The sequence below is a fragment of the Aquila chrysaetos genome, chromosome 4 (genome assembly GCF_900496995.4).
Source record: "Aquila chrysaetos chrysaetos chromosome 4, bAquChr1.4, whole genome shotgun sequence".
In the NCBI taxonomy this organism is placed as follows: Eukaryota; Metazoa; Chordata; class Aves; order Accipitriformes; family Accipitridae; genus Aquila; species Aquila chrysaetos.
In genome coordinates, this window is record NC_044007.1 from 32127140 (window position 1) to 32271318 (window position 144179).

Genomic DNA, 144179 nt, shown 5'->3' on the forward strand with positions numbered 1-144179 from the left:
GGTGGCTTCTGTGAGAAACTGCTAGAAGCTTCCTGCATGTCCGACAGAGCCAATGCCAGCCAGCTCTAAGATGGACCCGCCGCCGGCCAAGGCCAAGCCCATCAGTGACGGTGGTAGTGCCTCTGGGAGAACAGATTTAAGAAGGGAAAAAAAGAGAGAGCAGAGATTCCCCTGCAGCCTGTGATGAAGACCATGGTGAGGCAGGCTGTCCCCCTGCAGCCCAGGGAGGTCCACGGTGGAGCAGATATCCACCTGCAGCCTGTGGAGGACCCCACGCCGGAGCAGGTGGGTGCCCAAAGGAGGCTGTGACCCCATGGGAAGCCTGTGCTGCAGCAGGTTTTCTGGCAGGACTTGTGACCCCGTGGGGGACCCATGCTGGAGCAGTGTGCTCCTGAAGGACTGCACCCCATGGAAGGGACCCACGGTGGAGCAGGGGAAGAGTGTGAGGAGTCCTGCCCCTGAGGTGGATGAAGCGGCACAGAAAACGTGTGATGAACTGACCACAACCCCCATTCCCTGTCCCCCTGTGCCACTTGGGGGGAGGAGGTAGAGAAAATTGGGAGTAAAGTTAAGCCCAGGAAGAAGGGAGGGGTGGGGGTAAGGTGTTTTTAAGGTTTGGTTTTATTTCTCATTACCCTACTGATTTGATTGGTAATAAATTAAACTAATTTCCCTGAGTTGAGTCTGTTTTGCCTGTGACGGTAACTGGTGAGTGATCTCTCCCTGTCCTTATCTTGACCCACGAGCTTTTCGTTATATTTCCTCTCCCCTGTCCAGCTGAGGAGGGGAGTGCTAGAGCAGCTTTGGTGGGCAGCTGGCATCCAGCCAGGGTCAACCCACTGCATTGTTTTCCAAATTTAACAGCACTTCAGACAGAAGTCATTTTTTAGACAGTTGTAATCTGAAGTGAGAAATGTGAGATGACGATTAAGGCTGGCTGAACTGTAAGAACAAACCTACTGTCATAATGCTCCTCAAGCACTCCAGAAATAGCCCCCATTCAGTTATTTTCAGAGCACATATTTGTGTGTGCTCTATTAGGTCTACTCATTTGGTCAAAGTTAGTTACTTATTTGTCAATTGGGCCAGTAATTCTGGCATCTTCTTAACAGTTTCCTTGGTGTTCGTATGATCATCACCTTTAGCCTAACATAGCATCTTGAGATTGAAATGTTACAAGCCAGTGCTAACCCAGAGAACAAATACAAAGAAATAATATGACATTTCCTGACAAGTTTTGGCAAAGTTGGCTTTAACAGTTGCTGTGAGTATGAAAGCATTTAGGAGATGAGCGCATTTACTTGTTAGCAGCTGTCATTGTTTTATCCTTAGTCTTGCACTGTGGGTGTTTTTTTTCCCCATAAAACCATAAACTCCATTGCTGGAGTTATGTAGGAATTCTGCCTTTTATTTTCTTTGCCATTGATAATTCTAATGGTTGCAAAGAAAAAAGAAGAAATTGTATTCCATAAAACATTGAAATTTAAAAAGAAAAAGCAATGCTTAAGGTTTTCATAGCTTCTGATTTAGAGAGGCCTGACTTACTGTGACTGCTCAGCACTGCACGTGGCTACACAGGCACTATGATGGCAGAGAAGCCATGGAAGGAAGTTTACTAGTAAATTTAACAACATTTTCCAGTGTTTATATTTCTCTATATGTATTTTTCATAGTAGCTGTTGCTAATAATTCTTAGATTAAAATAAAGTGGTTGGATAAAGGCATTCCCAGAATTTCAGCAGAAGGTTTGTTTGGCACTTCAAGTTACTTCTCTGAGAAGCACTCACCTGTGACAGATTACTATGGCTACTAATTTATGTCTTAGCCTGTTTTACATTAGCTTGTCCTTTCCTGACTCCAATAAGGATTTGTTTATTTAGTTTGTGGCAGATGTGCCAAGCTTGAGGATTAAAAAAAAATTAAGAAATTCTCCCCCCCACACCCCCCGGTCAGGTGCCCCCACACTGTGGTTATTTATTTTGGGCAACATTGTTAGGTTCTTTTATTTGCTTTCTGGTTTCTGAGCTTGAGGGTGGACCTGACTCACATTTTCCAAGCACTATGCAAGCTGTAGGGCTTATTTTATTTTTGCTTTAGAAAAGTTCTGTTCTATTGCAATCGCACTATTCCTAAAACTCAAACCTTGAGAAGGAAAATCTACTATAAAATGAGCTGCAACAGAACCCACAGAAGCTGGCACCTCCCCATTGTGCATTACTTAAACAACACAGAGAGCTCAGACGTGGTATGCGGTGGTCTGTTTGTTGCAAGATGAAAACAGTAGGTACCGTATTAATTGTTGTATCCAAATATTATATTCTGGCCAGAAGTAAGAAAATTGCTGGTAGTACGTGATTCCAATTACCACGTGATCTTTGCAAAAAACAAGCCCATACTGGTCTATGACCAAGCCAACAATTCCTGAACAGTAATTTATCATGAGAGCAGGCCAACAAGGTTACCAGCATCCAACCAAAAACCACCACTCATGCAGAACAAGCCTTGCAGAAGATGAAGGTAGTTTTCTAATTCTGAATACTTACAGCTCCCACTTGTATTAAATCTCTACCCCACAGCTCACTGAGATGTGGCCTTTTTCCCCTCCAGATGTATGGTCTCTGGTGGCTGCCGCCTGCTACCCTGCACCCTCCTCCCCAACCAGTTTGACAAGGCCGTACAATCACCTCCAGTCCCTCCAGCCTGACTGGCCTCATTTATTCAGGAACTGTTACAGTTACTGCTCTTACAGTTCTGGCTACAAAACTATTATTCTGTAAAGAATTTGAGAGCAAAAACTTTCATCCAAGTGTACACAGTGAATTTCCACCAGATGAAATAGCCTAGTAGAATTCGTTCCCTCCCTTTTCTTGAGGTGCAAATGGGAAAAATATATTGCAATCTATCGCATTCAGGAAAATTGCTGGAGGAGATAGAGATTTTCCCTCAGCCTGATCCCAACTGCGTTTATTTTCTATTTTAAATACAATCTTGTGCGCTCATAGCAGTTTCAGTGCTCAGAGTGCTCTGCTATGGTCCCCAATAGAGCTTTGCATCTCCCAACTCCATTTTGTGATACTGACAGTATCATATATTGGCCCAATTTTTATTTGGTGTCAGACACTAAGAGCCTAAAAAAAAGGTGGAGCTCAAAACCAAGTGAAAGGAGGGAAGCCTACATTATATTTGCCACCTGCACAACTGAGGCAGAAAAAAATTACAGAAAGCTCTGTGCCACGCAACTCTTAGACAACAGCTCCACTCGACGTGTTTTAAGGCACCCAGTATAGATGAAACTTTTGCAGGCACAGAACCCAAAGCATTAAACCATTACAAATCCATTAGAAGAGAAAATTTGGAGATGTAACTGTCATTGCTAAATCAGTTATTGTTTTCCATTTGCTACATTGAACTAATTCCATATAATTGCAGGTATCGTTTGTCCTCCTCCAGTATAAAGCCACATTGGAAAAAAAAACCTGTATGGACTGGACTGCGCTTAATGTGCTTATGCCATAGAGCCATGGCATTAGGCATATGAGCCCATATGCTTCTTGGCATTTAAAGCAGGACTGTCATTCCCCATGCTTGAGGAAAGTAAATTTTGTCTGTGTCAGCATGCAGAAACATAAAAAACAGAAGTAAAATGCTGAGCGTTGACTACAAAAATACTTGTAACTAGCCCAGGTTTGGCCAACGTTCTTGAGCCTCCCAGCCACAGTACTGAAATCTTCATACAAATCAATAGCCACAAGCAACGTACCATATTTAACTTTGCAATCAGGACAGAAAATGTGCTAGAAATGGCTCGTGGGCAGGAAGAAATGGTGCCCAGGAGTCCTGTAAATTCATTGCAGGAGGAGCCAGGCTGGCGGTGTAGCCGGGTCTCTCTGCGATTCTGCAGTGTTAGCTAAAACCAGCGTGGCTGATTCACTCCTTCCTGCAGGGTGTCAATAGCCTTGATGCTACAGCACGTGTTGGCCCATACGCAGGAAATGTTTCAACTACCTCTGGGTTGAGTGGATTAAAAACAATAAAACATGTGTTACCAAAGACATTTTGTTCTGTTAGTTTTCTTCTTTTTCAGGGTAAAGCTTCAGCTTCTTATCTGTCCATATCTTTCCTAAAGAACATGAACTAGGGCACATTAACCCCAAGTGGTCAGGTAGAGCTGTTCTGTTAAAGAGGAGCTGCCAGTTTTAACATCATATCTCATATTTGTGAGCATTTTGAGACAGAGTATTTAGAAAATCCATGGAGATTCAGATATCCTCCAGGAAAACACCAGTCAGTTAAATTGTTTAGAGGTAAAAAAAAAAACTTTTAGCACATTGCGATGCTGAGGTACTGAAAATATATGAGACGTCTAAATAAATAGTGAAAGTAGAGGGTTTTGCAGATGACTGAAGAATGAGAAAGGAGAAATTATTAATATTCTAAAATACAGCAACACTGCACATTAAGTAACTTAAATGTCTGTAAATGTAATAAGGACTAGATACAGAAACAACAGGGGTTTTATTTCCTTAGAAACAGAAGCAATAAATCTAGATCTCTGTGATAATACAAGGTGGAAAGCAGAAAAAGCTGCTGCATGCAAATCTGCCTCCTGCCTTGTAGTCTCCTCTTTCTAGTGCTGAAAGTCTTTACCTGCGCAGACACGTACACACAGACATGTATGGTGACATGTTTACAGTGACTGCATGTTTAAGAAGTTACCATCTTGTTAGCTGAGTCATGATACCTGTGCCTGCCTCTAAGCCATTGAAATAAGACCGAGTGAGACTAGGCATCACTGAAAGTAACTTAGCATCCCCTGATTAACCTTCTCAAAAATCCTGTGATATTTGTGAATAAATTGTATTAACCTCTGCCTGGTGATTGGACTGAGCAAGTCTCCTTGCAATGCATTTTGCCTACTGCGTGGGTAATGACAGCAGTGAATATTGGAAGCGACGACTTCTACACATGCGTGTTCACCAAAGAATCCAGAGTATGAACCACAGTTACTGAGGTCTGTACGTGCAACACAGTTTTAGTTAGCACAGGCATGCCTACTGGTGCTGCTGAACGCTCCTTTCTTTGAAAGTTAAGCATACGCTCCAGTGGGGAATTAAGGCACCCGCAAACTGGTTCTGTAGCATCTTAAGAGGGTACAATAGAAGAGGTTCCTTTACCCTCGTGTCTGCAAAACTTATTGGCCACCTCTCCCCAGAACAGGCAGAGCAGAATGAACTATATATTCCTGCCTGAGCTGCTCCCAATCCCAGCTCTTTACATCAGCTTAACCTATTGAGAAGGGTGAGTTGATGGTACTGAGGAGGAGGCGGCTGCAGCACAGCCATGAATCTGTTGTAGCCTGATGTTCTCTTTGCTTGCTTGGGCAACACGAGCTCTCTGTCAACCTTAGCTATGTCCACCACCACCTTCGTGTGATTCAAGAGAACTCATCTGCCATCTCAAAGCCCCTTAGCATAGGTTGGGCAGTTTGTGTCAGAGCTAGGATTAGAGCTGGGAGGCTCCGGATTGCTAGCCTGACCTTGCTTATGCCTGGACTGGGTCTATTGTGCTGAACTGCATTGTGGCTCTAGATGGGGAAGCCCAAAAGATTACCAGTCATTTCACTGCGACACAGGTAAGGACTTAGGTCTCCAGAGGCACTTTTTAATCCCTTGCTGTAAGAGTTTGGTATTTTTTCTGTAGAACATACTACTAGTACCAACGTCAATGTACATTACAAACCTCAAGTTTTTCCCTTCCAGCAGTTACAGCACATCTACTCTACAGTTGGAAAACAGAAGCCGGTAAGACAACGATTCCAGTTCTGGCTACCTAAAAGCTGAAGTGTCAAGATATCAGTGTTCAGGCTAATTTCTGACTTCTCTTCCCTATAATACCACTGCTTTCTAAATCTGTTCACATCTCATTTTGACAAAAGACAATTACCTTTTATAAAGTTTAAGCCTTTAAGCCTTCTTCAAAAGTAGATTTTTAGCTCATCTGCAGAATACATGTCCTTTGGGATGGGGACAAGACCATTAGCAGACAACAGCAGTGCACACAAGTGGCAGACTATTTTAAACTCACTGTTGTACTGTCTAATTTAGAAAATAAATTATAAAATTGAAACTGAAGCTCTGATGGAGTTTGTGGTGGAACTAATATGACCAGCGCTTTTTAAAAAATTTTACATAGGAAGCTCCAATAAATACGTGTACTTTCATGCGCATGGTTAACACATGCACTAGGAAAGTTGAGCCCTTCATCCAGAGTGGGAGACTGCCGCAGCCCTTTATCACTGTTGATACATCTTTATAACAACACAATTAGGAAAAGAAGACACCAGCATTTCAGATACCAATATTTCAGTTTATATTGCCTTTTATGGTACTGTAGCTAAAACTTAGAAAAGTGCACTAGCGAGTTTCAAGCTTTGCTCCAATAATCAAAGCATTGTGAAATGCCGAGAGAGCGAGCCCTTGCTTTTCTTTTACAAGCACTTGGCAGGTCATAAATAAAGTATGAGAAAAACAAAGGAAGTAAAATTGTGCCAGCCCCCAAAGCACCTTAAGGTTCATTTAATTGTCAGAAGGATTTTCCAAGTGAAGGGAAATTGCTTGTGTAAAGTAAGATGCAAAGCAATTGATATTGGCAGCATTCAGTTTGCCTGTGTATCCTATCTATTTTGTTTTATTCTACTGTAGCACAATTTTTTATAATGTTAGCAGCTGCATACTAGATAAGTTCAATTTAGGTTAGTTATGAACACGTCCTTAGAAATTCTACAATTTTTACCGTTGTGGGGAGTCAGATGCATTATGATCAAAGATGTATTGGATAGCTAAGCACTTCTACAAAAAAAAACCAAACCAAACCAAAAACATGTTGCATAAGATACCTTGAATTTGAAGTTAGGGTAACCTACATTTTTGTGAAAAGGACTTACTGTTGCAGTATGAACTGTTCAACAACAGTGTTCAACCCCCCCAAAAAACCCAACTCAAAACTGAGGAACTTTCATATCAGCCAGTTCTGCATCTGTGACATATCTATTGGTTTTAATCCATTTTAGTTTTACATAAATTACTCTATTTAGTTTATTCAACATTAGGAGAAAATACCCAAGGCAAAAGATGTTTGTAGCAGCCTATTGTCTGTTGTATATACCTTGCAAGGCCTGATTCTGCAAAAATATTAGTCAAATGAAACTAAAAGTGTGCAAAGAATCCTCCATTATTAGTCCCTGGAAAAAATGCAGTGTGTTTTTAGCAAGTTAGTTTGCGTAAAGACCCTGGATCCTCTAGACAGATAATTGGACATTCAGATATACAGAACCAAAATCCATACTCAGGCTACAGGTACAAAATCTCGTTGACTTCCAAGTGCAACAGAGAGTTAAACTAAATATCCTAGAATTAAATCTGTTCTGTAGGCTTGTATTCTGATTTTTTTTTCTTACTGTGAATCTGCTGGTGTGCCTTCATTCATCATCAGCTCCTCCCTGTCTGTCATGAGATATCTGTGTATTGTGTACAATACTTACTTGGATCTACAAGATCCAAAAGAAAGACCATGTAATAGTTCAGGCCTCAATACCTACTAACATCTGTTTTCCCTGTGAAGTCCTAGGATTTGTTTTCTGGCAATGGGACAGAAATGAAACTCAGGAGGAAATCCAAATCCCAGTAACCAACAGTTTTAGTTCTCAGTCTAGAGATCCTGTATAAAAAAACCAGACATTTTTGCACGGTCTTGGCTAAGTCAGCAGGACTACCTTCTGGTGGGCCTTGAATGCCTTCCTGCCTTTAAAAGACGGAAGCTGTAATAACAACTTCAGCTTGAAAAGGAATGAAGAGCAAAAAATTATATATGTTTTTACAGTTGTAATTTGGTATTCTAGGACTGTGCCGTTACAAGCGCACTTTCTAGAAGAAATGCATGAGACTGTGCATGTGTAAGCTTCTCTATTCAGCATTTTATGAGCGGGTATGACAGACTTTACAAGAAATTAATGGCTAAATATAATTTTACAGCTACATGTACTTTTATAGTTTCCTGAAAGTTAAAGTTTGTACGGACTTGCTTTAATTACCTAATTATAAAACGATTCATAATGCCAACCAGCTATCAGCTGACATTATCTGTGTATGTCAGCACCAGTTTGCTTTGCTGAGCTTTTGCTTAACTCATGACTCCCTTTAATTATTATACTCTATGAATCTATCAAAGGTGAATAATACAGCTTCTCCCACAATAGATATTCTGATATTTTCCGCACATTACGGTGTTAAGAATCTAGTCATAAGCAGCAGCCACTTCTAAAGAAATTCCGATCTAAAGAATTGGATTCCAATCTGAGGATTTCCTTGGCAGGCGCAGCGCTGCGTGACTTTCTGTGGTGCTCTTTGCCATGGCTGACTCATACACACGTGAAAGTTGCTATACCACAGTGTTTTGTGAAATGACGAATAAAGGATAGATAAGTCTTACTTTTTGGCCCAAGTAACTAACAAAAACCTGGAGTCCTCTGGGTTGAGGAAGACAACTGTCAATTGGCTCTTCCATGCATCTCTGCATACTTAACAAATGCTGTTTCCCTCAACAGAGAACAGGAGGGACCATCACTGTACATACCAGCATTTAGCTGGCAACAAACCTTTTGCAGGCCTTTCTCAAGGTTGCACACCTGACATTGCTGAGAGTCTTGGCTAAGGCTCTCTTTTAGCTTTCAGCTCCTCTGCTTTTTTGCCTCATGAACTTTCAGAAAGCAACAGATGCATCAAGTGAAATTGTTTTCTAACCAAATACAAGGCGAGCTTTAGCTCCACATCAAGACACCTAAATTCAGTTGTCTACCTGTCTAAATAGGCACAATGGGGTCTCTAGGGTGATTGTTTACCCTAAAACAGACTCTCAATAGCTTGTCTGCTAAGTGGCTTTTTAGTCTACATCTGAGCTGAGCTTCCAATGCAGCCAGTGTAGTGACTAGCTCTCCGCTGACTCTAATGGACACGTACCTCACGTGTAGATGCCTGCATTGGTTTCTTGGCATCAAACCAAACTCCATCCTATGGAATCAATTCAGTACTTCAGTTCTTCAAAACATCCATACGGGACTGACAGATACTATGCAGGATCTGTAAGTCACCCACACGCTTTCTGACCAGCAGCTGAAGGCCAAGTGAGATACCCTAAACCATCTGAAATTGGGCAGCTGGATTGAGCCCTAGCTCCCTTCATGTGAAAGGGGTTTCTTTTATAATCATTAGAAAGCATAAGCACCTCCTGGGTTAAGTTCATCTTGTTCTAAAGCAAATGTGTGAAATGGATGAGGTGAACATAGACAGTCAAGGTGAGATGCAATCTGGTGCCGACATAAATCTTGCATATGCCTTTGGGTGGAAAAGCATGCCTGTGTTAAGGGTAGAGATCGCACGTGTTTCATATACATCATCGTAAATTAAGACTAGCAGCTACATTCCCCTATTCTAATGAAATTTGACTATTGCAGTCTTCCTAGAACATGCAATTAGGTTCTTTTTCCTTTAATTAAAAATGTTGCCTGCATGCTTTCTCTCTGTTCATTTTACTTCAGTTTACTGTTTGTTAAGAAGCCTGGCCTCTTTCCACAAGGAAGCTTTGATGCCTCTCCTGGCGGCACAACTTGGAGAAACACACGGAATTTTTATTCTTCATTTCCATCTTAGCGGCAGCAGTCAGAAATAAATAATGTCCAGCTAAAACTTGGAAAGAATGACAACCATGATAAGGTTTTAGGGAGAGAAAAATCAAACTACGTGAAAGTGTCTGCAAAGTCTGTCAAGGATTTAAACCGCATTCTGCAGACAGCACTTACCTGGGCCTGTCACAAAGGCATTTTATTTATCAGAGGATAATTTTTATTAACATGAATGTGCATATTAAGTAAGACAATTAGGTACAGGGAGATGAAACTATTTTAAAACAGTCTAGCACAAGACGAAAGTTCAAAATCATGCTGGGCACTGTAAGGGAAAGGCCTGCCATACTGGCTCAGACTGAAGATACGGATCTTCCCTAGTGTCACGCACTCCAACAGCGACCAAAGGCACCTGCATAGATACGAGCGCAAGAGCAACACGGTATGCGCCGTACTTCCCTGAAAGCAATAGCAGCTCAGGGACTGCAGAGTACAGGACAACACTGAATAGAGAACCACAATAGTGTGATTCAACAACATAGGTAGCTTTAAAATCAACAGCAGCATTTGGTGGGAAAGTAGACAAAAGATAAATGGACTTTTTTGTAATTTCACCAAGGTCATTTATTCAAAAGGGTGAAGGACAAAGAACTGAGTCTTGCTGCTACTTCATTTCAACACATAGAACTGGGTCCACGCAGATTCCTGCAAATCAAATCTAATGTGCCTACTTCACTTCTTGACAAGGATCTAAAACAAATGGTTTCTGAGGAGATGCTTGAAAGAGAATAGAGTGGGATTTCAGGAAGATATTTATCTCTGAAAAAGAACTAATTGTTCAATTAAAATTCACTCTTAAAAGTGACTTAGAATGTTAGAGAGCCTTCTTTTTTTGACACATTCTAATTTAACTGAAAACACTGTGTGTTTTTCTTCCCCTCCCTCTCATTTTCCAAAGCGCTATTCAATATAGCAATTTAATAAAAATTAAATTTGAGAATTCTTTGTGCCAATCTAAAGAACACAGATTAAAATCTACGCAACAGCTATCTGGATGACTGATTATTTCACACAAATGCAAATGACAGGAAAGCTGTTATTAATGGAAGACGTTACACAGCTGAAGGTGGTTGATATTTCCACTCAAGACATTTCACAAAGAGAGTATCAGCAAGAACTACACAAAACTAGTGACTATCAAAGAAAAAAAAAAAAAGAACACAGCACCCATCTTTAAAAAAATGAAGTAATATAATCTCTTTACCATGTTTCCTAAATTAATTTTCATGGATTTTTATGAGTTGGAAATAGGATCCTTAATCTGAGGTCTACCAGCCAGCCTACTTAGAAAGCATTTGGAGAGCAAAGGTTTTCACTGCATCCTTTGACTGATTCCCCTTAACTATGTTTTCGCCTAGAATGTTTTTTTTGTATCATATTAAGGCCTTTGCAAACTCTCAAGACTGTCAAGCAATCTCCAAAACTCTGGATTACTTGAGGTAGTAAATATTTCAACGGGAGTTCAGCATTCAAATCTATGCACTAAATTTCTTCTGAACAATATCTTCGCGTACTCAGTGATCAGTATCACTGGATCAGGACCCCAGATACTTACATAAATTAAGACTTGGATTTTTGAAGACACTTAAGATAAAACCTATACTCAAGTGCTTTGAAGAATCAGGGCCTATAAACTGAAGCCAAAACTTCAGGAAACATTTGATTAAGCTTCTTCAAATCAAAGAACTAGCATTTTAAGAAGTTGAAATGAATGACCCAGAATTAAATATTTGCTTTGGATTTGCCAATTGTCAGGAGTAACTGATAAGAGTAGTAAATCTGTATAAGATTGTACATGACCAGATAAACTAGAAATGGCATATAATTAAGGGATGAGCGGACAAGGCGTATCTAATTAATATAATTTGGACAGAGCTGTTGCAAAAATCTCACAGGAATATTAAAAACCACTTGGGTTTAAGTGTAACAATTCCATTAAGAAGGGAAACAGGTAAAGATCAAGGTGGTTGTTTTCAGAACATCTCTTTGTACACGCTGCTCCTGGCTATCACTGCCTTACAGTGACAGCCACTTCTCACTGGTTTACATGGGAATCACAGATTAAGTTCTATAGGTTCAAAAAGATGATGACAGCTAAAATGCTTTTCCATGCAGGCATAAAACCCCACCTCTGTCACATCCAGAGACGCATAACTCCACCAAGCCACCGAGGCTTAACTGGGCATGCCGTGCTGGAGCAGGCTGGGGTGCAGGGGCTATGACACAGGTTCTGGGTTCCTAAAAAAACCCCAGACCACTCTTCCCTGAACTGAAAACCTATTGGCAGCAGGACCCTCACCAACTGCGCCCGTCAAATACGGGACTGAAATTCACCTTCTGGATTCACATCAGGTCCATTGCCAAGAAACAAAAATATTGGTTGCCCTGTTTAATCTGAGTTCAACCTTAGTCCAGCATCTTTTGGAGGGCAAAGACTTGTGACCCTGGTGCATAAGAGACACTCTTCCACAATTAATTCAACATCTGTTTGCCACATTCAGTCAAAACTAACAGATGGGCCACATCAGCTGGGGGGGGGGGGGAAAGATACCTCATCAGTACCCTGACTGAAGCACTTTGTGATGTATCACAAACAGCTGTTAAAAAGAAAAAGAGACAGCTGTAGGCAGAGGTTATTTTTAAATTACACCCACTGATACTGTGCAGGTAGGAACAAACTCAGACTTCATCTGTTTTGAATCCTGAGCCCCAAGGGTGTCCCTTTCCCCCTCCGCCTTCCTCCTCCCACCCAAACCCACTCCACTGGCCTGACAGAAGATACCAACTTGCTTCCTACAGCTGTAGGTGTTCCACCCTCTGTAAGGTCAGTATGATTGCTGTCTGCTTTGCATTATCACAGTACAATCAGCGTGATCTCTGGGAGGTGCCTAATTTGTTGCCACACATTTGAAGTGTGTTTATAAAAGCTGGTTGATGAAGTTTCCCACTTTGCATGATCAAAGTTTGATTAGTAATTTTTGTGAACCCTAGAATAATTAAAAGGCTAGTTTCCAAGCTAACCCTTGTTTTGAGCACACACAATTGCATTTTAAGCAACTGGGCACAAGAAAATCAAGTATAGCTTATTTTCCCATATTACCAGTCATCTGTATTTTTCACTCTCAACATGCTTCATAAACATTAATAATTGCCTGTCAAAATGTAACTTTTACAAATGTGATGAAGATTTAATCAGACTGAAGATTACAATCAGTGTTATTGTGAGCACTTAATGCGATAGAAAGATGGACAGTAGAAGGTTTCTGACCAAGTTTTGCAGTATATGAATACAATCCCTTGTGTTAGGTGATGATTTATCAAAATACCTTAAGTAGTTTGTTACCCTCTCTAGGACCCAACCTTGCAACTCCCTGAATAGGAAGGAAAACGGCTTGGCTTGAGAAATGGTACTTTTTCCAAGGGAAAGGATATAAAAGCCAATGGTTACTTAGCTTTTCTTCAAGAGATTAAAAAAAAAAAAAATTGGATTCTAGGCAGGTTCAATCAAATGTAGGGGCCTAAAAAGCCACTGAGTTTAGTCAACTTTAGCTCTGTGCCCTCAACTTACTTTACAATTGTTTCTGTCCGCTGTCCCCAAACCGGTCTGTGATAATCAGCAAAGCAGGCACTTGAGTCACACCAGGCAGCTCCTTGCGTGTGCACATCTCACCTGGACACTGCTTGCACCACTGGCAGAAGGAAAAACCAAAGCTGTGCTCTCTACCAAAATTATGAATAGCAGGGCGTAAGAAAGTATCATTATTTGGTCCCATGTTCAGTCAGCACAATTTCAAGAAGTATTGAACATACAGCAGTGGAAAATAGTTAAGTATTTCCACTGTGGTGATAGCCATTGCCTAGCCAGCTTTGCCTTCTTCAGCAAGATGCTCAGCAAACAGACTTCATAAGCAAATAATTTTATCCCTAATGTTTTTCAGAGGACTATTGGGAGTCCCTGTGAGAGCAGAAGCACCACAACACCCCTGGAACAACACCCTTTCCTGCACCTGGAAAGCTCTAGGACAGTGGTTGTCAGTTTTTCCCCTCCACCATGTTAGAAAAAGGTTGCAATAATCACATCCACAACTTACAGAGAACTAATCCTGCTGTCAGCACTATCACTCTTCCCCCCACTTTAGTTACTGCCACTGCTTCCAGTAAAGACACTATACTGCACCAGAAGAACAGTTCTAAAAAGGAACTTAAAGATTTTAAAATGTCAAAAAATTGTGTTGGTTTCAGCTTCATCAAAAAAATTAAGCAACAGCAGGATACTGAAGCAATACAAAGAAAATAAATAAGAACGTGCAAGACTGCAGGTACTGCTTCATCAGCAGGAAGAGGAATACTCCTCTAGCTCCCAGGCTGTGCAACATCACACTGCTAAAGAACTTGGGTAGGAAAAACTGCCAGTAATTATCACGGTTTGCAAATCACTTTTTTCAGCAATTACTTTGGAAGTTAAGTTCTGTGTCATCATTTTCATCTTTGGTAGAGTTGATGCAAGCAAAAGCAGCACAGCTCTAGGGTAACGCTGATTTGGGCCCATTTGGCTAAGTTCTGTGACCCCACAAAAGCAGATCTGTAAACAGTTGTCCAGACTATACACGTTTCAAGCACATTTTCCTTTGAATTAGCTCTAATTTGGTCCCACAGACAGTGAGGTATTCATGGTTGAAGCGTATCAGGAGCGCTCCTGAAGTGCATCTTCAAGTTTAGTTTCATCCAAAAGGAATTCAATGAAGTGTTCAGAACCCTCTGCAATATAAACTGAAGCTGGGTAAGCGGGGGATGATTGAGAGTTCTGCTTCAAAAGTGACTTTCTGATCCAAACTCACTCACTGACTTGGATGCATTTACTTCGTTTTTGACTGATTGTACTGGAAAGTGATGCCTTTTCTTTATCCAAACATGGGCTTAAGTTGAAATGTCTGCACCTTGACTCTGCAAGAGGGTAGTTCACGTCTTTTGGTCTCTCGTCAGCCCAGAAACAGCATGTGGAAATGCAAAGATGAGCGTTGTGTGCCGTGTGAACTCCTAAGAGGTGGATGGAGGATCTTCATTGTTTCTCCCAGCACCAGTCTCAGAGGGTCACAGTTTTTTCAGTGACAGAAGACACCTGGAAAACTAAATCGCCTTTGCTTCGTCATCCCTTTGGGTTTGGGTTTTATTAATGTGCAGATGCGGCCCAAGATATTTAAGAATACTAGCAAAAATGCCCAACCCTAGGGTGGGTTTTTTGGTAGGTTTTTTTTTTGTTTTTTTTTTTTTGTTTTTTTGTTGTTGTTGTTTTTTTTTTTTTAAACTGAGCAGAGTAATAAATTGCACTTCCCTTCTGCAAGGTGAAAAAATTGGATCCAAATGTGAAAGTTTTAAAGTTTAATGAGAGTGTGATTCATGCAGTATTTCAGAACAATACATTATTCAAGTTTATAATTAAGTTATATATTTAGCAAGGGAGCCAAAAATCCTCAGAAAACAGCTCAAAGAAAAAGAACTTTACACTGATGAAAAATGTCTACAAAACAAAATGGCAAAAGATTGCGGACACCAAACAAAAGAAACCGGTCTTTTACAGTCTCAAGTACTGCAAGCCAGAAGGCAACTCGACAAGAGTCCTCTTTTAAAGGAAGTTCATTCAGCCTAAGTGGCAGGGGGAATAAAGGGGTGGGAGAGGAGGAATAGAAAAAGTGGTTGTAATTGTTTTATAGTTTGCTGGAAAACAAAATGATCAGTCGTAAGTATGTGAGAAACTGGGCATGGATAAGTTTCTCAGAAAATAATTTTTATTATTCTGAAAAAGAGATGTCCAAGTACAGTAAATTCTAAACAAGCTAGACCTGAGTAACAGCAGAGTTGTCCTTTTTATAGCATCCATGCCAATTCCCTCATTATTTCTTTTAAATCGTAATGATCTGACAAGGCTGATTTGTACTTTACTTAGATTTAACAACAGTACTAGCCAACTGATAAAGCTTAAGAGTAAAGTAGCTTATTAGCACTGGCACCTTAGCTGGAAAACATCATAAAAAGGATTTAATCAGAAATTGAATACCCACCCCTTGCTTTTTAGCTGATAACAGCAGAAGATACAGGATACCAATAAATCAATTGCATCAGTCACCAACTCTGCTAAAACTGACAAGGAATAGTACTACAGACTTCACAAAATCAGTCAATATTGACCTCGTCATCCCTATCACCTCCATAACATGTGATTGCTATTAAAAGGTAACAGAGAGCTCGACATCAAACTTGAAAAGCTGAACAAACACCACCTCTCATGACAGAGTTTACTAAACATCTGAAGCCTCAACAACTGTCATACTCTTCCCCACGCTATTTAAAGAAGGGTGCATATTAAATAACAGCAAGCTCAGAAGAATAACCCTCTCCCTGGAGAGAAATTGGTACACCTGATATACTTGAATTTTGACCCTCAGAGACGATGCTAAGGAGAAAACCATGCACTAAAAAGGAAAAACATAGCTTCTTGGCAGGGAGCAAACAAGAAGGACATGATCAAGCTTTCAGAAAAGCTTTCCATGCCACAAGGCTGGCTGGCAATGTTTGTGCCCTGGTAGCTCGAGCTTTAGCGATACCTTGATTTCTTCCACTTTACTTGCCGAATAGATCTGCTGCACTTCTTTAATACAACTGCATTCTGTACCATGTTTTATTCATAATTACAGTTGTGCCTGAAGGCACACACTTTGGCATAGAACCACCAGAGATTGCTTTAGAGGCAAAGTTGATATTACATTAATATTAAATACATTAATAAGACATTGCTTTGGCCATCCTGAACATAGATGATGCCAAACATTCAGGAACAACCTTTATTTTAAGCACCTGAAAAACACTGCACAGCTTTTTTTTTTTTTTTTAAAGAAGTTACGTAGAGTGTAAAAAATACCGACTTTCAAACTATGCGCTTACCAAATACACTAAATATGGTATGAGTTTGACGTTTGATTTGGTCCAGGAAAAGCAGCTGAGGGAGGTAAGGAGCAGCTGCATTTCAAAGTGGAATTCTGAGCTAGCCTCCCTACAGGAACAAAGGCAGGCAACCTGAGCTCAAGTTAGCTTATCTGAAGTAACAACTGCACACAAAACACAAAGCCCGCATTAAATACTGACTACACACAGGGTGTCAAATACTAGATTCTCAAATGCTCAGGTGGAAGCAGCTTAAAAAAAAAATAAAACTGAATGTTAAGTTAGGAATTTAAGTCAGTTTTTGAAACAAAATCTGACCTTCATATGGCAACAACAGGTTGCAGACTTAACACTACAACATACTAACAAAGCTCCTATACACTGTTAAAAGGGATGCGGTGTAAGCTCAGACTTGAAATATCTAAGCGCCCTAGCACAAAAGTTCAAATTCCAACAGGGCTGACTCAGTCCTTCCGCCTTCCAAAGTACATAAATCTAATTCCATGCAGTTTTACTGTGAAAGGAATTCTTAAAAGCAGGGGTCCTTCTCCCTGCTGTGCCAAACCTGAGGATTCCCTCTCCTATGATATTTTCAGTTGTTGCCTGCCATTCTTCGTGAGAGAACTGACTGGCAGTCAGGGGTCAGCAATCAGGTGGTTACTTGCTGATATTAAACAAGTTGCTTTGAGAGCCCACTATCAAGTTACAGAAATACAAATGGCTTGCAGTAATTTAGTTAGTGCAATATAGTTCCAAACACTGGTTACATAAAAAAACCCCGAACTACATTTTAAGATACTTCACCTAAGGTGTTTTAAAACGAGTGGCGTCAAATCCAAAATTAAGAGCTATTGTTTTTTTGCTTACAAATAATTTAAGTATTCTGGCATGCTAGCAATCTTCAGGATACACCAAATTTGCAAGCAACTTACAGTCAGAGTTGTTTGGCCGATATCCATGATGCATTCACTTTAAATATTTACTGTAACTGTTCTACCTTCAGTAGGTGTGGGGAAAGCCAATCATCTTTATTAACATCAGTAAAAGCAAGGCAGCTTCACAAAAAAACCCCACCTAGCCCAGCATAAGATACTTATGTTAAATAATGTCATGATTCTTTTTCCATTGTTTAATTCTTAATTATTATGAACGCATTGAGAAAAATCAAGTGTGTTTTGCAACTATCAGCTCACGTTGAGCAGACCCAGGTCTCCCTAACTCCACTGGGGTTCTTCCTACAGAACTCCTTTCCAGAGTTTTTATGTCTCCAGCAAGGAAGGAAGTCCGTGGATCTAGAGGGACAGTCACTTCAGAGCCAGCTAACAGAAGTAGAGAAAAGATAATTACAAGCTCAGTTGAAGCATTCCAGCCTGTGAAGAGAACAAAGGAGTATCTGGTGCAAGATAAACAGGTAAAAGTGTTTCTTAGAGAACAGTCGTTTGAGATTTTAGCCTGTGATGATAAAGAAATGAGTCATCATCCATCACAATGAATATACTCTAAAGTTAAATCATTTGATGTGGTAACTTAAAACCACATTCAGTTTTAGATTCTTTTCTAAACCTACATCAAAGAGGAGGAACTTCCAATAATTCTCATTAAACACTACAGATTTACACAGGTACTTCAATACTTAGGCTCTTGAATAGCACTTTTCTCACTACTTCAGGAGAGCTTTATGAAGTATCTAGCAAAAAGGAAAAAGAGACAATGGTATAACTGGGGAGAGACATATATGGGACAAAACCTCCCTGAGATTACCCAGCAGGACACGGCACAAATGGACAACAAAAGGGCTTTTAAAAAGCCCTGTCAAACGCTGTAATCGAACCACACCACTTCGATAGCTACCGTTATTAAAGCAGTGCAAATAGTAACAACTGCAGTTAAGACCTGTGCAGCACTATGAGATCATATTAACGTAAATGGTGTATACCACCAAATTACCACACCAGTTCAGACTGACTAGTGGTGTCTTAACACTACTATTCAGGTTTCAAAACTAAAATGCTTCAAAGGAAAGTACAAGAAATTCCAAGGGAAAAGTCTGCTTCCAGAATATATATATATGTGCCTTTTTTGCAGATTAACATTTTTTTCCCTGCGAGTGTACAGTGGGCACCATGCCCCTTTCCACATCCTCCAGACAATAAAAACCATTATTCAAGGAGGAATCCAGGGCAGAATAATACCTTTCAAGAGAAAGTTATTGACAACTTCTTTGTGAACAGTATTCATATCTTGCTGTTTCCAGAAAGTGAGCAGATCCTCTAAAGTTGTAAATTATGTTAGAGGTATGACAGTAAAGATGACTGAGATTACACCTCCAATAGTTTTGAAAAAATATAATTAAACAAGGCAATAGTAATTTTTGCCAATTTAGCAAGAGTAATGTTATATATCCCATGCAGTTTATAAACATCTTGGCACATCAAGTCTCAGTAAGGTTTAAAAGCAAGCATCTTCCTAAATTCCAATTACTCAGAGGTTAAAGATAAACCTTCCCACTCCCCCCTCTTTTCCATTTACCTCGATTTTTGAGAAAGATGACAAAAATGCATTGATATATTAATATTATATCCTATGACCTCAGTAGTCTGATTTTTCAAGTGGATAATTTGCAGAAAGATAGTATGACAACGTTCAAAGAGCACATGCAGGTCACTCACCAAATCACCATTCCTTAAGAAAAATAGTTACTTAAACTAAAAGGATCTTTCAATTAAAGCAGCGCTTCAGAAATGTACTTCCTACATTTCAGCCATGAGAAACACAAGAAAAATATTCCCAGGTAGGATTTATTTTGTGACACTTCTTCACTGATAACATTTTGCAATCTACACCCAGAAGGCAGAACTTAAGGATTGTTTGAACAAGATGTTGCCTTGGGAGACAGTATCACGGAAGAATGCAGCACACACTGACTGATAAAAGCAACCCTTCCGAGCTAAAGGCATTTTAAGAGTTAATAGGAGTGGGATGCAGTTACTATTTCCTATCAAGTTGACAGTTTTGGCATTCAGTATCAATACAATCTTTGAATGAACTGAACAAGTACTGTGCCTCTGCTCTATGAATTTGGGAAATAAATGCACTGAGGTGGTATAATCACTTAATATGCTCAAAAAAACTCTCTTCATTTGATTTGAAAACAATTTGGGCTCTTTCTCAGCATAAGTCTGGTATCTCTTAAGAGTTAATCTTGTAAGCATTTTCAAGTTAAAGGGCTAGAAAGAGGTTGAGAGCTTAAAAGTTTCACGTTAGGTCTATCCTTTAAAGGTCAGCGTTTCAAGAGTTAAGGGTTCTACAGCAATATCAACTCAACCATGCTGCAAAGATAAGCATCTTTTCCTGTCCTTGACGAATGCAGCTAGACTTCAGGTCCACGAAGAATGCTGCTAGACTATTTCATTCAGCGTTAGCTTTTTTTCATGACCCTCCTACAAACTCTGCAGTTCAGCTACAACTGCTTCCTGTCCCAATGTTAATTCTTATCTAATTACATTGAATTTGCTGAATTTAAGAAACTTATTTCTTTTCCTGCTGCTCCTTTCTAGCTACAAAGTTAACGCTATTCTGCGGAATCTGAAGCTCTTTTCCTAACATACTTAGACAAAACAGAATAGTTTACATAAATTTAACAAGAAAACATCACACTACTATATAGCACTTAATTAACAAGCTGAAAATATATTCAAGTCTTGAAATGATTCTCTGAGAAACACCATTCAGATAATTTTAAAAGTAATGCAGAAGCTCATTCAACGGCTTACAAGCTATTTTTCAGGCTCTCCCAAAACCAGAGCTATTGTCCCCCACAAAACAATTTGCTTATGTGCTTTACCTACGTATCAGAAAGCTGTGCAGAGATAGTCAACAGGAAAAGGCCTTAGTCTTCACAAAGCCCTAGTATCCAAGTCAAGACGTACAAGCAGACTTGCTATCCAGGATACAAAACCTAAAGTTTTCTCTATGTGGCAAACAGAAAATTTTGAAGTTTCCAAATTCTTGAAAGAGCTGACAAAGGGCTGATCATTTTTCAACTGAAGGAACCCACTTGTGCATAACCTACCAAAAATAACTCTAATTTAGGAAGATAACAGAAGCCAAAGGATCAGTTCAAACACACATCCAGCATTATTCAGTCAAGAAGCTTTTGAGAAACCCAGGTGAAAGCACTTTTTCCAAACATCTCAGGTTGGTGGGGCTGGAGAGAGGGAACAAAACATCAAGACAAAGGTTTTGGGCGCACACAGTACAACTGCATTTCTGAGGGGATCCAAGCCTTCTTCTGGTATGCACTAGACTGTGTCTAAAGTATCCCTTAAGTAATCTGCTCAACATTGTGCTGAAGTTTGTCTAAAATCCAGTTTTAGGTATACACACCTTGTCTGGGCTGCTGGTTTTTGGAAACTAGTTATCTTAAAAGTGATCTGCCTTCTTATGAGCAAAGTTTAATATACGACCTTAAATTAAATTCTATTTTCTGTAAGTTCTATTCTATGTCAGAAGCAGAAGTCAAGTCATTTGCAGCAAATGATTGTGTTAACACTTATCCATCCAAAGAAATCTCTCCATCTACTTGTGGAGGGTGAGGATGCAGGGCACAGATAAAAATAGATAGAATGAAATAGTTATTTTTTAAATTTATTTGCAGCATGGTAACTTAGAGACTGGTGCACATAGTATTAGAAGTCTTGAAATTATGTTTACATATCAGTATGTTAGTGAGAAATTACTTATGTCTGTATTCTGAAGTGGCTAATTCAAATCAATTCAGGTAAGCAAAACATTATATATAGCTTATTTTAAACATTTGCTTCAGATTGCAACAATGTTACATACAAAGTACTTAAGCCAATTTTATTTTCCAGTTTAAAGTCATAGGATCCTTCTAGTATATTTTTACCTTTTTTCACATAAAAGTATTTTAAAAAGCCATAGTGAATTATATGTGGGATCTTCAACATCTCAAAGGGTTCAGTTCAGCTCAGCAATGTCCCTGTCCCTGGATTTCAAACCTGTATTTTCTTTATTACAAAAGATTTATTTTATTACAGGTTTGTTAAAAGAAACTATATGAAAACCAACTTATTTCTTTTTATCCATTGTGTTAATATTTAGCCTTTACCATACCGTTTAGTGAAACACAGTAGTGTGCTATTAAAACATATAAAAGGCAAATCTCAGTTCTAAGGAGCAAACATTTATCAAATAAAAAAATGGATAACGATTACATAGTGATGAGGGATGCTAAGAGAAGGGTATATGGTAAAATATCTACAGCAAACTACTCAGTGGTACTACCTCTGCAGAGCCTGAACCACATTCTGGAGACACCAAATAAATTCAGAACTGGGCTTCTTGCATAGCTTCTTCATCAGAAGGTTGTCACCAAATTGTGCTAGAGAGAAATACAGTGAATTGTCCGAAACATTCAAGCAGCAAACAAGAGGAACTGTAACAACTCAAATCCAAAAGCCTTTTTCTTATCACATTGCAGTCAACATTTTTCTCCTTTCTCACTTTCTTTTGGCACAACAAGTTTTTCAGGCTGGTGGTGGTATCAATTATCTTGCTTTCATTTCTCGTATTAGTATCCAAGGCCATTTAAATACAACAAAGTACAAAGGAACAGCCAATAAGGTACAGTTCTTGCAAAGTGAATTCTGGATCTGTGTGGAGTCAGCAGACTACAGCAATATTTTACATTAGGTGGGAGACTTGTGTTACTGAGTGGCAAGAACAGGAAAAGTCAAGTGAAACAAAACTTTAAGCAAGCAAACCACAGAGATTGGCCTCATTAAAGAAAATCCTCTTAAAAGTCTTACCAACTTAAAGCTAGGCAAAGGTGGCATCGTCTGCTAACAGCATTACTGCTGTGACCCACAACTAGAAGCCTACCACATGCCAGTGTACTGGCGCCAAACTTTTCTTCACCTGATAATGCTTATTCTTTTCAGAAGAAACGGGCATGTAGTAATACCTGAAAACTCTGCATTTGCAGAAGTATATGCGTCTCAGCAAGTAACAATGTATACTGTGAGGACCAGTAATTTCAACTCTTACTTCTTAGGGTGCATCATTGCGTTGACAACCAAGTATCATTTCTGGCTTTCAAAACTGGTTTCACTTCAAAAAATGATTTTACTAGAAGATCTGTTAGCAAACTGAACTATGAAAGTTTTCTACACAATTGAAAAAAATGCCATTTTTTCCTGCAAGATGCATCTGACATTACAATTGAAAAATGCTTGCTATTGCATTGTAGTAACATTGGCATAAGACAAACACATTTTACATTGTCCATCTTCCTTACATCACACCTACTTTGACAAGGACTTCTAATCAAAGTGAATTTACCTACTGATTTGATTTTACCCTGCATCATGGTTCCCTGCCCTGCTCTGTATGTTCATTTCTAAAAGATAACTGCCACTGCTTGAAGAGACCAGAAAACAAACAAAACCCACAGAACGGGGGGGAAACATATACAATTCTTTTCATAACACTACTCTTGTGTATCATTGCCCCAAATAAGCAAGTCTCAGACATTTGGTTTGGGAACTATTTCATCAGAAGACAAAATGAAACACTGGCTTTCTTTTAATTTGATAAGGAAGACAGTTCAGTCTGTCTTCTTTTAAAAAGGAATCACCCTCCCCACCCCCCTGCAAAACCCCAAAAACCAGACAAACTAAAATTCACTGCCATGTTACTACAGCATAGCTCCAGCATTTCTTAAGGGGAAGATGATTTCTAGGGCAAACAGAAATCTCTTCCTATTTTTTGTAATAGTAAAGAAACTGGAGCTGTCCCTCTTATGGTTATTCTTAGGAAATTTACTTTTATTAATTTAGAGCTCCCCAATCAAATAATGTATTTAAAATAACTTCTGAATAAACAGCTCAGAAAATCCAGACTGCAGATAGCTTCCAAACAAATTCTTTTGGTTCCCCAATACAAGAACAGTGGATCTCCATCAAACTATTTCACACCATTTGCTAAAGAGCTATTACCACGTTTCAATAGTCATCCCTCTCCCTCCAGTCCTACTAAGGGCAATTACACGCAACTTTAAAAGCAAGCAGTTAAGTATTACCAAGGAAACGATGATTGTCACAATGCAACAGAATATTAAGGTCAGTGAATAATAACTGATTATTTATAAATAACACTAATTTCTATTAAAGCCTGCTTTTCCAAATATAACCAGAACAAAAGCACAACAATTCTGTAGTGTACCAAGTGTATATTTCAATTTACTGTATGCAGTCTAACAACAAATTTGGTCATAATTTACCAGATATACATAAATGATTTAAGTAGTAAAAGAAGATTCAGTTCCAAGAGAATAAGTTCATACCTAGAGGAAAAAAACCAAAACCAAAACAAAACAACAAAAAAAAAGAAAATACATTAAGAATGTAGAGCCAGGTCCAGTTTCTAAGCATTAAGTGAGCAGTATCCTAATAAAGCAGATTTAGGTGAATTTCAGATATATATATATATATTTATATATATAGACAGATCTACCAATTGTAAACTATGGTTTTAAAGGGGATAAATGGGATGGAAAAAATCTTTATGCTATACTTACATATTCACAAAGCAGAACATTACTTTAACGTTTAAAATATTTTTTCATTCATATCATCTTTGCCCAACTAATTTCTACTTTGGACCCCACCAGAATTACACATTACTCATTTCAGTCTAGAACAATGAGAATAAGATGTATTCTTCAGTGTAAAAAAAGGCACCCCACCCTCCCCACCCTCCCCCACAAAACTAATCATCTGTCAGGTTTACAATGTTGTGGAAACTACCAATGAAACAAGTGGATGATAAAAAAAGCATTTTAATTCCCATATAACTGTAATTCAAACTTATCTCAGCTTCAGTCAACAAAAACAATGTCTTAACATTATGTTACTGTTCTACTGATGTAAAGGACAACAGTAAAGCTCGTCTCTTTAAATACATACCAACTTTGATCAGATGGAGCACCATTAAGATTCTGTCTGTCAAAGCATTAAGTTCAAAGTTATCCACACAACTAGCATAATTTAGTTACCTGATATAAAATAGGAAAAAATATACTCATTTTAAAATTAAACAAAGCTGAAAAATATGGTGACCCTCAATTGGTTTTTATACAGTACTGTCACACTGGCCTAGCTATGTGTCATGATAAATGCTCTGCATATTTACTCGTGACATAATAGTACATCAGATTTATTGTTCCAATGATTGCCTGAATTTATTTGCCTTTAGGCTAGACAACACAAAGGAGTTTAAGATGAAGGTGTAATGCCCTCCCCTCCCTATGAAAGAGGCCTGAAGTCATTGGTACAATATTACAAGCTTAGGAAAAAAACCCACATGGCTACAAAAATTCAAGTTTCAACACCTCCTAGAAAATTTGAAATAAAGAGTGTAGGGAGCATATCATCCTGAAAAGTAGACAACTCAAAGAGCATTATTTTGCTTTGGACTTTTTGTTTTTCTTTAAAAAAAAAAAATTCCAGCAAATTAAGTCAACAAGTTAAATGTAGTTGGTTTATATTAAACACTAGCAACAACCCATTAAGTACAAAAGAATAAAAAATAGTTTGTGTTCATTTTAATGACGAACGATGGGCACAATAGCCTAGTGTCCAATTCACATCACATAAACTAGCCAAAAACCGGACAAGTAAGAAATTATCATCCAAAAAGTTGTTTAATATGACACTTTCTCCATTCCTTGTATTTTTATTGTGTGGGACTGAGGTATACACCAGGGAAATCAAAAGTTTGAGAGGAGGGGGGGCCTTAGAGGAGGGAGGAAACATTATTACATCAGATACCTTTTAGCATGACTATCTCTTTTGACTAAGTGGCAGAAGAGTTACCCATGCTCTCATCATTCTATTATTTTCATTATTGGTCATTCCTTCTGCAAGATCATTTTGGAACTGATGAATCAATAACAGCCTTCTTGAAAATTCAAAACTGTGAAGAGACACTAAATTAATGCCATTATTAACTTCTCCAGTGCTTATCACCTATACCACCTGCCAGCATAGAGCCAAAAGTTTTAAAACCAAATTTCAATACAGTGTTGGCATTATCTTTGATACATATTTAAATTATTGGCTTTCACCTATCAGAGTACGGGAGAGGTAAGGTTTGTATGGCAAAGACATGCTTGTGGAAACAAGAGCCAATAGCCCAAATTAGCTTAACTGGTTCACTGACAAAGTACAAGTGGATTTGGGAAACCTGTCTTTGTATTTCCATACGAAGTTGCAATTTTCTTCATTCATGTTAACAGATACATGAATGTGTAACATAAGTACAGTTACTACTATGTCTGAATAGGACCCAAGTAGCTATATCCTATAAATAATAAAAAATACATTTTTCTTTTGATAACTGACTGTAGATGTGAGGACTCTGTATAATTCAACCAAATGGTTGTATGCTGTACAGTCCTGTGCAAATATCATAAAAAAATTAATAATCCTTTTTTGCTATAAGGCTTTGACCCTACGTTTTTCACAGCAACATAACTACCACCCAGCCTGTACCATATTTTGCAAGCCTTCAGTCCAAAAATTCAAATAGTCAATCCATATAGTGTCCATTAGCGGCACCCTGAAGTCATATGCTCTGTCAGTCATCTAAAGGCATACAAACTTCCCCAGATTCATCCCATCGAGACTGGTCATTCTGTTCTTCTACATCATCACCAAGCTCCTCATCACCTTCTCCCACTTCATTTTCCTCATATTCTTCATCCCTAGGGAAATCTGTGTCCTGCACCTGGTCTGCTCCCTCTTGCCCTCCAGGTTGAGATTTATCTGCACAGTCTACACAAACTCCGTAACGTCGCGATCCATGTCTTATTCCAACGCTGGCTGCTAGCATGAAAATCTTCTTACACACCATACATTTATACTTTTTATCCTTTTTATGCACCTATGGAAGAGAAATATTAACAGCTGAAAATGCGTGTATCAGGTTGCATTTGCAATAGTACTAGAAAACTACTACTAATAATAATTACTAATACAAAAATTCATTTTTTGACCTCTTCTGAAGGATACCGCAACACCGTTCAGAGAAAGAGAAGTACTACTAGAGATCCATTCTGACTACAAGCTATTGCCCACAACCAAACTAGCTGCTTACTGTTCAGCAGATAGCTGAATAGCTGCCTGTTCCATAAACAGGTGAGTGTTAATTTTATGACTACTCACTGTACAGAACAAGACTCTGAAAGGCAATGGGAACAGTATAAGCACTTATGTTGCACACAGGATCATAACTCATTTAGAAAATCACCTTTACAATTTTAAGTCCTAAGAACAAGCTGGAGTTGTAAATTCAAAGAGCAAGATCCTTCTTCCACGACACCTCCCTCCCAACACAACCAAACCCAACATCATCTTTCCAGGTTCCTTTGAAGAATTTTTTGTCTTGTATGTAAGAGTGAGCTTGCATGTAAAATTAGGAGGCTGCTGTTGACTAACTTGACTAAACATAAATTTTAATTTTTAATTTGGGGGTATGTTATTTGTACAAGTAACTGAAATCAGCAACCATGTATAATGGTTATCATCTTGGAAAAAATTAAGTTGAAGGCTTCCTTCTTCTATTGGGGGTCCCCATAACAGATTACAACTATGTGCTTAAATATCTCATTTGAGGTCACATTGAAAAAGTTGCCATTCTAGATAAAACAGAAATTACCACCCAGATGAGGGAAAAAAACCAAAACCAAACAAGGTCAAGACACAAATAGTTACCTTAGTCCCACTGTATAATCTGTACAGCTGATACTACATGTGTTTTCCTCAGCCTCTAGACTTGTTATGATAGTGTTTCACACAAAGCAGAATGTTTGAGGTTTCTGTTGAATGGCAGCAAGAGGGGAAGGTGGTCTGATCCCATCAGGGAGAGCACACTTCAGTTAAAAGTTAAAACACCGTGCTGGGCTGAGCTCACTCTATAGCTATTTTCAACCTGTCTGACTTCATCTCCTTTCCTGAAGGAAAAAAAATCTTCAGCTACAAGACCTCATCAGATACTGCAGGACAGAAACCTGAAGTCCCACTCTACTCTACCTGGTAGACTGACTACCACCCACAGTTGCTATCTTCTCTGGTGAGCCACAAAGGAAGAAGTAGAGTAGCTGCTGGGATGTGTTACACAGTATCACCACCAATAAGGTGATAATGACCTAACCACCTCTGCCCAGCCACAGAGCTGCCCTGTACCATCACCACCTCCATCACTGCAGTCACCTACAGATACTACAGAATAAGATGTCCTTCAGACTCGGTAATATCATAGGCACTCTTGTCCCTTCAGGCATCTAAGCCTTCACCAGGTGGTATGGGAAGAGGAAGAAAGGCAGCAGTAGCAGAGTGGAAAGATGTGTATCCAAGATGAGAGAAGTCCAGTGGAACATAAGAAAGATGCTGGTTCTAAAATGTAGGAGCTACTAACATATGTCTTTCCTACCTGTAGAGCAATTTAAGGAATACTTAAAATTACTATAGCGGTCTTAAATTTATATCTTCTAGAATTATATCCTGATATGACTCAGATTATTATTTACTTTTAATAATATTACTGGCTAACAGAAAGTCCATTTCATGATAGCGCAAGCTAGAAAGGCAAGTTAGGAAGCCTTACACCAAAAGCTCTTTTCTGCATCTGCATTAAAACTTGGAAGCTCACAACCACTTTTTCTACTCACTGAGGAACAAAAAGCCAACTGCGAGGAGGGTATGGAGACTTATGGAACACCTTCATGAGGGAGCAAGGTGGTCCATTGATTCTCAAAGGACTGAGGAAAGCTACCAAAACGGAGAAGTAAAGTGCAATTTACCCTGTTCCATGTACTAACCTATTTTGAGTATCTGCAAAACATGTTGCAAAATGAGTTTTTTAAAATCACAGCTTGGAGAAATGTTATTACCTTCTCACCACCAATATGATCTTGCTTTTATTACTCCCTGAAAACACACTTTGGATTTTATACAGTAAATATTATAATGAAGTCTTAATTTCCTTACAGACTAGATACAAAGTACCTGCAAAATACCCAAGACAGATAATACTTTCTCTGGTTCCTCAGATAAGCAGTACTCAAGTCAAATCCTGAGTAATGCAACATGCACAGGACAGGGTAAGCTCACCTGCTGATTATGGTATTGGTAGAATGCAAGTCAGAAGGACATTTACTTTCTGCATCTCAAGTATTTTTGTATTCCTTCCTAAATCTTAAAGCAGATAGTATACTATAGATTTGTCTAGTTGTGAAATAAGTATTTCAGAACTACCCCAAGATATTGTGCAATTGCTGATTAACAGGGTGTCCTCACAGAAAACAGTGATGCAGCATTATAGAACAAGAAGATGTGCTATTCTATTGCAGTAACACCAAGCCAAAATTCCCTTTCGTTATCTACAGAATACTTACATATACTGCATCTCTTTATCACATCACTTTGAAAATCATCTTGAAATTATCTCATCAGAATTCCAGCGACTGTCTTAATTGATACTGCATTTTCCATTAAGAATATAAGAGGTATAGTTATCACAAAGAGATGTTTATCCTCATACATTTTAGATTAAGATAAAACAAGTTACATTATGGCAAGTCAGAGAACAGTGTTTCTCTCAACTACCAAAACATGTGAAACAACTATAAAAACCCACTGGTACATGCGCATACACACACACGCACACACACACTTGAGGTTACCTACCAAGGAATGTCTCTTTACATGCTCTCTTCGAGTAAACAGCTTCCCACAGATGTCACAACTGAAAGATCTCACGCCTGTGTGAATGAGCAAGTGTCTCTTTAGTGTTCTTCTGTATTTGGCTACATAATTACAGTGTGGACACTTCAACTTGTTCATGATTAAAGCAGAGGAATCGCCTACAAGATAATAAGTCATCAGGAGAAAAGATGATGAAACACAAAAAACTATTTCAATATGTTCTGCCTGGTGTACAAAAATAAACAGGTGCCAAAACAATAAAGCACCCACGTGACTTTTCATTAGCCAAATCAGGACAATGCCTTCCTGCAGAAACCACAAATACTGGTAGGTTCTGCATGTATGATCTTGCTAGAAAAATACCTACTTGTAACCAAAGAATTTTTACTACAGAAGTACAGATTGATTCTTTGAAAAGAAGTCTTATTTCATGAGTCAGAGTAAGTTAGCTCCAAATTAGCAGTATTCCATTTTCTAGAGGTCACCTATACCAGAACACACTTTATTCTGGATTAGAAACACTCTAGCTCTGCGGCATTTAGACAGTTACAATCTTCTCTCCCAATATTCCATTTAGAATTATGTGCAGGAAGTGCCTGCCAAGATCTGACTCTACAAATAAGTAAAAAAAAGAAAGTATAATTAAGCAAGAATTAATATTGACAAAAGGAATAGAACAGTAAGAGGTAGCATAATTCTGAAATAGCTAAAAAGGGAAGTTATTGGTTCAGATTTTAGCTATTCTCTACCCAAAGTCTATTTTGGTCTAACAGTAGAAAAAATAAAGAGAGCAGAAAAAAACTTCTGGAAGCAGCAATATCCCACTTCTTCCTTCTGAAAGAAGAGAGCTGTTTACATATCCTTGGACCAAGGATAACTAACATAGCTTGCTCAAAGGATATGTGCAAAACAGGTTTACTACAGCTGCCTATTACTGTGTGAAATAGAAAAGCATAGGATGCTGTGACAGCTACGAAGAAGTCCACACAGGAATACAAGGATTATTTTGAGAATAGGGTACCGAGTCAACTTACTACAAGTGACAATTTATGAACATGATCATAACTATCTAGAAGCATCCAAAAAGCACTGGCTAAGGCTACTTGATTATATACATAAGTTTCTAATGTTCATGCTGGCAGGAAGAAAGCAAAAGTAATTGTGTGCTATGTGCATGGGACTGCATGCCTGTATCTAAGATGCCTCCTCCCAGCTTCAAAATCCATCATAACATGGAAGTTAAATTTTGCCTGTATTCAAAAGTTTGCCTTGGTATATCGGAGCATTCATGCAAGCTGCATGTCAACATAATGTCACATAATGGCTTACATGAAGAAAAATAAGTTCAAAAAATGTTTTAAATTGCAGTCTTACACACATCAAGAGGGGTATGACAGACAGGCAGACATCAGGGCTGTAAGATATATGGGAATTTAACGGTTTAAGAACAGGCAGACCTCCTAAGACCCGAGTTCTAATCCCTTGCCTGCTAATGAATTTCACCTTCTGATGACCCAATTCCTTCCACCGTAAAAAACAAAATATTTACAGTAAAGCATAAACCACATCCCAGTAATAGCTCAAAGCTACAGAGAGAAGAGGTGGGCATTACTATTACCCAGTCCTTAAGATCCTCTTTTTACTAAAGACTTTATGTATTTTAAGGATCTAGCAACAATTATTTTAGATGTGGTGGGGTTTTGGGTATGTTTTCAGACAGAAAAATAATTACAGATAATTGCTTGCTTGAACTATTAAGAAAGGCACATAAGCTGTGAAAGGGTAGGTTATACAACATAGGTTTGACTGAAGAGGGCTTTAGCTATGGCTCCATTGAATTCAAAACCTTTTATTTTTAATAGCAAGAAGTATGCTCTGATGTCTGTCTACTCTGACAATTATATTTAACTTCATAACTTCATCATCCAAGCATTCAATTTCAAAGCCCATTTATCTGTAATTAGCTTACTGCAGCGGGGCGGGGGGCCATCAGATCATTAAAGACCTCAGGTATCTTCATATTCAGGCACAATACAAGAGCTGATATAAATCATGTTCTGTTTTTACTTTTCCATCTATTTGAATTCCTTTTTCTCCCTCCAAGGAAGTACTCCTATTTACATTATCCAGAAAGGCAAATGATATGGAAGGAGATTATGTAAACACTTAATCCTGTAAAGCTCTAAACAAATTAATCAAATATTACCAGCAGTGACACAGAATATAAAGAACACCTATCAGAGGCAAAAAACAACCACCTCTCCATCAGATATACTTGCCATTTTCCCAAGCTTCTTTTGGCCAAGATTCTGGCAGCAGTCCATACTTGAAGTCACTTGAAGTACCCGGCAGCAGTCCATACTTGAAGTCACTTGAAGTACCCGGCAGCAGTCCATACTTGAAGTCACTTGAAGTACCCGGCAGCAGTCCATACTTGAAGTCACTTGAAGTACCTATTACAGACACAGTCTTACTTTAGCTTCCTGGGTTCTAGTAGGTCATGCTGTTTAGCAAAATATATATCCTTTTTAAACTGTGACTAAAAAGTTTCAAACCTTAAAATAGTAATTATTTTTTTCACATAATCTTCAATACTGAAATGAAGAAATAACTGCATTCCTAATTTCACTGAAATTAGACCTTTGAACTACTCTCCACAGCACCATTTCTTCTGCCCATCCTGAGAAAAATTCAAAGCCTTTTTCATACTACAAGAACTTTTATCGTAAGGGTATTTATTCCCTCACTATCATCATGACAGGGATAAAAAGTTTTCCACTGGATTCTCTTTACAACTGCTTTGTGCAGTGACTTCATCTGGTCTACCACAGGCAGTCTAGCTGGTACAAAAGTAAACATTTTTCTACTGGAGGTTTGATTTTCTTTACTGCCTTAAAATATCTCAGTGGTATATAAAGTGCTTTAAATACCTTTATTTACATAAAGTATCCTACAGCTATGTCTAAATCCTTTTTTGAATAATCATCTCCATTACTCTATAACCACATCAATTCAAGACACCATAATTACTTGGAACATACCATCTTAAAAGACTAGTTTGCATATTTACATTTGGTCTTTAGACAAGCTCTTCATGCAGTTTGCATGGTCTTTGTAGCTTTTTTTCCTCTTTAAAAGAACAAAATCATTCAGAAGTAAATAGTGCCTTAAGAAGACTCTTGCTTGTTTAATTCTGTACTTTTGTAACAAGAATTGCACAAGTGAATATGGAATCACTATTACACAGCACAAAGAACTATAAATAGTACACAAGAAAGTTGCACTAGGCATTTGACAAAATCATATTTGTGGGGCAAAGACTCTTCTGGCAAGAGTGCAAATCAACCTTCCCCCCAATCCCCAAGACAGAAGTTTGTTGGAAAACATGAACTTATAAACCATTACTTTCCTCACAGGCACACAGTTGTTAAATAAACAAACTGCAGTGGAAACTGGCAGATTTCCTTTTATTTGTCTGGATGGTGCTCAGGTCCTCACATTGGATTCCCAATGTCACTGTTGTGAAGGGCTTCAGAGCAAATAGATACATTTTTACTTTCAAGCCTGAGACTTTACATTTTAATAGTCCAAAGACTTTTTCCTTTGTCCCTATACTGCTCATTCTAAGGATTTTTCTGGGAAAGGAAGTTGTCTTAGTGTAAATTAGAATTTCATGCAGCTAGTGGTAAGCCGCATACTGAAACACTCACAACTTACAGTTTTACTGGGGAAAAAAAAAGTACCAATTACAAATCCTCACAGCATTAGACATATACAGTAGTTTCGTTTACTGCTCAGGCAGTGTTACGGTTGGCAGCAGTGGTTTCATCTGCAACATAGGACAACAGTTCAAAAGGAAATCAATTAACAAATAGGAAGCTTATAATTCTATCCTAACCATTAGACAATGGCAAATGATAAGCAAAGCTGGATCCCAACTGCCAACCTAGGTATTCCACGGGAGCTTTTAGAAAGCAGAGCTTGAGTGGATGAAGGAAGAGAAATCCCAGTATTTTAGCTCATCCACCTAGCTATTTTGGTATACAAAGAAGGGGGAAGGGAAGGGAAGGGAATAAATCTCCCTCTCCTTTAAGCAACAAAGTAGAGAGGAAAATATTTTTATATTGTTTTAATTACTGACTCCAATAGCTGTTGTTATGTCCAAAAGAGGCAAGAACTCCTTACACTAATTTGGAGCTATGGACTCCAGCAATGGCATCTCACAACAGCTCAAGGAATAGAACACAGATACCCTATAGACATGCCAACTACACATTCCTTTGAGGTGAGCAGTAAAACTTCTTTCTGTAATATACAAGAAAGGATTAGTGAGGAAGCAGTTCTGGGCAAGAGCAAAGATGACTTGACCTCAAGGCTAAAAGCCTCCAAATTAAAGCAGGCTTCAGGCTCTAGCAGAGAAAAAAAAAAAATAAAACAACTTCTATAATCTGTTTAAAATATTAGACCTTTTCTTTATAGGCTTTTCCCCTCTAACAGAGCTGTCCTGTCTCTACTTGACCAGTGGAAGATCAGTGATCAAAATATTTAATCACATTTTCCCCCCCTTATAGGAAGAATATCTGTCAGATAACAGACCAAGCCTTTACTGCTCACAGATGTAAAGTATATGCTGTGTACAGGCAACATTGCATAGCTTCCTTCAAAATAAGCATACATCAAAGACTGACCATAAGCAAGAGTTGTACCAAGCTGAACACATTTATAACACGGTCACTTTGACAGTTTTTCGGGATCTAAGAGAACACAAATCGAATTTCATTAGGAACATTTATGCTCACAGCTGGTACTGAAGTTTGAGGGAAGTTAGGAACTCAAATCCCTGGATAGGTCTAGATCTTGGCATAAGACTTGGCATAGAGCCAAACAGACTTAAAAGCTGTAGTCTACTGGGGATAATAGCTATTAAATTCTTCTACCTCCAATTTGAAGAGAAGACTTGTTATAACATGAAAGAACACCAGCACAGATACCACAAGAGATAAGAGGCTGCTACGGACACTTCAGTCTCTGCACAGTACAGGACTAAGCAGATCATAATTAAACCTAATGCTTATTCTTAGAATAATTCGTTGACCTAGAAAACCTGCTTTCTAGATTAAGCATACATATAATATGTTCAAAACAAAACAACAAAAAAGGCATTTTTAACATCTAATGGCTCATCCAAACAGGAAAACCATGAATTATATATAGACTGGGAACTGGAAGTGCAATACCTAGCCTCTACTAGTTTCCCCAGGTGGACATATAGCCTATAGTCAGATAAGCTTCTTACTGTAGCTGGGCCAAGTATAAGATATTACAGACCCCTGTGGCTCATAACATCTTTTCCCATTCCTCCTCCCACCCAGGCTACTGCCCCCTGAAACCTGCTTGCAAAACTACAGGTACAGTCATCATCTAACCTGTTCCTGTCAACTTAATTACAGATGATTTTGATAGGAGACTGAAAGCAACTACATATGCAGTTGTACTGGGGGTGGGTACAAAGGGGGAAATACAGACAGCAGTGAAAAAGGTGGGTTTTTTTTTTTTTTTTTTTTTTTTTAAAGAAAGAGGGTAATTAGAAGCAATAATGTTCTGTATCTCCAAACCAGGTCATATGACCACAGCTTTCCTCTGATCTAAGGATAACTTTTTACAGTTTAGCTGATTCCTAAAAGAGGTGTAAGTTAATAATTCAAATGTCAATTAATCTCCAACATCTACCCATTCTTCTACCCTGCATGGAGAAGAGGTTTGTATCAGTAACCTGATCTTAGCAAACCCAAAATAATAAAAATAAAACAGAATACAAGTAAGTTGATTAACTGTCAGCACTAAAATTCTCAAGATGTCAATCTGAGAAGAGATAAAGACAATCCAAAATACAATGAAGTGGTTGTGTAGGCTTTTACACAACTAACAAAAACTTTATGGAAGGATTTTATGTTCTACTGTGTGTGTTCTCAGGAAAAGATAACCAGAAGTCAGACACACTGATTTTCAGTTTTGAAGGCAAGAGGTAGGGGAGTATCACCAGAAAGAAAATGCACCTGAGCAGAAGCATCCTTAGTTTGACAAGCTTTGCTCTTTTTCTGTAACCAGAAATATGCTGATTTTTTGGGAAGAAAAAGAAACATTACTGACTAGGGGATGATCAAGGAAATTAATGAGAAGATCAACAACAGAAGCCATTGAGCAGGTAATTATAGAAAGGGATATGGATGCAGAGTGCGCTGAGGGAGAAAATGCAAAACTTCGCATTAGATACAGTTGTCTAATGAACTCAACTTCTGTTTTCTTTATACATATTAACACTAAAAACAGTGCCAAAAGAAGAGAAAAAGGAATACTATTTTTCCCCACCAGGTTTTCTGACATTGACTGCTCATTCAGATCAATTAAAAAAAGACAGAAAGTAGACAGGATAAGCGACTGGACCGTAACTTTCAAGGATTGTAGAGAAAGCAGCAGTAATCTACTGATACAATCTGGATTGCTATTGGAGAGCTAGATTTGTTGCTTATGTTAGGTAACATGACAGAAAAAACAGCACTATCAAGACTGACATACTGAGAAGGTGGGGGAAAGAAAATATATTGTACTCCATTTGTTCCCAGAGTATTACTCACATCTTTAACCTTGCTTCTGAAAAGGGTCAAAGCACATTACTTCTCAACTGCCTCTTGTAACAGAAGGCTCAGACAAACCTAAGACATTTTGCCAATGCAATCTTACTCATACTCTATGTACCGCTCCCAATTGCTCTTAATTTTTACTGTTTCTCATTCATGACAAAAAAAAAAAAAAAAAAAAAAGGTTTATTGCCTTGACTATGGAGGCAGATCTATTACCAACTAACCCTGCCAGACGACTATCAATTGACGCCAAATATATCACCCACTTGCTTTTTCAACTTGCTTATCATATACTCCCTGAAAAACTCCTCCCTGAGAAGAGGTGACATTCACATTGGAAAGCTATTTTGCTGATCTCTCTTCACAAAGGTTCAATCAGTGCAACACAAGATAGTGAGAGCTTTCCTCATCCAGATCATTTATTTCTGGGGAGTTATTGCTCTCGGGGACTATCACAGACTCAAACAAAAACTTAGGTCTGAAGGGGCTGCTGAAGGTCACATAGTTCAACCTCCTTCTCACAGCAGGGCTAACTTCAAAGCTAGACTGTACGTTGCTTTGGACCTTGCCAAGTTTTAAATATCTACAAGGATGGGAAATTCCATAAACCCTCCAAGCAATCTGTTCCAACACAACCGGTCTCATGGTCAACAGTGTTTTTCATATACAACTGGAATTTCCTTAGCTGCAACTAGTGACAACTGACTCTTGCCCTTTCACTGTGCACCTCTGAAAAGCACCTGGGTTCATTTTCTCTGTAATCCCTTTAAGGCAGTATAAGATGGCAGGTAGATCCCTCAGACTTCTCCATACTAAATAAATTCAGCTCCTCAGCCTCTCCTTGAACAACATGTTCTCCATCCCCCTAACCACTTTATAGTGCCCCTCCACTGCACTCCCTCCAGCTTGCTGACATCTTTCTCTTCATCTCGTCTAAACTGGGCACCACCAACTGGTGATTCAGCTGGCTGTCCACAAGGATCTCTGGTTCTTTTCCACGGAGTTACTACACAGCCACTCAGCGCTCAGTTTGTACTGATGCACAGGGCTGTTACTTCCAGATACAAGACTTGACATTTGTCTTTGCACAGCATCTTAGAGGTTCCTGTTGGCGAATTCGTACAGACTGTTGAGGTCCATCTGAACAATAGCCCAGCCTTGCCTTTCAGTATATCAACCACTCCCACCAATTTGATGTAATCCGCAAACTTGATGAGAGTGTCTTCTGTCCTACTATCCTGATCACTGATGAAGGTGTTAAACAGTATGAGACTCAGGAAAATAGCTCTTCTTGACTTCACTGTCAAGAAAATACCTTCATCCATAAACTTCTGGACTATGTTGTGAGCTCAAGGGCCAGATCATGAACACTGCAAACAGGTCAGTTTAAGGATGTACCTCAAGAGCTTTCTCAAGTAAAGTATTCAAGAGATAACTCAAAGACTTTCTAATATAAACATTTCACATCCCCTTTTCATCAAGTCTTACATTTAAAGTGTTAATCTAAGCATGACTTTCAAGGAGATATACACCTAAAAGGCTGCACTGAACTCCTAGAGACTGACTGGCATTTAGGATTAAGATCCTTCAATACAGTAGAACACACCCACCATTCTAGATACTCTGGTAACCAAATTAAACGTCATGGCATTATGTTCTGCTCCTATTTTCTTGCTAACTCTTTGAAAAAGTGACTACAGAACAAATCCAGTTAGTTTCTCCCTAATGAAGGGGTAAAAAAGCATCCAATTAAAAAAAAAAAAAAAAAAAAAGGAAGATTAAGTTTATTCCCATCTTAGCCCTAATACAAGGGTTCTCCACACAGTAAAGCCATTAGTTTCTTTCTGCATCGGCATTAGAGAACTGCTATTGCTACCATTTTATCAGCTACACGTTGTAGCTTGTAAACATATTTTCTTAAAAGAAGAATTAAATGTCAGCTTGAGGGACAAAAAATAGAAGAATCACCGTGCATTATTATCAAAGACCACTGATGTCATTGTAGTTGAGATATATACACCAAGAACTGATACTGGTCTTCATTTGTATTGATTCTTATGTAAAGACATAAGCACAGATACCATTGCTGCACAGACGCTCTTTTGGTCCAAACAACTTCTTATGCTAAAACAGTTGAAAGGAAATGCTAAGGAGATCTTCACTTCATGTTAGCTTCTCTAATCACAGGCAGTCTTAGAAGCAGTAGAGTAATTGAACAAAACCCTTGTGTTGAACTGGCATCTCAGTATCATTCATTCCAGACTCAATTTGCCAAAGCCTAACTTTGTCCAGGAGTACAAAGGGATTTTGTCTTTACACCGGGCTTTGAAGAAAATTAAGGTACAAGACAGAGGTGCAAATCTGTAAAATACCAAAACATAAAGGAAAACAACCAACCCTTCCAACAACAACAAAAAACAACCCAAAACCCCAAAAACCACTAAAACCCAAAACCAGATACTTCCTTGGGAACTCTGCATAATAAGATCTGGGAGTACATGACAAACTAAGCTTGCCAGACTGGTGTCATGCTCTCCCTACAAAGTAACATGCAACATTACACCCTAAAGAAAGGGGATCAACTCAAGTCACAAGCAAGCAAATCTGTAAAAGATTGGAACTTTTACACAGCTCATACTTCTCAGGCACACATCCTGACCATGTTTAAGCAGCAGTTGTCTTTCAAAGGGTGTTGATTTTTTTTCCCGGCCTTAAAGATTATATCCCCTCAACCCCTCCTGCCACCCCGCCCCGAGAATACCAGAAGTGACTAAAGTTCTGCAATTGTGGCTACATTTTTACAGTAAAAATGGCAACTCTGATCTTGCTAACTCCCCTCTCCATTGTTTCCAGTATGACAGGATGAAGCTTGTAACTAACCGCACCAATGAAGTCTAGTGGTTAAAGTGAAATTGTCTGCTAAAGCTGTACTCCCACAAACACATATGTACTGCAAGTACTACAGTGTGCTTTAGGGTAAACGCATAGTATAAGCTTGCTATGCTATAATATTCTACATTTTGTATAAACTTTCTACACTATGAACACATTTCTGGTTGGATATATTTACTGATACCTGTCAGAAACTGGCACAAGTAAGAAATGCTGCCTGCCTCTCTCCTCCACTCCAAAAAATGACTCCAAGTTCTGTACACACTGGTTGGGCAGCAAGCAAAACAACTCAGCAAGGAAAGAGAACCTGAAGGAATCATCTTTTAGTCAAATTACATGCCACTTAAAACTTATTCTACTCAGCTACCAACACTGAGGATGATCTATCCCTTCCATGAAATTTAAAAAAAACCCAAAAAACCAAAACCACCAACAACAAAAAAACAAAAACAAAAAAACCCAACCAAAACCCCCCCAAAATCACACAACACACTAAGACTGGTAAGCCCAGAGTAACAGAACAGCAATTGATCAATTCATACTTCTATAAACTCTTACATGACACAGTCACTCTAGCATAAGAGTGCTCTCACAGGGAGTTATGGTGATGTAACTGAATTGAATAGGCTTACCAACACAGAAAACCTACAGCTTAAATAAGAAACCTAAGATAATTTTTCTGTACCATATATGTCAGTGAAGGCATAAAGGATATTTTAAGAACTCCTTTAGCCATCTTTTAGCTTCATAAATATCATACGGGAACGGACAGGCATGTGAAGACAAGCATGTAGGAGATAAGAGGGCTGTGGATAAAATCAAGATTTTCTTTTCCAGGGTAATTACTATCTGGAAAAAAAGCTTTTTAAAGGAAGTTGTACTGTAATCTTCTTGATAGTTTAAAAAAGCTCCACACTACTCTGAAAATTAGCTACAATCCAAAAGGATCTGAAACATCTGGAGTAAAACCACTTTCACTACTCAGCATGTAATAAAATTGATTAGATTTGACTTACTGAGCTACGTCTTTGAGATGCAGGAAGGAAGCTAGCTGAAGAAATAGCACAGCTAACTTCTGTGGCTGGAGTTATGCCCCCAAATGAATCAAGAAGAAATACAGCCCCTAGTTTTCTTTATTTATGGAGCTGCTGCCAGCATCATCGCTATTTCATAAGTGAGGTAGCAGAAAAATCAGATCAGCAGTCCAGATTGATAATTTTTTAAAAGTGAATGTATTGCCTGCACTTCACTTGCACTGGGACCAAAAAAAAAAAAAAAAAAAAAAAAAAAAGCTTTTCAGGCAGAAAAGGTCTGTAGACACCACATAACGTTCTTCCCCAGCCCATCCACCTTGCTTGCCTTTTTTTTTTTTTTTTGAGACCCCCCCCCCCCCCCCCAAACCAAGACAACAGTAATACACAGAACATTGCTTAAAGTTGCAAGGTCAGTGGTTAACCATACTATGAGAATGTGAGGATCTACTTGTCTTTGGGATCATCCCTGGGAGAGGTAAATTTAATGAATGGCGAAGAGGTTGACCCCCAGATGTTGCACTCTTTAGATGACTCCTAAAAACCTACAGGGCCTTCAATACCAGATTACATAGGGAACAGGGCAAATAAAGAGGTTACAGGTCCATTAAGCAATTTAAATCTTTCAATCAGGGTATCAGCTGGAGATCTGACTGAGAGTCATAGTACCACAGAAGAGTAGGAAAAAAAGCTTAATTTTTTTTTTTTTTTTAAACTCAGTCAAGTGGGCTTTATCCCTACAAGAAATATATACATGTCTGGCCAAGTCCATCAATCTGGATTTCTTCAAATACAAAAGTTACCCGTCTTTATTATAAAGTCCTGATCGAGTTGTGTTATGCTGCTCCCTCACGTCATGACAAAAAGTGTGACCAGCACTACATTTTTTGTAAGCAGGTTTAGCTGCTGCTTGTATTCTCCTGAAAAGTAGCTGTTTCTACAGCAAGCTGAATTAAATTCCTTAAGAACCCCTACAAAATCATTCAGGAACCCTCTTGTTCAACAAAAAGGCTGGTTTCATCCTGCCCTTGTTATCCTTTCCCTTGTCCCCACCCCAATATACGACACAGCATTATCTAGCCTGAAAGTCATAGTAACTATCTGGTGGTAGCTTCACAAAGCTATTGGGATATTACATACAAGTTTCCTTAAGAATGAACATAGTCAGCTCTGGAAAGCATAAGCAATACTTAACAGCTGAGTTCTGAAGCCTGAGGACAGGACACTCGTACTCCAAAAAACAGGCCCAAATGAAAAGCAAAATCAAGAAGTGATAAAAACTTACAAGAAACTACGAACAGACATTAAAAATATGATGCATTAGAATCACTGAGCTTTTATGAACTGGAAACTGAATAAGAGATGCTGACTGACTGCATTGTTATTTTCACCATGGTAAATGGTTAATTGGAGGATGCACCACAGCTGTAAACAGTAAAGACATTTTTTAGCAGATTACCAACTAGAAGAGAAAACAGTGAGATAGGCAGTAACATTCAGTGTGAAGAAACACAACTATTTTAATTAATAGAGCTAAAACTGGAGAAGGCTTGAAAGCTTCAGTAACAGTAGGTAAATGAAGTAAGACAGTACATGCAGTTTAAAATCTGTCTCAACTTCATGAAGTTTTTTTGAAGCTCACCAAAGTGCTACTTTTACAGGGAAGGTGTTAAATATAAACTCACTGGCAATGGAGGGTGAGAGGAAGGAGAAGCTGACATATCCCTATGGATACCTGTAGGAAAACTTACATCTGGCAAGGACAGTTTAACAAGTTTGCTTTACTGGGACAAGAGGGGTAGCAGGTAGTTCAGGAAGCTTTTATTGTTGATTATCTAATACTTACCTAGCAGTACCCAACTGGAAAGTCCATTTACTACAGAATTCAAGGTAGTGGCTTTTGGGGTAAACTTTTGCAGTGAGTGTTCTTAAAACAGGCTTCCTTTCCACCATATCTATGGTATTTCTTTCCCCTCACAAAAACACTAGACAACCCAAAACCATGATCAAGGACACAGCAACTCCCTTTGCATGTAACTGGACATCTCATAACCACAGCTGGTGCTGGTTATTCCCATCAGCACATGACAAAGCATAACAGAAGTTCATTCTTTCCCTTTTAGCAACCAAAGGGACAGCACACTCCTTCGCTTTTTCATCATAAGAATTTACTATTCCTTCTTTTTCTTCTCCTCACAGCATTCTTATAACTACTCCAGAAGACATTTTCTTAGCATTTTGAACTCCCAGTGCCTATTGTTTTGGTAGTTTTTCATCTCCACAAGAAATTTAATCCACAACTGAAAAGTTACCGTATAACCTGCAGGTTACTCTACAACTCATTCTTGTCATTCTTCCAATTCTCCACTCCTCCCTCTTCCACCTTTTCTTGGACATAGAGGGAGCAATTGAAAGAAGAATGTTTAGGAGTGGAATCTACCTGAAGAGCAAAGAAAAAGCTAGCCAGCAGTAGTGGAGAAAGAACACCAAATGCTGAAGCACAGACTATGGGTGAAAGTAAGCTACACCAAGCCTTACTTCCAACATATCTTCTTGTTTCAAACAACGTGCATGCACATAAGAACTTTGTAAAAGTAAAGGTCTCATTATAAAAATAGTAGATATGGATTCCAAAATGGTTCTAACACTGACAGAAAATGTAATTATTTACTTCGGACCACTTATGTTGTACTCTGAAAATACCAAGGAGATCATTAGTTGACACTATTTTACAGTTCAATAAAATAAACTCCCCCCTGCAATCACAGAACTTTCAATGGTTTTGGACAGACACCACAGCACAAATTCAGTGTGCCCCTAGCCGCTAATACACCTCTTTTCATCAAGATGTCGCATGGTTGTATTTTGTAATTTAATTCTTTAGTACAATGAGTTACAGGAAACCTTGGCGCTTCTGCCCCAAAAAACTGAGTAAGGTCTAAACTTGCTTAATCATTACTGCACTGCCCATATCCATTACTTTTTCAAGAAAGCTCCACAGCACATATTCAAGTTCTGCAGAATGCAAATAAGTATTTATTTCTGTGGCTGAGGACATCACTGAGTAGACATATTACCTGTGGTACTACCAACAGTAAAAGAGGTTGTATATCTACCCCCTATAAATCAGAAATAGAAGTCACATGCTAAATTGTGTCAGAAATTTGATGTTTGTGCAATTAATATACAGGTCCTCAGCTCCTGCTCCAGACCCTCTGCTGCCCTTTTTGATGCCGCTGCAACCAAGTATGTATTAGCAAGCAGCGTAGCCCAGCACAGGCAGATTTGTTGCGTGGGTGCTGAGGACTCAACATCCCCACCATACACATATAAAGGTGCTTTACTGAAGGCTAGATCTAACCTGGTGCTGTGGACCCAAGGCCTGTTAGCAGTTGGCATGCAAGAGGCATGTTTCTGAAACACAGCTTCTACTTTCATTTCAGCCAGAAGAAACCCTGTGCAGTCTAAGAAAGCTTAGACAGTAAGAGAAGATCAGGATATTCACTTTACAAGTGCACACTCCCAAGCTGAACTGCAAAGCTAAAGTAGACCTACCCACTGAGTTCAGAGATGAAGACCAGAGATAAGCAAGCCCCCTGAAGCATTTACAGAATGAACGTTGGCTCCTCAGCACAGCCACTTCTCCAGAGCTGCTCCTGTTGTGCCACACTGCTTGCTAACTATATGGACCTATCTTGTAGTGGCTGCTCCTGCTCACGTGCCAGATGTACACATCCACAGCTCCAGCCTGCACCACTCTATACTGTCACATGTCATCGTGATGCTCATGCATATATACTGGTACGGTACAGTACAGCGCAGAGTCACCACAAGCCCTCTGCTGGACCGCTATTTATTCACCTATTGCCTCCTCGCACCTCAGCAGCTGCCAGCCACACAGAGAGGCATCTACAGTGCTGCAGGTAGAGGCATTTCAGGGCCCCAGGAGAAATGGCCTGTCCCTGCCACTACTGAAAGGACTTCTTTCAGCCTTGTTTTTAAACAAGTCTGGGTGTACAGGAAGAAACTAAGGCTATCCTTCCTTCCACCAAAATAAATATCGGTTCCTAGACTCTCCCAGAACTCAGGCAGCTTTCAAATCTCTGTTTTGTCACTGGAATACAAAAACATCCGGAAATATTCTATACCCACAGGTGTGAGTGCTGATTTTTTTTTTTTTTTTTTTTTTTTTTTAAATTTCCCTCTTAATTCTACTCCTTGAACCTGGTAAGCAGAGGATAGCCACAGTCCCTTCATGTCTGAAGGCAGCATTCATTTTAAAATGCTTTAGAAACAGACACATCTAAAAAACTTTGTTCCAGCTATGCCTCAAATTCACCTTTAATTTGACTCCTAAATTGGGGTAAGTTTTCAAAACTGCTAATTCATCTAAAAGTGATACAGGTAAGTGACAGTACTGCAAATACATACTTCAACTATTGATATAGTATAATAATTATTAAAAAAATAAAACCCTGAACTTAGTTACATTGACCCAAATCCCAATTACACTGTGAACAGTCTGCCTATAATTCTTTGTGTGACCATATTTGTTTAGCAAACAGATATTTAATCTTATTCTAGCATTTACATTAACCATAGATCCTTAAGGAAAAAAATCCTATGAATTCAGTCACTTTCAGGATTTGTTTAAAGAGTATTTCAACAAAAAGATATTCCTCCTACTGTATGTCATTGTGGCATCTCTTTCCAATCTGTTTCACAAGTCTGGTTTAAGAGTTTCTATTATACTAGCCAGGATTATTCATTTTGTAGCCTCCCAGATACCCCTACAATAAACAGCAGCAGAAAGTTGACTTCTGTTTCTGGGTGACACTCAAGTGAGGGAGATTACCAGAAAAATCTTTTGCTAGTGTAGAAAAGGAAATTATAAAGGCCCTTTATCTCTGTGCTACCAGTTAACATCATTTGCCACCAGTTATCACTCCTTGATTTTGTGCCGAATAGTGGCTACAGATTAAATGTAAATGTAAGAATCTTAGCTTCTACCAGCTGGTAAGGATCCCCAACTCAAGCGTCAAATGCAAACAGCATGTTACATTCTGCATGGCACAGCACTGTCATTCCTTTCTCTAGCCAAAGATACACTGCTGTGCCCCAAGGTGGAGAATCAGATTCCTGATTTAGTAAACTGATTGGTGTGCTGACTTTACTAGAAGATCCTATCCAACATACCTTTATAAAAGTTGCATTGTCATGTACTTTATTCAATAATTAAGTTTTGAAATGACATGATTGACATTAAGCAATATTTACCTGCTTCTTCTTTAATAAATGACAAATCTTCTTCTGGATATGGGACTGATGGTTGCAACACTGAGCAATCTTCTGAGTTCTCTTCAGTATTAGGTGGTATATTATAAATAAATCTCTTTGCAGTTTGGTTTTTCCTTCTTGCTTTTCCAGGTTCTTGAACTGATTGTCCCTGTGCGCCCATGTCATTCCATACGAAAACTTTTCCCTCACCTTGAGATTCATTTTCAGCCATTTCAGGTGAGCTGTCCTGGACCCAACTGCAGTCATTCATTTGGTAGCTTTCCATTTGGCCCTCATCAATAGAGTAACCATCGTTCTCAGTTTTTATGCTACTTGCTAAGTTGGTAAGGTTTCGTGTTGCCCAGAAGCTGGCAACTTTCTGATCCCTTGGAGACAAACCATCCCTACTGACAGATCTTCTGTTGTAATCCACAACAACGGTCTCTGGAGCTTCTGATTTTATACTTATGTTTAAGGCATCTTTAATGAAGTTGCGGCAGGACTGGACAACCTCCGTCATCTGAAGGTAGCTGGCCACCGACATCACTTCAATGGCATTTTGGCTCGTAAGCACGAGGTTACCAGAATATAAGAAGTCCAAGATGACAGAAAAACCTTGAACAGCAACAACGTCTAAATAGGTAACAGTGGTTTGGTTACGGCTTTCTTTGTTTGTAAAGCAATACAGAGTCTTAAAGAAGCGGCTGCCTGCAACCAGGATGTTCTTGTGAGCTCTGAAGACCCTCCCGCTCACCACAATGTTAACGTCACAAAGAATGCCTTTCTTCCTCTGCTCGTTGAGCTCTTGCAGGAGCTGATAGCAGTAAGAGTTCTCATTTGGCCTGCTGTTAAAATCACAGTATCCTTCATTATTCAGTTCTGATGGTAACTCTGACTCCTGCAATTAAAAAAACCACAACCATAATTAGCTCTTAATGAATGCTCTTAGTCCTCCAACACTATAATAAGGATATGAAAACAAACTTAAGAAGATAATGTTATTAAAAAGATGATTTTTTTTATGTTCTTGGTCATAAAGGCAGACAGCAATATATAATTAAAAAATATTCTGAAAACTAAGAATCACAATCTCATTCTGCACCCTCCATCCCCAAATTTGAAACAAAAACAGAACTCGCAGAATTGCCTTGAGGGCAAAGGAAGTGAAGTTTCGGCCAAAAGTAAGGAAAGATTTAGTTGAATGTGAAGGTTTTTCTTAACCCACATACACTAGAGATTCAGGAGTCTCTTTCCAAAGACTTAACTAGATGGTTCCCAATTACCCAACCCCCCCATTCTTCTCTACAAATCTCCACTTAAAACAGATAAGTAGAACCCTGATAACTGATTCAGCATTTTCTCATGCTGAGAGATGAATGCATAAAAGATTAGGTCTGTATCTTCCCATCTGTCTTATATGCTTTAAAGAAAACATAATACTGAAGTAGTTATAATAGCAGATATATTTCTTACACAGTTCTACAAGTTAGGCATTTATTCTTTATTTTCTAATTTTGGCAGGCTTAGGATTAAATAGGTGTATCGCATGACAAGTGGACAGAATATTGCAGGTGACCAAACAAAACTTAAGTTTCCGTTACATTATTTAACTAAGACTTTCTTGAATCAAGCTTCACTGAAACTTTCCAGTAGCAACACCTCTAACTGGTACGTACTTATTATGCAGACAATACGTACTTATTTGTCCCTCTACAACCTTTCTAAGATGTGACCTCAAATGCAGCTTGAAAATTTTGCTAGAAGTAGTATCAGACAATCCAACACCAAGAAATTACTTGTTATTAAAGATTAGTTCAGACAGCAAGTAGCTGGTAAGTAACAAGAGATCTGAACTGGATTTTAGAGCATTTAGAAAACTTCTAACTGATGTTTAGACAATGATGATTCAGAGCTGCTACAAAGTAGCTACAAAACTAGAAAGGAGAAAGCAGAAAACCACACAGACTGACATATTTGAGACCATACTTATATTGATTGACAGGTGCTGCCATCAGGAGCAGTGATGATGACAGAGTGTTTTATACCAGATCTCTAACAATCTCTCTTCTTCCCTAGCAAATAAGGACAGTTCAAAAGAGGCTGGCTCCAATATGGTTTAAGATGAGAGAAGATCAGATTTTGTTAATGACGTCATTATTTTCTCCTCTCATTTTCTAAAACAACTCAAATATTTAGGGGCTAGAGGTATCATTAAAGCTTGACTGCCTCAACTTTACAGGTCAAAATCAGCATTAACAAAGTAATGGTAATGCTGTCATGAGCCCATAATCTGTACCAGGGCTAAAATACATGTTGCAGAAAAGAACTACCCTTAATTTGGGACTATGGCAGAAGCCAGCTATATAAATAAAAGTCACTTTCCACCACACAGGAATTAGTGCATTAATCAGTACTCGCGTCTAGTTATAATCCCAGTGTGGATCACTGGGATGACAACCGAGGCTGTAAATACATCCTCTAAAATGGTATTTACATCTATAAGCAGCAAATAATTGCCCAGCATAACCATAGAAACTTTACTATTTCAGCATTTCTTGCAGAGAAATTTCAGTTTGCTGTCACATTCAAGTTGCTTCTAAATCTCTACACTTCTCAGAAAAACACTTCAGTGAAAAGAAGAGGTAGAAATAAATGCAATTAGGCTTTTATGTGAAAACGAGCAACAGATCTTTTTCCAACCTTGGCTTAATTTTTTCAGCATACTCTTTGACATACCCAAGTACTCCCTCAGATCAGAGCTCTGAAAGTATGTCCCAAACGTGTGACAGCTAAGTCTATCATTCTCTAAGTTCTCAGCGGATTTTGGATCTGGACTAGCTTCCTGTCACTCCAGCAACAGAGCACTGTGTAGTTTCAAAACACCAATTACACTGATTTTGGATCAGATTAAGACAAAAATTATCATACCCTAAAGCGTTGTCACTCTAGTCAAAGTCAATCATCAGTGACTTGCACCTCACACAGTAAATATTAGGTAGATGCTATGACGGCTGACAATTTAATTCTCTAAGAACACATTAAATGCAACATAAAATTTAAAAATAATCTGTAGCAGTTCTTTTCTTTTTACAAATGTCTGATTAAAGAATGAAGATAAGAGTACATTTTAACTGAGCATGTGTATGTATCCAAGCAAGCTGATAAAAAAAGAAATTGAGATTTACAATGTATTTTTTTGTTTTCCTAAGAAAAGAACAAGCCAGCATGGTAAAAAGGAGCTGCAGATCACAAACATGCTACAGAGACACAAGACTGAAGTCTTCATTATGAGAGGACCAGAAGGCTGAGTGAAAATAAGAGACATTATGCAACTAATGTCCAAGCTATAGGGGCGTGTGTTGGGGGAAACAGATCGGTGTTACAGCTTTACAAAAATGGGTGCATAAAGATTTTTAAAACTAACTGTAATATTGGAAACAACTGTTTAACTGCTGGTACGGAAGTAGCTAACCCTAATGCCACACCTCAAATGAAATGAAAGCCCCAACATCTGAACAGTTATCAATCCTATGTACACCAAGTGTGACAAGTAGAGTTAACATTCACTATGAGAAAAATAAAATTAAAAAAAAAAAACCACCAAAAAACCAACAAAAAAACCTTGGAGAAATATCCCTTGGAGAGTTTTAAACATCTCCACTTTGTACAGAAAAAGTACAATACAGTTCAATAGGAGGTAAGGTGCAGAAAACAATTACAGAAAATAAAAAAAAGTGTATTTTCAAGCTTCTGTTACTTATGTTGTGCTCATGGCACATCATCATAAGGGTACTGTTTTTCTAATGAGAACCACAAACTAATGATATTTGCTTAGACGCCAATTATATTTTTAGAATACAGCCCAAATATTCCCATCACCTAAGTTATCTCAACACGAGACCACCTTATTTAAGAAAAACTGCTAAGAAATCTAGAATAAAAATCAGGACTATTTCAGTTTTATTTGTGGAATCTACAGCATTGTAAGTCTGAAAAGCTTCTCTCTGTAGGCGAGATTAAGAAGCGGTCTAACAGAACAGAGACTGCTCAAGGAAACTAATATTGTGCTCAGCTTCAATTAGCTTGACTCATCTGAATACACCCAAAGATAAATGACTATTTCAGTTATCTATAATTCACTAATTAAACTTTCCTAAAAGCTATAGGAGCATAAACAGATGATCAAAACCTGCTACTAGAAACTTTCTTTTCTTTCTCCTCCTGTGCCATCAGCATACTCTGTCTCCTGGGAGCAAGAATGGGGGAGGGGGAAGGGAAGAAAAAAAAAAGAAATAAACAAAACCAAAACCAATCTAACCATAGATTCCACCTCAGCTGTATGTATATGAAAAGTAGTTATGCCACATTTTTGTAATCCCTTCCCCACTACCACACCTTACTCTACAGCAGTTCCCTATGCTCCCAAATTAATTCTTTTCCTGAAAAATGGATCCTCTAACAAAAGTGAGCTATCAGGAACTTCTTAAGCACGTGCAGCTACAGAGGAAAATTACCTCAAATTATAGTCCTATAATATAGTCCTAACTTAGCAATTTAAAACTGTTCCATTAAGTGCCTAACATCCAACTGAGTAGTTCAAGGTCTGGTAAAAACGCTACATAAAAATACAGTAAATGATAGTCCTTACTCTGAAGGCCTGACTCCCTCCTAAACATTTTTGCTCTGCTAAGAGTAATTCAAGAAGTTAACTTAGAACACTATATAATGTAACTCTTACATCTGAAGCACGACTTCTATTCATCACTGCTCGCATAAAGCAAACAATTAGAGTTCACATGGAAAAAATAACACATCAAAGGCCTTCCTCCTTTTGGAGAGCTTCTGCTTTAAACCAACATGCCTGTTAGGCTAGAGAAAGCTTTTCTGGCAGTATTTCCAAAGCTCAGCTTCAAATTATGTCCAGAGAGAAAATGTTTTAAGAAGCTGCTTTGAGGGAAGGAACCCCAGCAGCCAATAAATCTGCATCTTATGGATCTAAATTAATCACTGAATTAAGATCTTTTGCAGTGATTTCCCAGTAAGTGTCTATTTCTTAAGATTTTTGCAACACAACAGTCCATTTATTAAAAAAACAAAGGTAGTTTCAAGCTGGTTATATCTTTCTGTAAGCTTTAATATGGACACGTTATTTTAAAAACTAGAAAAGAAAAAAAGAGAGTCAAGATTTTTGTCTTAGAAAGAAGCACCGACTGACAGCTCAATACCCTTGAATCACAGCAGCTGCAATCACTTGTGATTATTTTGGCATTCCAAATTAAATGTATCCCAAAAATAAACTGAAATCATCACTCATTTCTTCATGAGTGTAATATCCAACAGACCTATAGAAATTTCCACTGCTTTACTGTCTTAACACCTACAATTTCCTTTTCGCACTTGAACAGTGGCACCATGCCATATGTTTATTAGCAGCTGCTAAACATGCCCTGCAGTTGAAGCTTGTCAAGTCAAGAATACATGTGTGTTGTCTCTAAGACAAAGGCTGAAAGATCTCTCCCAACTTTCATTAAATCTAAACAGCTTTGCTGCCTCATTATGTATGTTGGAAGTACGGTCAGGATACAAATTACCTACTTTTGTTCCAAGTATCTGGTATCATGGCATTAAGGAAAAAATGGGGCTATTGTTTTGGTATTAATTTAACCATATGTATCAAGAGAAATTCAAGTGCTATTAAAAGAGTGTGAAAGGATATGGAAATTAAACATAAAAGTGGAAAGAAAACAGAGAATCTTAACCAGATTTTCGATAAAGCAAGTGTAACCTGAAAGCGCACCACAAAGAAAACTACATTGACTCTTGAAAAACTGCAATTCCTTCCCTTGTGAGAAGTTTTTAACTGAAATGTAATTGCACAGGAATGCATCCAGCACTTTTCCACTTGAAAACACCCATCTCTCTACAGCTACCTTACAGAAGCTTACTTTGTCCAAACCTTATCTTTAATACAGTACAAAAGAACCACTGACGCATCTCATACTGCTTCATTTATTATTACAGTTACTACGAATACTTTTTCTTAAACTGTCAGTGGTATAAAAGCAGAGGCTCATTTTTATAAAGATTCCCATGATGATGAGAGGTTAATCTTCAAATAAATACTTACATTAACTTTTAGGCTACTGTGACATGCAAGCCAATATTCTGTCCCCCCTTCCACCCTCCCAGTATTTAATAGTCTTCTGACAGACTGGGGATAGGAAGACAGAAAGAAAAAACTAGTAAGTTTAGTAAGAACAACTGCTTAGAATATGTTTTATTTACACATAGCTTAATGGGAGGGAGAGAAACTTCCAAGTGTGGCATGAATTAGCAACATCTAGTGACACAGGAGGCTACACAGTGACAGGACATACCTTTACAGGGTAATCACTCACAACTCAAAGTTAGAAACCAGGCAACAAGACGGTAAAGAATATACTGCAATAACATTAAACAAAAAGAACATTTTCAAAGATATAAAGAAATTAAGAATGAAAGTTTCAAAATTAGAAACAAGTTATTTAAAGCACGTTTGGCTAAAATACTGCCGAGTGAATAGCAAACCCCAGATTGAGGGAAACTGATAAGATGACCTACTGCCATGAAATGTCTGTAACAATAGCTGCCTTAAAAATACACTTACTGAAAAGGTACTATTATTCATCTTGAAGGTGGACATTGCATTTGCAAATCCGAAAATAATATTTTGGATAACTGATATTTATGCACTGTAAGTTTTTCCTTGCAGTCCTGCAGTAGTTTCACATAAAACTTGCATACCTTTTCCAACTAGCTCTAAGAAAACCTATGTTCACCTAATATTTTATCTGTCATCCTGATATCCTACCCAAGTATTAGAATAGCAGCTCTTGTCCAAGGTACCCCGAGCTTCTTAAAGCGCTCAAGCAATAAGCTCAATTCAACTACTGCACTACAATTCAGACTCCAGATACACCTATACAAGCAAGGTGGGTGTTTTAATTATAACTGAGCTCTAAATAGTGAAAAACAGAGCAACTGTGGATTAATTCTGGCTAACGGCTCAAGTTCAGCCTAACAGTTCAAGTACTAGCCTAACCTGAAGCACGTTAGCTTGTACTCACTGGCAAGTTTAATGCCAGCTAGGCGATCCGAGTGAACTTTTGCAGCGCAGACATCCTTAGGAGGAAAGGCTGCAGAAGGCTGGTGATTCAACACGAGTATTCTTTAGAAGCTTTTCATCCACGTATGTTCTAGAGTTAGCCCTGCCTTATTTGTAAGAACAGCCAAGAAATGCAGTAATTTTAAGTACAGTGGGGAACACGAAGAGCTTCACTGGTCCTAAAGCGTCAGAGGAGAGCTGGCATATTAACATGCCTTTCAGGAAACCACATGTTTATCTCAAACACACACCAAGCATTTGCAGACTTCTTGCTCAGTAACTCAATCTAAAGCAACACAATCAGGAAAAAAAGATTTAAACGCGAAGGTCTCGACTACACGCAGTTATCCGATTAGCGCACGGGGACCATACCGTTAAGAACAGCAGAGTAATTCTAATTTCACGGTGGCAAGCACCAGTTTCACACGCAGTCGTTAGCCGGACACTACCCTCCCTTCTCCGGTACCGCAGGAGGAAGTTGTAACGAGTGTTTTTAAATCAGTGCCGCAACAGTGGTATTCGTATGCAACTTCTTCCCACGTCGCCGGTTTATCTTCACGAGATGAAGAGATAAACCGACGAAAACGGCGCTCGCTACCTCCGAACAGGTAGCGCTGACCAGGCACAACCACAGACAACGATAGTTCGTGAAAGCGCTCCCGGGCTGCGCAACGGCGGGGCTGACAGCGCTGTGCCTGCCCGGACCCAGCGGGAGCGTCAGCCCAGATCGGAAAGCGGACTCGCCTCCCGCTCCGGAGACGGCGTGCGAGAGCGGCACGCCGCGCCACAACAAACACAGGAAGCCATTTAAACAACTCGTCACACGTGGGCATAAAAAAAGAAAACAAGAAAAAACAAGCCCCCGCCCGTGCGGAAGGGGAGGCCGGCCGCTGCCCCGCGCCGCTCCGCCGGACCCCGCCGGGGACGCCCCCCCCCCGCGCCCCGCCGCCCGCCCCGTCCCGGCCGCCCCCCCTACCTGCTCGGCGCTGACGGGCTCGTTGAGGCGATGCTCGGCGGAGAGGTGGTGCCGCAGGAGCAGGGCCCGCTTGTAGTTGCGGGTGCCCTTGCAGAGCTCGTCGTGCCCCCCGGGCAGGGCCCCGCCGGCCATGATCAGCTCGGGAGGGGCAGCGGCGGCCGCGGCGGCGGTGCACCAGGCGCAGGACATGAGGCCGGTCTCCTGGCAGTAGTAGAGCCATGGGAACTCCTTGAGCCAGGAGCCCTGGAAGGAGATGTGCAGCTTCTGCAGCAGCGACTTGGGCCTGGCTAGCGGGAAATGCTTGATGCTCTCCCCCTCCCCCGCGCCCACGCTGCTGCCCTCCGCCTCGTCCCCTCCGTCGCCCCCAGACCGCCTGCTGCTGCTGCAGCTGCCGCCCTCGGCGCCGCTGCCGTCGCCCAGGCTGCCCCCTTCGCCGTCCTCCTCGTCGTCGCTGCTGTCACTCAGGGAGCCCCCGTCCTGGACCAGCTCCTTCCCCTCCAGCAGGCCCTCCGGCTCCAGGCCCTCCGCGCCCTCCAGCTCCATCTCCTCGTCCGCCCCCCGCCCGTTGAAGTGCTTCCGCGGCCAGGCCGGGGCCTCGCAGCCATTGTTCGCGGCGGAGGGGGCGGCGAGGAGCCCCCCGCCGCCCCGGAAGGCCAGCGTCCGGCGGTTTCTCTCGGCGAACGTGGGGCCGGCGGCGGGGGGCGAGACCGCCTCCTGAGGCAGCAGCAGCTCCTTCTCCTCGGCGGCGGCCTCCAGCTCCTCGGCCTCCAGCCCCTCCAGCTCCACTTCCTCGTCCGCCCCGCGCCCGTTCAGCGGCTCGGGGTCCTGCCGCTCCCAGGCCTCGGCCGCACCGCCAGCCGCGCCGCCGGCCGCCGCCGCTGCCGCCGCCGTGGCGGTGACCAGGCCGCCGCCCCGGAACGCCAGCGTCCGCCGGTTCATCTCCGCGAACATGGCGCGCGCGCGCGCGCCCCCCGCCCGCCGCCGCCTCCTCCTCCTCCTCCTCCTCGCGCCCCTGGCCCGCCGCTCCCCGCCCGGCCGAGGGCTCTGCCCGCGGGAAGGAGGCGCCGGCCGCCGCGCGGGAAGGGCGGGGGTGGCGGCCGAGAGAAGCGAAGTCCGGCCGCTCCCCCCCCCCCCGGCCCCGGCCTAGATCGCCGCCGCAGGCTCCCCACAATGGATCCCGCTCGGCGGCGCTTCCGTCCCAACAGGCCCCGGATCAGGTCGAATGGCAAATGAACAACGGACTGCTCCCACAATGCACCGGGAGAGCCACCGCAGGGGAGGGGGAGCGCGAGCGGGGGGCGGGCAGGCGGGGGGCCGGCGGGGCGGGCGCGACAGCTGGGGCGCGTCACGCGCCCCTGCGCCTCCCGCCCGCCCCGCCGCGCCGCGCCGCGCCGCGCGCCCCGCCCCGCCCCGCCCGCCGCAGGGCGGGGGGGGGGGGGGTCGCGCGCGACCCCTCCCTCCCTCGCTCTCTCTCCCCGAGGGGCCGCAGCCCCCTCCCTCCCGCCCCCCCTGCCCACGCGCGGCGGGGTGTGTGTGTGTGTGTGTGTGTGGTGGTGGGGTGGGCCCGCGGGTCCCGAGGGGTGAGCGGAGGTAGCGGCGCGGCCGAGCCTCCCGCCGGCGGGAGGTCTGCGCTGCCCGGCGATCGGCGGGCGTTGCGCCGGCGGGGCCGGGCGCGGCGGTACCGTTAGGCGCGGCGCGGCGCAGGCGCGGGCTGCCGGGCGGCGCGTGCGGCGTGTGCGCTGCCCGCACGTGCCGGCTGGGCGGGTCCCTCCGCGGGGCGAAGGCTCGAGGCGCGGTGCGGTAGCGCCGCGGGGGGGGGAGGGCGGGCGCGGCGGCTGAGCGTCGCGGTGAGCCGGCGGCGGCGGCGGGGGGGGTCGCCGGGCAGCGCACCGCACCGGCGCTCGCTGGCGTCTCCACCACACCCGGCACCCCGGGGGAACGGAAAGAGGAGAAGCAAAAAAAACTCGTGCGTCGGCATAAAGAACAGTTTGATAAGGGAAGAAGTGGGAGAAGAAAGAAGGAAAACGGGAGGAGCGATGGCAAGGCGATCGCTCTCCACCCCCCACGGGTAGACCCATGCCCAGCCGGTTCCTGAGAAAAAGATGGGTAACTTCCCCGACCCCCCTCCTCTCCGCTCTGCTGCCGAGGGCAGGGGTGTCCCTCCCGTCGGTTCGGGTCATCTGCCCGGCGGTGTCACCTCCCGGCCTCCCTGGCAGCCCCAGTCTGTTCGCTGGGGGGGGGGGCAGAGTGAGAAACAAAAGGCCTTGGTGCTGCGCAAATGCTGTCCAGTCATCACAAATCGAAACCGCGGCCCCGTACGGCCTGCGATGAAGAACGTTAACTCCATCCCAGGCAGACCCAGTACAACGGATGACAAAAGATGTCAGAGAAGGAGGGCTGTGGAGCCTTCGCTGTCGTGTAATGCGGATATGTACATTCAGTAGTAAAAAAAGATCACGCCTCTGCGTCTTGGCCCGGAAGTATGCGGGGGTCTGGGAGAGCTGACTTGGACTTAAACCTTGGAGAAGACTTTGCAAGAATACTGTAAATGCTGTACATAATGCCGTAAACCAGAATGCTTTCCTCCTGCCAGAGAGCTACTTGGGAAAAGGAGACCTTTGGTAGAAAATGAATTTTTATTCTGGAAAGATTAAGAAAATCTTTCTAAAATGCTAGGGGGGGGAGAGGAGGGGAGAGTCGGTCATGGAGAAACAGAGAAACTGTAAAAGGCAGTATCAGATTTCCAGGAGAGGAGCAGAGATGGTCTAAATTTAGGCAAGGGGGCAGAGGAGTGGTGGGAGATAGAGAATTTTGAGATTTGCTGTGCCTCACTGGGGCACAGGGTGGAGATAGCGATTCAGATCTGGGCCCGTCGAAGCAAAGGGTTCCCGTGATACAGCATCCATAAAATACAAAACAGACCCGTATTTCATAAAGTTTTAGGCTTTGTGATGTATAGATGTTTTTGCATTCCTGTGGCGCTTGATCCTTGCCTGTCAGTGTTTGTCAGCTGACTAGTGCCTCAGCACTTACTGGCATTAGAATTTCTTACCCATTTTATATTGGTTTTAAAGAAATGTTTGGTGTTGTGGATTACTTCTCACTATATGTGATTGCACTGAGTGTATACAGAAAGTTTACATTAAGAATCCCTGCTGGGATTCGCATTTACAGAGCAGACTACTTGTGATCTCGGGGAACAAAAGCTGCACCCAGGACTGGTATGTTTAAAGCCTATCCAGCAGACATCCAGGAATGAGCTGGGATAAGATACGTAGGAGGAACTACAGGGTCTCTCTTTTGGAGTGCAAGTAAGTGTTATTTGATTGCAGCAGGTAATCTAGAGTGCTAACAAATTGATACAGAATCATAAAATAATTTAGATTGGAGGAAGTCTCCAGAGTTCACTCAGTTCAAAGCAGGGCCAACCTCGAAGTTACAGCAGGTTGCTCAGGGACAACGTCTCAGGCTCTCCTGGACTGTTTGCTGAGAAGACCTTTGGTAACAGCTCCTCCCAAATCGTCTCATCACGCTTTTGCTTTCTCAGCTTGCTACAAGGGATTCCACTGCTGTGCAGTGCAGCACATGCAAGAAAGGGAGCTTGACTGAATCATTGTGGCTAATTTAATTGGTCTGTAATGGCTCTGTCACACCTGAATTGAGGTTGTATTGGTCTATTTGATGATTCCATTTTACTGAGTGTCTTCATGGACGCAGGTCTTCCCAGGTGATCTTAACTTTTACATAACACTTTTTTGTCACCGAGTAATTTGCAAAAATTTTCAAACCACTTGATCTTCACTGCAGAAATTCTAGTTTTCAGACTGCTTTGTTGCAAATGAGGTTTTATGTTATATTTGTGATGGGACTAAGTACTTCAAAAAGCATCCTGAGATGCTGCAGCAAAAATGCATTTATTTTGTAGAAACAATAATTTGCTGTTTCTTTATCAACTGGTTTTCAGTTCCCCTGTCAAACCCACAGGCTACTAAGGTTCATAATGGAAAAATAATCATTGATGTACACATGGTATTTTTTTAACATACCTTTCTCACCCATAGTCTCTTGAGAGTCAGTAGTGTTTACTGCCGAAGTTCATACATTTGAACAACAGCTAGAATCTCTTTCCTTTTCCATTCTTTGATGGGACAGTATAGAAAAGAAATCTTTAGTGGTTAACTGTCCTAGTCCTGTAGATAGCAAATGCTGTTTTATTCAGTCTGAAATCTAATTCTCCAGATACAACATGCAGCTTCCTTATTTCTCTGATAGTCCTTTGGTTCTTTCTGCTTCTTTCTCCTGTGTTACAGAAAGACATAAAAATCTCCCAATCTTCATTGGAAATCATAAACTGATTCGGCTTCCTGCAAATGAAAAGCTAGTGCCTCACACGAGAGAGCAGAATTAGTAATCGATACATCATGATACGTACGCTGCTGCAGTGTGGCATTTTGCTCTAAATCAAGAATAACCCGAATCTAAACCATGCAGTTGCCAGTCACTGGTAGTACTTTGTGCAGGGGACACATCCTAGGAAGGCATCACTTGTCACTTTTTTTTGTTTTCCAGGATCTAAAGGTCTGATATTTAAAAACAACTAAATGGGCAGAATGCTGTGAAAGGGAGTGGATGTTGCATAAAGTCCTGTTTATCACTCCAGCTGTATATGTATCTGGGGAGAATGGTTTATAAAAATCTTTTGTGGCTGAATATCATCACTAATCAATTCCATATTTAATACTACTTAAAGCCCTTTCTACCAAAACATTTAAATGTGTGTTGGTATATTCTGCTGAATTAGGGTTTCAATGAACAAACTGCAAGCTCCTACACAAAGAACAGGATCTTTTGCTTTTAGATGATAAAACCCCTTGTGCAAGACTCTGAAGATTAAATTCTCATACTTGTATGACGCCTGATGTAGACTACGCTGTTGATTAAGGACAGTGTGTTATCATAGGGGTAGTGAGCTCGTTACACACATCCAGTGTCTCCTTTTGTTGCAGCCAAGGAAAGTCGATCAAACTCTTACAGAAATGAGTGAGAGATCATGCCATGAGAGACATCATGCAATTCCGGTGTGTACCAATCATAGCATTTTCAGCAAAATACTACTGATACTAAGAGCACATTATATCTGGAAAGTTTTGTGTCCCAAAATTCCTCCTGTGACCTAAGAAACACTTTCACGGTGAGGCTGACTCTTCCAAGATGATAGCTTCTGAAACCAATGGGTTGCTGTCCTATCCCTAGAGCACATCTCTGTGATGGATGTTCATACAGTAAGGAAGAGTCAAGATTTTTTTGCAAAGAGAGTTCAAGTTTCAATAACGTGGTTTTTGTGTTATTGGAAATCTATATTCCTGGGCATATGAAAGTTTCAGTTCAAATACTCCTGCATATTGAGGGATTTTGGAAGCTAGAAGTTCACTGATAAGAGAGGAGGCTCTTTTGTCTCTCAAGCAAAAGCATTACTCTGCAGAACAGGCTTATCTGCTGTGGGAATCACACAGGAAAGTGAGTGTGTCGGAATTGGAGCCTTATTACTGGGACAGGAACAAGCGCACATTTGTCCTGATAAAGCCATGAGTGGAAAAACAGATCATAGCAGAAAACGAATAGTATAAACTGTCACTTTGTAGTATGAACTGTGCTGCTCCACGGAACAAGTACCAAGAAGAAAATGCAATGATCGAAGCTCATGAGGAAGGACTCGGAAACCTCAGTGCCATCCCTAGTCTGAGGTTATGCTTACGCTGCGTGCTCAGGTGCCACTGAAGTAGACGTACCCAAGTAGATTTTGGTGGCACAGGTTCAGCTGCCTAGGGAGCCCTGAGTGCCTTGGGAAGGCTTGTGTGCTGAGATTTCATTGCTGTCCAGCCTGGCACAGGCACATCTGTTCATGTTGCAATCCTTGCTTCCAGATTACAATTAGAGAAGACTTTTGAAAGTGTAATTCCCAATAATAGAAACTCACACATTTGTAAAGTGTCAGGAGAATGTTTGCACTACAATCAGTAGCTGTTTCTGTAGCAAACTGAATTCAAATTGAGTTTGTGCAGTTATTCCTCTTGGAATACTTTGTAAGTGATATTTGGAATACTTTGTAAGTGATACTTGGAAAGGTAAATCACAACCTTTCTCAGGACAACTACTTGATTTTGCACAACCACACCTTGTGACCTTAGACAGGTTAGGAAGGTACCGTGAATTAAAACTTACCATCCATCATCTGATAACTGTTTCCTTGCACACTCTTAGCACACAGCCAGTATGAGATAATGTGCCTTAACCTAGCCCACGGCGAAAGAATTTTCAGCGTAATTGTATTGAACTTTGTATTTGCTGCAGAATAAAATACACACGTGGATGGGTGTTGTGCATGTAAGATGCTATAGCTTGTGCGTGCTTGTAAAGCTACGGCCAGACAGTGTGTTCCAGATCTAACTGTGCCATTTGAAGATTTTGCCAGTTTGCACCTACACGCTACCCCTTCAATGCTGTAGTTACTACTGCCATAGCTCTGCTGGTAAAAGGGTTGTTTAAGAGCGCTTTCATTTGCTTCAGGCAAAGCGAGCAGGTTGGTTTAAACCCTCTTCGTCGACTAATCCATCTGACTTGTTGGAAGCACACAAGGGAGCGCTCACTTAGTTCCTTCTGCCAACAGAGCTGCGGGGGTGGAAGCTCTCAGCAGAGGAGTGGTAAGAAACAACTGAAAGAATGATAATGTCACCGACTGGCACACCTGTCTGCGAGCTGAGTGCCAGTGCATGACTTAGTCCTGCATGCGCTGTGGGTATTACAGCTCTTCCAAACATGTCTGTGCCTTTTCTGTTACACATTCCCGGCTTAATTCTCTTTTATACCAAGTACTTTTATATCGCTCTGGCAATGCAAAACAATTTGGAAGCATCCAGAGGTGTTAAAGCCTTCATATTTGGCAAAACGATGTGAAAATGTTTAACAGGTGAATATCAATGACTAGTCTTGCAGAATTAAAACTCCAGTTTTCTTGTGCAGAACCTGAGCTATTCCTTTAAAGTGTGCCAGATGCATGGGGAGCCCTGGATGCAGGGTGGCACTGCTGCCCCTCAGCAGAGGGAAGGTCTGATTCGGGGCTGTGTCGCACTGGTTTTTACACTGCTGCGGGAACCTCACATCGCTGAGTGGGGTCCAGCCTTCATTCCCAGTTTGCACATTTTCTCATGGTCGCCATGTGCCTGACTCCTGTTACTCTTAAACCTAGAGGGGTCCGGTTGCACACAGGCCTCTGAGAAGAGTTTTGTCTGCCTGGATGTGGACAGATGTCCTTGTCACCCTCTCTGCAGGTGTGTCCTTCCTGTTGTAGAACCTTCTCCTCTGGCTGCACCATCACCTTGCCAGACAGGCCCGTGGGATTTGTAGTGGCTTCCCTCCTTTCATGAGGAGCCCCAGCTGTCTTTGGCAAACTGTTGCTGTGTGGCAGACTCATTGCAGAGTATCTTCTGCTTTCTGTTTTCTTCTCCTTTTCAGTATTTTCCTTATCTCTTTAGCTTGTATTTTCTTGTATTATCAGGTTGGGGCTTCTAGACAACCTTACCAAGAGATTGTGCTTTATCCACTGCTGTTGTTGCTATTATGACTCCTAACTATATTGCTTCTTTTGGAAAGTTCTGCTTAGTCTGATCTTCTTAATCTAGCTTTGCATGGTTGTTTTTTGTAGTTTCTTTTTTTCCCTTTTTTTATTCTACACATGGACAGCACTGCTATTTGTTTTAGTCAGTCACCTGCAGCCTAAATGAAAAATATTTTATTTTTCCAGCACAGCACTTGAGCATGTGTTTACCTCTAGATAAGTGTGTTTTCATGTGCTTGCATGAAGAAAGGACATAGGGTTTTGCTAAAGAGATTTTTTTTCTGAAGTAGGACTGGAAGAGCTGATCTGAAGCATACTGCAGGAGGTGGAAATCTGCTCACTCCTTGGGGCCAAGTGCTCAGGCAATGGAGGGAAATTTTTCTGTATCCCTATGGCTACAGCAATGGTCAGTTTAGCCTTAGCAAATGCAAGGCATTTCCTCTTAGTTCCAGCCTTCTTTTAAAGTAACATAGCCTGTTTCTACCTAAGATTTGTTAGTCTTTCTTATTCACGTCTTTCTGATCCTTTTGTCTGTCTTTGGGTTACACGTCTACTCTGAATGGAGGTCAGCTCTGAAAGCCACTCGATATCAATTTCTACCTAACAAAATAGTTGCATGAAATACCAAATTCTTGGTATTTCATGTCGTTTGTTGCTTTGATGGTCCTCCATAGTAGTCCTATATTTTTCAGTCTGCAGCTAGGACAAGTGTGCTTTATCAGGGAATGAACAAGCTGTGAAAGATACACTCTGATCAGGAAGGGAATGAAGCTCCTCTTCTGGGTATTTAAACAACTGCACTTTCACTGTGACTGATCAGTGCCTGTTCAGTCAGGTTACAGCCTCCTTCTAACGATCTGACTGCTGAGTTCAGGTAATCCGATTTAGCTTTCTCTTTTTAGCCTACTTTCCATCTCTTGTTTTTCTAGATGATCTTATAAATTTTTCTTATTTCTAAGTCTGCCAGTGGGCCGGTGGTATTCTCTTTGTCTTAAGTTACCAAAGTTCATAGAAAGCATCTATCTACATTAAACCTTCCTCATATTAATTACCAAGCAGTTATTACAGTTATCATGGGCTGCAGAATCTCAACTGAGTGGAGTTAGTCCACGCAGTGATGAACAGGACTGAAACTTGAAAGTTTTGCTTATTAAAATGTCCTCCTTGTAGGACAACGTTTGTGAATCCCTGTCTTGGGAGGAGATAAGGAAACAACACAAACTGATTTATTGTGGCACACTTTGCTAATCCTGCAATTCTATACATTGTAAATATATTTGCTGGAGGGAATTCAAGTGATACCTAAAAACATTTTTACAGGATATCTTTAATCACTCAGAAAATCAAAATTAAACCAAAATTCCTTAAATTGAGTGAAATCTGTCAGCAAAGATGCTAATACCAGGTCAGTAAGGAATAGGGTTAGCACTCACAAACGTTATTACTGATGTACTCTTACAGGATGTTGCAGTTTCTGCTGTTGCCAAAGCCAGACATGGTCATGCAAATCTTCTCTTCTGGGAGTCTTTGGCAGGCAATGCACAGGCATGGCTGCAGTGCAGCTGCAGTGTAGCTCAGGCAGGGACCAAGGGGAAGAGACTCAGCTTCAAAGCAGGTCCCAAGGGAAGGAGGGGCAGCCCTGGCCGAAGCCTCCCTGCATTGCTTTTGGGAAGAGCTGTCCCCAAGGTCACCAGCTGCACTATCTCTGAGTTGGCCTGGAGCCCAGACAGCCAAACCCCCCGGGGAGGATGGGAGTGGGCTCAGGGCCTTGGCACTCTGTTTTGTCATTACTGAAGTCCCCTGCCCACTTCACCAGCTATTCCCTGACCTAATGCTCCCTTTTTTCTTTTCCCAAAGCAGGCTACTGCAAGCAAGAGAAGGCATCCACAGCAACGCTGACTGCCTTTGCACTGCCCTCGTGCCATCCCTCTCCCTGATGCACATTTCCCCAAAGCATCAAAGCCCTCAGCCGTGCCAACATGCTCCTCATCCACACAGAGTGCTGCATGGATTCCCACATCCAGTTTCAATGACCTTATGCCTATTGCATTCCCCTGTCCAAATCATAATAATAGTAGTAATACCCATGGTCATCTTGGATACCCTGTTTAGGGCCTGGGAAAGTGTTGCCTAAACATTGGTGGCTGTTGCCTTCACTATGGCATGGACCTGGAGCATGTCCCAGAAGCATCAGTACCTCTGGTGCCTGTCTGAAGTATTCTTGCTCAACGTCCTTTATTTTCCTCCTCTTCCTCCTCTTTGTGGTATGGACAGGCTGTTGTCCTAATCTACTGAATCTTAACAGCCTTATGCTGCTGTGGGGAACATTGTTGTTGCCAAATGGGTGTTTCAGAAAGGCATGTCTATTTTCACTAGGAAAAAACCCCACGTTTTTATGGCATTGCTAAAATGTGAACTCTTAATGCTTTGTGAAATCCTGATTTAGTCAGGAAAACTTCAGGCTTACCTCAGTGTAACTACTCAGGCTTTTCTGGAAGTTGTAAGTAAACTGGAAAACATTTAATTGTTTTTGTGTGTGAGAGGATGGATGAAGGTATAGTACTATTGACATTAAATCAAAGTGGCTACTTGACTTTCTGTCAGTGTATTCTGTAAGCGTTCCTAGAAATCAGGTGTACATCATAATTGAGTTAATTATGTTAAAGTAGCATAAACAAAAAAAGCCCTGCAGACACAACTATGCACATGGATTTTAAAAATTACAGTTGGCACCTTTGTAATACTTTGATTTAATCTAGAGAGGCTACATTTGCAAAACCAGGTGCTAATGCTAAAGCACTTAGTGCCGGTCACCCAGCTACATCAACGGACTCATTTCAGCAGTTTGATTGAGTTTTCGAGGACACAACATAGTGGTATCAGCTCTTGGGTCAGGAATCTCAGCAAGACAGAAGAGGTGCTCACAGAAATTTTTCTGAAGAATTTACGTGTCCACTGTAGTTTCCTTTGTGCAAATGCTCAAACCCACAGTCCGTTCAGTCCACAGTTTGGGAGCAATTCTGGGTTTCTTGCTGATACCCAAATAGGAGCTCATGAAGCCAGCAATGTTTAATCATCTCTGGCTGGGAGACTTCTGTGTCAGCAGATCTGTCATGCCCTATTCTCATATTCCTTCGACCTCTTGGTTAGATAGCAGCTACACTCTATTTCTGCAGGAGATTCTTGGCACCAGGGAAATCCATGCGGTATGGGAAGGTTGTAACAACTCTCCACAACAGCAGTGGTTCTTTTAAGTATGCTTGACAGATATTTTCAGGGGTTTTTTTTGCATTGACTTATGAATACTGATTGAAACTCAGGATCTCAGTCTGTGTCGTTAGGGTGCACTATCATCAAGGAACTGCTATCTAGAACAGTGGTCTCCAAAATTTTTGATAGTGTACCCCTATCACTAAAAAAATTTTGAGCATGCACACCCAATATATATATTTTTTTAATTTACAAATTATATACATGTACTACTGTCCTAATATATTATGTACATTATAAAACATACACAAAAATAGAAATTAAAAAAGGATAAGATAAAGATAAGATAAACACTTTTTACATTTTATTTATTTATCGTTAATGATACAAAATGCATTTTCTTGCTGCACCTCAATGGATTGTCTTGCACATCCCTTGGGTGTGCACACCTCACTTTCAAAACCAGTGATCTAGAAGATGGGCTAAAGCTCAAGGCAAAAAAACAAGACAAAAATCAAGAAAAAAAAATTTACTCTTTGGCCTTAATGTACTCTGTGCAGGAGGTTAAAGACCTTCAAAGTCTGGTCTAAGACTATGGAATGAATTCCCTCAGGAGCTAAGACTATCACAAACATCATCATCCAAATGTAAACAAGATTTCTTTAACCTGCCTTTATGACATAAAGACATTGCAACATATACATTAAAGAAAAGCACCCAAATTATCAAAGCAAATCATTCTACAAACCTCTCCCCTGGGGCAGAGGAAAGGAGAACAAACGACCTGTTGCATAATGCACTACTGAAAAGCAATTGGGTATTGCTGCAATGGGGTGAGAACGTGAATAGACTAGCATGTGATAGAAAACTGTATTTGTTACTGTTTCTACTCAATTAAAATCTGCACCAGTGTGAATTAAATGTTCATTTCAGGTCAACAGACATTATATATTCATTTTTTAATTGGATACTACTTGTTTAAGATTCTTCTATTTTTTTCTTCCTTCCGCAGTGGCATCCTGACTGGGGAACCGTGAGTAAATTACTATAACTCATTGACTCTAGCTGCATCTGACTGTAAAATAAGCTAATTTCTTGAGCTCACTTCAAGAGGCTTTCTTGGGTCATATTTCAGTAAAGCTGGATTGCTTTGTTGGCACAGCTCTAAATGCAGATCAACCTTTGAATTACTTTCTTCCAAAATTGGTTCAAAGAAGTATTCTGCGATAGAAATACAGTTAATACACAGGACAGTGAATCCCAACCTACCTGGAGGTACACTACTGTTTCACCTGAAGGGTGAAGTTTATTTCATCCTTGGTGTCTGGCTAACTCTCCTACTCATTACATCAGTTGGGACGAACCTGGAGTCAAGACTTTCTCTGCCTCTGTGTCCTTTGCACAAGGGAAAGTACTAGAAAAGACAGGCCACATGCTCCCACCTCATTTATAGGAAGTTATTCACCCAGGATCTAGTTTCCAGATGCATGCAGGAATGAGAAGAGACTAACTTCATACTTCATTCACCACTTTCCTGATTATGACAAGAAAGCAGTCTAGGTTTTAGAAGTGATTAGGGCTGGCTAGAAACTTGTGTTTTACATTGGAAAATGTACTTTCTGAAAAAAATCGGACTTTTTATAGGACATTTTTTATGTTGTCACGATATCTTTGTTTGGCTGATTTCCTGGGAAATTACATCTCTCTCTGTAGCACAGTGCTTTCCCTCTGACTGCCCTGACTGATATGTTATAGAAGATGTAGTCTGACTAGCTTGCTGTGCCTGTGGGAAAGAATGGGACATCTTTACTTGAAAGAACAAGCTCTTTGAAGCTATGGAGCTACACCACAATGGGAAATTAAAGTTTAACATTGAGATGACTGGAAGCAAAGATTTTTAGCCTTGTTTCAACATGATTCTCTACCATGATGTTTCCTAATCAAAAGCTTTGGAATTTGTGTTCTGTGCTTCTCCAGTATGTACCCTGAAATAGTACCTTTGAACAGTCAAATGCAGCTATTGATATCTTTGAGTGTGGGAGAGTAACCATTGGTGAAAAATACAAACAACTTGGTTGACTAATATAACAATAAATAAAACTGCAGCAGAATTTACATCTATTAATAGATTCAGAGAATCACAGAATGGTTTGGGTTGGAAGGGACCTTCAAAGATCATCTAGTTCCAACCCCCCCGCCATGGTCAGGGACACCTTCCACTAGACCAGGTTGCTCAAAGCCCCATCCAGCCTGGCCTGGAACACTTCCAGGGATGGGCCAGCCACAACTTCTCCGGGCAACCTGTTCCAGTGCCTCACCACCCTCACAGTAAAAAATTGTTTCCTTATATCCAATCTAAACCTACCCTCTTTCAGTTTAAAAATGTTGCCCCTTGTCCTGTCACTAACAGGCCCTGGTAAAAAGTCTCTCACCACCTTTTTTATTAGGCCCCCTTTAGGTACTGGGAGGCTGCTCTAAGGTGTCCCCTGAGCCTTCTCTTCTCCAGGCTGAACAACCCCAACTCTCTCAGCCTGTCTTCATGGGAGAGGTGCTCCAGCCCTCTGATCACCTTTGTGGCCCTCCTCTGGACTCACTTTAACAAGTTCATGTCTTGCCTATTGCTGAAGTCGGATTCTTGGTGATGACTAAGTGCTGGTTTCATGTAGGAAATGTTGAAATATCAGCTTTCTTTGGGATCATAAAACAGGATGAAAACGGATACTGACACTTCCTACTTTCCCGAGGGAAGGGGATTCTGAATTTAGCTTGATGTAAAACAAGATCTTCCTTGACGGGTTTTGCATAAACCTATCATTTGACTTTTCTCAGCTATTAAACGCTTCTTCTGAAGCTGATCTGAGTATGAAGTAGGGCATTTTAGTAACATTTCCATAACATTTTGTGTAATAGCTCAGTAAGTATACTGGCAACTTGCCTCTTGTCCAGTCTTTCATGAATAATGCATGTTTGTATTGAAGCCAATATTTTAAATCTACAACAGCCATAAAAGTCACAAAACAAAGTTCATGTGGGAAAGACAAAAATGCAGGATTAATTCTGTTAGTATGAACTATTTGAATCTTGAATATATTAAACCTTATTTCTGAACAACTGTTAACTTTGAAGGTAAAAGGTTAAAGTAAAAAGTAAGATGTGGTGTGATGGCAAGTAGACTGAAAGATTTGTGACTAGAATTATGACTTTCTAGTATTTCTAGAAGTGTGTCTAAAGAAATTAGTGAATATTATTGAGAGTTACCATATTGCTCAAATGGCTGTTACAGAAATATGTCTTTTTTTCTGAAATTCTTGGCCAAAACATCACCACTAGCCTTCTTTGGTTATATTTCTCAATTAACAAATGCACTTGATGTATTTTTCTACTCTTTCAAGTGAATTAATTCATTCAAGCTTCTGCAGTCTTTTCAGGACAGAACTACCTACTGTGAACTACAGTAACCCATGACTGCTCCTGAAAATCTAATCAAAATTATATTTGGCATAACTAATCTGTAAATGACACTTAATAGTAGTAGGAGTTTACAGAGTGCAAATTTTGCTTCAGACTTCTTGAAAAGAATCATTGCTGAATGTTCCTGCAAATCTAGTATAATTTTGGTTTTACCCTCATCCTAAAAAAAAAATCATGTTGTCAAGTTGTATAGGAAATTAAAAACATACAAAGTTTCCTACTCTTGCTCCCTCACCTACCAGCAAAGGTGGTTTCACACCTATTACCAGAAGGCTTTTGGCCAACGTCTGCAACCCAACAAACACAGATACAGACTCAGTCCTTTGAAAGGTGGCTAAATGCAGCTGCTGTTGGAGCTGGAAGCACAGGCACAAGAACGTTCTAGTATTACATGGCCTGGAGTGCATGTTAAACCAGGTAGTGCTGCTAATGGGGAGAAGAGGACTACTGACCCTTTAGCTACTCCCTGCTCCCCTTCCCTTCCAAATACATATATCCCTGGACGTTGTTGTTGTTGAAGATGATGTTGATGATAAATAATGTTATTAGTATGGACCTACCATCATGTTCAGGAGAAATAAAATTGCAAATTTGGATGTCCTGTTCCAATGATACATTCAATGGCATGAAGTATAGGCAGATGTTCATGTTACTGCAAACCAGCTAAGATACAAACAGGTGATGCCTCAGCTGCACTTTGATCCCTGTGTGGGTGTTCTTACCCTGTGGTGAACGTGAAGCACCTTCATCACTTAGTGTGTGGACTCACAAAGTTACTGAGATGTTCTTACTCAATGTCCCAGTCTGTAGTCATAGGATAAAGCACACATGCTGCTGTTTACACCGTTTACATCAAGTTTTCAAGTCTGTGTCTTTAAAAAGTGACCATGATGTTCCACCATAGTATCCACAGCTGACTTGCCAACATGGGCTGGTTAGCCACTGAGCTGTGGCCCTTTAGGTTAGCAAGCTGCTTCTGAGTTGGGAGGGTGTTCCTCATAGCCTCCTCCAATGTTGGATGATTGGGTTACATGGTTCACCTGTAAGTTCTGGAGATGCTGTTAACTCTTTCAAAGTTTCAGGACAGTGGAGCTGCTCTTCTCTGAGGTTATGACCCTGCACAAAAGTTGGGAATTAGCATGGACAAAAATCTCACAACCTGCATCAGATGTCTTCAGTCTGTCACATCACCAGCAAACCCACGTGACTGCATCGTCAAAACTTGCCTTCAGAGATCATGTATCATTGCTGGCATGTCCTCTTCATGTCCTGTATGTCTGGTCTAAATCCTTGCAAGTTATCAGGGTAGCAAAATGCAGGAATAGATCAGCTTCCTTTCTGGATCCATGTGGGGCAGCAGGGAGAAAAGTGAGGTGTGGTGAGTCTGCAGAGCGTGTCAGCAAACACTGGTGGACTGGGAGCCTTCTGCCCTGGCATCAGCAAGTGTAGACAAGGTCTCTCACAACACCTAATATGCACTAGCTTAGTGCGAGTGAGCATGGATGTTTTCTCCAGAAGTCCCAGTAGATACGGTGACTTGCAGCAGACAGTAGCTGCTGTACAGTTCAGTTAGGGTAGATGCTTGTTAGCCTAACCTGGTAAACTCTGCAAAGAGGAGGTTTCCACAGTCACATCTTCTTTAGAGAAGTATGGCAAGGAGTAATTTTGTGTAGGAAGGAGGCAGGAGCTCAGCTTTCTTTTTTTCACTGTGGGCTCTTGCAAAATGTCTTCAGCAAAGTTGGCAAATTATGTTTTATCTGTGGCATTCAGCTTCTGGTCTTCACTGGGGGCGTGTGGCCTGCAGAGTCACAAACAAAATGCCACATCTCTTCAAGAAGAGTTTTGGCCACTGAATCAGACCACGTTTGGTTCAGCTCCTTTTAGGTGATACCACAGACTGGAAAAACTTCCATGTGAGATTCTCCATCAACCCCATTGTTCTAGCATTTCCTGCAAATAACATGGTGACCTCAGATAGGAAGCATTTCCCCTGAGCTGGTTGTGGACTTTGTGTGTCTCACCGCTGTAATTCTTTGTCTTCAGTCTTCTTGTTTCACATTCTGGCATCTGTGACACTCCTGCATTGACTGGTTTCTGCTTTTCATCTTGCTCACACTTTCAGCTGTTGAATGGAGCTGGAGAAAGTCCAGACTTCTCTCGAGTGCTTAATTCTTCAAATCAAATCTGTCTTAGCAGGTTTGATTTTGGCTTTTATTTTTGGCTAATGAAGATAGTTATACCAGCATTGATAACGGTGATACTTGTTATCTTCACAATTTTTTTTTCTACCTTTCTTCCACTCTTTTCCAAGGTCTTTCTTTTGTTTTTAGTCTCCTGTTGTGCAGATGCATTTTAGAATCATCGAGTCATAGAATCATTTAGCTTGGAAAAGACCTTCAAGATCATCGAATCCAACCATCATCCATGCCCACTAAACCATGTTCTGGAGTACCTTGTCTACACACTTTTTGAATACCTCCAGGGATGGTGACTCAACCACTTCCCTGGGCAGCCTATTCCAATGCTTGACAACCAAAGCAGGACCTGCCTTTTGTAAACTGATGCTGACCGGGCCTGATCCCCTGCTTGTCCTGGACTTGCCATGTGAGTGCTCTCAAGACAAACTGTTCCATAATCTTCCCTGGTACCAAGGTCAGGCTGACAGGCCTGTAGTTCCTTGGATCCTCCCTCTGACCCTTGTAAATGGGCGTCACATTGGCAAGCCTCCAGTCCTCTGAGACCTCCCCTGTTGACCAGGATCGCTGATAGATGATGGAGAATGGCTTGGCAAGCACCTCCGCCAGTTCCCTCAGTACTCTTGGATGGATCCCATCAGGTCCCATAGATTTGTGAGTGTCCAGATGGCGTAGTAGGTCACTAACTATTTCCTCCTGGATTAAGGGGGCTATATTCTGCTCTTCATCCTTGCCTTCCAGCTCAGGGGGCAGAGTACCCTGAGGATAACTGGTCTCCCTATTAAAGACTGAGGCAAAGAAGGCATTAAGTACCTCAGCCTTTTCCTCATCTCTGGTGGCAATGTTCCCTTCTGTATCCATTAAAGGACAGATATTCTCCTTGGGTTTCTTTTTACTGTTAACATATTTGTAAAAACATTTTTTGTTGTCTCTTATGACAGTGGCCAGATTGAGTTCTAGCTGAGATTTTGCCTTTCTAATTTCCTCTCTGCATGACCTAACAAGGTCCCTGTACTCATCCCAAGTTGCCTGCCCTTTCTTCCAGAGATGATAACCTCTCCTTTTTTTCTTGACTCCTAGCAAAAGCTCCCCGTTCAGCCAGGCCGGTCATTTTCCTCAGCGGTTCGACTTGCGGCACATGGGAATAGCCTGGTCCTGAGCCATTAAGATTTCCTTCTTAAACAATGTCCATCCCTCCTGGACCCCTTTGCTCTTCAGGACCGTCTCCCAAGGGACTCTCTCAACCAGTGCCTTGAAGAGGCCAAAGTTTGCCCTTCGGAAGTCCACAGCGGTGGTTTTGCCGACCACCTTCCTTGCCTCACTGAGAATTGAGAATCCTATCATGGTCACTAAGCCCAAGACAGCCTCTGACCATCACACCTCCCACCAGTCCTTCCCTGTTTGTAAACAGTAGGTCTAGCAAGGCTCCTCTCCTGGTTGGCTCACCTACCAGCTGTGTCAGGAAGTTATCTTCCACACACTCCAGGAACCTCCTAGACTGTTTACTCACTGCTGTGTTGTATTTCCAGCAGACGTCTGGAAAGTTAAAGTCCCCCACAAGAACAAGGGCACACGATTCTGAGACTACTGCCAGCCACTTCTGGAACGATTCATGCATCTCTTCAACCTGGTCGGGTGGTCTATAACAGACTCCCAGCACAATATCTGCCTTATTGGTCTTCCCTCTCATCCTCACCCATAAGCACTCCACCTTATCATCAGAATCATGTAGCTCTGTACAGTCAAAACACTCCCTAACATAGAGAGCCACCCCACCACCTCTCCTTCCTTGCCTATCCCTTCTGAAGAGCTTATAGCCATCCATTGCAGCACTCCAGTCATGGGAGTCGTCCCACCATGTTTCCGTGATGGTGACTAAGTCATATCTATCCCGCTGCACAATGGCTTCCAGCTCCTCCTGTTTATTGCCCAGGCTGTGTGCATTGGCATAGATGCACTTGAGCTGGGCTATCGAATCCACCCCTAACATTGGCATGCTGCCCCCAGGCTCATCTCTGGTGCACCTAGTTTTATCCCTTACCCCCTTCAAACCTAGTTTAAAGCCCTCTCCATGAGCGCCACCAACTCACAAGCGAGGATTCTTTTACCCCTTTGAGATAGCTGGATACCATCTGTCTCTAGCAAGCCCGGTGCCGTGTAAACCTCCCCATGATCAAAAAAACCCCAAAATTCCACCGATGGCACCACCCTTTGAGCCACGTATTAACCAGGTGTGTTTTCCTGTTTCTTTCAGTATATTTCCCTGCCACTGAAGGGACTGAAAACACTACCTGTGCTTCCGATCCTTCCACTAATCGCTCCAGTGCCCTGAAGTCCCTTTTGATTGCCTTTGGATTTCTCTCTGCAATCTCATCACTGCCAGCCTGCACAACAAGCAATGGGTAATAATCAGAGGTCCGAACCAGACCAGGGAGTTCCCTGGTAATGTCTTTTACCCAGGCCCCAGGGAGGCAGCAGACTTCCCTGTGGGATGGGTCAGGTCTGCATATTGGGCCTTCTGTCCCCCTCAGAAGGGAGTCGCCTACGACAATTACCCTCCTTTTTCTTTTTTCAGAGGATGTGAGAATGCGTGGGGCTGACTGACTCAACCTAGACACCTCCCTAGATAGAGCTTCATCTACACCCTGATCTTCATTGACCTGGTCTTCAAGTTCCAGAGCCCCATACCTGTTGCGTAGGGGCAACTGGGAAGGTGAGGGAGACTGGGAGGGGATTTGCCTGCCTCCCTGAGCAGGGACTTGTATCCATTCCCCTCCATCTCTTAGGTCCCCTCCTGCCTGGTGGCAAGAGGGCAGGGGAACCTCCGCTTCTTGTGGAGCCTCCATCTGCTGCCTCTGCCTCAGGGATGGTAGGGTGTCGGTCCACCAATTTTGCTGCATTTTTAACTGTTATTCATCCTTCACTGCCTGATCTCTTGTCCTGTTTATGGCCTATGCCACAGAATTTGTCCTTTGTATTTTACTGGGTTGTCCTGGTCCCATATCCAGTGTTACTGTGTGAATAAAGTAATCATAAACCACCTACAGTTGCCTAAGAAATTCTTCTAAACCTTCAGCAGGCAGAATCAGTGTAATGGTCTCGCTAACAGTCTGTCCCTTGCAAGGGATCCTGGCACAAAGACCTTTGTCAGGAAGCGTTCCTGCATCCCCAGCTGCTCGAACAGTTGAGAGCCTCCCCAGACACCTTCTCGTTTTTGTGGCCAGCTCAGTTCAAATGCAAAGATGAACCTGGCCATGTGTCCTGTGGCAGTTTTTCTTCTCCATGGACAACAAATGCTTTTACACCTTTCCTTTTTTCGGAGTCTTGCCCTTTACAAAATTTAAACTTTATTTTGTATGTCCATCTGAATATTTTCTGCCTTGTCTTTATCTTCCTCACTGTGGTGGGTTGACCCTGGCTGAATGCCAGGTGCCCACCAAAGCCATTCTATCCCTCCCCTCTCCTCAGCTGGACAGGGGAGAGAAAAAAATATAACAAAGGGCTCGTGGGTCGAGATAAGGACAGGAGACATCACTCACCAATTACCGTCACGGGCAAAACAGACTCAGCTTGGGGAAAATTAACTCAATTTATTACCAATCAACCAGAGTAGGGTAATGAGAAAAAAACGCAAATCTTAAAACACCTTCCTTCCACCCCTCTTTTCTTCCCAGGCACAACTTCACTCCTGGATTCTCTACCTATCCCCACCAGCGGTGTAGGGGGACGGGGAATGGGCTTTACAGTCAGTTCATCGCACATTATTTCTGCCGCCTCAGCCTCCTCAGGGGCAGGACTCATCACGCTCTTCCCCTGCTCCAGCGTGGGGTCCCTCCCACGGGAGACAGTCCTCCATGAACTTCTCCAAAGTGGGTCCTTCCCACCGGCTGCAGTTCTTCATGAACTGCTCCAGCGTGGGTCCCTTCCATGGGTTCACAAGTCCTGCCAGAAAACCTGCTCCAGCGTGGGCTCCTCTCTCCACAGGTCCACAGGTCCTGCCAGGAGCCTGCTCCAGCACAGGCTTCCCACGGGGTCACAGCCTCCTTCGGGAACCCACCTGCTCCAGGATGGGGTCCTCCCCGGGCTGCAGGTGGATATCTGCTCCACCATGGACCTCCCTGGGCTGCAGGGGGACAGCCTGCCTCACCATGGTCTTCCCCACGGGCTGCAGGGGAATCTCTGCTCTGGCGCCTGGAGCACCTCCTCCCCCTCCTTCTTCACTGACCTGGGGGTCTGCACGGTTGGTTCTCTCACATGTTCTCACTCCTCTCTCCGGCTGCTGTTTCTGTCTCTCTCAGCAACTTTTTTTCCTTCTTAAAAATGTTATCACAGAGGTGTTACCACTATCGCTGATTGGCTCGGCCTTGGCCAGCGGCGGGTCCATCTTAGAGCCGGCTGGTATTGGCTCTCTCTCGAACACAGGGGAAGCTTCCAGCAGCTTCTTACAGAAGCCACCCCTGTAACCGCCCCCCCCCCCACCAAAACCTTGCCACACAAAGCCAATACATTCACACAGTGGGATACTGAGCTCTTCATTCTCCAAGAATCTATCATAGGCTGAACAAGCATTGCCTAATCTTCCTTCCTTCCTTTTCAGGTTAGACGCTTCAGTTTTCAATCTTTCTTCCATGCCATTTCCTCTTGGAGAACCCCTTGAGCAAGACTTTTTCAAAACATTTTGCTGAAGATGTGATTGCGTCTTCCTTAGTTCTTCCTTAAATTTCCCATTTATTCATATCCTTCTCAATCTTTCAGCTGCTACCATCTGTCATGTGCTGCTTATGTCCACCTTTTCTTTAGCTGGATAATATCTTTTTTTCATAGATCCCATCTTACATTTCTGACTAGTCCTTCTGAATGGCCCGCACTGGCAAAGTTTTCTCTGTGTGGTTATGTTCCCTCTCTTTTCTTCCCTTCACAGACATTCCTCTGGTATAACTCACTCCAGATTTTCCTTAGGCTATTTTATAAGCTGCTGGCACTTGAGTATTCCTTTCTTTTCTATCATTCATATGAGTTCTACATCCTTTTAGTTATTTTTCACAAAACATCTGGCTTCTCTAAAATCTGCATGCTATAATGTCCTTAGATGATTAGCTGTTGTAGCACCACTATCCACAACACATTTATATTGTGAATATCCTGCACTTGAAGTAAAATGTTTGCATGATTTGCAAAGGCTTCGATTTTTCAACTTGTAAGAATCAAGCTGTGGTCCACTGTCTACCACTGCCGTTATCAGTATGCTATTTCTGGCAAATACCTTGACTATGGCATCGATTATATGCTCATCAGCTGTGTCATATATTTCTGGATAGAAGAAATCATAACTTAGAGACAGCACGTAACTTTTTTCCACATGCAATCACAGAACGGACGGCCCCTCTGCAAATTGTGTGGTCCAAGCCCCTGCTCAAAGCGGGGTCAGCTAGAGCAGGTTGCCCAGGACCCCTGGGGTACACCCCAGCGACTGGCCTCCAGCTGGGGTTTGTGCCTCCCATCACAGCCCTCTGAGCCCAGGTTGTGACCAAGGGACAAATCTGCATCCATCAGTGCAAATACTTTTTGTAGTACATTAGTGTACACAACATTGGATTCTGGTCTTTGCGCAAACTTTTTCAAGTTATACTTAGTAGTAGCAAAATTTTATCCATTTGCTATTCATCTACTTTTTGTAAATTTGGGGTTTTTTCCCCTGTAATTTCTATACTTGTATTTAGTGTTGTTTTCTTTTGTTGTCATGGGCCCATCTGACTATTGAGAGTGCTCCGCTAATGACACCGAGGGATCAGGGTCATTTTGGTGGACACTGGTAGCTGGTACCCCAGAGTGTCCTGACTGGCATGTGAGACATCCACGTACACTGATGGATAAAGCATGGGGCCTACAGGACACCCATGCCCTACTGGAGCAGGAGATGGGGTCAGACAGGAATCTCTAGGGCAGTAAATTACTTATTTAGGCAACTGAATTGAGTCCCTATTACTGAACCCATGTTTTTCAACCCTTCCCACTAGCTGAAATGACTACAAACATTTTTTTCCCCCAAACAACTGTTTTTTCCCCACTCTAAAAGGTATTACTAGTCTATATTCAGTGCACCTAGATTTTCTTTGCAAAGTCTGGACTGTAACTGCAGATACCACAACCTGTCTGAAGTTTTTGCAGAAAATAATTTTAGTCTTGCAAATATAGCAGCTGTGGGGAGCTGGGTGCTCCTGATCCGAGCTTGTTTCCAGGCTGCAGGCAAAAATCCTGCTGTTATCCTGCTTCTGGCAAAACAGTCTTCTTGCCTTTTGAAGCCTCTCCCTAAGCTTTCACTTTTGCTCTAGCTGTGTATGCTGTGTATCAATCTGTGGTTTGCTAATTTAAACCGCCGTTTGTTTATCTCCTTTGTCCTCCAGAATTTGCTGTTGGTCTTTTGCCAGGGTGCAGAACACACATGCCTATTTTGTGGTGGGAAGAATAAAATCCAAGTTTAAGTCAGGAGCTTTTTCTTTGTCTTGATTCTCTCCTTCCTATTGCTACCGATGACATAGATCTTCTGAAGCCACTGAACGAAGACGTAGCTCATCTGTTGTAAATGACCTGAAAGTGTTTGCCTCTTGTGTGTTTATATATATCTGTATGTTATAGAAGTGTTATATATATATATATGTATATGTACATGTTTTTGTCCCAAGTTCAGTCTTTGTAGGACTGCAGTATATTTGAGGGTGTGTCATGTCAGGTTCTTCTCTCCCTACATCTGCGTGTGGGGTCTATCCTTTCTCCTCGCTATCTGCCGTCTGAGAGGAGCTGGACCTTCTGGCCTGGCCTACCCACCTCTCTCTCACACTGGGGAACGGGTGGGAGATGACGGCCAACTCCCAGCCTGACTGAGGAAAGGCACTAAAAGCCCTTGCTAGCCTGGTAAAGCAAAAGCAAACCAGCAAAGCATGGTAAGCTGCGACGGCCTCTGGTCCCCCACTTCTTTGTATTGCAGGTGTCAGTCCCGGAACAGAGCGCTGCCTGGGAGCGACAGAAAGGACCATACGGGAAGTTAGAGCAGCTTTTTGCTGTGAAACATCTTTGCTGAGGAAGTAGAGCGTTGATAGGCTAACAAGAACGCCTTCAATAGGCATCAGTTAATGTAAGGCTGAAGCTAAAGCTGGGCTTTCAACATAACTGATCTAGAAGCTTTTAGCATATTTGTGTCAGAAGGGCTCATGTAGCCAAAAAGGGAAAAAAAGGAAATGCTTGCGTGACCAGCTTTCCCTTGAGTAAATAGAAGAGGTCACCACTCATATAATTAGAACTGAATGCAGGATATATGTTGGCATACGCAAAGCAATATGTCTAAGGGAAATAATACATATTTAGTCTAAATCTCTGCTTATGAGAGAGAGGTTTAGGACACAGACTTCACCAGGTTTTCTTGTCTGGAGTGAATGGTAACAGATCGATAGGGCAGAAGGATTTCTTTACCACCAGTAGCCAAATATTCTTGTGTCCAAAACAAGGTGTTGCCCAGCGTTTCTGTAAATAAAGGAAGAGTTTCCTGATCTTTCTCACTGGAAAAGGCACTACATAAAGCCCTTGAGCCTGATTTTCCGTTCAAGCCCCTGTAACTGCAGAAGGAGGGAGGAGAGGGGCCAAGGACCAGTTACCCCCCCCCCCCCCCCATACCTCAGCCTCAGCTGTGACACTCTTTTGAACAGAAATTACGCCCAATTAATTTCTCTCGGTGGCAGCAGCCTTTTTGCTGCTCTGAGCTATTTTAGTGAGCTATAGTTTGAGGGCCAGCATGTCCAACCTCTGGCTGAGCTGCCCTTCTCTTGCCATGAAATACATGATAAACTGCTGAGGAAGAAACACTGGTCTTCTGCGGTCTTGCAGATTTTTAGGTGAAAAGATGTGAGCTGTCCTGGCTGAGATTTTGAGGTAATCTTCCACTACAACTCTCTCCAGCAAATTGTGCAGCTTCATTACCAGGTAGCTGACAAAGTATGGGTGGTTGTTACCAGAGCTGTAGGAATGGTCTGTGTGTTGTAAAGGCAGCATGGTCTATTGCTAGTACCAGGAATCTGAGACCTTTTTCTTATGAAGACCCTAGACCAACAATCACCTCAGGAAAAAATGGCAGTGACAACTGTGAAGGCTGAGCAAAGCCATCCCAGTAAGTTCCTCATGGCAGCCGGCTCGCCGGCCCGGCCCGCACGGCAGCTCGCCCGCTGTCCCGCTGAAGCCACGTGCGGGGAGAGGAGCCCAACCCCAGCAGCTGACTTGGTGAAAAGGAGACGCGGGGCTATACGTTATTACTTTGCTCATAAGATGGCAGTGGAGCCTGGAACATTTCAGTTTCTCTTTATGTGTACAGGGCATGGGTGTGAGCCACAGACAAAACAGTCTTTAGAAGGCAACGATTTTTGGGCACCCAAGGCAGCGCTAGCGGGGACGATCTGCCGCCGCGCAGCCGCGGGCCGGTGGAGAAGCCTCACGCTCCCCCCAACTTTTTCCCCCCCTCTACGTGAAATAGGGTATGGGAGCTGGGTGAGGTGACTATAGTGGGAGCCCACGTGTAGACGCTGGAGAAAGGTGGGGCCACTGGAGGTGAGGGGGAGCTCGGGCTCCTGCAGACCAGCGTCCTGGCAGCCACCGTGCAGAAGGCACCAAGGCTGGGTTGTAGCTGAGGGAGAAAGAGGGAAAAGTAGTTTGCAACCTAAATTCTTGGCAGCAGCAGAGGCTGAATGAAATGGTATCAGCATTGCTATGGTGGTGGTCTCTGAGCTGCAGAGAAGCCAGAATCCCTACCGTGTTTGGAGTTAAATTCTTCCTACACAACTGGCTTGCTGTCTTCTGCCCTTAGCCTGTGCTGTGGCTACTTATATAGGGGGGCAGTTCAGGGCACTGCTGGAGCCATTTTTGTCACTGACAGATTTGGATTGGTCCCAGCAACCAGAGGCTACAGTCTTTGCTTAAATGTATTTAATGCCAGTCACCCTAAAAGTTTGCTGTCCCTGATGCGGAGGCACAGTTGCTTTGCACGCATCCGTGCTCTGGAGCAGCCCCCCTCCTCTTGCATGTCCTGAGGGCTCCTTTCTGAGGTACAGAAAGTCCAGAGCTACAGACTACCTGGTTTCTTCACAGAAAATAATGCATGCTTTAAAAAGAAACCCACCTTACACCAAATCAGAGACATTTTTACTGAACTTCAGGCTGGGGTAGAAGTCTATGAAAGACATAAAAATGTTACAGAGAGAATTTTCTTTATTTTGGGAGGTGGCATATAGTACACATTAAAAAAAACCCCAACTATTCAAGACCTATAAGCAGTGGGATTCATGTATATGAGATTTATTTACTATGTTTCAGCTCTCTGAAGCAATGTAATATAGCTGCAGCTAAATCTGCAGTTTTATGTCTTCCTCATGTTGAGAGGTACAATGCATCATAACAGATTTCTGCCAGGCACGTTTTGGATGCTAAAGGCAGCATATGAAACCTAGAAGGAGCCTCAAAGGTACAACGTGCAACAGGACTGCTTGACTTCAGGCAGCATGGTTATGTGGGCAGGAAAGATGTTAGAGCTGGTGCTCACTGTCCTTTGTACAGTCACGAACTCTCTGTTTGAAATAGTCACCATCATTCAGTAATAGTTGAGTAAAATAGATACCGTAGAGATTAAATGGCTGGATTTATTCAGTGTGTGGTCTTCTTCGTTGGTAAAGATTGTGAAAGCTTCTTGTTGCAAAGTGTCTCTGGATGGGAGTAAAACACCAAGATGGGTGACCTAACTGCTCTCCAGGTGAGAAAATTAAACTCTTGACTTGGGAAACAGGTCAGATTTAGAAACATTAGATCTGTATGGGTTCCTGGAGGAGTGAAAGCGTGAAACAGGTGTCTTTTGTCACAGGAGATTGTAAAGACGCTGAAAATGGCTAGAGAAAGTTCAGCTCCCGTGAGAGTGGATCTGGGGTGTTTCATTACTGGGAGGGTTTGATTCTGCATTTACTCAGCCCGGCTTTATTATTAACTTCAGGAGAGTTAATCCTGATCTACTCCCACACATGTGACAGCAGAAGCAAAAATTTTTGCAACTCCTGAGACTAACAAGGTGCTCGTGAAGAGATTAACAGATGTGAATTAATACTGAGGAGCTAAGACTTGTTTGTATGATAGCAATGCTTCCCATTTCTCATCCTTGTCTCATTACATGGGAAAGTAATTATCATTCCCATTTTGCAGGTAAGAAAAGGGAGACAAAGAGATTCAGCAACCTGCCAAAGGTGTTAAAAGAGCTTGAAATAAGAGCTTATTTCCCATGACTTCTGAGTCCTTTGCACATACAGATACTATACTGTCTAGCGGGGCATGGCTCTGCTCTTGTTAAAACTGTGGATAACCACCCACTGACCACCCTAATGCAAGTCTGATGTGAACTCACGATTGTAGTTCTGTTGAATTACCCAGAACAATAACGTTAATGCCATCTGGAGGAGGACAGATTACACCTGATCAGAAAAAATAAAAGTCTTTAGGGACAAAACTGCTTCTTCAGACTTCTTTTGAACACACTTGAACTGGCAGAAAGACTTTGCACCACTTCAACACCTTTCATCAGGCAGCTGTGATGCATTTGAGCTGGCAGCAGGAGCCCTCCCAGTGGAATTAGCACCCCACAGAGTCACTGCTGGGTGTGACAACCCTAGAAGCAAAGGAGCAATCAAATGCTAAGCCTCTCTGATGGTGTTTTCCATCTGTTTCTCCACCAGCGTGCAACATGCAACTCGCCACCATTTCTAGGGAGGCAAAATTGTGTAATGCCTCTATGTCTGTGTGCCCCTCCCATTAACATCTTTCAGTCTACTGGCAGCTTTGACCACATTTAATACAAGGCTATATGTCTCGATCTAAAATTATGTTGCTGCATATCCAGTATAAATAAGTTACCAGGGAGAGGAGAGAACTGAGTTTGACTGAGCACAAGATCCATCCTAGTGACTTCTGATCCTGACGGCTGGGTCGCACAGCTGAGCTTGCAGAGAGCACATAGTTGGCAACCATGTGTACCATGAACTATGTTAAGATTTTATCTACGCAAGGCAGCCAATCAAGAAACAAAAATCCTCAAGATAAAGGACTTCAGTAATTATACTACAAAAGGAACTACAATTGGGGAAGAAGTGAGATAATGAATGTAATGAACAGTGGGTGTTGGGTCCACTTTTTTTTAATAATATTTGGTTTTTATAATATTATAATTAGTTTTTTACAAACTGTCTGGCTTTCCACAGATCTTAGGTTTTAACCTGTAATATCCCCCATGGATTTTGAGATAGGAAGGTGCTTAAAGTGTCTGACTATATGTACTTAATTGCAAGCCAGACTAGCTAACCTATTTCCTCAGGAAAATAAGTGCTCAGGAACCTCTTTACTGATGAAAATCACATGTTGTCAACTGAATATGTGTTCCTTCTCCAAGCATAAAGCACTGATTTTTTTTATGTAGAACAAAGGCACTCAGACTGTATTTGGAGGGGAAAAAACCTGAAGGTTGAGAGAGATATTTTGGGTTACCTCCTTCACACAGCACACATGCTCTTATTTTAGGGTTTCTCCAGGAATAATGTGATACTGGAGACACCAATCCTTCTCTCACTCTTCAGCTCCTAAGCAGAAGGAAGTAGATATACTAACACGAAGGGGACATGGCCCATGGCCCTAGTACCTAATTATTGTATACGTCAGCAGCAACACATATAGCAGAAGTTCCCTGACTTTTGCACAAGGGAGAAAGAGTATCAGGTCAGACTTTACACTGACACTCCTTCAGGCTCGAGCTGGGGCTCTGCAAACTCTCCACGGCTTTAAGAGTATAGCTTTCCGTCTTGCTAGTTGGTGTTAGTCTTGAATCTCGGTTCAATATACAATATACAAGGTTCAGAGCTCCAAATGCTGCTGATATTTCAATAGGGAGGGCTACTATGGCTGGGAAAGAAGGAAGGAAGACAGGGAGGAAGGAAGGAAGAGAGAAAGGAGGGGAGCAACAGAGGAAGGACAGGAGGAAGACTGGTTTATTGCTGCTTAGGTTACAAAGGCAAGTGCTTAGAAGAGGAAATTATTTGATTGCTTGTGCCACTGTGATTATTTCCCTTCCATGCATGCTTAAGATGGTGCTGACATTAATGTCAGAACTGTAATTAAAGTAAGTAGCTCATGTACTCACTAACAGGACAGCACAAAATGAATTTAAAAGAGAACAAAACTGCAGTTGCACAGATCTAGTATTTCCTAAATTCTCAGTGCCTGAATTTGCCATCCAAACAACATTATTTTTAAATAGCTTGGGTTTTACTGAGTCAATGAAGCTTATAAGGCTCTTGGGATCAGAAAAAGGCAGAGAAGCCTCTCAAGTACAGTGCCAGGAAGCTTCACAGCCAAAGCAGTGACAGCTGGAGATGGGGATTTGAGGCTGCTTTCAGTTTTTAAAAGATTGATGCGTTTGGAGAATAGGACATCATGTCAGTGGCAGAAGAGAAACAATCTTTTATCCCATGGTAGGTAGGCTGATGCAGAAAGCTGCATCTGAACATCGATTCTGCTTTGCCATAAGCAAAGCGACCCAACTGTCAGGCTATCGTGAGGATCTCTCTGACCAGCTTTCTACCTGGCCCCACAGATTTCAATTGCTGTCTGGCTTCCAAAGGTCAGCCATGAGCATATTCACCCAGAGTGTCCTGCCCAGGTGGATAAAGCTGTCTTCTGAGATGGGAGTTCAGTCTGTGGACTACACAGATACTTCAAAACACAGCCTCTAACTCCTAAACCTCGAAGGACTACTGTATAAGCTCCAGTTGTGGTCTTTCTGACACCCGTCCTCAAAGGAGGCTCTGTGGCCACGATGCCAAATGGATGAAGGGGCATAATTTTTCCCCTAGTTCCATATGTTGTTAGTGAAGCAGGTAAACGACACACAAGCAGACTGAATTGCTGCTGGGGTGCATATAGTCCCTGTGGTGTGTTGTCAGAGGAGAGGGGGAAGTGTTTGAACTTGATTACTCTCCAGTGATTGTATAGAGCGTCTGAGCAATATGTCATACGGATTGGATTGCTTCCCAGGGCCAAGTGCTTAAAATTATGATGAAATGGCATCTGTATTCCACTTGTTTTTTTCCTTCCCACAGAACATTTCTTACAGGATTTGCCAAAAGGAGAAAACAGTTTCCTTTTCTGTATTTAAAAGACATATGGGCTTCAGTGTGAGGAGAAAAAGAAACTTAGTTAAAACAGCATATTCTTACTCATCATGTCGTTCCTGAGATTTGATCCCACAACATGTTTATAAGGACAGTACTGCTGTCCCATCAAGCATTAATGCATCCAAGTAACTTTAAGAAGAAGGGTAGTCCTTGAGCTCAAATGCATGCTGCAGTTAGGGCCAGCATTTAGGAAACCACCAAGTTCACAAAGAGAAAGAAAACAAATTGTGAGTATAGAAGGGCTTGGGGGCGAGGGGTGTCTTATCAATGGAGAGAAATACCTCATGGGGGGATATAACAAAGAGTTAATAACAAAGACATAATAACATGACATAAGAACATGTCTAATAATCACATAACAACATTATGACATATTATGTTATAGTATGACATAAGACATAATAATAAGACATAATAACAAATTACAGAGTCAGACTCTTCTGAGTGGTATCCAGTGAAAGGACAAGAGGAAATAGGCACAAATTAAAATACAAGAAATTCTGTTTAAATTTAAGAAAGAACTTTTTTTACTGTGAGGGTGATCAAACCCTGGCAGATGTTGCCCAGAGAAGTTGTAGAGTCTCCATCCTTGGAGATATTCAAAACCCAGACAGGCATTGTCCTGAGCAACCAGTTCTAGATGACTCTGCTTTGAGCAGGGGGTTGGACCAGAATATCTCTGTGATTCTGTGGCTCTGTGAAATCTGCTTCCAAAGTAGATGAAATGTGGCAACCTTGACAGTACTGTCTCCAGTAACAGCCAAGTCATCATACTGCGAGTCTAGGAGCCACAGGTTGAATGCTGAAAGTCATCAATGCACACTGGAACTCCTGCATTAATGATGTGATATAATGCTTTCATTAAATAACTTATGAAAAATCATGGTAAACAACAGGTCAAAGATCTCTTCTGTCCCTATACTGTAGGATTTGATCACTAGTAAGTGACACAGAAAAATAATAGGTCTGTGTGCTGATCAAAACACGCGTCATACAGCAGAAGTGGAAATCTGGGCCTTTGCCACTGTCCTGGTGTCGTGGTTTAACCAGTGCTTCAGTATTGTACACACAACTATGTTTCCTGCTTAACCATTCATGAAATACAAGCAGTGAAAACAGCAGAAACTGTTTTTAAAAAAAGACGTTGCTATGGAATATTGTGCTTAAAATATTACGTGTGTATTGTCCCAGTGACTTCTTGGGTGCACCTCAGTGTAAGTTCTACAGTGTTTCAGTGTCTGTAGTTTGTGAGGCAGAAACATCATTAGTTAAGGGACCTGGAACCTTTGGGGACATTTTTAATGACTTCCTTTAATGAATGTCATTTTAATGGAGCATAAATATATAAATAAAGTCCATGTATCCTCATTTTTCACACTGTGTGTTCTTAGGCTGAAGATCCTCTTTCTTATATTTTTTCAGTGAGGTTTAAATTCCTTTCTGTACCTTGTCTCACCCTTGCATCATTCCTTAGATACCAGAGCATCCTATGAAATCTGATTCTGTTGGTTTCAATCTTTGACCGGGCATGTACATACTGAATGGACAGGCAGGGCAACTACAAAGGCTGGGATCGTGATGGAGAGACAAGAAGAGGCAGAGCATTGCAGGGTTTTGCTGTTCTTTTATCCAGTTGTTTTTTTTTCATGAGAAGCACCAATACGTTTTACATTTAAAGCCTCAACTTCTGCATAATTTAGTTACTTGACATTGGAAGTGGCAAAGGGCCCACTTGCTACTCCTAGATAGTTATACAGCAGCATTAATAATAACATACTTGTTTATAATAGAAAACCTTTCTTTGACAGCAAACATCTTTATGTTGAACTTCATGGTGACTCTGTCCTGAATACATTTACCTCAGTCTTTCCGTTACTCTTGGATGTTAATCTAGCATAATTGTCAGATATTAACCATAATGTTAAGATAGATTACTGAGACAAAGCCCATTAAAATAATTAGAGTTTGATCTTAGACAAAAGAAAGTCCAGCTGCCAGCATTTGGGGGTGGGAGGCTGTACTCACTGAACACAGTGACACTTAAATTGTATCATTAACATTTATGGACTATTCATGTTTATTTTGTGCTGAAAGGACCTATTTCTGTTCTGGTATCAGTGCTAATTCGGAATAACTCCAGTGAAATAAATAGCAATGGCATGGTAGCATTCATATGAGGTCAGAGCCACTGGAGGAGGAGGAGCCTGTGGTTAAGGCACTGGACTGGGATTTGGAAAACCAGAGATCAGTCTCGTACTTCCTCCTCCACCACAGATTTCCTGTGTAAATTCAATATACAGCCAGATCCAGAAAAGCAATCAGATGCCTAACGTGCAACCCAGGTAGAATTTGGCCACCTAGGCCCAAGTGACAGCAAACCTGCCTTGTCCTGCAGTACCTACCTCTTCGGGGACACCTGTGGTTTTACCTGTAAAGTTTCTTAGGTACCTAATAACTTATTTCCCGAGCCCCACTTGGCTAGTCTGTGCTGGTCGTTTTGTTGCTATTTTATTTCCAGCTTTGGGCTCATGAACCAAGCATCCCTGCCCTTCGAAGGGACCAGGCTGAGAGGTGATTATGCCTAATCCACACTGACTGCTCGGAGTCAGCAGCAAGGACAGGCATTCACACTGAAACGTATCGTGTTATAGGGCTGCTGGTGGTGCCAGTAGTGCTTTCTTTATATGAAATACCTTTGCCTACAATTAATCCTTTTCCCACAGGGTAGCAGACTACAAACGTGAAGCCCTATGGCACAAGCTTCTGTTTATGTTACTTGGTCAGAATAAAAGTCTTGCTAGTTTAAAGCCTTAAGCACCAGATATCTTCACCAGCTTTGTTTCATGAATCCTATCAGTACACCTCACACAGACATCACACAGGACACTTTCTAACTGGCCTGGTCAGTTTTCCTGCTGGCAGAGACAACCGAAGCTACTGGTTTTTTAGGCAGTAAGTCTGACATTTGATGTATCAGAGGTGCTGTATGCCGTAACTCCATGTCTGTGCAGCCACTGCATGCAGATGTGCAGCAATCTTCTCCAGGGGCAGCTGGTTTTTACAAATCCCCCCAAAGCATCCCGGTGACAATCCTGACGGTACATCTGCACTGCAAACTGCTGAAACCTTTTCACCACAGATCCATGTGATGGGACTCCAAGGAATATCCCTGTCAGACAACTTCAGCAGTTACAGAGAGATAGAGCCTGGAGGAGAATGTGCTCTTTCAAATGCATGCACATATATTAATTTTCTAATTTGCTAAGGTTTAAGATTATGCAGATATACAGAAGCGGTTTAGCCTGGAGTTAAGGCGGCTATGGAGGGTGTGCAAACATAAAAGGGTGTGTTGTTTTGGCTTCTTTGTTTAGAAAAATTATTAAGGGTTTTTTTTTTCTGAAATACGTGCAGCAGGAAGGGTAAAGACTGGCACGTTGCTATATAGAACTTATTTTAAATGGCCGTTTGAGAAACTAGTGCCCTCCCCTGACTACCCTTGTTAAATGCTTGGCCAGGCAACTGAGAGACAGGCATGGATGGAGAATCTCATGGCCATCACCCATCACTGCTGCAAAGCCCTGCCAGTTAAATGGCAGTAGGAGCTTAGGAGCCAGAAGATCACTCTGAACTGCCATGAGCACAATAGGAAGGACACACTTTGAAAATATGACTAATGATCTTCAACTGTATTATCAAAATTTGTCTTATTTGTTAACTGCAAATGCCCATGCACATTTAAACTCTTTAGAGTAAGAGCCCTGTCTTTGCACATGGCCTGAAGTTTTCCTAAATAACAGGTAATCCAGGAACAGACTGGGCATTATATACCATCATACATAAATGGGTAACCAATTAAATTATAATCCTAAAAGCTTATATTTAGTGGCCAAGCTTTCAGGCTTCATCAATAATTTCAAATTCTGTGGGAGAGGTAACTTCTGCATCCTGACTTCAGCAGAGTTGGGAGATTGTGAACTCCACCCACTGGTGACCTACATTTTGGCTGTCTAGTCAACCTCCTCGCAAGAACTACTTACCACAAGATGCGACTAGCAAATTACTGAGCTTGCATCCAACACTCCTAACCACACACAAAACAGCTCAGTTTGGGAGCATCTTGCCAAAATAAGCACATCCTCACCCACATTGGACTGTCTGTCTGAAGGCAGAGGCAGTTAAATATTTCTCTGGAAGATGTTTTTTCTTGCTGGAAGGTAAAAGGTCCTTGTTTCCATGTTGATGTACTTCCAAACTCTGTCAATCCTCTTCATGTAGAAATCCCTGTTCTGCAATACACATTGAAAAGCTTGGCCTTTGGATCTGTTTTTTGCCTCACCCAGAACTAGGCGGAGTGAAGGCATATTTGAAGAAACAGGACTTGTGGAAAACCAAGTTCAGCAAGTCTGAATTAAAGCAAAGCAAAGCCCAGGGTACTCCCCGCTTTGGACTTTGGTGTACCCTACTTGCCCCTTGCCTGCACTTGGCTTCACTCCCACCTGAGGGCTTTGTCCACCCCTGAGGAGGCAGCAGGAATCAGAGTGAAGATGGCCAAAGCAGTTCACTCGCAGTTCCCCTACGCTACAGGCTTGGGGAAGAGCGGCTGGAAAGCTGCCCGGCAGAAAAGGACCTGGGGGTGCTGGTCGACAGCCGGCTGAATATGAGCCAGCAGTGTGCCCAGGTGGCCAAGGTGGCCAACGGCATCCTGGCTTGTATCAGAAATAGTGTGGCCGGCAGGAGCAGGGAGGTGATCGTTCCCCTGTACTGGGCACTGGTGAGGCCGCACCTCGAGTACTGTGTTCAGTTTTGGGCCCCTCACTACAGGAAAGACATTGAGTTGCTGGAGCGTGTCCAGAGAAGGGCAACCGAGTGATGAGGGGCCTGGAGCACAAGTCTTATGAGGAGGGGCTGAGGGAGCTGGGGTTGTTTAGCCTGGAGAAAAGGAGGCTGAGGGGAGACCTTACCGCTCTCTACAACTACTTGAAAGGAGGTTGTATCAAGGTGGGTACTGGTCTCTTCTCTGAAGTAAGCAAGCGATAGGACGAGAGGAAATGGCCTCAAGTTGCACCAGGGGAGGGTTAGGTTGGATATTCGGAAAAATTTCTTCACTGGAAGGGTTGTCAAACATTGGAACAGGCTGCCCTGGGAAATGGTGGAGTCACCATCCCTGGAGGTATTTAAAAGACATATAGATGTGGTGCTTAGGGACATGGTTTAGTGGTGGACTTGGCAGTGTTAGGTTAATGGTTGGACTTGACAATCTTAAAGGTCTTTTCCAACCTAAACGATTCTATGATTACAGTTGCGTGTTTTCAAGCCTTCCTTTCCCTCCACAAGATAAATGAAGGAAAGGAAAAAGGAAAGTCGTGAGGAAAAAAAATGTATAGGGTTCAAAAATAAGAATCACCATTTTAATTTTTTGCCATTAAAAATATTTTTTTCCTGCTTTGAAAGAACCCCAATTGTTTGATTGACCCCAGTAAGGAAATGGAATTTCTGTTCTTTATAAAAACCTGATGTGCTGACATTTTCCATCCTGAATTAGAATTAGAACAGCCACAGTGAGGAACTCAGTGTATTATTCATCAAAGAACTGAGACTATTTTGAGGGAGGGGTTGAGGGAGGCCATAGTTTCGTGTTACATTTTCTTTGTGAGCAGCGCAGCCCTGGATGTGTTTTGGTTTGGGGTTGTTTGGAGGTCTTTTAACCCTGTTAAAAGATCGGTTCACTGATCCGGTTTCCTGGGCAGCCCTGCACGCAGTCAGTGTTGGCACAACTGCGAGGGCAGCGCGGTTAGCAGTGCGGGGGTGGGAACAGGCGGCTCTGGGCAGGCCTGTCAGCCAGCTTTGTTGGAGAGGAAAATGTAACATCGTCTGGTTTTCACCCATAAGTAAAATGCAGTAATTTCCAGAATTAAGTATGACGGGCGGTTAACAATATTCAGTAACACTGTACAAAAGCAGACGTTGGGAGGAGAGGAAGAGTCTAACTAACCCTGAAGGAAGAGGCTCAGGTCTGTTATCTAGGTATATTTCTATTCACTAGTTTGGGTTGGGGCTACATGTTTTAGCAAATACTCCCACCAGAGTTCAGCTCAAGAAAATAGACCTGTTTGTTCTTTAAGATAACCACTCTCATCAGCTTGGGATAAATGTAATTAACAGGCTTGAGTATCCCATGACATTTTGGGGACTCAGGTTTGAATTGGCCTTAAGTCTGTAATTGTGCTCTTAGAAGATGCTGGTCTGAAACAATGTTGCTTTATTTGCAATGACTTCACTTCTGTCCAAACTGATCCAAGTCAGGTAGCTGCAATAATTTGTGCTGGTGACTGTTGATATAGTGAGAGACCATGGATTAATATTGAACAGCCACATTTTGAATAGCTAGGAGAACAGGTTTCTTGCATGCATCAGTTAATTAAAGGACAAGTTATAAAGGCAACTGAGCGTGAATTACGGTAAGGCTAAGTTCCTGTTGTCTGAGTCACCCGTAGAAGGAGGAATTCAAAAAGTCCTTGTGTGTTGCAGAACTTACAGTTAGTCAAGGACTGGAGAGCTGCCTGACATGAAATAAGGCAGCTGGGACTTGCCAAGGAGTAAGGACACCCCAGTCACATCTCTTTACCCCCATGTGACCTCAGAGGCTCCATCTAAGCTGGAGCAGCCAGGCATGCTTTCGGATTCCTGCGATGGGCTGCACATCTTGGCCATGTCCTGTTGGGCAAGGCACAAATACACGGGCTAAATGGAAGCTTCGGTGTGCTTCAGCAAGTGCTCAGTCTGGATACCTGAAAAACCAAGACCCATGAATACGCTGTAATTTATTCCAGCCACTGTTCAGCTGCTCAGCTATAATAGCAGCCAGGAGAGGTAATTCCCAGACTGCAGCCTCCAGGGACTGCCTATATCTTGTGCTAGCTGATGTTCCGGCTGAACAATGGCATTTCTCAGAGACTCGTGTGTTTGTCTTACAGTACTCCTACGACTTCAGGGTGGCAGAAATGAGTTCTGGAGAAGCAAGGGACCTGGCTCAAGCAGTTATGTGCAGGTGGTGTAAATGCCACCCGAGTCCCTGAACTTTCAGAGATGGCTTATCAATAGGAAACATCAAGATCAAGAACACAAGGGAATGCAAGTCAGTGGTCATCAGCTGAATGTTCTGTGTTAAAACCTGTTTGTAAAGAGATTTAGAAACACAAACCTACAAACACCTGCCATGATCATGTTCTGAACTTGCCCTCAGAACTAAAAGAAATGACAAAGCATTCTCTACATATGTATTTGAGTTCTGATAGAAATTTAGTTAGTTTGCTCCTCTTTTGCTTTCATTTTTAAATGCATATTCTTGTAAAAGAAAAATGACTGACCAATGCTCACAGAGAAGACAATTCCTAAACTAATAGCTGTGTATTCATCTTGCATGTCCCCCTATGAAGTCTGAGGCCTGAAAATAACTGTGAAGGAGTAGATCTAGCCTGACAAGGATATTTGCAAAAAGTGTAACATCACAAATCTACAGTAGAAATCTGATTCTGAGTGTAAAGGCTCAGGTAGAAGAATACTGAAATGCCGTGTGACCTGTTGGTCAGTCAAAATATTAACTTTCAGATTTGTAATATTATCAAAAATTTCTCATGAATTGATGACTTGTAGAAATACTCAATGAATTATTTAGAATCATAGAATCATTTAGGTTGGAAAAGACCTTCAAGATCATCGAGTCCAACCATCATCCATGCCCACTAAACCATGTTCTGGAGTACCTTGTCTATGTGCTTTTTGAATACCTCCAGGGATGGTGACTCAACCACTTCCCTGGGCAGCCTATTCCAATGTCTGACAACCCTCTCAGTAAAGAAATTTTTCCTAATATCCCACCTAAATCTCCCTTGCCACAACTTGAGGCCATTTCCTCTCGTCCTATTACCAGCCACCTGACAGAAGAGACCAGCACCCACCTCACTACAACCCCCCTTCAGGTAGGAATGAATTCATAGGAATGAATTTGTAGAGGAAATGTGCAAATTCACATATCAATTTTTTTTCTCTGAAGTGTTAATTCTGATAGGTTTCCTTTTTATGGAAGACAATCAAAACAGAATTAGTCTTGGGCGAAGAAAAAAAGGAGAGCAACAAACAGCAATCAAAACCTGAAACATTTCAAGCATTTCAAAGATATTTTATTCCTCTAAAAGAGCTGAAAAGAATAGAGGAAAAGCCATATGAAGTTCCTATGGCATTTTGGACATTCATATTTTAAAACTAACTAGAAAGTGCAAAGAAGAGGAACTTGAAAATCTAATCTAAGACAATAAAAATTACTATATCATCAGTAATGAATTATTCCCCTCAACTCCACAGTAACAGTATAGTGGACAGTATATACACAAGTATTAAAGAACTAGTGTTTGCAGTTTAGTGAATACTATAGGGATTTTGTACATATATATGTGTGTGTGTATTTGTATATGTGTGTTTGCACACAAACATATATATGCACATGTGTTTGCAAAAAAGAGAATACCCACAAGTTGGAGTGGAAAAGCAGAAAAACCCCCGCAGTGCAAATAAGGCAGAAGAAAACTGTTTTGAGAAATGATGACTTCTGTTTATATTTTGCTTATTACAGTCAAACCAATCCACCTAGAACTAAAGGAAAGCAGTTACTGGAGGAAAGCTGCTATCTCAAGTAGAAAATGCAAGACAAACATCACAGTCTTAGTCATACAGGTTAACAAAACGCATTGCTGTCCCATTTCTGTAAAATTTCTCCTTTACATAATGCCCCAGGTACACAGAAAAACCCAGGCCACCTTCAGAGGTCTGGAGGTCTTGGGAATGGCAAGTGTCTGTGTCCTGGCTCCTAATATCCATAGTATTTACAGTCTCCTGGCTCTGGCTGGACAGATGTGCTGGTGCGCGCAGACCAGCTGTGCACAGCCGACCAACGGGACCTCCTTCAGACTAGAGGTTTGAGTCCAAGTCCTGGTGGCCACACACTGAGATGGAGCAGCTAAATGGCTGAATCTGTCTTTTCACCTGGCTTTTAAGCTTAGCCTTGGGAAGGGCTGAATGCGTCTTCTTCTAGCTTTACAGCAACTTGCATCCAGACCTCCTAGCATGTCCATAACCAGATCTGTATCCAACCTAGTTCATGCTGACCTTCCTCTGTCAAGGGTTTTTAAAACACAGTCTGCCAGACACGGCAGCCAATTTGATATCTGCAGTTATAATAACAGCTAGACTCTCCCACCGGTGCATCAGCTACAGAAGGACAGGCTGTTGGTTTCAGACCTCATGTTGTTTTGAAATAGTTTCATGTGGTGTGTATGATATCACTGGAGAAATCGACTCCCTCAAGCTTCTTCTAAATATCAGTACTGCGTGTGATTTCTGTAGGTAATGCATCCTTCCTGTGGTCCCTGACCCTCTGTGTTACTGTAGTTGCATATTAATCTGAAATTTAAAAATACACGATGCGCAGAGATACCCCTAGCCAGTTAGGTTGTTCCTGATGCCATTTTCCATCTGTGTATGTATGTACTTTAGTATGTGCCATCTCTTCTGTTTTAATCCTAATATGTTAACCAGGTGGATGTGGTGTCAGGCATATGTTATGGTTTACCTTTGGCATCTGCTGGCAGAACACACTTCCTAAGGGTATCTCAGAGGGGGAGTCACAATGGACATGTTGTTCCCCTTGGACATTGTGGCATCTCCCCGCTAAGAGCCATTTTTCCGTTACATCTTTGGCAGAAGGAAAAGCTAAAGCTCAGTGGAGTTGTGGCAATTCATTTTTCACTCAAGGTTTACTTCAAAAAGCAGCAAAAAAAGGTAAATAGAAGACAGTTTAGGAGGGTTGAGGGTTTGGATTTTTCTTCTTTTTCTTCGTAGTGCTCTTTGATCATGCTATGAGTAAGGTCAGTGTAAAGTAAGGACCGAAATGCAGCACCCCATGCCGTGAGTGTGCAGCTTTCTTTGCACCCAACAAAGGATAAAGCCTGTCATGCTGTAAGACCTACTCCACTTTATGACCAGAAAACAGTCCAGCAGCTACATTAAAAATGTCTGTGCCTTGAGGCAAAGCCCAAACACCATCTCTCTCCTCAGTGGACATGGAGCTTTTTCTCTCCAAACAGCCACCCTGAGCCAGGGCTGTTCACAGACCAGGCTGTCCTCACCCAGAACCCAACAAGGAGGACAAGGAAGCTCCCTTGCCCCACATACCCTCTGGCAGCTGCTGTTATCTCCCCGTCTTCTCTCCCCAAGCCACACTGCAGCGTTCCCCGCTTCCTCCCTGCCCCACGAAGGCAGCGCTGGCAACGCAGCAGCCGGCTCTGTGCTCCTGGGACAAGCTCTTGCTTGGAGCTGTGAAGGCCATGGAAGAGGGCTGGGGCACAGCATCGCTCCTCAGCTGGTCCAGAGCCAGCTGCGTGCACAGCACCAGCAAAACACCGTCAGGTTGGGTTTGTGTTCTAAAAAAAAAAGGCCGTACAATGAAGAAATGAAACAATTAATGAACAAGTTCAGTATGATTGCCCTGGAGGTTACTTCACTGGTTATGCCCCACTTCTGAATACTTTTCCGCTTTATGGAGATGAGGGATGCAAACCTGTCTGGGAGAAGTCTAGCACGCATAAGCTCATGCCTCCTTCTGCATCAGAACACTTTGCTTTTTGCAGTTTCTTAATATTGTGCTTAGGTACGTTGTGTAGTCATAGAACTAGAGACAGCTTTTGTGTTATGGGGTGACCCTGATGACAAACAAGATTTCTCATTTCTTCATTTCTCAACATTTTCTGCTGCTAAAAGCAAAAAATCATAATTATTAAAAATGCTGAGATGAATTAGTGAGAAAGTCAGAAAGCAATATAGAGGAATGGGCTGGCTACTGGTCACACCATGGGGGTGAAGTATCTTAATCTGTACCTTAAATCCCTCTGTGCAACAGGAAACATTGAACCACAAAGCCACCACTTTTCATATCCCACTTTTTATACTTTGTAGTTCATCAAAAGGTGGTCATACATGGGAATGACTTGGGGGAATTCTGACCTGATCTAAGATCTTCTCTGCTTGCCTGGTTCAACTGGTTTGTCTCTCCAGGAAGCAAGACCTGGCATCTGCTGACCTGTCAGGAAGCCTTCTGGGCAGCTGAAATTTTCCTATTCCAACCTCAAAATTTAGCTAGTGATATCCAGTCCAGAAGTTTTAAACATGAGATCCCAGCTCAATTGATGGACGTCATAGACCTGTTCTGGGGGCGGATCAGGTTTATTGACTGAAGGAAGCTGTCAGACCCTGGCCATATTAGTTAGGGAGCTGAAAGAGGAATAGCCAAGGGTATGGGTGTTGTGGTGCAGAACTGTGCTTTATCCTTGGCTCTGTCACGGAAACCTCGTACACGCGGCTAACATCAGAATTTTCAAAAGTGGCTTCTGGTGGTGTTTCTCTCTTCTAGACTGCCTGCTTGAGAGCTGGCTGCTTCATTTATGAAAATATTGTGGACATCATTGATTACGTCTCAGCTGTCAGCTGTGAAATGAGAAATTCACAGCAATTCGCTTCTTCCCAGAGAGGCACTGTGAAAAATAAATTAATTTGTGGTTGTCATGTAATTGGATAATAAGATAACACTTCTGCAGGACAGCCTGGGAAGAAATTAATAATTCTGCCTCCAGATCAGGGTTTCAGTAGTGTGTAGTAGATAAGGGAAGAGGGACTGAAAACTGAGGATAGACCAAATATGCATGGGCTGTACGTCACCCTCCTGTTCCCAATTAGGCAACGATTCCAGCAAAACAATACGTTCTTGCGTGGCTAAAGACTAGACTCTAGTGTAAATGCACTCTCTTATTTCTATCCTCTTAGTCCTAGCTACTATTTGTAAATATTTGGCTTTGCAGCTTCTAATGTTCTTTTAACCATTTCTTTTTTAATGGCAGCTAGTATTAAAACTCTCCAGATATACACCAAAACAAAATGAACTTCTCATTTCATTAAGGAAGTAGCAATGCTATCAGTACCGCATCCTCAGGAAATAAAATCAAAAAAGGTAGGAAAATGTACTCTCTCTTCCTGGTAGGTGTTACTTTATCTCTAACTTCTGCAAATGGATTCAATTTCCTTTCACTTAGATATCTGATTGCCTGCTCCCACTCCCAAGAGATTCGTGCACCCAGTACAGAGCAGCGCAGAGAAGGAGGAAGTGAAATAGGGCAGTATAGTTTACAAGCATTTTATAGTTGTAACTCATTAACAAAGAACTTGGTCTCCAGTGAGTGGAACAACTTTCATGTTCATTTTGCCCTTGACATTTTTCTTACACTGACACAGGCTTAAGGCGATGCCTGCGGTGAATTTCATTGTAAGCCCATTTCTGATTCTTTTTTTCCTTTTTATGAAGCAGGATGTCTAGTTATCCAGTAAGTGGCAGCAAATGGCTTAAAGATTCATCAACAGTAAATTGTTATCCAGTGAATCTTTGACCAGTGAGTGAACAAAAGTAATGGATTTTTGTACACGACTGCAGTGGGTGAAAGAGAAAGGAGAGCTATGCACTCTCCATGCTTGCCAACCCTCATAAGGAACTTGCCTTTGAACTCTCAACCAGTAGAACCACCTCAGTTTACAAGATGCTTTAGCAAAAATGATGCATCTATTCAGTTTGGAAGAGCTCAAGCTGCCTAGGCCAAAAGGTGATCCATTTGGCTTTTTGGTGATGTCTTATCCACATGCCTTGTGTGGATGGTAAGGAAGCATAAAACTGGAAAAAAAAAAAAAAAAAAGCAGCAAATGCTATGTAAATAACCGCCTTATCCCTGTTTTGTTAAATACTTAGGAATGTAAGTAAGTAGGAGAAATGACGTATTCAGAAAAAGAAACAGTCAAAAAATGCATTTCAAGATTATCTGGGGCTTCCTGCTTTTCACTTTCTTTTGTAAATAAAATAAACTGGATTACAAACCAACATTAGTATTTATGAAAGAAAAGGAAATAGAAGCAAATATTTGCCCACAAACTGTGGCTAAAATGGCACTTAAGGTTCTAAAGAGGAAATGTGAGAAAGGAGTATCTAAGAAAGAAGCCACATCTGGTAAAAGTTTTATGAAAAACCAAACAACAGTATGTTGCAACAGCAATTAGAAACATTATTCTAAGCATTTGTCTTCCACTTCTAGTACAGACTATTTTTTCAAAGTGGAAAGACGTATTAGATTAATCTATTTCTGAGACGAAAAAACTCCAAGGCAGTGGGCTGGATAGCAGTGCAGGCCATTAACAAGCCATTCTAAAGTGTGCATGAGGTTACTGGCGAGTTTCATGGGTAATTCTGGACATTCTCAGGTAAGGTAAGAGTCACTCACTAACAAATGCTGTGCTGGAATAATCTCTTATAGTGAAACACTGCGTGCCATTTGCCAATAGTAGAGAATGACCCTTCATGGTTTTCATTCTCTTTCCAGTCACATACAACTATTTATCTGCATGAGACGTGTAATTGGTTACCTTGCCTGTCTGTGATTTAAAGTAAGGCAGTGAGGCTGATAGGACACTGGGGGGGCTCTATTGTCACCATAGTACAGAAGATACTCAGTCCAGCATTGTCTTTCCATTTAATGGAAAGCATCCAGCTAAGATAGATATATGGATGACTATGAACTACAAGTGACCTGAAGAAACTAAAAGGGGAGTCATGCATGATTCTATATGAACTCTCTTTCAAAGGCATATATTGAGATTACCCTTGAAATAGATGACAGCTAATGGGTCCTGCTGAATCCATCATGATCACTTGAAGCTGGTATGATGAGGCAAGGGATTGGAGCCATCTCCTGTAAGGTCACCTTTACTGTATTCAGCCACAATTTAGTTCTCTGTGGGTCTAGATGCTAGTGTCTTCAACTTTGAGCTGTTATTGAAGTCCACCTTGAAATGAGGCCTGGTACAGGCTAGTTTTCCCTTCCCAGCCATGATAGTACAGTTTAGGATGACTACATACTTGTGGGGCTTGGATTTCTGCCCTACTGGCAGGAGCAATTCAAGGAGCCAGTAATGATCTTTAAAGCTCTAGATGAGTAATGAGCTGATTGCTATCAAGATCGTCAGAAGGATCTGAGAAGTACCTAGACATTAAAAAAAAACCCCAAAACTATGCCCAACGGCAAGGCAGGGGTTTTGTTGTTGTTTTGTTTTGTTCTGAATAATTGAATAACTGGAGGCAGAGCTTCTTAAACCAAAGGCATCATTTTTCCCATGGTAAAGTCCCAGACTGCGGATCTGGGGGTTTTGAGGATATGTGAGAGGTAGTGAAGAAACATGCAACTAGAAGGGACTACCTGTGTCACTAAATCTAACCTCTTCTATCATAGGCAACCCTATCACATGCTCACTCTAAAAGTTTTTTCCTCCAAGGGAGGAGTTGATGCACCTTCCTTGAGTCTCTGCCTTATTGCTGTGCAAGGGCACAGGCAGCACCATCAGGCCGTACAGCACTGTCCTATGTCAAGTACGCCGCTCAGCCCAAAGCAGGGGCCTCCTCTGAACTTTCTGTTCTCTGAATCTCATTTCTGAATAGATCCCTTTGCATAACGGACGTCTCTTTGCCATTTGGGTGTCCTGCTTCCTACTGGGGAATAACACCAGGTAGATTGGGAGGTGAGGAGCAGCACCATTTGCTGGAGGGGATGGCACTCAGTAGAGGATGCAATGGGGGTGGAAGAAGAGAGACAAGAGAGCAGTGGAAGAATAAATGAGAAAACAGGAAAAGGAGTAGAATAAGATAAAGACATAGAAGAAGATAAAGAGATAAAGCCTCACATGGCCAAGCTGTACAAGTTACAGTTTACGGGTTTCTTTTGCCTGAAGCTGGAGTTTCTGCTGCCATGCCTGAAGAGTTATGGTAGTTCCTCTCTTTATTTGTTCTAGTATGAAATCACACTGCATGTGTATGGGTAATAAGAGTCATATTCAAGATTCCAGAGGATGCCTAAGCAAAGCCTTGCAGTGTGGTGTTCACACTCCCCTTTGTCTCTCAGACATACCTCAGTAGATGTATCTTATGATCATGGTTTGCCTTTTCCATGGTCATTTCACAGAATTGTCTCATAGCTGTTCTGTAGTTGACTTCTGTGTATGGATCTGGCTCCATTGTTCCCAGCTTCTCAGGTGCCAGGTCACAGTTTTCTGTTTTAAAGTTTTTCAAGTTTTTGGCAATCAACTTCCCCCCGCCCCAGCTATTGCAATTACTGTCACTACTGAAGCGTGCAAAAGAAGGAAATACAGATTTTTACTATGGAAAGAAGTTCCTTATTTTTCAGAAAACATCTGAAGTGCTGTCATAGTCTCTACTATTGAACTACACTAGACAGCATGCTATTTTCAGTGTCATGTAGACAGAAAGACCTTAAGAAAGGCAGCTGTGCTGATGCTATAAGATGGACTCTGAGGCTTCTTGCTCAGGCCATATTACTTGGTTTAAATGTCCTGGTTCTTTTGTAACAGCCAGGACACGCTACGCTGTGCTTCCCACATCAGGCAGATTAAGGTATACAATTAACCATATAGAATGATGTACGAGTGTATTGGGTCTGGCTGAGACGGAGTTAATTCTCCCCATAGCAGCCCTCGTAGTGCTGTGCTGGGCATCAGTAGCTAGAAAGGTGTTGATAACACACCAGTGTTTTGGCTACTGCTGAGCAGCGCTGGCACAGCATCAAGGCTGTCTCCCCAACATTTTCTCCCCACCCAATGGCAGGCTGGGGCTGGGCGAGCTCTTGGGAGGGGACATAGCCAGGACAGCTGACCCAAACTAACCAAACAGATATTCCATACCATATGACGTCAGGTCAGCTATAAAAGCTAAGTAAAAGAAGATGGAAGGGGGGCATTTTCATGTTCCAGAGCAAGCACTACGCGTACTGAAGCCCTGCTTCCCAGGAAGTGGCCAGACATCACCTGCTGATGGGAAGTAGAGAATAACATCATTTGTTTTCCTTTGCTTTTGCGTGCACACCCTTTGCTTTCATTTTATTAAACTGTCCTTATCTTGACCCATGAGACTTTTGTTATATTTTCTCTCCCTGGTCCAGCTGAGGAGGGGGAGTGATAGAGCAGCTTTGATGGGCACCTGGCACCCAGCCAGGGTCAACCCACCACAATGAGGAAAAAAGACATCAGAGTACCTGTAACCCTTTAGCAGGTATAGGTAACACTAATAAATTTAAATCGTGTATGTGTTCAGCTGGGACCATGGTCACACCCAGAGTGAGGCAAAATCCACTGGAGTGAGGCAAACATGATAGAGGCGGCTGATGAATCTGGGCTGCTTTTCCCCTTTTGTATCTATCCCATCAGTATCATTGCCTCAGCCAGTAAACAAGACAGTCTATGAAGAGCAGTGAAAACAACTGTACAATTAACAGCCTTTTAATGACTTCTGTTAAATCCTGGTTGTTAGTGCACTTTTGTGCCACTCCTACAAATGTGAGAGGTAAACCTCAGAGCAGCTAGAAGCTTGCCCCAAGGTCTGTGGCTGGGATAAGAGGGCACTCGACCACATGGCCACTAGCCTGTGGCCGAGGGTAGTCATGGCTTTGTGGCCTCCCAGCAGTGACACATGCACTGGGGACCTGGCACACTGCTGAGGAACATCCACAAAGCAGCACTGCAATCCCTGCTGCAATTTCCTGGAAGATAAACAGGGTCAGTGCTAATAAACTACACTATTTTAGCCTGCTTCCCTGAAGGAACTGTGATCTCCCAGTTACTGTTGAGCCTATCCAACAACATTTCAAAAAAGGGCTTGCAAAGAGACAACACTCCTTATGAGTTTTCCATGAAGGACAGCTACCGTGCACAAGAGAGAAACCCAGTGTCACCTCCTTCCCCAAGGGAAGGATGGTCGTCACCAGCAGCTCTTCTGCAGCAGCAGCACTGCCAGGGCTGCGGCTGGGCCCAGGGAGACAAGCAGATGTGGGAGGCAGCTGGGGGGAAGTGTGTTGGTATCACGGGAGTCTGCTGGGGATGAGAAGTTTGGCTTTCAGGATGCAAATTCACAGGAAAAGCAGGATTCATTAGTTTGCTGCTTACAGGTAACTTTCTGAAGTTGTTCTCAGAATTTTCTCGTCTTCAAAGGAGGCTGAGTTTTTGTCAGGAAAAAGTAGCAAAGACATTTAAAAGGCTCGGGACTGGAGGTTAGTAATATATCTGGTCCTAGCCATGGCCGAGGCTTTCCATACAGCCCTGAACAAGTCACTTAATTTTTCCATACCTCAGTTACCTCATTTATGACGCTGGAATAAAGATACCTTTTGTTACCAATTACCTTTGGTAGCTATAAATAAAATTTCCTAATCAGTGCCAAATATATACTATCTGAAAAGCTTTTGATTTCATCTTTTCCCAAACTTGGTATCAGATTCCTACTTTTGGAAAATAATTTGCCTTTCTCCACAGGTATTTAAAAGAATGACATGTAACATTGCCGTGATTGAGATAATATCATTTAAGAAGGCAGTGGTAAATAAAAACAGTTGCCTGACAGAGGAAGATTAGTCCAGACCATATGATCAAAGCCAAGCCTTCTTTTTTATTCAGAGGAAGATCTACTCCCTACTGAGATGCTGATGATAAGGCCCTTAACCAAGGGAAGAGAAGAGAGCAGCCTTTGATTGCCAGAACCACCCCACCGCTGAGTGTGCTGAGTGTGCCCTCAGGGCAGAACAGCTTTACCTAACAGCTGCTTAAAGCTGATTCAGCCTTTCACGGGCATCACATGCAACTCCTGTGTCTCAGGACAAGCTGAGGAGATGAGTTCTCGTGGCCACTTCGGTCCTCCTTTCCTCCTTCTCAGCTCAGTGCTTTCTCTGTGATACCATTCCTCACAAAGACTGTAAGTATTTTGCAGTGACTACATGGCATATAATGTACATGGTGGTTTCAGCAAGGAGTCGGTCTATGCCTCTACCCTGCCTCCAGCAGTGAACATCGCTAGCGACATGGCCTTAGGCTGGCTGGCCTTTTTGACTTCATATTCATGATACCATGACTGACTATCAGATTTCAACTCCTCCTTTCTGGATAACACCCCAGGCAATGGCTTTACTGTCTTACAATGTGGCATATAGGGAAAAACTCTTTTATTTTTTTCCTTTCCTCCAGCTTCCCTACCAGCTTTACCAAGTTCCTCTTTCAGAATTAAAACCTCTGCATTCGGAGGAGCACATGCCAGAGAACTTGTGTATTCTGGCAGCTCCTTTTCCTTCCAGCGCTTTGCAGCTTAACTTGCAAAACCAGCCCCCTCCGATGCAAAGTTCAAAAATCACCGACATGGTCAGGGCCAGCGCAGAGAAATGTGCTTCCAAATAAAACCTGCTTGTGTCTGGATGGCCCCAGAGTCAGCCAGTGACCTTTTCTTCCCTGGTTAAGTCCTGTATCCAGAAGGAACCTGTGCGCCTGTAGGGAGTATCAGGGGAAGTGCCAGGAAGGTCCATAGCTGCAAGGCAACAAGGTGGCCAGTTCGCAGAAGTCCCTTGGGAAGGCTGTTGGGGGAAGATGCCTTCCCAGCAGGGCCACCCTCTTCATTCCACCTTTCGAACTCTTCAGCCAGCATGAGCAGCAGCTTGTGCCTGGCAGGTATGCCCTGTAGAGGATCCCCTGAGCTTTCAGGTTTGGCAGCATTTCTGAAAGGGTTCTGCTTACCCTTCCCCAATAAAGCTTTGCCTCCCTGACTCCAGCCTGGAGCCCCTAAGGACATGTGCTCTCCCTGTGCCAGACTGCACCCTTCTCTGCCCAGCAGCTATGGAGGGATCTGCTGCTCCAATCTTAGAGCGCTGAAAGAACAAGCTAAGGAGCTCCTTTGCTTTGGGAGAAAGAGATCCTCATGAATATTCCTGCTAACCTAAGGAAAAGTGAATATACATCCTTTGTCTGCCTCAAACCCTGAGCCAGGCTTCCTCACCTATTCACTTTTACTATGAAGCAGGGATTTGGGTGGACCGGAGCGCTACATTTTGTGCAGAGAGAGACCAAATATGGCCCTTATCCCTGCCTCCTGGGTAACCTTAGGACATGCAAACATGGCTTGGTTGTGCTCATAGGATAAGGACTGAACTGCAGCCTTAAGCTTCTCAATGCTCAAGGAACACTAAGCCCCCTATAACTTGCATGGTGAAATGTTGTTTATGCAGAGGATTAGCAGATCCCTCAGATAAATGTGTTTGTTTTGATTTCTTATCTGCCCTGTGGAGGGCAGAGGAACAACCCACATGCTTTTACATCTAACTGTAATAGTCTTTTCAAAGAAAACTTCAGTAGCGTGTCTGGAGTTAGACTGCAAATCTCCAGTTTCTGTTGAATCCACTTATATTAGATGACATTTTCCTACTAGACTTGTATTTTTTCCTTGCCCTAATATGATTGTTGGGTTTGGTTTTATTTTCTACTTTTCAGTAAAGCTACACTGAGAGTTACCTACCTGCATGTTCTGAGCTGATAATTTTTGTCACTCTTTTGGTGATGGGAGAGGAAATAATTCATCCCAGGAATCAGTTCAGGCTTTGCAGCATTATACACACCACTTAGTATTACTGCTCTTGTTTCTGGATACAGAGTCAGGCTGCATCTGCCAAAGACACCTGGCTTTCTGAGACTGGCATAGGTGGTCCCTGGCTCTCTCCAAGTGCTTAATTTGCTTGTGTTTGGTGGTAAACCTGCTTAATGTAAGCCTGATTTATCTAGGTTCTCAATCCCCCTTGAATCTTCTCTGTGGTACTACAGTTTCTAAGGCTTTATACCAAGTTATCATGTGCCAAACAAAGCAGCTGGTCTGCAGCACAGTGTGAGATATCCTCCGGCTGGGAGAGGGTCTCCATTTCTTGCCCTCTAACACATTTGCTGCTTTGCCAGTGCATGATCCTGCTCAGCTTCACATGTCTGAGAAGCAACCAGTGCTCCTTATGATGGCAACAATGCTCATCCATGATAAATGGGCAACCGTTGGAAGTACTGGGGACCTTCAGATCCCTGTGATGTTAGAGGACGGAGGGCAATGAGGAGCCCGACAGAGCACATGGCTGAAGACAGCCTTTCATGTAACATGTAAGTGAGCTGGAAGCCCTGCCCGGGAGCCCCAGGTCTGCGCTCACCAGCTGTGTGTGATGGCTGAGGGGTCGAGAGTTTCTGAGGTCATTGCTTCTGATGTTTGTCTCTGGGTTATCAGTTTTCCTTATACAGCATGTTTAATTTTAATCTGTCAAGATTGTGGACCTATCCAGTGCCAACAGCTTATGGTTCATTTTTGTTTAAAAACAGAACATAAAGGATGTGAATTTATTGAGTATTGGCACTAACAGTTTTAATCATGGTATGGTAGATCTAAAAAGAATTGCACTGTTATTTTAAACACCGACAGATATTTAAATAGATGAAAGTTCATGGTAGCTCACTCATGACATGCGTTTTATCTGAAATAGTGCTGTACGCTTTTGGTGGTGAACAGCTACAGTAACAGCATCTGCTTTAAAGCTCATCAGAATCTGGTAATGCCTTTTTGCAAGGTCTGTGCCCCAAAGCAAGAGGATGTTTTTTAGCTTGTGTACATGGTCAGTTTTCCACAGGTGAAGAGGGACAGAGTAAAAGTTGCTGGTGTAGGAGAGACATGATTCCCAAGGCCTGCCCAGGCTCTCAGGCACTGAGTGCCAGGAATCACACAGAGCCAGCGATGCTGGGTGCCAATGTTGCTGGGTGGCGGCAATGCCATTTGCCAGCAATGGTGGGTGGATGCTGGGTGCCAGCGATGCTGGGTGCCGGCAGCGAAGCCGGCAGTCCGTGGCTGAGCAGTTCGGTCCATATCTAACAGAGGGTGGTGGCACGCGTATTCCTTAGGCAGCTCCTCCAAGTAACTTATTTAGGGTGAAGCATTCCACTGGCCTGTTTTTCTTTAAATGTACCAGAGATATTGGCAGAGAGACCCTCTGATTATGTGCCCACTGTAAAGGGATCTGGGTATACGTCCTCCAGCTGACACGACACGGGGTCCCTTCCTTAATATGTTACTTGATCCTGTTTTCCTCTCTTCTTTTTAGGAGGAGGTGTGGTCTCACAGATATGATTAAAAAGAAGAAGAAAGAAACAGATGTGTGTGTATGTCCACAATATATGCTGTAGCCACTGCAGCAGTTTTGAAGTGTACTCTTTCCTCTATTTACTCAAAACTCTTTTCTCACCATTTGGTAACACCATCCTGCCCCACGGGTACGTAAATGTCTTGTTCTCACTGGGGAGGGATGAGGGAAGGAGGCAACAAATAAAGGAGGGATGGTGGGGGCCCCGCTCCTGCCCATCCCTTCCTCCATCTCTCCCTTGCCTCCTGCAAGCCAACAGCTGCCCTGATGCAGATGTCTGTGGCCCCAGGTACTCCCAGTCTGGGAAGCAGCTATTAGGACACTGTGAATAGAGGCAGTATCTTTTTCCTGCAGCTTTCAATACGTGACGGGAAAGGTCCTGGCTACCTTCTGCAGAGGCAGCAGCTGGGGTTGGACTCTAACTGTGACCAGGCATCACTAGCTCTGTCTGCTGCATCTCTCTCCTGGCTGCACGCCTTCCCTTTCTCCTGCAGCTCAAACTAAAACAACCCCATACCCGTATGCCCCTACACCTGCACTAGTCTGGCTTCAGTAGCAGGGAGCTCGGAGCGGGCGGTGAAGCCCGCAGGAGATCTGCAGTAGACACTCCAGCAGTAGAGCTCCGACACGTCTGGTTCAGCTCTGGCAGCTTTGCGCCCCTGGCAGATGCCTGTATCTGTAGGTCTGTGCGTGGGAAATGGGCCGGCCCTTGGCTGCGACACTGCTCCCTTTGAGAGCAGGAGCTGCTCACAGCCCTGAGGACCTTTAGCAACCTGCAGGTGCCAAGATCCTCTCTGGTGGCACATGAGGCTTGTCAACAGGACAGCAGCCAGTCATGGCGGGGGAGTTGTGAAGGGGATTTATAAGCTGGACTGCAGGCAGAGGGCTTTGAACCTCTGGGCTGTGACAGCCCAAATGAGGGAGAAATGGTACAGAAAGGAGTTGTCATCTTCTTGCCTACTTGGGTATATGAATAGCTGAGCTGTTCTGCAGGGGAGCTGCTTTGGGTGTTGGGCTGTTGTTCTTTGTTCCCAGGAATGCTGCACAGCTCCCTGGGAGAAACCCTTCCACCTCTGAATTTCACAGGGTTTTAAATTCATGGCTCGGACGATAATCAGGTAGACTAGATGCTTGTTTGTCTTCCCCCATTTTCCCCCCCTTAGTAGCTGAGATGAACCAGCATGGGAGGCTGTAGCTGCTATTACAGCTGGTTTGTTTTTTTTTCTTTTTGTAGTTCGTTCAAATGAAGGAGCCGGTTGAGGTTTTCATTTGCAGGCTTCCACCGCTCCAGGCAAATGGAGAGAAATACCAGAGCTTGCTCTTCTTCCCAGCTTGCTCCCCTTCCAGCTGAGCGTGCTGGTTCCCACCCTCCCTGGGGCTTGGATTCTGCATGGACCAGTCAGCAAGGGCCAGCAACCTGTCAGCAGAGGGCTGGTGCTGCACTGCGGGTGATGTTCACCAGCACCAGACCGTATTGCACATACGTTGGTCTACTTGAGACACACTCTGTTACAGTTTATGCTAACTCTCAATAACTACACCATCTTCAGACCTGGGCACACGTAACTGAGGCCTGCGCTACGCTCAAGAGGGTTCAATTCATTTTTAGACAAATGTATCAAAAACCAGTAACGGACAGGTAGCTTCACTGATATCACAAAATATGACTGTACACAACAGACTTGCTATATCCATCTGTACAGGTATAAATCTATTATCTGGAGCACAGTCCAATTTACTGTGAGATCCAGCTGTGTGAATTCAAGGCCTTGCTGTAGGTATGCATAAAAGACCACCTAGATACAAGGGGGCATCCAGCTATATGGAGCGGGGAGTAATAAATCATCAGATAGATGCAAATGCTAGACATGTTGCTCCCCTGGGTTGTTGGCTGTTGAATCTACTGGGTCACAGCTTTGGGATCCAAATCTGCTCCTAATACTATGTCTTTGACTGGTTCTTGGGCACCTTTGAAGAATCCACAACAGCAAATTATCAACTGCTCTGTTGCTGTTAAACCTCGAGGTATAAATAAATAAATCGAGGTATAAACCTCGATACAGTTTGATTCCCTAGGCCTTCTACTATAGAAGCTCCTGCCTTAGATGTAATATAACTTATCAGTTTAAAAGTGTATTAGGCAACAGCCCTGGCATAGTAAATGCAGCTGATAACAGCAAAAAAAGGCACAAGCATTTGCTGATCTTAAGAGTTGCAATAACCCGGCAGAATTACCTGTTAAAGATACAAACTGCATCTATAAAATGATTGCCTGCCCACACTTCTGAGAGGAGACCAGGCTTCAGCTTGCAAACCATTAGGGGCATGAATTGTATCTTCTCTCAGCCCCCAGCACAATAGAACCCTATCAACGCTGCGGTTAGAAGAGCCTTCAAGCTGATTAGTCACACCACAACTTGGGTTTGGTCCATGTGAGCACTTAATTAGATTGAACTCTGCTAATTTAAGAGATAACAAGATAAGGTTAGCCCAGTTAAGTATATGTGGTGGTTTTATCTTTTATCAGCGGTAGGCTTCCCTTGGCTTTTTCTCTTACAAGTGTTTAACTTGCAATTCCCCACAAGGTGTTGTCAGCACTCACCTGAAAGAAAAGGAACCGGGAGCTCCCATTCTGCAGGCAGCCCTGGAAAGGAGGCCCCGCAGAATGGGCAACTCAAGGAGCACTTTGCGGGTCTTCGGAGGGTGACAATGGCCGTTGTTTAAAGCCAGGTGGGGGGGGTCACTGCCATGTAAATTGTGCCCGCGCACACATCTAGCTAGACCTAGTACTGCACTCCCTACAGATACAAGTAGAGAATGTGTAACTACTGTAAAATTATGATTAAGCCTGCCCTGTCTTAAATGATCCTAACTGGTTTCAACGGAAGTGACCTTCCATGAAAAGCTGTACATCCAACCATCTGCCCACATATGTACACATACATGTACATAGCCTCAGGACAGATGTGCCTAACTTGAACGCGATCTCTGTACAAGTTTCTCAGTAATTACAGCTGTGGAACTTGTTTGACTTGAAAGGTTTGTTGGTTTCATAATTTCTAACCTCAAACACCCCCAAATAATGAATCAAACCTCAAAACTGTTATTTAGGCTCTCAAAAATGTAAGGAACTTTTCAGCTTATTTGTTCTCATTTCTCTAAGCCTTTGATATCATGTTTCACACCCTTTATAGTGAAGACAAAGACAAAATGATTCAATGGAAGCCGAGATTCCCATCTAATCAGTTATTTGCAGGAGCCAGAGACATAATTGTAAAAAAAAAAAAAAAAAGGGAAAGAAAAAGAAAAAAGAGAGAGGTGTTATAAAATCATAGGCTGGAGACACCAGAGCTGTGTATTTTGCAAAGTACTAGGGATTACCAAAGTAGGAGCAATCATGCATGCTTGCATCCAAGTGTGTAGAAGCCTGCAGCTCTGACTCGTGTGAGGGCACAGCAGCTCACTGCTAGGATGCAGGCAGCTGCCCTGCTAAGCCAGGGAAGTGCTGACCCCAGAGTACCTGCTGTTTGTGTCTGAACGATCCTGGAAACAGCCACCAAGGTTTCCTCCAGAAGCTGGAGATGTGGAGGTGCTCCCTGATGAGCAGCATCTCCTGGTTAGTGACCTGCCGTTGGGACCTCCTATGTGTTCTTCTGTGCTGGTGTTGGGATGAACAATCCAGCACTCAAGAAATCAGGAGAAACTGTAAGTGCTTGTGACTAATATTTACGATCTCATCGCATCTGCCTGGACCTGCAGGGGAGCTACGGTAGGAAGAACAGCATTTCCATAAGCTCCATGTGCATTTTAGAAGAGCTGACTTCAACCTGCTCCATGGATTGGAAGCCAGGAGGGAGAATAAGGATATAGGGCTCAGGCAACACTGTTCCTGTGTCTAGAACAACAAGGAGGGAATGAATCAGCATGGATGAGAGAAAAGCTATTCTTGCTTTGTTGTTCTTGTTGTATTTATTCTCATTAGTGTTACTTAGTATTATTATCATATATTAATAGTGTTATATTATCATTACCATCTAACATAACAAATTAACATAAATTATTACTATAATATTTTATTTAGTTATTTATTTTGTCATTATATTATTTAATATATTAGAAGGTGTTATTATAATATAATTAGTATCATTATTATTACTATTATTAGTATAATGCAGAAAAACTATGTGCCTGAAAACATTCCCCTCCTGGGAATGGCCACTTCAGGTCCAAGTATAGTGAGAAATGCATAAGGTATGCGGGGAAAATGTCCTCCCTTCTGTCACGCACTAATCTCGTAATAATAATTTGAGGCTTCAAACATGGAGCATAGCCTCCCTTAACCCTGTACTAAATAAACACTAAAAAGAAACAGTCTTACCCCAGAAGTGCCTACAACTTGTGTATAAGGCATCTGTTCTGCAGAGAGAGGACATTGTTTTGAAAAGCTACCAGTATGCCTTTATTACAAGCACCATATTCAGCTGAATACTTGCACTTTATTTTATTACGGTTTTGGAATTAGTTCAAGTTAGCCTTTCCAGTCTCTCATCATGCTGTGATTCATGCAGGTCTCCCAGCTCATTTAGAAATTAGTCCTATCTGAGGTCAACCCATCTACAAAATTAGTCACCTGGCAAATGTTGGCACCTCAGCTGTTGTGCATGACCTTCTGCTGCAGATCGCTGATAACATATGTGGCACCTCCAAGGTCATTTTGTCGTGCTAAAGCTCACTACTTATTCTAATTCGTTATGTCTTTCTGAGGTTAGAATGTGTAAAAATACATGAATACTGTAATGATTAATTTTTCTCATCTTCATAGTTTCTTGAAGCTCTCATCTTAGTAGGCTTTTTCACATGTGACAGACTGAGGCCTTGACTCACAAGCTGTCCACTTATCACCAGCTGGTGTGCATGATGTATGCTTCTCCCTTCCCTTTAAAATATAGGCACTGAACTCTCTTTTACATGTTTTTAAAAGGTTTTGATTTTAACCATCAGAAGATGCAGTGATTGGTCAGCTAGTATCCACATTTTGGGGCTAACTTCAGCAAATGGCAGTAGCATGGGACAGATTACGTGTATAATGTGTTGTCACTACCACATTTATCTAACACTAATCAGATATCTGTAATTCTGTATTCATTAACTCATTGGTAACTGAAGCTGTGCTGCCAGATAGCATTCTCTTTTTTGGCTACAGAACAGTTTAAAGGGGATCACGAGGTCCATGTTTGGCATTGGGGTATTGTAGTTCAGGAGAAAAAAGGCAATACTGTAAACTGGCGGCGTTGGCTGAAATGAATGCTCCCCCTGCTCGTCTCTTTGTCTGCACTGAATGGCATCACCACGGACGCAGCAGCCAGGGAGCATCGAGAAACAGCCACAACCTTTCTGTACGTGCAGCAATATGCTACGCTGAGAATATATTTGTCATATCCTACAGGTCCTACTAAGCTGTAGATGAGAAGCAAATTGATCTAGTTTCAGGCAACAAAGAAATTAGTACTACAGCTAGTCTTCCCTTATATTTATGTACCACATCCCCATGTAATTTTTATGACAGTTTCCAGCACTTTCCCCTGAAACATGAGAATGGGGGTCAATAAGTATTAAATATTAACATAGGAGCTGGGTACTAGTGTCTGACCTTATCACTAGTCTAAAGTTGGATATTTAATAAACATCATGAGACAGGGAACTCTCTTCTAATAGCATCATGAATCTTTAAAGTGTGGCTTCCCCTGCTCCATTTCCTGCAATGAGCTCTCACCATGGCCTCTGCAGATACTTGTCTAAAGCCTGAACTTCATGCCAGTTCTTTTTAACAATCTTTTAAACATTGTTTGTAGCACAGTTTTCAGTGCATTGTCTTCTTTAGGTCCTCCTCGCTGTCTCTTCATTTCTTCTCCTTCTTCTCTTCTTCTTCTCTTTTCCAGTTCTGTCTTTCCCTTTCCTTTTCATCAGAAGGCCTTGCCCATCCTCACTCAGGCTATCCTTTTATTTCCTGGTCCACACTCAAGGAGCAAGCTGGTACAGAGCTTGCTCACTGCTGTGTGCTCTACATGTCCACATTGCTCACTATAGCGTGCCTGTAGCTTGGTCCCCTATGGCCACACACGAGGGCAACCCAACCATGGGCTGCCTACACACGCAATGATCCTTCTGATGTGCAACACCAACGCTTTTCTAAAAGAGACTTCATAACTTGTCTGCCAGATGTTGGGCTCAGAATGGCATTGCAAAAGATCAGGTGGGGGGGAAATTTGTTGGACACAGTAGCTACATCATCAAAAGAAAAACAGCAGTTCCTGGGCCCTCGAGCGTGACTGTCTGCCCCATTACACTGGGAGCGTGGTGCGGGCATGGTTTGGCCCAGGCCAGTTTGTGCTATCCAAAGCAGTTCCTGGGAGCAGATCAGGAACTGGTACAAATCCCCAGCAGGCATTTTCCCTGTGGACACCCTGATCTGGATAAGATCTGGATAAGAAACTTTTAAGAGCATGGAGGTAAGTCATCCTGCACAGCTAGCCTCTGTGTGAAGAGACAGTTCGTGGCATATTTAATTTATTAGTACAGCTGTAACCAGTGTTCCCAACCTGCGATGCCCTTCAAATGGGTATGCACTTAGCTTTTGCAAAACATATTCTTTCCCCCTCCCCACCTGCTCTGAGCTAGGTCTGTGTTAGTTTCTGTCTAAAAGTAATAGGTTTGTCTCCAAGCAGCATGGACAGGAGATGGCCTTGGGCTCAAATGCCAGCTTGGGACTACTGCAGAGTACAGTGTGGCTCCTTCTATCTTCTCCTTCCTTTGAATATTCCCTCCATTTTCCCTTTCTGACAACTTCCTGCATGTTTCATTACCAAGTTAATCCTGAAGTAGTAGACAACAGATGTGGTGAAACATGGTTCTGGTGAAGACTTGGTTTGATAGGCAGTAACAGCACCATTTTTCTGCAAGCCTGCATGAATGCCACAGGGTCAGCACATAACATGAGACATCCATAATCAGAAGTGTGTGGTCCCTACTACGTGGAAATGTGGAAGTGCCAACTGCTACTGATAAACTTACGGGGGTAGATCAACTCACGGAGCTACTGTAACGGAGAGTTATGCAATAAATTGACATGCCTGTGGGATGGGATGGCATCCAGAGGGACCTGGACAAGCTCGTGAAGTGGGTCTGTGTGAACCTCATGAGGTTCAACAAGGCCAAGTATAAGGTCCTGCACCTGGGTTGGGGCAACCCCCGGTACCAATACAGGCTGGGGGATGAATGGATTGAAAGCAGCCCTGTGGAGAAGGACTTGGGGGTACTGGTGGATGAAAAGCTGGACATGACCCAGCAATGTGCGCTCACAGCCCGGAAAGCCAACCGTATCCTGGGCTGCATCAAAAGAAGCGTGACTAGCAGGTCGAGGGAGGTGATTCTGCCCCTCTGCTTTGCTCTGGTGAGACCCTACCTGGAGTACTGCATCCAGCTCTGGAGTCCTCAGCACAGGAAAGACATGGAGTGGGTCCAGAGGAGGGCCATGAAAATTATCAGAGGGATGGAACACCTCTCCTATGAGGAAAGGCTGAGAGAGTTGGGATTGTTCAACCTGGAGAAGAGAAGGCTCTGGGGAGACCTTATTGCGGCTTTTGAGTACTTAACGGTGGGAGACAGACTTTTTAGTAGGGACTGTTGCGATAGGACAAGGGGTAATGGTTTTAAACTAAGGGAGGGTAGATAAAGACTAGATATAAGGAAGAAATTTTTTATGATGAGGGTGGTGAGACACTGAAACAGGTTGCTCAGAGAGGTGGTAGATACCCCATCCCTGGGAACGCTCAAGGTCAGGTTGGATGGGGCTCTGAGCAACCTGATCTAGTTGAAGATGTCCCTGCTCATTGCAGGGGGGTTGGACTAGATGGCCTTTAAAGGTCCCTCCCAACCCAAACCATTCTATGATTCTATGAAATGACAAATGTCATTGCATCAATAAGGTCTGTGACCTCCTCATGAGGTTATTTATGGCATTGCTTGGGTGGAATAGCTTGTTGAAACTATATTTTGGTGCCTTCTGTCCTGTACAAAATCTTGGACTTCATTGATAAAAACTGGTAGTTTCCACCAAAGCCTAGTTAGTCCTGTTGTGGATTTAACAATATTAATGCAGCTTCCCTGGAAAATGTATGAATTCTCATTTCTTTCCCCTAATGGCTGACTTTGCTAGCATGGTGAACAATGTGGGATAAGGAGCACCAGCTAACCGTGTCTTATTCTAAGAGAACCTGTTTAACTTCTCTTAACTTAGATGATGAAAGCTTTTGCTAAAGATTTTACTGAAATCTTGATAGAAAATAACTGCTTAGCTGTAGGATGACAGTGGAGACCGAAAAGTAAATGCTTAGTGCTAAATGGAAGGCTTGAGGTGAGGATTAGTGTGCGTGACTCATGTCAATAAATCCAGTCCAGTGCATAATATGGGCTCAACCATAAATAGTTTTCCCTTCAGGTTTCCAAGTCATCTTTCATAGCCTTGGGTTATTTGGGCACCACATGGGAGCCCAGTTATAGTCTTGCTTGGCCAGTCTCTTTACTGCTGGTCTCAAAAATAGCAGCTTCTGTGGTTGGGATCATGCAGCTCCCTGCATCACCTCCTTTTCTGAGGCCCTCTGAGTGGCTCCAGATAGAAACACAATGCAGAAATACAGGGCAAGGGAGAAGACGAGGTCCGGTGTGCTCATTCCTGAGGCAGGAGCATGCACTCGCATTTGTGTCAGCATTCGTGCTGACACTGGCACAGTGCTGTGACTTCAGTCGCAGTGACCCCAGAGCAGGACTGCACAGAGGCCAACACGTCAGCTGGTCACGCACAGTGCAAAAGCCATGTGGGAAGGCAACGGGAGAACCACTAAAATAAACATGACCAGAGAAGGATTATTGCAGCATAAAATCTTTGTGGCTGGTTTTAGCAGGGGAAGACCACAGCAGTAATCCAGTTACATCCCAGGAAGGAAGCATGTCACATGCACGTAGATCTTTATGCACAGAGGCAAGCGCCTCAGGGTGGGTAATGCATATGTGTAAATAACTCCTTAAAATCTAGGCTGGTGTAAGGCCACCTGGCCACCTACCTCAAAAATGCTCAGAAAGTAGTTCTAAAAATACCACTTGCAGTTGCTGTGGGAAAAACTGAAGTTAAAACTTTCATTATGTTCTTGTAAATGGACTCAACATTAGTGAGATGAGCACCAGTCCACTGAAAGAAAGGAAAGAAAGTCCCTTCTTTGCTCCTAAGGCTGAATAAAGACTGGCGACATATTCACACATCCTACTATTCAAAATAGAACTGTACATGAACTGTGGAGTTTGAGTAAGGGAAATGAGATCAGTAGCAGTTGTCAGGTATGAGTCATCCCTTCACAGTTTTTTGGACCATGGGAGGGAGCAGCATGTTCCAAGCAATATGCTTACTGGAGTAAAAAAATTCAGTCACCACAACCTATTTACATCAAACAATATTATTGTGGCTACAGCCTCCAGGGAAAAAACTGAGCTGAATCCATAATGGAACTTTTGATAGCAAATAGAAGTAAATAGAAAGACTGGGAGGAAAACTAATTTAATGAATATGGTTTATTTAAATATTTATAGAATAAATCTTGCTCCAGTATGCATTCAGAGTAACTGAAAGCAAAATCTGGCTCTCCCCTGTTTAAAATATGAGGTGGGTAATATTTAATTTAAACCAAAAATACTTATTATTAGATGCTGTAAGGTTGCATTGCAATATCTATGGCTTCTTTAGTGAGATCCAGAATGCAGAGCTAAGCACCCAAGCTTCCTTTGTGGTGTACCAGGAAAGAAGTAGAGGGATGCAGAAAGAAGAAGAAACTGCATACTCATTTGTTTTGGGTTTTTTTGTCAGCTGCAATTTATTGTGAACCTGCAGCTCCATTGTTCCTATGCATCATACAGGGCAAACTTTGCTTCATTTAGCCTAAATTTCATCTATTTCAAGCAGTCTTTTGCCTTAACTACATTAGTGTTTTAGTTGAGGAATGTGCTTTTGAAACAAATTGCGCAGTTGTCTCCACTTACTGCATCTGGTGTAGCATGCTTGGAGTCTGTAAACTAGACTCCTGTCAGATTAAATTAAACCATGAGATGTGCTCCAGGAGCACGTCTGATGTGCTCGAACCACAAGTGCGTGTTCAGTCCATTGGACCAGACAAGAGCTCATCTTAAGTAACCCTCCTAAAAGGCACCTAACGTAGATGTCAGGTTTTCAGCATGAACTGTTTCACTCTGCCGATCCGCTCCTATTATGCTGCATTACTCATGATGTAGACAGAGCCTTTTTCTCAGGTCACTGCAGGCTGCTTGGACTGAAATTTTTTTTTGCTTCCCATTTACCACTGGCCTACAGCTAGCTCTCACCTTCACCAGCATTCAACTGCCTCTTCAGAAAGCATCAAATGGCTGCACACAAAAAAAAAAATCTATCTCTGTAAAGTGCAAATCAAATATTAGCAGATAGCTGACAGGTAGTGAATAACAAGTCTCCTGGCTATGGAAAAGATAGTGAGAATCAGCACTTTCTCGATTAGTAAGAAAAACATCGTAAGTTTAATATGTGTCTGCTTCACTTCCCCTTAGCTGCATAATCACTGACACTTTGAACTCTCCCAGCAACCTACTAACACAGGAGTACGTGGAATAGCAGATTTCTGGCAAATCCCAACTACCTTGCATCAGTACAGTCAGGTCTTTATTAGATACCTGTATATGATCAGTAATATCAATATGCTACATAACCAAATGCTTCTGTTTAGCTCAGAGAATCAGAGTTACATAGACAATTTGGGTCTCAAAGTGCTCCTATCACCCCTCTTGGCAGGTCCTCCCTCTCTCCCTGGCCCAGCTATAATTTTCTGGATGGAGAAATGTGCTCAGTGAGAGGGAGCGGGAATGCTTTTGATCAAAGCCCATCCTGTGGGCATGTGAGGCGTGCTCAGAGCAGATGGTGTCCCTTGCGCGGGTATGGGTGTGAAGAATCCGGTTTCTCAAACTCAGGCACTTCAGCATTGGGTAGGTGCCGAGTTGCTCTCCACTGTCAAGGCAGAGCTACACCACGGCATGCTCTGAAGCAGCACTTTAGGTGTTTGTGACAGGATAAAGTAGGAAATAAAATGGAAGCAACTCCTGAAATTAGGAATTTCTTGGCTTAGGTGGAGCTATGGAGGTGGAGCAGGTTGCAGTGAATACAATTTTAGGGCACCTTAAGTTTCAAAACTGAAACCTCTTTGAACTCACTGCATGTTAACAACAACGCAGGAAGAAGTACAGAATAGTTAGAATGCAGCAATACATACTTCTGCTTATTTCACCATAATTTTCCACTGTAAACTTTCTCCTGAGTCCTCTTGGATCTGGCCTTTAGTTACCATTCACACAAGTAATTAAAAGTGTATCTTACTACTCTAATAGGGGCTATTTCAATCTGAAATCAAATAGCCTTCCATAGACAAAAGGCAAAGACCTCATTAACAACAGTGGGTAATCCAAGGGCTTCTCCAAGTTAAATGGAAAGCAAAAAACAGCCTCTAAAGGCCATGATGGCTAAAAAGAGTAGAAACTTACATAATACATGGCATGAAAGAGTATCGGGAACTAAAACCCATCCTGATGGAATGAGTTGCAAATGCTGAGGAAAGTAGGTTGGCTGTTGGAAGCATATTAGAGGCTGGAAGCCAGGAAAAATAAGAAAAAGTAATGGAGAGAGTTGCCTTGGGACAGATCTCCTGGAGACAGAAAATTTGGGCAAGCAGAGCTGAGAGGAAAAGCAGGCTTGGAAAGAGTGAGCGACTCAACCGTGCGCTGTTCGTTTCCAGGTTGTTTTGGGGACATAGGCATGCATGCACTTCCCTGTAAACAAATGGGACTAAACAACCAAGAATAACCTTACTCATATGATAATTTTCTCCTCTTGCTAGAAATAAACCCACAGCCATTGAATACTGGCTGACTGAAACAAAATAGTCATGTAATAGGAGCATGTTGAAAAGCTGGCTCCTGCTGCATCAGCTGTATTGTTGCACCTGACCCCTCATGCACAGGAATCCAGGTGGAGCAGGATCCCACAGCAGACATGTCTGGGAAGTCACCAACCCACCTCTAAGCAGCATCCTAGCTCTGGATCTGGTGGCTTCTGATTGCATATCCAGGTCCAGGTTTGTCTTCAGTGAGCAGGAAGCAGCCAAGCAGCAAGGTCCGAGACAGCTGTACTGGAGCTAGAGGGTCAGCTACTGAGCACCCTGCCCATTCATTCTCCTGAAGTCTGCTGCCCTGCAAGCCAAGTGTGTGTTTCTACAGAGCGTCATTGATCTAAATGAAGATCTCAGTTTTAAAGCCTTGGAGCAAAGCCAACAGGGAAACTTTCTGTGACAATGATCCTCCCTGTAGCTCCTTGCAAATGACATATTTCCCTGGGCAGGCAGGATGCTGGAGTTGCAGTCCTTCCAAACGTTACTTTCAGCAAACCGTGAGAGATACACAGAATTTCCTGTTGAAAGTTGGGTGTGTTTGGGTTGGTTTGTTAGGGTGCATGACATTTAGCATATTTTACAACAGCCTTTTACAACAGAAGGGTGGGAACAGAAATCTAGCTAATTTAGGAGTAAGGTTGCTGACTTTGTGCAGGGACTTATATGACGTGGTTGCTATGATAGCAGAGGGCTGGACTCAGCCTATTTACAGCACCCCCATGATCATCCTGCTGCAGTGCCTTTGAGACTAAGCTTTCTGACAGTCTACATGGTCTTGACCTTTAAGATCACTTGAAGGTCACTGTTTTATGTGCCATAGTACACCTATTGCTCTTCATGGCATGAGCAGGAAGCTGGACTCTCACCCAGACATGACCTTGTTACTTCACTAGCAACAAGATACACTAACAATATGGTATGGCCTGAGGAGGGCTTCCTGGGCATCTCAGGAGAAACTCAGGCCAAAGTCGTCATGGAAAAGCTGTAAGATGTGGGCACCCCTGAAGTTCACCTCAGTCCTGTGCACTAAGCAGCAGAAAATTGTCCAGTGAGCAACACATTGTAGCTCATCTGCAACCTCTGTATCTCATGCCTCCTCCATGGCTATCAAACACTATATGCCTTTCCTTGCTTAAAAACTCCAACATTGATAACTGAGCTCCAAAATGTTGGTTCCCTGACAGATGGCCGCTACACAGATTTGGGCTTTGTTAGTGCTTGGTGTTGACACCAACCAGCTAGTTCCCCTAGATGATGAACACTATGTGCTTACATAGGCTTAATACCATTTTGTTCCTCTGCATCTACCATACATGCTGAGGCTTGTGCCTGCTCAGCTGTTTCCCCCACTGTCTCTTCCCGCTCCCTACCCAGCATGGGAGGCAGGCCTGGCTTGCCCCTTATTTTTGCACAGGCACCAGCACAGCTGTGAACCAGCATTCCCAAGTGCATTGTGCACAGGCAAAAGAAACCTCAGCAGAAGGGGTCTTTACTTGCCTACAAATCCTTTGCTGTGGACCCTAGATATTCCTGCTGCTCTGGCCCGTGTGTTTACCGCATGGCCCTGTCCTCCATCCCCACCAGTCCCAAGCTGCAATGCTGGATGAGTCCCACGCCATCCATGTGGAGCTGTGTGGCTCCCAGGCTGGGCACTCCCCAGCTGGAGATGCGAACACATACCTGGGCAGGGTGTGTTAGGATGACAAGGTCATGCCTGAGGGGCAAACAAAGCAGGACACTTCACTGTCCATGACCAGCCATGCCCCATCTACTCAGCAGTCCCCACCTCCTGCCAGGGACCCTCTTTGGCTGCCTCTCAGCCTTAGTGCCTGCAAAGCCTCAGTCCCCTGACCCTTCATTTCTGCACAGTCAGCTTTTGAAAGCAGGTAGCAAGGCTGGTACTGCATCCTTTCAGGTGGGCTTCCACGGACAGGGACTGTGGCTTGAGCACAGTCTGCAAAGCAAGCGGTCAAGGCAGAAAGGGACCAGTTGGGACAGCCCTTGCAGAATGTTTCTCTGCCCACTCTGTTGTCCACATGCCTGCCAAGGTGGCACACTGCCTGCCCGCCTGCTGCCAGCTCCCTGTTGCTGCCAGCCTAGCCAGTCTTACTGCCACAGGGCACCCACGCCTTGCTGCATATTCACTCGCTCTTGTATGGAGGTATCTGTAATGCGCTCACACTGTGGTTTCTGTGGCCAAAGTGTTCTATGCTTAGAAAATAAAAAGACTCTTTGAGCACCCCTGGGAGCATTCATCCAGAACTGGAGGTGGTGAAGGAGAACTATGCCATACCAAAGCTGTACTGCAAACATATAGGTTCCTGTACCTACCTGTACCACATGCCTGTGAATGCCTGAGATAAGATCTTGTCCCTTCAGGGAAATCTGGAGCCTTCTGATCTGTACAGACTCTGATTTAGGCTGAACCTCTGAGGTGGATACCCTCTGTAGCTTACATGCAGGTCAACACAAATGCATTCAGGTTTTGGGGTCACTGCACTGGAAGGCTGCTACTCCAGACATCCAGCTCCTTGCCAGTATGGGGGAGCTCCTTTTTCCCCTGTGTTGCTGTAAGGACTTAGTGGATATTGCCCGCCCTTGCATCACTCCATGTGTATGGTATGAATAAGTTGGAGTGGTGGAGGAGATGATACTAGAAGGGCCTTGCAGGGCAGCTTGCAAAGACTTACAAGAAAAGCGTCATGCCAAAGAGCACGGGATGTGCCCAGGATCTGCAGCGGGTGCATAAGTTCAGTGCTTTCTTCATGCGGCACCCAAAGGGGCACCCTCAGGTTTGACTTACCAGAACACGATAGATATGACTCATGATTCCTCACTACACTATTCATCAGCAAGAGGATTCCTTGGGTGCACTTTCATTTGGTGTGTCATGTTGCTGCTCTGCACAACTATCAAGATCTTGGCACTCAGAAAACATGAAGAAAATTAAAGCTTTGTTTAAAAATACAGGCCAAAGCTATACATGCTAGATAGTCACATAGCTCAGGTTGTTTCAGTGGTGACTGTGCAAATCATATCCTGGGTAATAGCTCTCTTGACAAGCCCCAGCAAAATATATTTTAGTTTCAGATTCAGCAAACCGTTACTGACATAATTCAGTCATAATAGAACATGCTTTAAAGGAATATTGCTGCCTGCTCACTTTTAGTATAACACTAAATATAACCCTTGTCATTTGGCCATGAGTAGGTTATCTTGGAAAACCCCCAGCTGTTTCAAAGAAAATTAAAAGTCATGCCCACATGATATAATACCTTTCAGTGAGATAAATCAGGTTTAATCTGGGAAGTTTTACCTGGGTCTAATCCAGGGTAGTCCTTCTCAAGACCAGATGTTCATTTTCCCATAGATGTCTCCAAGGCAGCCATTTCCAGACTTTTCATTCCTGTCAACTGTATTCATGCTGTTACAGCCCTAAAAGCCAGACTCCTTTTAGGTGTACGTCAGCTGGGTCAAACTCTTATGGTTGAACCTTACCATGGTGATTTTAAACTTTGTGCTTTAATCACCCAGACAGTGTAAGTCCAACAGGGAAAAGAGCTTAGTAACAAACTTGTGTCTGCTAGAAGTGGGACGGGCTTTTACACTAGTGGCACAAGACAGTCCAAGCTTGCTTACTACCTAGAAGGGAGACAAATGAAATGGGAGTTGGAGAAGGAGGGAGGACACACACATTCAGGTAGAATGCTCCTCTTTCATATAAATGAGCAGTGAGGAAAGAGATCTGTTTGAGCACAGCTGATGGAGGTCCTGTTTCCTACAGGGTCCTCTGTGGAGACCCACTGACCCTTCAGATTGTGTCCACAAGGACGATAATAGTGTTCACTGCTCCATAAAGGTCTCTGGTATGTGCAGCAATAAATCGTCTGTTTATAACATAAATGAAGTCCATTTTTAACACCCTGCTTAATGGTACATTTATGGCAAAAAGAATGACTGTGGCAGAGGATATAAAATACTATATTTAGTGACAAACTTGCCTGTCAGTTGGAGGTCTCTGGGTAATGAAACTGTCACCTTTAGACTCTCATCCCTCAGGAAAATGGGTAGTTCTATCAAGCCTGCAGACAACAAGTGGCATCAAGACCAGCTCTTGGCAGACAAGCCTGGAGGAAGAGTTCTTCCAGCAGCTTCACATCTCTCAAACAGGAATGAGGGGAGAAAGAGAGGGGAAATTCTTCCCATCCTACCAGAAAGTGGTGACACCATGGCTGTGACACCATTTGCTTCTAAAAGGGATAGAAAGCAAAGCCCTCTGAGGCTGTGGATGCAACTCCATCACTGTTGGTGATTGTCGTGTCACAGTTTTACCAGAAAGAGATATGGGCTTTACCCAAAACCCACAGAAGTTGCAAATTATCATTGGCTGCACTGTAGGAAAATCCTTTCTTGAGCAGTAGCTCGCAACTTGCGTGTACCATGCAATGAGTAAAGACAGAAAAAGGAACTGTGTGTTGCAGGTAATGCTGAAATTCCAATTAATAAGCAATAGATAAGGAGGCTTAAAATGCACTTTCAATGAAAAAGAAAAATCTTGATTCCCAGTTTCATAGTTAGCCAGTATAAGTGACAACAGGGACGTGAGGAAGAGATTGAATATAAATGGAACATAACCAGCAGCAACATTTGAAATGACTTATAAAAATGGGAACAGGAAATACAGAAGGTCAAGGAAAAAAGCTCAGTACTCTCCTGATGATGTATTGCTACTATGTAAAATGCACTTTAGCCACAAAAAATGTCAAGCGTGTAAAGCATAGGCAAGCCTTCTGTTGAATCTTCAGCTGAAACAAAGGTCTCATTTAGGCAGAAAGAATCTCTGTCAAAATAAATGCCTACCATTTTATCTATCTTTCTGGGCATCTTTAATGGCCACACATTCCTAAACTCCTAGGCCAGGAGTCTGTGAATAACACAAGGAAAACTGCATTCACTAGAATGGGAAATGAAGCACCAGTTTGGCAAACCTCCTGCCATTCTGACAGCATGAGAGAGAAGATGTCTTCTCCTCCTGTAACTTTGGAGGTAACTCATTGACTTAGTAACCTAGCCAGTAGTCCAGCTACAACATCACCGTCTGGGATGGCCAATGATCTTCACTACTCAAGTCATTCACAGGCTAGAATTCTGCTTGTGCTTTGGTATTGACGGAGGATGTCATCCTACAGCTTGGAGGGTCATTTAGACCAACCTGATGGAAATGCTGCCTCCTTCCATTCTGAGGCTTTACATAGCTCAGTTCCAGATATTTCAGCTTTATTTAGAGGCAAATAGGAGGTGACTCATCAGAGGCTACTTAGCACTGTTGCTGTCATCTGCACCTTCTGCCTCCACCTATAAAATGATCCAATAAAAGCACTGTAGCCTTTGGGGTGAAAAAAGAGCATTATTCAAGGCCCTAGTGCTGATCCTTACCACCTCGGCACAGGGAAGCCCTCTCTCCTCCCTGTTCACGCAAAGTCTTATTTCATATGCAGCTACAGCAATTGTGGAACTATGTTGCAGGAATTCTGGGCAGAAAGCTCCAAGCAAAGAGTCATTTTGGGGCTGTCCTGCCTGCTCCCCAGGGGTGTGCATAGAGCCCACTTCCAACTCTGCAGCTCTAGGCAAGCTGTGTAGGAACCTGCTGTGGGACCACTCTTCCCTCTCCTTACCTGCAGGAGGACCTGAGGACTCTTGCCTGCATCTCCAAGGCATAACTCTCACTTGGGAAATATTAACAGAATTAAAATGCTAAAACAGAGTGGAAGGAAATGCAGGTCAAGTAGCACTGTCTTTATCTGCTGTCCAAAAGCAGTTGAATCTGACAACCCTTAAAACCCAAGAAGCACGGAAAACACAAGCACTGAATAATAGTATATTTTCAAAACATTCTGACACACGTTCAGTAAATGTCAGCTGCACAACGAAGAGGTGCAATACTATGTATTTGTAGCCAGACTTTGAACTGAAGTAAGATCTAATCATTATTACTCCAGAGAGGGGAGTTTTACTGACATACTCCCTCTGACTTACCATGGGGAATGAAAAATGGAAAGATAACTGAGGACTGCCAAGGAAATCTTCCAGACTCAGTACAAGCGAGACATACGCTTTGGGCACAGCATTTCAACTGATATTTAATCTAATTTTTTTTTAAACTGCCAGCTACGAAATGTGCAGCTGAGCTCTGAGAACCAAAGATCAAGAAGAACCTTGGAACAATAATGTGATGATAAATAGAGTAGAAATGGACGATAAATCACAATGGATTAACAGCAAGAATAATGCCTGGGACCTAGCAATTATCAAATTGTGTAAAGTCATTTGCTGTGAAGCAATTACCTTCCACAGTATTTCCGATTATCGCAGTAAGTGGCCAGCTCTATTGATTCAAGATACGCCTATAATGTCAGGAGCTAAAAAAAGTGTTTCCATGCCTTGGGAAAGTGAATTCTGTTAATGCATTACTAGCAAATACTGCTGCAGAATAGGGGACAAAGCAACAAGAACATTGACAAATGCCAGTGCCAGGTTTACTATGACACTGTTACATTGTACAACAATGCTGAGGAATATGCTATTTATTTCCTGTTGTTCCCTTAGCTTTAGTCTTAGACTTGCTATTGTATTTAGTTGAATGATTTTAAATTGCTCTCTTTCAGGTAGAAATTTTAAAGGGGAATCTCTGCAGTTCTATATTTGTGAAATGTTAACCTGTGCTAAAAAGATGAGTGCCTTGTTTTAAAAAGTTGCTATTAAGCAACTGTTTGGCAAAAGGAAAAAAAAAAATCTAATAAATGCAAAGCATGATTTACTATCACCCATGAAATATTTACTAAGTTACCTGATTGTGTGAGAGTTTTAGCTAGCAGCTAAAAAAAAAAAAAAAAAAGAAAAAGGATGCTTTATGGTACCCAGGTTAAGCACAAAGAGATAAATCTTAAGGTGCTCACCTGGTTTGCTCTTCTTCCCTTCAGTACAATATCTGCTGTAATGAATGGGAAGAATTTGCAGAGAATTTGCAGGCATTCTGCTAAATGCAGCAAGACTTGCCTGAAGTCTGGGTCACCATTGACATGGTTATCACTGTTACGGTACTGGTGGGGATATGGACAAATAATATAACTAATAAATGTAGCGAAGTTAGGGAATTTTGTAATTTTTGAGGTTATATTAACCAAAAAAGTACTTTGATTGGTGCAACTCATTTTGTTTGGAAAACTAATAGCAGCTATGCTAACGAGATAACTCTTTGATTAATCCCTAGCTTACATGAAAAGGGACTTGCTAGCCTAGATAAAGTAACAGTATTAGTTCAGCAAACCTTTTTAAATGTAGAAGCCAAAGTGAGGCCTGAATAAAACTGGAGGCCCAGGATACCTCCTTGAAACTGGACCTGTGAGGTAGGACTGGAGACAATTTAGCTTTAATCTCTTCAAAATTAATCACGGTAGCTGGGTTTCCTCTCCCTCAGCTCAAACTCTCTGGCAGCCAGGGTGCTGTGGTATCAGGCCAGCCTGAGATCCTGCTTAAGAAGAGTATTTCTAGCAAACAAAGCATGCATAAACCCAGTACTACAGCTTCAAGCTGCTTAACATTTATTCGCCATTTATACTGGGTCAGTAAGGGAACAGTGTAGGTCCCTGTACAGTCCCTGGTCCAGCGCCCACTTTACAGGCTTCAGGACTAATGCTGGGGAACTTTATATTGATGATAGAGCAAGGCACATTGTATAGGGACCTGCAAGCAAGGAGGCAGATTGTAAAGCTTGGGTATCCATATATTTTATGAAGCAGGCACACTGGTGGGTACATAGTATGCCCTTACATAGGAGTTGTGTTTATATAGGGATGTTACTGTGGTTGTACGTGGGCTCTCAAAGGCCCAGTTTGGACCCAAACAGAAAGTGCGGGGTTTGTCCTCTTTTTTTTTGCCCATATAAAAGAAAATGCCCTGGACATACATTTCAGTCACTGGACCACAGACCAGCAGCTGAAAAGTCTGAATTAAAACCCAAATTGGCAAGGCTTTCTAATAAAAACTTTATTGTCCCCATCTGCTGCAGCACTTTAGGCACCTGAAAGTCACAAAGTCAAAGCCATTAAAATATTGCACAAACAAACAGAAGATAAAACTTACACAGGCAAATACAGTTAAATCATTGTGCCAAGCCAAAAGCCTCTGCAGACATAGAGTTCTGAGAGGATTTATCCAGCTTCAGAAAACTGGAAGTGGTGGGGAGGTTCTCATGGTACGCACAGCTCAAATTCAACTACATCTCTTGTTGCTTGGAAGCCCTGTGGCCTAGCAAGTCAACCTTTAAACTACATCCCACATCAAAATCAGTCTTTTTAAAACCTGAATACACTATGGCTTAATAAGGTATGGACTATAGCTTACCTTTTCTTTAACTTTCGCCTCTGATTTCTGCAGGGAAGCCACTTTTCTGGGTTCGTTCTTTTCAAGGCTTCTCTGTCCACAAGCATCAGCTTTGAAATGGAGCACAGGGAGTCGGGAAGGGACAAGCAGAGAGAAATGTGCTTGACAGCATGTAGAGCTAGAAACTAACAGAGCTGCCTGCAACAGACCATGGTGAAGCTTCAGCCGTGTTGAGTCATCATCTACAGGGTGAAACCACATACAACCAAGTTGCTGAGAAAGCTGGGCAGCAGGCACTGATTAAGACTATGTCTCTATTACACCCTGCAGTTTGCTGTGGAGTTGGAGTTCTTTAGAGCTTGGGCACTAAAGGGAACCAGTATAATGTCTCAAGTATAGACCAGATCTACAGACATACAAAGGAAAAGAATTTAAGTTAGTCCTAAAGGTACAGCTGGAAAACCTGCTGGCAGAGTTGTCCATATTCCCTCCAGTGCTGGATATCATAGAAGACACCCACCAGCTTTCCATTGCTCATTCAGTCTTAACTGAGGGTCCTTTGTACTCACTGGGTGTGGACTTCAGTTGTATCATCTCGTAATTGTGCAGGATGTGATCTACTGCAGAGATTAATTAGAGCTGGTGAGGAGGCTGTGGTCTGTTCTCTGAGACCTTTGCTTTAAATATTGCAAAAGTTTACTTTTAGAGCACAGGGACATGGAAGGGAAAGGGCCTCACTTTACACTGCAGGGAAGGCTAGAGAGCCAGGCTCCACTTTCTCCTGGAAAACAGGAAATTAAAAAAAAAAAATCATTAATGGGTTAGAGTAGCAAGGCCATGCTAAATATGACATATGAAATACGGGTTGGTCAGCAGCACTGTGTCGGCATAGCTGTGGCTGAAAGTGCAAAATAAGTACAGACCCAAACTGCATATTAATTTACATACTTGCATCTGCAAAAACTTTAGTGTGGATTTACACAAGGGTAATGAAATTTATCTTGTAGGATAGTTGAATAGGGAAACTGGTATTAGTTGTACTTATGAAATAGCACTTTTGATAATTTAAGCTGCATTTTACTAATCCTGCCCAGAGAAGCTAAGGGCTTTTGTTCTCAAAGAAATAATACTGTGTTTGTAGAAAAAAAAAAAAAAATGCCCAAGGAAAGGGTGGTGTTAAGAAGAAAAATATTTGGAGCAGAGATACTGCTGATGAAAGAGGGGGACAATTCAAACAAGGAAGAAGAGGTAGAAATGAGCAGCATTCTCCTCACATTCCTTTAGCAACCTCTTCTGACGTGTCCAGACCGTCATTCGGGAAGGTGTTTGTGCTCACTCGGATACCCCTGCTCTTTCATCCTCTGTCAGACTTCAGCATGGTACTTCCCGAATCTCTGAGGTGTTGTCTGCTGGCTTAACTTTGATAGGATAAATGGGCCACAGCGTCCAAGGTGGAAACACGATCCTGCTACGGCTGATTGTGTTTCTTGGGGATTGAGAATACAGAGAGGAGAGCCTGCTTATTCCTAGGGTAACAACCGTCATTATAAACCTTCAACCTGTTATTAAAAACGCTGTAAAGAAAGAAAAGGCAGCCGGAATGGATAATCTGAAGTATTTACTAGCACTTTCATTTGAACAAAATCTCTTGTAATTTCTTCCAAGCCGCAAAGAATATTAAAACCTCCTTTGGCATGGCCTTTAGAGTGGTTAATGATGGGAACGAGCATTCCTTTGGGCTACATAAGGAGTAAAAGAGTAAAAACCATCTTGGGCTCCACTGCTGTAGCTAACATGCAGTTCTGTTTCCATGAAGAAAAAACATCCAGACAGATGGGACAGAATTTTAGCTTTGTTTTTGCCAGAGGACAGATTTGATCTGAGGGACAGGGGGTTCAGCGAGGAAGGGAAAAATAGGAGGTGGGGGAAGAGGCAAGAGAGGAGCTCAGCTCTTAAACTTCAGACTGTCCTGGAGGACTGGGCCAAAGCACCTCTTTGACTCGGCCACCTCGGGGCCGCTGGGATGGCGGGTTTCCTCACATCCCAGAGGAAACCAGTGAGCACGGCAGCCGGCTCCTGCCCCCGGAGCACGGCGCTGGGGGGCACCGGGGCAGCCCCAGCCCTGGGCATTGGGCACATCCCTGGGGACGGCCACAGGCCGGGACTGGCTCCGTGGGGCCGATGGCCGGGCAGGACAGGGCTGTGGGGAGCTGGAGGCCAGCCCTGCTGCCGTGTTGCTGGGGCAGCGGCTGACGGCCCCGGGGGGCTGATGTGGGGTCCTGGGCCCTGGGCAGGTGGCGGACCCCAGGGGGGCCTGACGGGGCCTGGCACACCTGTGGGTGCCCACAGGGCCTCGAGGCTTTTTTCCCCTTTATCTTCTCCGGACTTTTAAATTCTCTTGCTGTTTTTTCTTGCAGCTTTTTCACTCCTGTTTTCCGGTCCTGATGAGCGTGTGGTGAAGTCAGCTCGTCCGGCCTGGGCCACTGCGGGGCTGGAGGCCGCGGGTCCTGCCGGCGCCCGCTGAGCGTTTCCCCTTTTCCCCTGGGCCCTGCTCCAGCCACCCCCGAGGCAGCGCGGGGCCAGCAGACCTTCGGCGCGGGTGCCGAGGAACCCCTCGGAACGGGGCATGAGGGTTAGCAGGAGGCGAGGCAAAGACATCAAGGGAGGGCAGCTGACGGAGGAGGTACCGACTCATGGAGCTGCAGCGGTAGCGGTGTCGGAGTTGTAGTTCTGGGGAAATATAATAGGGGCAATATCTGGGGATTATTCTGAAGCACGAGGTCGCTTATTCTCCCAGTTATTTCAAATGCTGTAGTAAAAGCAATTACTTTGTACAAACCTTTGCGTACTGTCAGGTCTAAAGTGAAAGAAAGAGTGAACAAGGAGCTGGAGCGACATCAGTCTGGTGCGTGCACGCCCCTCCCTCCCCCCCCCCCTTATATCTGCCCATTTAATTTATTTATGCATTTGAGCTTGCTACAATCCCCCCCCCCCCGCCACCGTCTCTCCTTGCAAGCCTCTCCTTCCTCCCTGCTGCCTCTCGCTGCCTGCCCGGCCCGGCAGGGCTGGGACAGGGGCCCAGGGCTCCTCAGCCCCCTGCCCCTGCTCCTGGGGCTGGCTGGGGGAAAGCTTGATAGCCGGCTGTGGAAATTTTACATTGTGACAGTTTTCATGGGAAGAGCGGGTTAATTAGCTAACTAAATACTTTCTTATCTCTGGCAGGCAAAATTAGGGAGTCACCTTTACTGGAAGTATTTCAAAGCCAAAGAACTTCGGTTCTGTTTTCTCCTTGTTCCTCTTTCACACAAAGCCCAGCATTTTAAAGCACTGATTGTTTCGAGCTTTAAAGTAACTTGTGTTACTTTTTGGTATATTTTGTGGTTGATTGTACCGATTCTGCCTTAGCATTTTGGAACATAACAAAATAATTTCCTTCTTTCCTCCTCTGCTACTGCATGTATTATCAGGAGCGCATAATCATCCTTTTGGTTTCTTTTACCTGTTTCACAAAACAAAAAGTCTTACCTGTGCAATGCAAACAATTTAATTTGAACAATTAAAGAAAAACAACTTAACTGGAGCCCACTGCCATAATTTTAACACTTTCCCAGTAAGCGCTTTGGAGAAATGATGGCAACTGGAGCCAGTGATGATTGGGTTTATTTTTCCAAAAAGGGCTGAGCCCTGCTGAGTCAGTAGTGTGCAGGATTGAGCTGAAACTGCTAAAAAGACTTTCCAAACAAGGCCTGATGAAAAAGCTTAGAATATTGTTCTCTAAAAAAGGAAAATACTGTTCCCTATAATGACAGAGCTATTGAGTTTTTATTGCCTTTGAAAATCATTCAGTATTTAGGAATACATATTGGAAGGGTTATATCATAGACTCTGTAACACACATTTAAACTGTAAGTTTTCCTTCATTATTTTGTGAAGAATGCTTCTTATTTTTATTATTTTGAATATGTTCTTCTATTGGAAAAGTGTAAAGTAGTTTTCAAACAGGATTGGTAAATACCTTACCTTTAAGTTCAGATAAACTACGGCTGAACCCCGAACCCATTGTTCCCAAAATCAGCACATAAATTTTGAAGGATAAAAGGAGATATTGGGTCTTTATCTGACTATAGAATTTAAAATTTTTAACTCTAGTGGCTGAGACTTCCCATTTTCAGGCTTTCTCAATTGTGAAGGAGGATTTTCTTTAAAATCTTATTGTAAAGCAAGGGTTGAAATTCCTCACGATGAAATAATTCCTTGAAGCTTTAAAGAAAACACTAGACATTGGAACACAGTCTATACAATTTCAGAAATGCAAAACAAATCTCATTGGTGTGTAAGAGTTATTTAAAGCAAAAAGTATCTATATCTACATCTGTTCTTTTGGGAAAAAAAAATTGTGGACCTGGAAATATCCCAGCCTTCTCAGACAACACTAATATTCTTCTCATGCAGCTATTAATCTGGAGATATTTCAAAGACTGGGGGCTTGTGTGGTGGGCTTCATCAGATCCTTTGAAGTTTTTCCCCTGCTGCGTTTTGGTTATAAATTGTAATTTCTGAGTGTGGTATTGCTAACCTCAGAATATTCATTATTCTCTGCTCTGCTATTTTGATATTTTATACATAAACTTCATCTCAAAATTTGGTTAAAAAGTAGTCTTTTATATAAAGATAGCCTTCTGAAGAGCTCTTTTATTTACTTGCTTGTTTGTTTGCTCAGGGGGCAGTCTTTAGCAGGAGTTGCCCAGCCCTCTTCTGTTGTAATTAAACGGTACATTTGGAGCAAAAGGAAAATATGTAGTGGTTTGTTTATTCAGGAGGAAACGTTTGATTTAATTTAACAGATTATATTCTTGAAGGGGAACAGGACCAAAAATAGATCCTGAGCCAAACGCTGCCTTTAGCTACTTCTTGCAATCTTAAGCGCTGCCAGAGCTGTGCTAGGCAGCGGGTCCCCAAGAAAATGCAGAGGCTGTGGTGGGGCTGTGTTATGGCTCTGCAGGACTGGGAGGGGAGATGATAACCTTCCTCTCTCAGCTAGAAAAGCTGGCCTTTGGTCTGCTTGTCTGCCAGCTCCAACCCCTGCCCACGCCGAGGGGAGAGGCTGGGGAACGTACTCTGCACATGTGGCACCCCCACGGCCGGGAGGCTCCCCCAGCACATCACAAACCAGCTGTGAATGACTGCCGAGAACAGGGAGAGCGACTGCATCTGTGCCAACTGAGAGATACCAGCTGAAATCACCCGTCTGATAAAACACACCATGGTTTTTGCACAGTCACCTTGAACTGAGTGTGGAAAGTTCATGCATCTCGTCTCCAGTGCTGGCTCCCATAGGCAGTTTGAATAGTTAATTCTGCTCTCGGAGATACCTATATGAACCAAGGGCCTGAAACAATTGGCTACCAGTTGTCTTGTAACTTAGTCTTAGGATCAAGATTTTGTGCAGTAAGGGCCCATTCTTGCTTGGTCTTGGGGTACCTCTGCAATCCAGATACACGTAATTGAGCTGGTGCTGCAGCGAGGAGCAAGCTAGCTTCCTGCTCCCAGGTAGCGTAGCTCTATTCTGCAAAACAAACAAAGACTAGTCTCAAAAAGGGCATAAGGTTAGTAAAGGGTAATAAAATCTTAAAGCTTTTAATTGCACTTAGAGTAATTCTTCCCCTCTTTTTTAAGAGACAGACAAAACGCCCTGTGTGTATTACAATGAAAACATCCCATCCCTACTTACCTTCCTTCCGAACTCCAGGACTCAGTGAACACAGAAGCGGGGGGGGGGGGAAGCGTGCAGACCGTTAGGGTGAACCTTTTTTCTCTCTTCCAAAAGAAAAATAAACCACAATTAAAGAATTTAAATTACTGGGAGTCATAGCTGCATATTTCAGGAAATTAGGAAATTTCAGTCAATTAGGAAATAAAAAGGAGAAAGGAAATAAAAGAATTACCAGTGTTTGTCATCTACTGTGCATTGCTGCAATTCAGCTTTTACCCTTTATGGGTGGAATGAGATGAGGAGAGGGCATTTAATGTTGCTAAGGCTGGGCATCCTAAAAGGGGAAACTGATGGCGGTGGCCAGTACATCAGGGGGTAGTTTTCAGCAGCTCACTGACAGGGAGCAACAGCTACTGTTGAGGATGCTCATGTTCAAGCTCTGCAATTCTATCATTTTAAAGGTTTGATCTTTTGATCTTCATCCTTTCTTTACAAAACGCAAAACACTGAACAATAGCAGATACCTAAGGAAGAATATAAAAACAGGAAAAATAGAGATACTATATAAAATACTTTCCTGGTCTGCAGCCATTTGCAGCTTGGGATCACCTTAGAAGGGGCGATTTGTATTAAACAGTATTTGGTGGCTTTTTCTTCCTTTTTTGTCCAATTGCTCCTTGAACGTACAGGAACTTCCCACACTCCCAGTGCCCTGTGACAAGGAGCTTCACAGCTTAATGCTGTATGGTGCTAAGAAGTACTTACCATTATCTTAACTGTTTTGTTTCATGCCTCCTGATTTTTTGTGTTGTAAGAGAAAGTTGTTCTCTGCTTTTATTTTCTGCATCAACCATGATTTTATCAGCCTCTGCAGTAAGTCCACTTCCCCCTTAATTTCTTTTCCCTGAGGAACATATGACCTGGAAAACAGAAGAGTATGAAATCCTTCCAGGTACATTTAACAGAACACACAGTTACGAAGTGTCTCCTCATAAAAGCAAAAGCAACAGCCTTAGTCTGCGCTACAGAATCTTCTCCCTTGAAGGAATGTCATTGTGCAGGATAGCACTCAAATTTGAGTCCTAAAAGCAAGACCTTGACCTTCTGCCAGTCTAGTTAAACCAGCTTTACAAGCATTATAAATCCTGGGCTGGTTCAAAGATTTTGAATAACTACACATTGTTTTGAAACACAACCAGCAACAAAACCTTCGTGTTGCATTCCCATGACTAGTGACAATTTGAAACTTTGGAGAAATAAAATGTTACTTTCAAGGCTTTCAGATAAAGGATCTATTTCAGGAAAGTATTTTTAATATTTGCAGCTAGTGTTTCTCCTTTTCGGCTCTTCTTTCTTTAGTATTAATTGAACCATATTTCCCAACAAACTGCAGCTGCCCTCCAATTTTGGGGAGCTCTATTTTGCAGCTGTATTTACAATATGCAGGAATTTGAAGCTGTTGGGAGGGTCTGATGCTATTATGCAATGGCTCTACCGCTCCACCTGCAGGCCTGGGGCTTATCTTGAAATGCACTTTGTAGGGGCCAAAGACTTTTGCGTTTCAGAGGCAGAGGTATGTTCAAACAGTGTACGTGTCCTGACATCAGTGGAATTGAAGACCTGGCAAGAGATTTTATTGCTATTTGGTTTGGGAATAATTTTACATTGGAAAAAGTGAAAACATTTACCTGGCACCTGTAAACCACAATATTTGGTTTGACTAGAATATTTGGTTTTTTCCTACATCACTTTGCACTCACAGGCTATTCTGGTTACATCTGCAGGTGCCTAGGACGATTCTGGAAAATGGCTCGCAGGTGCGTTGCAAGACAAAACCAGCCCTTGCTGCCCTGCAGCAGGACTTTGGCATGAGACCCCGGAGTGAAATCACACTTTATCTCAAACATAGCTGAGAAGCTCAAGGACAGAAAGGAGGATGGGACCAGCTGGGAAACACTAAACAAATCAGCCTCAACACCCACACTTCATTCTACTCAAATGGCCTTGAAATGTGTTTACAGACAAAAGAGCTGTAAATTGTGCTATTTGACTGTGCTGGGAATTACTGTAGGAAATCAGCGTAGGAAGCCCGGGTAAGTTCATTACCTTCACAAGTTGTAGGAAGTTATTTTGCTTTCTGTTAAAATATTATTGTGCTAAGAAGCTTTTGATAGCAGAGCCCTTCCTCTGTAGCATTAAATTTACCGCTGGCCTTATTTTGGTAACAAGCAAAGTGCAGGGAAGGAGCACATTGCAAAGCAAAGCTACAGACCCCTCTGACTCTGGAACTGCTTGCAAAACAAGACTGATGATCGGACAAGGAATCTGATCATGGCCGCAGGGGAGATAAAAGCAGTATTTCAGATCCAAAGAGGGCTCTAGCAGGGCACTCTCATTGCTGGTCAGATCTTCCTTTTTGCTAGGTGAGCAGAGATGCCCGTGTTGCCCTTGGCTGAGCACACTGGCAGGAGGCAGCAGTGTGATGAGCACCGGCACCCCGCCGTGCCTGGTTCTGATGACTGTTCCTAAGTGCCCTTTCTTTGCTCTTTGTTACGTGGTTCAGAATATGGTGTCTAACAGGCAAGAAAGCTTGCAGAGTATAAACACGTAACACCTGTTTGCCTGCCTTCGGGAGCAGTTCTCACCCAGATGATGTCTTAGACCTCCCTTGCTTATCCTGCTAATTAGACTTCTAGTCCTATAGCCTCAGAACCAATGCAGCCTCTGCCAAGAATCAATAAACTGCAAAGCAGCAGGCAGCCGGTATGCAGCCCAGTAGATACCAGATGCTCGTGCTAGGGTGCTTTCCTGTATCAACATACCAAGAAACCTGAGAGGAATATCTGAAAAGGACTCCCTACCCCTAGGGTCTTGCATATCTGTGCAGTGTCCTTGGGACACGGCTTTCCAGTATTGGATGTGACATGATTTTTAGCATTGTTACCACGGAAACTAAGCAACCTGGAATGAGCCAATTCTTATTATCCCTCAGACCTATGCTGCTCAAGGCACAAGAGATGCCTGCACAGTCTCAAGGAGAAAAAGTGCCCACTGCAGCTGTGAGTCCTCTCCCAAACTTTCAATGTCTCAGTGTAAATCACTTTTAAACATCTCTATTTCCATAGTGTACATGTTCTCGGTGTTTGCACTTTACTGCTGTTTGGTCTTTTAGTAGATGCACTTTAGGGATACTGAAGTTGCATTTTTTTAAGTATAGGAGTATTTTTGCGAACAATTTGGGTTTCCCATGCAGGATTCACAAAGCATTTTCAGGACAGCCTTTGTATGGATTATGAACCTGCCTTGGTCTTGTACCCCAGTGTTTAATGTTCATGGGGCACCAAAAGCACAGCAGGCCCCACTGATGGTTCATAACACAGCCAAATGTGATGCACTCTGGGATGTATGCATCCCATATAATGTGTCCCACATGTTCAGGTTTTCAGAAGGGACATCAAAACCTCTGGAAAGTCACTGAGCCTTCATGTCCCAGCCATGGCAAAGCTCTCTCCTTTGCTTTCCCATGTGCTCTGCAGGATGCAGTGCACAATTATCATTTGAAACAGGTATTGCTCTGTTGCCTTCATCTTCCTGTTAATAGCTACCACGTACGGCTCGCTTTCCCAGCCACTTTCAGTCTCAGCTTCAGAGAGGAGAGTTAAACAAGTTTTACTCTGTGAGGCAGTAGAAGGCTTCATTGCTTTCTGCAGGAGAGGACAGGCTGCCTCAGGATAAGAGCAGGAAGGCTGATTCTGTTAACATGCATCAGACAGAAGAAGAGGTTACGGTGCTTTAGGCTCCCATGCAATGAGGACTAGCCCATGTGTTGGAGGTTCACAGGACCCTGTGCTCATGTAGCTACATCTGCCTGCTGTGTGTGGCATTCATTCTCCCTTCTCCGTTGGAGAAAACACCTGAGAGATCTTGAGACACAAGCAATGGCATTTACTGCCCTAACACCATCACAGCATGAAGAGCTGCCATGCCCATAGCTGTCTGCCAGCAGTTTGAAAATGTCACAGCCTACCTGAGCAGTTGCGTGGGGAGAGAAGAGCCCTTCAATTTGTCCCAAAGACTGAAGTGAAGTTACCTGTGCCATGTATCCTGCCAAGACTCACCCAAGTGATCCCGTGGCACGGGCGGCTCAGCACAACACAGAGAGCATTGCCATTCCACGCACATACGTGGTGGAAAATTCCCAATGTATTCCCAGGGAAGCAGTGAGAAGCTCTTCTGTAACAGATTGTTGTTCATGGAGATGCTCCATTTCATGTCGGAGAGTATGAACCTGAAGGAAATAGTTTTGAAAGTGCATCCACGCAGGCATGTGAGGCAGACTGGAATCTAAATAACATACCTGCCCTCGAGGTGAGCTCTGCCTGCATATGCCTCAGTATTTGACCCTTCCACAATATTTTTGTAGGGAGGCATACACATCAGGAAAGATGGTGAGGGAGAATTCCTCTCTCCAGCACTTTGGGCAAGTAAGGTTCCGCACAAGATCTGCAAAATTTCTGCTGTTGAAGTTAAAAAAGGAGGAAGAAAAAGAAAGTGAGACAGCCCTCGCAGCTGGTTCCCCTCTACCTTGGCTAATGTTTGCATGGGAGCAGGAAGACATCAGTGGGGCTCAGAGAATCATTAACTGCCCCTGCCAAGTTTTGTGGCCTCAAGGTCGCAGAGCAATGGTGCACTGGAAGACTACAGGAGTGCAGCAAAACAAGTCTGTTGGTGCTGGGGGGACCAGAGCACCTTGTCCGTGAAAGGCAGAGCTCTGCACACACCTATAATGCTGCAGCCAGGTTTGCTCCTGGGATTCTTCATCCCTGATGCTGACAGAGCAGAAGGACATGAACTTTGGATGTCCTAAAAGCTGTTTCTTTGAATTTTATTTTTTATTATTATTTTTATTTTTCTCCTTTATTGTACTTCCAAGGAAAAATTAGCCCTAGATGTCTAACTGTAGTTACCACCTGCTAAATTTCTGATATGCTGGTCTAGTTGCCTTGTCTTCAAGGTCTTGTTTTCCTGACTGGACAATGTGCTCCCTACTCTCTGGTTAGTACCTGTGTTGCTGGGAGAATTAAACCCAGCTCTCCCCCACGAACACCTGGCAGCTCCTGCACTTGCAGTGCGATTAATGAAGCCTCTTCTCCCGGGTGAGAGCAGAAAGTCACCTTTCCTCATGCCCTTGAGCACATGCAGAGCCTTTATCTGAGGTCACTTGTTTCTTGTAGTCCACAAAGCGCAAGCAAGGATTGTCCTCTCGATGTGGGACTCACAACATTTTGACACTATTTCTCACTCCCCAGCCCAGATGAAGGTATAGAGCGTTTGTGGAGGAGGAAGGCAGATTTCCCCGCCTCCCCACAACCGGTGTGCCCTCACCGAAGAACAGGTAGGTGTCTGCTTCCTCTAAGGACGCCCCCTCTCCTACCTCCCTGACTATAAGAGTCAAACTCCACCTATGCCCCCCCTGCAGTGCTGGCATCCTATTTCCAGGACAGAGCTATAGCTTCTGTGCTGCTTTGAGCTGTGCCTGGTGCCTGCGGTGCCCGAGCCGGGGATGAGTCACAGCACTGCAGCTCAGCTGCCCTGCAGCGTCCTGTGCTCAGGGCTTCATTCCCCAGACATCAGCCCAAGGCCACTGCGCCTTCTTTCTGTCCCCCATCCTCCCTCTTTCCTTATAACATGACCTGGTGCATGGCATCCATGTGCACTGATGTCCAGCCAGACGGAAAGGTCTCACTATTTACAAACTTAAAGGTCAGTACATCTCACTTGGCATGAGCAGGAAAAACACACCAACCTTGTAGGCAGACTGATGTGTTACTGTGTGTAAGTTTACTTTTGTGCAATGTAAGCACCATCCTGAGTTTTAAAGGCCTGCTCTCACCTGCTTTTTTATTGCGAGGAAGATGCAGTCATAAGATGCTGCCAGCATGCAATGCCCTCACATAATGTAATTAACATTTTGACCACTGGATGTTACTGTTGCTCCAAACATCTGCAGGGGAGTGCCGGGTAAAGACTTGCTGGCAATGCAGTCTTCTAATTTTTTTAACCTAGAACGTAGCTAAATCAGAGAGTGACCTGTGGATAGATGGATCACCTATTTATTGCCTGCCCATCAACTGAGGAAGAAAAGTTGGAAAGCTGTTATTCAGGTATAAGTGAATGTCTGCATCCAGCAACATGCAAGCAAATGATTAAATTAATGGTACTGGACTGAGTTTTTAGTCAAGATGAAAACGATTAGGCTTGGGAATTCTAGCACATTGCCCAGGACAGCCAAATGGTTTCGTATGTGTTATGCTAGTGGTCCACAAAGTCCAGAAATAAACCACATTTTTTAGGTACCTTCGACCACTTATGCTACACTAATTAATTAGTTTTAATCCACCTCCCCTAGAACAATTAGTAAGCCTTACGTGTAAGCAATCCCTTTTAAAAATTTGTGGGTTTATTATTATTATTCTAATCATATGCAAACATTTTTGAACACTTCTCAGATCTCTAATTATTTTTGCTGTCTACTACATGCCTCCCCTCAGCCTTTCTGTATGGATCCCACACATTTTGTGCATGCAGTTTTCACTGATGTATCCTAAAGCAAAGTCTTCCTCTCAGATGAGCACAGTTGGTACAGTTGAGATGTGCCCAGAGCAATTCATCATTTATTGATTGGCACCTCTGTGGAATACTTCCTTTGTGCATACTGTCTTTTAGGAGCTCCTCTTTTCATCTTCCCCAAACAAGAAGAGCCTTTTAAATGTGCATGATAATTTGTCCACCCATAGGTGGACACCATAAGGGTGGATGATATATCCTCCTATAAGTGGACAGAACCATTACTACACTCTACATAAGCTGACAGAAATTCAGTACATAGCTGCACACCAGTTGTCCATAAAGATGGTTCTGCAGTTTTTGGTGTTTCCTTTTGATTCCTCATGTGTTACAGGAAGCATCCAGAAACTGTTCCCCCAGCAAGGCAGTGTTTTCTTATACTATCATTTTATCTGCAGACCCAATAACTTATGCATTGCCTTATTGTTCCACAGTTTCAGTATCTCCAAGTAGGCATCTCGAAGAACAGGTTTTGCACATTTTCTGAGATCTCCGTGTGATTCCTGAGCCAGTTTGTCATGTCTGAAGGTATACCTGGCTTGAAATCAGAGGTAAAACTCCCGCTCAAGATGTGAAAAGTATGACTGCTCGCATATAGTACTTAAATAGGGAAATACTCAAGGGAAATTCACATTGCTTATTTTAGCTGCTTAATGTAAATGATTAATGCTCTTAAAGGGGTGAGCCACCTGATCTATGGCAGAAAATTAATCCAGAAAGATATGAAACTCATGATGGAGATGCTGTTTTCTGTCCATTTGTGTATTGAATGGCAAAGGGAAGGCTTCATCACTGTGCATAGCAATACAGCATACAGTTACTAAAAAAAAAGAAAAGAAAAGAAAAGAAAAAGGCGTTCTTTTTTTGACTCAGTGTTATCACTTAAAAAGTGGCCAGCCAAAAATTCTGAACTGATTTCTTTATCTTATCCTAAGAAATTCTTCGACACTTGAGACTGAAAATAGTTTATTTATCAAACTTTTCCTCTCTCCATTTTGTATACCATAGCTTCTGCCTTGTCTCTGAAAGACTGCTGGTGGTCTGATGGAATATTTTAACATAGAAAATGTGGGAGCTTTTTAAACTGACATGTAAAGGTTTTTTCATTTTTGTACATCCTAATCTACCTCTGCTTACTTGCTAGGGCAGAGCAGTCTACACCTTTTGCCTGTTGCCTACGCAGTTGCCTGTTGTCATGATTTACACACCGGATTAACATGAGGGATAATAAATTAACTAAGTGTAGCTCCATAGTGCATAATCCTCAGTGCTTTAAATTAAAACTATCTGCTGTGGGCATGAGAGTGATCGGAGCAGAACTTTGCCCTGCAGGCACATTTTTTACCACCCCATCTGTTGCCCCAGATACTAGGAATGGAAATGCTTATTTGCACATTTTTCTTTTATGGGATCACTTTTTTTTTTCCTTTAAAAATGTTTTTCTTATATTTTCTTTCTTAAGACTGTTGCAAATGACATATAAAATGCAATATTCAAACCAGGGCACAGAAGTGGAATGCATGCTACAAGCCAGAGCAGTATAAAATATTCAAAGAATGAATACATGCATATTTAGGTCAAGTTAAACAAGGGATCCCTGCAGTCACTTCCTTTCTGTGACTTGAACACGTTGTTAGTCCCTAGTAATTATTTGCCTGGGATGTCTTCTTCTTTTAGCTCTCCTCATCTGAAGAGTTGGTGGCCTGATGTTTGGTCCCTGGAGTTTTTTCCATGTGATCTACCTCCATCCCTCTTTCCAACAGCTTGAGGAAGCAATCTTAGCTTACTGTAACCCAGTGTAAGGCATGCAGGATACCCAGAATGGAATAGATCAAGTTCAATGCATCACATTATCTGATCCCCCCAAATTTAATCGGGAGCTGATTTCTTGATTTCTTTGGAATTCCCAATGAGTTAATAAAAATGAACTCTTGGCCAGATTAGCTCTGAACAGTTTGGAGAGGTGAGTCCAACCGCAGGCCAGAGCAGCTTCTACAACACCTTTATCTACAAGAGCTTTGCTTTCCCCTCTCCCTTCTCTCTTCAGGACCATTATTTCCTGCTACGGGCTGGTAAAGCACCTGTTCTGGGAGAAGATGGAACCATGGGACACAAATTATTGTGAATTATTTGCCTTTTATAAAACCCATCTGATCTTCCATTCTGGAATACGCAGGGCCAACACAGTCTCTTTCAAGAGTACGTAATTGTGCAAAATTCCCTCTGCACAAACTTTTTTTCTCATTTTTCTTCACATATTCTCTATGTGAGATTGCAGCAGTGACAAGCCCCTGACAATACCCCAGTCAGCAACTAGGCACCATGCAGCGACTCACTCACTTCCCCCCCCACCCAGTGGGATGGGGGAGAAAATTGGGAAAAGAAGTAAAACTTGTGGGTTGAGATAAGAAGTTTAATAGAACAGAAAAGAAGAAATTAATACTGGTAATAATAACAATAATAAAATAACAATAATAATAAAAGGATTGGAATATACAAAACAAGTGATGCACAATGCAATTGCTCACCACCCGCCGACCGATGTCCAGTTAGTTCCCGAGCAGTGATTCTCTCCCCCACCCCACAGGCCAGCTCCCCCCAGTTTATATACTGGGCATGACATCACACGGTATGGAATACCCTGTTGGCCACTTTGGGTCAGCTGCCCTGGCTGTCTCCCCTCCTAACTTCTTGTGCTCCTCCAGCCTTCCTGCTGGCTGGGCATCAGAAGCTGAAAAATCCTTGACTTGGTGTAAACACTACTTAGCAACAACTGAAAACATCAGTGTGTTACCAACATTCTTCTCATACCTAGCTCAAAAACATAGCACTGTACCAGCTACCAGGAAGACAATTAACTCTATCCCAGCTGAAACCAGGACATCATGGAATGAAAACTGCTAGATCAATAAATATACATAGTCAAGTTTCTAAACTTTGCACACAGAAATACAGGTCTAACTCAGTGAATGTCTGCAAGCTGAATGGTTGGACACTCTTGCATTGATCATTTCATATATCTTCCTGAAATATTCCTGAGCTGTGTTACTTTACAGCTAAAACTTTGCAGTTCCCTCCTACCTCACGTGAAAAGCCAGCATGGACCAAACACCTATCTTGACTTACACAGATGTAGGGTCCCTGTAGGATCTGAACATCAAATGGCAATGTCCAGGCTTCAGGTTGTGCCAGCTGGTGCTGAGAAAGAGCTGATTGTGGGCCTCTGTTGTTAGATCTTAGCAACCTGTGGAATGAGGATGGGGAAAAATGTCCCTAGTTTTCCTGATCTCCCATTCCATCACAAAACACATGTCCACTGCTACATCTAGAAAAGAAGAGCCCTGGACATTCAATTATTTCAGGCCCAAATGCTCTGACGGTGGTTGCTTCAAACACTCCCTTGGGCAGTCTGCTCCATACACCCCTCGGGCCCTGCCCGTTGTCCCCTGCAGAAGTCCCTGAAGCTCTCCAGGGCACCACTGCTGAAAAATGTTTTCTGGTGGGTTCAGGTCCTTGTAAATGTCTCTTCCCACCCTTAGAGGCAGATAAGTGATGTCAGATTCCTGCTGGTTCAGAAGGGAATCCCTGGCCTCCACAACCAGGCAGGTTGCTCCCTCTTCCCAAGGCAGTCGCTGGGAAGCAGTAGCTGGTAGCTACTCTGCCAGTGAGGAGTCCTGTGAAACATCAAAATTAACCTCTGGCTCAGGATTTTCCTGTCTGATTCTCCATACTCTCTAATTTCTCCTTTCTTCAGACCTAACTTAGGCTCCATCTCATTTACAACATCTGACTGCTCACCTCCAAATTGCCGATACTTAAGTAATATGATAAGCACTAAAAAGTTAGTATATTTAATACTATATTTGGGCCATACGTCCCCTCTCTGGCTCTCAATGTGCCTGTTGTCTTCTCCATTACTGTTTCTTATCACCACACACGTTTATGCCTGTGCATAGCGTAAAATGAATAAAATGAAAGCAACCGCATTAACAAATTGTTACGGGACTGGTGCCACAGCCAGGGGTTTGGCTGCTTAGACCATGGGACTCACTTTGAGAAACCTGGTCTACTGGGGGCTGATGGGGTCCATCTGACAGAGAAGGGGAAGAGCATCTTCGGTCATAGGCTTGCCAAGCTGGTGAAGAGGGCTTTAAACTAAAGTTGCTGGGGGAAGGGAACCTCAATCCATCCCACTCCTACCAATTTGATGCCAGGGCCAGCAACAGGTGCCCAGAGCCTGGAGAGGAATCACTGGTCAGCAGGAGAGGACCAGGAGAGCACCTGGAGAGCAGCACAAAGGAATTCCAGCCAGTAAATCGGCTTCATCGGGAGCCCAACTTAAATGCTTCTATGCAAACAAATGTAGCATGGGGATTAAACAAGAGGAGTTAGAGACGTCTGCATGCCTGCAGGCCAATGATCTTACTGGCATCATGGAGACGTGGTGGGATGGTTCCTATGACTGGAGCATTGAAATGGAAGGATACAGGCTCTTTAGGAAGGACAGGCAGCGGAGACAAGGAAGGGGTGTTGCCCTCTATGTCAGTGACCAGCTGGAGTGCATGGAGCTCTGCCTGGGGATGGATGAGGAGCCAACCAAGCGCTTATGGGTCAGGGTTAAAGGGAGGTCAGGGGCAGGTGACATTATAGAGGGGGTCTGCTACAGGCCACCCGACCAGGAAGACCGAGCGGATGAGGCCCTCTATAGACAGGAACAACTTCAAAGGACTTCAACCACCCCAATATCTGTTGGAGGGACAACATGGCAGGGCATAAGCAATCCAGGATGTTGCTGGAATGTGTTGATGACAACTTCCTTCTCCAAGTGATGGAGGACCCAATGAGGAGAGCTGTTATGCTGCAGCTTGTTCTCACCAACAGGGAAGGTCTGGTAGGGAATGTGAAGCTGAAGGGCAGCCTTGGCTGCAGTGACCATGAAATGGTGGAGTTCAAGATCCTTAGGGCAGCAAGGAGGGCACACAGCAAGCTCACTACCCTGGCCTTCAGCAGAGCAGACTTTGGCCTCTTCAAGGATCTGCTTGGTAGAGTACCATGGAATACAGCCCTGGAGGGAAGAAGGACCCAAGAAAGCTGGTTAATATTCAAGGATCACCTCCTCCAAGCTCAGGAGCAATGCATCCCAACAAAGAGGAAGTAAGACAAAAGTGCCAGGAGGCCTGCATGGATGAACAAGGAGCTCCTGGACAAACTCAAACACAAAAAGGAAGCCTACAGAGGGTGGAAGCAAGGACAGGTATCCTGGGAGGAATATAGAGAAATCGTCCGAGCAGCCAGGGATCAGGTTAGGAAAGCCAAAGCCCTGATAGAATTAAATCTGGCCAGGGACATCAAGGGCAACAAGAAAAGCTTCTGTAGGTACAACAGTGATAAAAGGAAGACTAGGCAAAATGTGGGCCCTTTCCAGAAGGAAATGGGAGACCTGGTTACCCAGGACATGGAGAAGGCTGAGGTACTCAACAACTTTTTTGCCTCAGTCTTCATTGTCAAATGCTCCAGCTACACCGCAGAAAGCAAAGGCAGGGACTGGCAGAATGAATGAGGAATTGCCCACCGTAGGAGAAGACCAGGTTCAAGACCACCTAAGGAACTTGAAGGTGCACAAGTCCATGGGACCTGATGAGATGCATCCACGGGTTCTGAGAGAACTGGTGGATGAAGTGGCTAAGCCCCTATCCATCATATTTGAGAGTTGTGGCAGTCTGGTGAAGTGCCCACTGACTGGAAAAGGGGAAACATAACCCCCATTTTTAAAAAGGAAAAAGAGGAAGACTCAGGGAACTACAGGCCCGTCAGTCTCATCTCTGTGCCCAGCAAGATCATGGAATGGGTCCTCCTAGAAACTATGCTAGGGCACATGGAAAATAAGGAGGTGATTGGTGACAGTCAACATGGCTTCACTAAGGGCAAATCATGCCTGACAAATTTGGTGGCCTTTTAGGATGGGCTTACAGTGTTGGTGGACAAGGGAAGAGCAACAGACTTCATCTACCTGGACCTGTGCAAAGCATTTGACACTGTCCTGCACAATATCCTTGTCTCTAAATTGGAGAGATGTGGATTTGACAGATGGACCACCTGATGGATAAGGAATTGGCTGGATGGTCACACTCAAAGACTTGTGATCAATGGCTCAATGTCCAAGTGGAGAGCAGTGACGAGTGGTGTTCCTCAGGGGTCGGTGCTGTTTAACATCTTTGTTGGTGACATGGACAGTGGGATTGAGTGCATCCTCAGCAATTTTGCTGACAACACCAAGCTGTGTGGTGCGGTCCACACGCTGGAGGGAAGGGATGCCATCCAGAGGGGACCCTGACAGGCTCGAGAAGTGGGCCCATGTGAACCTCATGAAGTTCAACAATGCCAAGTGCAAGGTCCTGCACCTGGGTAAGGGCAATCCCAAGCACAAATACAGGCTGGGCGATGAGTGGATTGAGAGCAGCCCTGCAGAGAAGGACTTGGGGGTGTTGGTTGATGAGAAGCTCAACATGACCCAGCAGTGTGCGCTTGCAGCCCAGAAAGCCAACCGTATCCTGGGCTGCATCAAAAGAATCATGACCAGCAGGTTGAGGGAGTTGATTCTCTCCCTCTACTCCACAATTGTGAGACCTCTCCTGGAGTACTGTGTTCAGCTCTGAGGCTTGAAGCGAGTCCAGAGGAGGGCCACAAAGATGATCAGAGGGCTGGAGCACCTCTCCCATGAAGACAGGCTGAGAGAGTTGGGGTTGTTTAGCCTGGAGAAGAGAAGGCTCAGGGGAGACCTTATTGCAGCCTTCCAGTACTTAAAGGAGGCCTACAGGGAAGATGGGGAGGGATTCTTTATCAGGGCATGTAGTGATAGGATGAGGGGTAACGGTTTTAAACTGAACGAGGTTAGATTTAGATTAGATATTAGGAAGAAGTTCTTCACTGATGGTGGTGAGGCACTGGAATAGGGTGCCCAGAGAGGTTGTGGCTGGCCCATCCCTGGAAGTGTTCAAGGCCAGGTTGGATGGGGCTTTGAGCAACCTGGTCTAGTGGAAGGTGTCCCTGACCATGGCAGGGGGGTTGGAACTAGATGATCTTTGAAGGTCCCTTCCAACCCAAAGCATTCTGTGTTTCTATGATTAATCGGAGTTTTTCTACC

At 42.8% G+C, this 144179-nt stretch overlaps 1 protein-coding gene across 2 annotated transcripts; it reads right to left on the reverse strand.

The window, feature by feature from the left end:
• Positions 1 to 23912: 23912 nt before the first annotated feature.
• Positions 23913 to 54717, reverse strand: ZBTB10 (zinc finger and BTB domain containing 10). 2 transcript variants are annotated; one of them, XR_005932234.1, is made up of 6 exons: positions 53425 to 54717; positions 45305 to 46202; positions 31743 to 31916; positions 29446 to 29621; positions 29154 to 29237; positions 26427 to 26641 (listed from the first exon to the last, which is right to left on the reverse strand). XR_005932234.1 is itself a non-coding variant. In XM_030012306.2 (5 exons), the coding sequence occupies exons 1-5, from the start codon at positions 54373 to 54375 to the stop codon at positions 26336 to 26338; spliced, it is 2505 nt and encodes an 834-aa protein (XP_029868166.1). In that variant the 5' UTR covers positions 54376 to 54711; the 3' UTR covers positions 23913 to 26335. The 2 variants fall into 2 exon arrangements, 1 of the variants encoding a protein (XP_029868166.1); XM_030012306.2 differs by lacking the exon at positions 29154 to 29237 and having other exon boundaries at positions 23913 to 26641; positions 53425 to 54711.
• Positions 54718 to 144179: the final 89462 nt, after the last annotated feature.

Excerpts from the sequence above, each read along its gene's own strand:
- ZBTB10 (XM_030012306.2), bottom strand. The coding sequence starts at position 54,375 with ATGTTCGCGGAGATGAACCGGCGGACGCTGGCGTTCCGGGGCGGCGGC. Across the intron at positions 46,203-53,424 it reads AGCCCGTCAGCGCCGAGCAG|GAGTCAGAGTTACCATCAGA; the intron begins GTAGGGGGGGCG and ends TTTTAATTGCAG. Across the intron at positions 29,622-31,742 it reads AAAAGAAGCTTGGGAAAATG|GCGATTCCTCTGCTTTAATC; the intron begins GCAAGTATATCT and ends ATTATCTTGTAG.